At 39.4% G+C, this 144,179-nt stretch overlaps 2 protein-coding genes across 4 annotated transcripts; both read right to left on the bottom strand.

Moving 5' to 3' along the window:
- Positions 1-11,461: 11,461 nt before the first annotated feature.
- smpdl3a (sphingomyelin phosphodiesterase acid-like 3A) lies at positions 11,462-31,655 on the bottom strand. Of its 2 annotated transcripts, none has more exons than XM_012963075.3 (8): positions 31,564-31,655; positions 28,294-28,507; positions 27,443-27,587; positions 21,575-21,671; positions 19,640-19,818; positions 15,717-15,897; positions 13,247-13,371; positions 11,462-12,714 (listed from the first exon to the last, which is right to left on the bottom strand). In XM_012963075.3, the coding sequence occupies exons 2-8, from the start codon at positions 28,305-28,307 to the stop codon at positions 12,403-12,405; spliced, it is 1,053 nt and encodes a 350-aa protein (XP_012818529.1). In that variant the 5' UTR covers positions 28,308-28,507; positions 31,564-31,655; the 3' UTR covers positions 11,462-12,402. The 2 variants fall into 2 exon arrangements, with proteins under 2 accessions (XP_012818529.1, NP_001025618.2); NM_001030447.2 differs by lacking the exon at positions 31,564-31,655 and adding an exon at positions 31,021-31,162 and having other exon boundaries at positions 12,257-12,714.
- A 22,105-nt stretch (positions 31,656-53,760) lies between these two features.
- Positions 53,761-142,145, bottom strand: pkib (protein kinase (cAMP-dependent, catalytic) inhibitor beta). 2 transcript variants are annotated; one of them, XM_012963688.3, is made up of 3 exons: positions 141,872-142,145; positions 55,882-56,053; positions 53,761-54,849 (listed from the first exon to the last, which is right to left on the bottom strand). In XM_012963688.3, the coding sequence occupies exons 2-3, from the start codon at positions 56,036-56,038 to the stop codon at positions 54,782-54,784; spliced, it is 225 nt and encodes a 74-aa protein (XP_012819142.1). In that variant the 5' UTR covers positions 56,039-56,053; positions 141,872-142,145; the 3' UTR covers positions 53,761-54,781. The 2 variants fall into 2 exon arrangements, with proteins under 2 accessions (XP_012819142.1, XP_012819143.1); XM_012963689.3 differs by lacking the exon at positions 141,872-142,145 and adding an exon at positions 100,380-100,466.
- Positions 142,146-144,179: the final 2,034 nt, after the last annotated feature.

Below are 144,179 nucleotides of genomic sequence, written 5' to 3'. Positions count from 1 at the left end.
ATCCAATTGTTGTGCTGCTGGTACACAAAGAGCAGCTTTATTCCTCTAAGAGCGACTCCCATCTCAGTAAAACACACTCTTTCATAGGGATTTGTTGAGTTTTATCTATGTAACAAGACTTTAATGGGCTTTAAAAATATAATATTAGTGTTATTCGCTTATCTTTTTGGATAATCCTGCTATTTCTCAGCTATGTCCTAAAAATACTATTTATTTATCTAATTGCTAATTCTGCCATTAATCAACTATGTAGTATAAAGAGTATTTACCTAAATAATAAGAGTGACTGTAATAGGAGAGAGCTTAGAGATTACCTGCTTTAAAGAGACATCCATTTAAAAAGCAATCAATTCTCTGTTGAACTTTTAAGTAATTTCTCAACTATCACCAGCTTCAGTTTCCTTTATATAGATAATATCATCTCGCATCATACAATCACTGCTCTGATGCATTTGACAATGCAATTGGCATGGAGCTGTGTTTGCAGTCAATGGTGCCTTGACCACCCCCTCCATTCATTGAATAAGAAAATATATCTTGCAAACTGGGTGTTCCAATATTCTTGGATTTATTACAAATTTTTTTAAAAAAATGGTTACATTACAAACACGAAAATTGTGACGTGACACATTTTACTGCTTAGCAGGGGTTAAAAATTGGTCCTCATATATGCATTTAGCAAACATTTAGGGGTACATTAATGAAACTGCGAATTTTGTGTGGTTGAAGTCACGATTGGAAAAAATTTGGAGTAACCACGATAATTTCTGATGCGTGAAAATATCACAAAAATTATTTCTCGGTCGTACCAAAATATCCGAAAGTTACGAAATTTTCAAATCCGAACGATCGTAAATGGCGCAAAAACCTTTCTGACTTTGAAACTGGCCAAAAGATAGTCACAGTTTCATGAAAAAAATGTGTGGTTCATGACCCCCTAATGAACAATAAAAATTCTAGAGGATCCATATCTCTGCATACAATCTTTAAAATGAGCCACTAAAAGTACAACAATTTTTCTGGTATTGTGTATAGTACTTTCTAGGTACATTTGCTACTTCTGTTCAACAGAGTTGCCTTGAGAGAATTAAATATCCATTCCTAAGCTGACTCACGAGGGAACTTAGGAAAACTAAGCGCCACAAATGTTTTCCCTCTAGCAATTCACTTTATTGCCAGTGGGAAAGCATTTTGGGAAGATTTGTCACCTACAGTAGCCCAGATTTAACTGCAGGCAACAAATCACCCTGTGTGCCATAAGCACACCTTAAGGTATTTTACGCACAGGCTTTCAGTCTTGCATTCACTTGCAGTTGAGCGGTGAGTTCCACTGCAAGAGAATGCAGGAGTAAATGCAGCCCCTTTATTCATAAATTTTCAGTCCTTGCTTCTACTTACTCCAGCTCTTATACAGCATACAACTTCTTGCAACACCTGCTTTTTATTCCCTTTGCTCAGAACCTTTCAGTCTCCTACTACCATTTTCTAGTTCTGTTCTGAACACCCACTCTTTAACAAATAAATCAACAAATATGCATAAGGTGCAGGGAATGTGCAAAAAATTGGTTCAATGCACCAGTTTGCTCTTTAGACACGGTCTTTGGAGCAAAATTGCAGCTCTGCACTTTATTTCAGAAAGCAGAGACCTGTGGTTACCCCAAATGCAAAGCTGCTTGTGTTTGGCAGTGCTGTATATGTGAGGGGTGGATGTAGGGAGGCATAAAGACTTGACAGGCAGTAGGTTAGTCTCCTTGTGTGGTGTAAGAGCTCTAAATCTTTATTCTTCCTCGAATGTTCTCTCATTCTTGTTACAAAATTGTGGCTGGGGGCACTTTATAGCTTGTGGTTGATACTTCCATTTGTGTGCCAAATCCAGGTTCCTCTTGGGTCTTCATTCCTTTCTAGGTATCATCTAGAAATCGCAGCATCCTCCAGAATGGTGGCCCCCTGGCCAGTAGATACTTTCCCCTGCTGTTTTGCTGCTCCCTGATACACAAGCAAGGCTCTGGATAGCCTGGGGATATAACTGGAGGGCTGCCAGGAAGTAGTGGGCTTCTAGGAGAAGTAAGTCCCCACTGATCCAAAACATGCTTGACAGTGATTTGACAACACCACCATTTCTTAACAATAAATGGAGCAGAGCCACAATGTGTAATGTGGTATCACTCTCACCACCATCACCACACTGGGGGTTGTAGTAAACACTACTAATAAACAGGAGACACAGGGGGATTACTCACCAGGCAGCCCTAGACTATAGCCTAGGGGCCCAGTGTGGTCAGGGGCCTATTCTGCTTTTTAATTTTTTTTTGTATAGCCGCTGCTTTGCACCTATATCCATGTAGTGCAGGGAGAAGCGAAGCAGCAGTCCAAGCAAGGTAGTGGTATGTATGTTTGTGCACCCTGATGTTGCATTGTGTTTGGCGAACAAATATTTACTCAAACAATCAGTTCTCTTGTTTTATTGTCCTCTTTCTTTTCTGAGAATAAACTGATATGAGGAAAGTCATGGATTGAGCAGAAAATGCTCAATTTTATATAATGTTTCCACCAGGCATCAGCCAATGGTGGAAACAATTATATTACCTAGTCTTACATTTTTATTTGCAAAATGTATCCATGCGTTATACTTTAGTAACAATATGGTTACAGCAGATACAGAAAAGGCAGATGTGCTAAACCAGTTATTTTCTTCTGTGTATACAGTAGAGGAGCCAGAGTGCCAAGTCCCACCCAATAGCTGCACTGTTGCCTCAGTTCCAACTACACAGTGGTTGGCACAGGATATGGTGCTTAAAGTGTTACACAAGATAAATGTAATCAAGGCACCTGGGCCAGATGGAATATACCTCAGGTACTGAGGGAGCATATTTACAGTGGCCTTTGTTTTTTATATTCTCAGACTCGCTTTCATCGGGTATGGTACCTAGGGATTGGAAGAAGGCCAATGTCATTCCATGATAAAAAGGGAGTAAGACCTCAGGCTGGCAATTATAGGCCTGTAAAGGTTCCCATACACAAGCTGATTCTAGCTGCCGATATCGGTCCCTTAGACCGACTTGGCAGCTAATCGGCCCATGTATGGACACTACCGATGGGCCTGCCTCACCAACCAACCTCATAAAAAAATCCAATAAGCACATTGACAGATATACATGGTACAAAGAGATTGGTTTGGATTGTCCACCCAACATACACATATACCAAAAAGACCTGCAAATTATTGATGCACAGCCAGTCAGTGTTTTAGCTGGTTGCAATGTCAGCTCGCATCTAATCCACTTATGCCCAGCTGCCACCCCTCATTTATTTACACATGCCTTCTCCGCCCCACCTCTGACATTGATAGAGGTGGCAGGCAGAAGTCAACTTTGGGTCTATGAGGAATGATGGCTTATATGTTAGGTATGAGTTTGGAAACAGTCGGTTTGGGCTGCATGCAGGCCAGGACATCACTTATGCATATCTCTTGCTTGGTCCAACTGGATTTTTAGGCAGCAGGAAAGGACTTGTTTTCCTTCAGTTCAACACAGCTTTCTTTCTATTTGGTCTTGTAAGTGATTTGACTAGAATTCAATATTCGCTTTCACTTATTTGATAAAAAAAAGTGCTTCACAGTCAATACAACACTAAAGTTCAAGCAAATAATAGTTGCTTTTTAGCAAGATATACTGTTTAGAAATTTACTGTAAAACCACAAGCAGACATTCAGAAATGCTGGGGCTCCCATCTGAGGGATATGTGGAGATACAACCAACTGCACTATTTCATCCACTCCATTAAACAGAAACAATAGAATAGGCCATTTACTGATTGGGAGAAACTATTAGACAAAAATCTGTCGTTAGACAAGCCTCTCCCAAAATTATATAATTTATTGATTAATACTCTGCCACCTTCCCCTAAATCCTTTTACAAAGCATGGGAGAAAGAGCTAAATACAACTGTACCAGAAGCCCTATGGAGCAGAATATTCAACCTGGCACATAAAGCCTCCAGGGCATCTAGAACTAGGGAAGCTATCTATAAATTGCTTACAAGATGGCATTACACCCCAGCCAAACTACACAAAATGTACCCTAATAGCCCCAAGGTCTGCTGGAGATGCAATGCTACGGAGGGCTCCCACTTACATATTTGGCTCACATGCCCATCCTTACAACCCTTGTGGAGAGAGGTATTGCATACCATCAACTCAATCACTCATGTCAATTAAACTTGAAAATTACAAAATAAATAAAGAATTGAAAAAAAAAAGAAATGTATTATAATATGACACATGCACATGACAGACAAAAAAGCTTTAAAAGGGAGAGCACATTTCTTTTTTGTTGCATAACGATACAGTTATTCGTTAATATGTGATTGCTATTAAAAGCAGTATCTGTTTTTTCTTTTCTATTCTCATGCGCTTCTGGTCCTAAATATTGAAACAATGAAGCAGACAACAGTGGATTCATAGATCTGGTGGAAATCTGACTTCTGCTACATGTCTGGATAAAAGTGTTAAGTGTCGAGGTGGTAAGAAAAAATAATGCTTTTAAAGCATACAAGTTAGCTGGGACAGCAGAAACTCTCATCAGCTAAAAGGAAGCAAATAAAGCATGCAAAAAAGCTATCAGGCAAGCTAAAATTATTATTATTATTATTATTAACATGTATTTATAAAGCGCTAACATATTCCGCAGCGCTGTACAATAAGTGGGTTTTATACATTGGACATACAGAGTAACATATAAAGCAATCAATAACCAATACAAGAGGTGGAGAGAGCCCTGCCCAAAAGAGCTTACAATCTACAAGGAGAAAGCATTGAGACACAAGGTGTCGGAATGGGCATGGCGAGAGCTGTGAGAGGTGTGGCACAAGGTATTGCTAAACTAGATTAGGGTAAGCTTCTGTAAATAAATGCGTTTTTAGAGATCTCTTGAAGGCAGAGAGATTGGGAGAAAGGCTGATAAATTGTAGGAGCGAATTCCAGAGAAGGGGGGCAGCCCTTGCAAAGTCTTGAATGCGAGCGTGTGAGGAGGGAATGAGAGAGGAGTTGAGGAGCAGGTCAGTAGAGAACGTAACAAGCGGGTTGGATGGTACCTAGAGATGAGTTCAGAGATGTAGGGTGGGGCAGAGTTATGAACTGCTTTGAATGTGAGAGTTATTAGTTTAGTGAATTTTATCCTGGATGGTAGGGGAAGCCAGTGCAGGGATTGGCAGAGTGGCATGGCAGAGGAGGAGCGGTTGGAGAGGTGTATGAGCAGCAGTATTCATTATGGACTGGAGTGGGGACAGTCTTTGGAGGGGAAGGCCAATTAACAGGGAGTTACAGTAGTCCAGGCGAGATATTATAAGAGAGTGAATAAGAATTTTGGCAGCATCTTGGGTGATAAATGATCGTATTTTGGAAATATTTCTTAGGTGAAAGTGACATGATTTGGTAAGTGATTGGATATGAGGAGTGAAGGACAGGGCAGAATCAAGGATAACCCCAAGGCCTGGGAAGATGGGGTGATGGTAGAATTGTTAACCGTTATAGATATCTCGGGAACAACGTGGGCGTTGGATGGGGGAAAGAGAACCAATTCAGTCTTAGAGAGGTTTAATTTAAGGTAACGTTGGGACATCCAGGTGGAGATAGCAGACAGGCAGGAAGAGACGCGAGTTAGAAGCTCTGGGTTGAGATCAGGAGAGGAAAGATAGATCTAAGTATCGTCAGCATAGAGGTGGTACTGAAAGCCAAAAGAATTGATTAATTTGCCAAGTGAGGAGGTATAGAGAGAAAATAGTAAGGGGCCCAGGACAGAGCCTTGAGAAACCCTGACAGAAAGAGGCAGGGGAGAAGATGATTCCCCATTGTAAGAGACACTGAAGGATCGATCTGAGAGATAAGATAAAAACCAGGATAAGGCAGTGTCAGGAAGGCCAAGAGAGCGGAGAGTCTGGAGGAGAAGGCTTCAGATGGGGTTTTTTGCCTTCCTCTGAATCAACTAGTAGTTAGGCAGGTTATATATAGGCATTATGGTTGAACTTGATGGACGTATGTCTTTTTTCAACCCAACTTACTATGTTACTATGTAGAAGAGGGTGATCGACAGTGTCAAAAGCAGCAGAGAGATTGAGAAATATTAGTAGCGAGTAGTGTTTTTGGGCTTTAGCCGATAGGAGGTCATTTGTTAGTCGAGTTAGAGCAGTTTCAGTGCAGTGTTGTTGTCTAATACCAGGTTGTAGGGGATCCAGAGAGGAATAGCATCAGTCGGTTGTAGACTAGGCACTCAAGCAATTTGGAGATGAATGGGAGCAGAGAGATAGGTCGGAGGTTTGTAGGATTGGAGGGATCAAGGGAGGGTTTTTTCAGAATAGGGGTTACAATTGCATGTTTCAGTTGGGAGGGAAAGATTCCAGAAGATATCGAGAGATTAAATAGATGAGTTATGGCTTTGATAAGAAAGGGGTTGGCATTACGTAGAAGTTTGGTAAGAATGGGATCAAGCAGGCAGGTAGTAAGGTGAGAAAGGAAAGGAAGACAACAGTTTTGAGACTTCCTCTTCAGTCACTGGGGAGAAGGAGCCAAGAAGAGACTGGGTAGTATGTAGGGAGGGAGGTAAATGGGGATTAAGTTGTGCAATGTCACTTCGGATGTTGTCAGTTTTATTTTTAAAGTGTTCTGCAATAGCTTGAGCAGTGAATGAAGCACACAGAGGGGGCGGAGGAGGGGACAGCAGAGAGTTAAAGGTAGAGAAGAGTTGTGCAGGTTTTATAGAGAGGGAGTTGATGAGTGCAGTGAAGTAGGTTTGTTTAGCTTGGCAGAGGGTGGTATTATAGGAGAGCAGAGAAGATTTGTAGCTGCAGAAATCTGACTCGGACCTTGATTTGTGCCATCTGTTCTTGGAGGGATTTAGTATGAGCAGTGTGCCAGGGTTGGAGTGGTTTGGGCCTCAAGCGTTTTGTCTTGGCAGGAGCAAGCTCATTAAGGGCAGTGGCGAGTGTGTTGTAGTAGACAGAGGTAGTCTGATTAGGACAAGGACAGTTAGGATGTTAGAATGAAGAGAATCAAAGGAAGAAGAGAGGTCTGACGTGTTTAGGGATTGCAGGTCTCGCTATGTGCATGTTTGGGGGACTGCAGAGGATGTAGAGGGAGTTAGTGAGAGTTGAAATGTGAGCAGATTGTGATCAGGGAGGGGAAAGGGGAGTTAGTGAAGTTAGAGGTAGAACAACATTTTGTAAATATAAGATCCAGGGAGTTTCCATTGGAGTGAGAGGGGGAGTCAGAGCACAGAGATAACCCAAAGGAGGATGTTAATGAAAGGAGTTTAGAGACAGCAGGGGCATTAGGATTGTTAACAGGTATGTTAAAGTCACCTAGTACAATGGATGGGGAGTCAGAGGAAAGGAAGTAAGGAAGCCAGGCAGAAAAGTTGTCAAAGAATTGTGAGGTTGGTCCAGGAGGTCGGTATATGACCGCAATGCTAAGCGAAACGGGAGAAGAGCCTAATAGAGTGAACCTCAAATGAGGAAAATGAAAGAGAAGGAGGAGGTGGAAGGACTTTAAATGAATAGTGGGGGGAGAGAAGGAGTCCTACCCCACCCCTTGCCCTGTTTCCAGGTCTGAGAGTGTCAGTAAGGTGTAGCCCCCCAAAGGACAGAGCAGCAGGTGAGGCAATGTCAGTAGAGGAAAGCCAGGTCTCAGCTATTGCAAGTAAGTTAAGCGATTTAGCGATTAAAAGGTCATGGATGGAGGTGAGTTTGTTGCAGATGGAGCGGGAATTCCAGAGGGCACAGGAAATTTGAACAGAGGCTTTGGGTATAGGGGTAAGGGTTCTGTAATTTAAAGGGGTACAGGGTGGGTTTGTTGAACGTGTCCCTAACAGAACAGGGATGGGGTAAGGGCCAGGGTTGGGGGAAATGTCACCAGCAGCAAGTAACAGGAAGGAGAGGAATGCAAGGTGAGAGTGGGATTTGTATTTCTTGTTTTATGTGAGGAGAAAGAGTTAACTGGGGTTATGGAGCAAAGCACTTTAAAGACTTCATGTGCTGAGAGGAGAGGAGAGGAGAGGAGAGAGGCAGTGATTGTTAGACCTTTCTGCCTGGATGGAGGGTGTGGCTGGAAATGTTTTAAGAAACATGAAAGTGCAAAGAGGAGTAAGGCAGGATAAAGCATTTTGGGGTAGGAAATAACAAACTACCAGGAAAAAGCAAAGTTGTTTTCTTGCGATTCCACGTTGTTTAGCGTTGATTGGAGATAGTTCGGAGCCTTGTTCAACTGCCATTTTCCTTCTTCCTAGCACTTGTGAAATATTAGCACTTAGGAAATGGTAGCACCAGTGCCTGCCCCTGACACTAGTGCCATCCCCATGGCTGCATCTGAATTTATATGCAGCTGATTGGGGAAACCAAGAACCTGATTGACTAATTAATTAATTAAACAATCAATCAGGGATCAAAGTAAATAGGCTGTGCGGGGAGGGGGAGACTTTTACAAGCACCAGCACCAAGTTTTGGGGCTGTAAAAATATCTCTTGCTCACTGAGGAGTGGACACACATGTGAGTTTGACACAGCTATCACAAGTAATAAATCAAGGTAGGCCTAACAGAAAAAGTTATTGGCATAGCAGATACAACTGATAGATGAGAATTACCATTAATAAGGGGGCTGCAATATATTGGCTTATATAGCAGTATACAGCAGAGGGATAAACAGATGAGAATTACCATTAATAAGGAGATGGAAAGGGGTATTGCAGCTAGGAGTTAAAGGAATCCAATTTTTTTTTTTTTTTTTTTAAATATGTATTAAAAGGGGTATAGATTCACGGGAGGAGGGGGTTATTCTTCCCCTTTACAGAGCGCTGGTAAGGCCCCATCTAGAATATGCTGTTCAGTTTTGGTCTCCAGTGCTCAAACGGGACATGATTGAGTTAGAGAGGGTCCAGAGAAGGGCAACTAAGCTGGTAAAGGGTATGGAAAGTCTCAGTTATGAAGAAAGACTGGCCAAGTTGGGTCTGTTTACACTGGAGAAGAGACGCTTAAGAGGTGACATGATAACTATGTATAAATATATAAAGGGATCATATAATAACCTCTCTAATGTTTTATTTACCAGTAGGTCCTTCCAACGGACACGAGGGCACCCACTTCATTTAGAAGAAGGGAGGTTCCATTTAAATATTCGGAAAGGTTTTTTTACTGTGAGAGCTGTGAAGTTGTGGAATTCCCTCCCCGAATCAGTCGTGCTGGCTGATACATTATATAACTTTAAGAAGGGGCTGGATGGATTCTTAGCAAGTGAGGGAATACAGGGTTATGGGAGATAGCTCTTAGTACTAGTTGATCCAGGGACTGGTCCGATTGCCATCTTGGAGTCAGGAAGGAATTTTTTCCCCTCTGCGGCAAATTAGAGAGGCTTCAGATGGGTTTTTTTTGCCTTCCTCTGGATCAACTAGCAGTTAGGCAGGTTATATATAGGCATTATGGTTGAACTTGATGGACATATGTCTTTTTTCAACCCAACTTACTATGTTACTATGTTACTATGTAAATAGTAAAAAAATTAAGCAAGAAGGGGTGGGACCCTTATTATCACAGGGGGGTCAGTTGGTTGATGAGAACATGGAAAAGAAAGAAATTATGTTATTTTTCATCTGTCTACACAAGGCTTCCATTTCTAGTAATATAGCTACTGATGCATGGGTCACTCAGAAGGAAATTTTAAAAAAGACTTGAACATTTAAAGATAAACAAAGGTCTAGGACCGGACTGTATTCATTCCAGGGTATTAAACGAGTATAGCTTTGTGATTGCCAAACCTCTTCACTTAATTTTTCAGTATTCATTGCGGTCTGGCATGGTGCCGAGAGACTGGCGAATTGCTAATGTGGTTCTGTTATTCAAAAAGTGATCCCGTTCTTAGCTTGAAAACTATAGGCCTGTTAGTCTGACATCAGTGGTAGGAAAGCTTTTGGAAGGAGTAATAAGGGATAGAGTACTTGAATACATTGCAAATCACAATACTATAAGTTTGTGCCAGAGCCCTTTAGTGTAAAACAGATCTTGTGAGACTAATTAATTTGCCTTTTCATCTACTTAGACTTTGCTAAAGCGTTTGATACAGTACAGCAGAGAAAGTTAATGATAAAATTGAGAAATATTGGCCTAGAACATAATATTTGTACTTGGATAGAGAACTGGATAAAGGATAGAATACAAGTGGTGGTAAATTAGACCAGTGTTGTTAGTGGAGTACTGCAGGGGTCAGTCTTTGGTCCTTTGCTTTTTAACTTATTTATTAATGACTTGGAGGTGGGGAGAAGGATCTGGGGATTTTTGCAGATAACAAGTTGTCTAATTCCAAGCAGTGTCATTCCGTGGGTACTAAAGCAAAAAAGGGCATTAAAAAGGGCATTGACTCAAGGGATTAAAACATAATTTTGCCCCTTTATAGGACCCTGGTAAGGCCTCACCTTGAGTATGCAGTGCAGTTTTGGGCTCCAGTCCTTAAGAAGCATATTAATGAGCTGGAGAGAGTGCAGAGACGTGCAACTAAATTGGTAAAGGGGATGAAAAATTTTAACTTTGAGGTTAGACTGTCAAGGTTGGGGTTGTTTTCTCCAAAAAAAAGGCACTTGCGAGGGGACATTATTACTCTGTACAAGTATATTAGAGGAGATTATAGACAGATAGGGGATGTGAGGGCAGTGAGGTTGTGTGATGTTGTGATGGCAAATTCTGTTAATGCCTTTAAAAGAGAATTAAATACTAAAAATTAATATGGCTGGAAATGCCATATTTTATATACTGATTATTATTGCACCAGCCAAGTTTCGGCACCTCTATAGTTTCTTGGGGCATCACCATACTGTTGAAAGTGTCTGCAACGCTGACAACGCTGCAAAGCTGTTGACAAGCTAAGCTTAGGGGTCATTGCAAAACATCAAGCAGAAAATTTGGTTTGTTTGTCATACAAGCTGATGCTACAAGGCTGATTATTAATCCAAGCAACCAATCAGCAGGAAGCATTTACTGGTGATTATTTTAAAAATGTAAACATATTATTGGTTGCTATTGGTCACTGCTCCTGGGCAAACTTAGTTCAATATATACTAGTTTAGTGACCTTGTATACCATTGATCTTATAATAATGGATGTTGCTTTCCCTTTATTTTTTGTTTGTATGAACACAGGAGGGCCTAAAAAGAAAGATAAGTAATAAAAAGTAACAATAACACTTAAATTGTAGGATTATTAGGTTTTTGACTTCTGGGTAAATGACCCCCGCATTTAAGAGCTGGATAGAGGCAGAAAAAGAGCAAATAATTCAGAAACTATAAAAAATAAATACCAATTAAAAATTGGATAAGAATAGACCATAATAGACCTATAACCTTAATTTTAAGTAGCTGGATACAGCAGACACAGCAACTTTTGTTCATAATATCCATATATAAACATACACATTAACACAGCAAACCATTTGTGTGCAAATAATTATTTAATTGATAACAATTATTTTACACAAAGACCAGCTTTGCATGGGTTTTAATTCTGAAATATATTTGTATCTGTTGTGCACAGCCTGAGTTAAGGCAAATGTCAGATCAGGTGAATGGCATATATTTCCAGCAAGCTGAAAATCGCTGCTGAAAATACCACCATACTCCTCCTACCTGTGCCTGCACCCGAATGAATGGAATGCGCTCAAGTTCAGGCACATGTAGCAGATATCTGCATAAAAACGCAAGAGAATGCAAAGTCTAGTGTTTTTATGCGTATTTCGGCTTCATGTGCCTTAGCGTACTCCATTCATTCGGGTGCAGGCACAGGTAGGAGCTTATGTCGCATATTTTCGGCAAGCATTTTTCAGCTTTCTGAAAATATATGCCATACGCCTGGTGTGGCATCATCTAAGGCAAAATCTTAGGAAATAAATTATACTCAAAACATTGTAACAATACACATAGTATTAATCTGCATTTTCCCTATTCTTGTAATTAGGCCCAGCTTTGTGGAAAGGCCATAGAGATAGAGATAGATCTGGACCAAGAGCAGCAAGTTGTTAGTGGTGGCAAACTGCCCCACTTTTCATTTCATCTTTGACTACCTGCCTTTATCCAGCTGCAGCTCTGTATCTGCCAGGAAAAAACAATGTAAGGGCAATGTGACAATATGATATTGGTTGGCTGTGGAGCAGGGAAAAGGTAAGAAAGAGGCAGAGAGTATGCATCAAGGATAATCAGAAGATACTTTTCAGTTAATATTCTGTTCAAATTTTTTTTTTTTTTTTTTTTTGAACGGATGAGATTTCATTTGATTAAGAGGGTTTTGCTTTCAGGGGCAAAACTGAATACTTTATTTAATCATTGGTTTAGGGCAGACAGAAAAATCTTAAGATGCTTACAAGAGCAACATGTTGTCTATTTAAATTCCTTACTCCCAATGATGCATTTTGTATAGGATTCCTCATCTACATATTGAATGGCACATATTTGCTGTAACTTGCAGAGAGGATCACAGCCAACTCTTGAGTCAAAGCTCACCAAGTAATTTTTGTAATAGTATAGAAATTCAATGCTTTCTGGCTGCTGAAACCTTTTTACAAGGCCTTCCAAACTTTCTGGCTGCAGATCCTTTATTTGGTATGTTTTAGTCATAATATATTCCAGATTCCATGAAGACTCATTCTTTAAGTTTGCTTCAGTAAGGTTTAAGAAATAATGCCAGAGATCCTTAAAAAAAACAAAAACAAAAAAACAACACAGATTTATTTATGCATTATGCTTAGGTATTGCAGCAGTTTACTTCAGAGACTGTACAAATCTACAAGAGAACAAAGCACAAAACTGCATTTTTATTATAATATAATAAATATTATTTAGCATAGTGTACATTTTAATTTCTGCTACTGAACAAACTTTAAATTGTTATTTTACACCACCTCTAACCTAGCATAACGTGTACAAGTCAGTAAAAAAAGTTCAGCACAAAATTATGGTATAAAAGTATTGTAAAGATTAAAGAGAGTAGAGAGTAAAAAGCAGCTTTACTTAATGCCATTTATTTCCAAATATCTTTATTTTTTTGCAAGAAAATCATAACACAGTTTACACAGCAAGTATGCTGGATATCTCAGAGCGATGGCAACATTGTGCATTATGTTTCACTGATGCATATAATGTTATGTAGCAAGGAATGTATATTTCTGTTGGTACCTGCTTTTAAAATTCAGTTTTTACAAAATGTTAGTTAATAACTACTTACAAGTAAGTGGTAGTCAGTGGTATCATACTGATATAACCGAAATCCTGGATTATTGGAATCTGTCTCCAATGCAGACCTTATTGGTGTGACAGCTGGTGTAACAAACACAGAGCCAACTGGTTTTTCTATAAGGCAAGCAAAGAGAATAAATAATGTGCCATGTATGTAAATGACACGTTTCTAAACCCAGATTTGTACATACCCTGCTCTCATAGACACAGGCACAGTTTGCATGTAGGGGCATATTTAATAATTAATGTGGTTTCCATGATTGCAATTTTAAACAAAATGATAATATAGGGGCTTGTTGTTTTTTTTTCACAATCACATGAAAATTATTAAATCAACCCCATAGTAAAGGAATGTCTTGGAAAATGTCCACTGTAAAATCATCAGCACAGTGTTCAAACCCTAATAAATTCCCTTTAGTACAAGTATGTGACCAGTTATCCTGAATTTTGGCGACCTGGGTTTTCTTGGAAAGGGGTCTTTCTGTAATTTGGATCGCCACACCTTAAATCTACTAAAAATTTCAAACATTAAATAAACTCAAGAGAAATTATTGCCACAAATATGGAGTCATGTTTATTATGTGCCATGTATGTATTTTTTTAAGCTGTAATATTGGCAGCCATCTCAGTGCATTGTGCCTGATTCTGAGCTTTCAGAAGGAGCCAGTGCTACACAATAGAATTGCTTTCACATAAGCTATTGTTTCCAGTACTCTTTTAACTGGAGATGTCATGAGCCGGACATGGAGTTTTTACTAATAAAGCTGTTCTAAAATCTATTACTTTTAGCAAAACAGGTGTCAGGTAGCTACCTTGCTACCTTCCCATTGTTCTGCTGGGGGAAAGAAGGAAAGGAGGGGGGTTATAACTCAAACTTGCAGAGCAGCAGTAAAGTGTGACTGAAGTTTATCAAAGCACAAGTCACATAGCTGTGGCACCCTGGGAAATGAAGAGCATGGCTAATCCCATGTAAAAATTACATATAAAAAAAAAAATCTGTTTGTTCCAGCAGGATTCTGCTAAAGAAGCTCTATTAACTGATGCATTCTGAAATATTTTTTTCCCATTTACAGTCTCTATAAAACATACTGCATAAAACAGCCCATTTGTAAAACACTGCTTCATTTAAGTACACAATTTTTATAAAAATATACTTTTCTAAAGTGTGTGCTTTGGAATAATCCTAAAAAACTGCCAAGTACTAAGGGCCACCCCCTGGTATAATATGATTAATGGTGCACACAAAGAAACCAAGGGCACACATGCATGTTAGGTCACATCAGCAAATGATTGGACAGGGCTCTGTTTTTTACTTCCACACTTCTTTCTGTTACAGTTAAGGTGGCCATACACGAGCAGATCCGCTCACTTGGCGATGTCGCCAAGCGAGCGGATCTTCCCCCGATATCCCCACCTACGGGTGGGCGATATCGGGGAGCATTTAGGTAAAAAAAAAAATAATCCGATCGTTTGGCCCCAGGGATTATGTGGGCGGCAATGGGGCAGTCGGATCGGGGACCGCATCAACGAGCCGATGCAGTCCCCGATCCGACCGGATTTTCTAACCTGGCCGATCGAGATCTGGCCAATTTTAGGCCAGATATCGGTCGGCCAGGCCGCTCTGCTCTCCCCATACACGGGCCGATTAGCTGCCGAATCGGTCCAAGGGACCGAAATCGGCAGCTATAGTCGGCTTGTGTATGGGGACCTTTAGTGCCATAGATTCTTTTAACTCTCTATTATCAGGCGTTTTGAATATCCAGCCAGGTTGAATGCTAACTGCAGCTTGAAATAAAAGCAATTATATTGAGATAATGATATGTAGAACAACCAAATTAATCTAAAATGTGTCCTTGCAATGGGATCTTGATTAATTGACAATTTGACAGCTAAGTGATAAGTAAAGTCAGTAGAGTCAGTTTTGATAAATGTAAGGTTGTGGACTTGGTATATAAATATACAGGCTAGACAGGGAATGCTTGATAAAAAAGGACATAGAAGGGCTTGTAGATAGTAAACTAAACAGCAGGGGGCAGCAAGATATTGTCTTCAGTTATGTCAATATAATAATAGCTTGATAAATATGCAGTGTAGCAAAGTGTAGCATAGAATTAATTGTGGTAATGTGTTTTATATACAGCTAAATATGTATGTATATATATATATATATAAATATATATATATGACACAGGCAAGTCTCACTATTGTAACACTGCTTACCAAAAGGAAGACCACATATCAGTCTAGTGTGCGTAGGCCAAAAAATGTTAATGCTTTCAAAACACCTGGAAAGGATCTCCAATTACTTCTTGCTTGTGATTGTTAATAGAATCATAATCACATTGTCACAAAAGCAATATGATAGTATTTGTTCAGCATTTGTGCACATTACAGTATACTGTAGTATACAACCTGTAACTTATTTCAGTACACACATACTGAAAGAAAAGTAATTTTACCTTTTTCATCTAAAAGTACCATAATGCTGTCACGGTGAGTGTGCCCATAAAATTGTGCAGTTATCACATCACTGTAATTACGGAATATTTTGACCAGCCTTTCATTAAATGTTTCCCTCATAGCTGGGGTGAGTCTTGCAAAAGGTAGATATCCCACTGGAACATGTGCAATAATGTATACCTACAGGAGACAAGATGTAATATATATTGTCAAAAGTACATAATGTAGCTATCACTGTTTTTTAATTAATGAGGATCAGGGAAGGAATATATGAAGGTGTAATGGAACTATACCAATAAAATATTATTTTAAGTACTGGTGCTATGAACTGATTAGAAGAAAAAAATGGCAGTCTAGTAATTCAATTTAGGTATTAAACCCCCCTGTTAAAAAAATATATTGAGTGAATTCTCTAAAAATCTTTGAGATTGTACAGGTATGGAATCCATTATCTGTAAACCTATTATCCAGAGAGTTTTAAATTACAGGCCATCTCCCATAGACTGCATTATAAGCAAATAATTCTATTTTTTTTAATAATTTATTTTTTATCTGTAATAACAAAACAGTTCCCTGTACTAAATCTTAACTAAGATATCATTAATACGTATTGAAGGTAAAACAATCCTATTAAATTTGATTAATGTTTAAATTATTTTTAGTTGACTTAAGGTACAGAGATCCAAATTATGGAAATACCACTTATCTGGAAAACTCCATGTCCTGAGCATTGTGGATAACAGGTCTCCTACTTTTATTGGAATTTAAAAGTGTCAAAGAAAATAAGCTGCTGCTACAAAAAGAAAAAACAAAAACTATAAACATATATTAACATACTTACGAGTAAGGATAAAACAAAAAGTTGATGCCTGCATAACCAATACTGATACCAGCGTCAGCAATTGCACACAAAAAAAGTGAAACCAGTAATAAAAAAGGGATAAAAACAAAAAGCCCTTGACCTGCATTTCACATTAAGCTGATGTCCCACGGAGAGATTAGTCATCCGCGGTAGATCTCTGCTACCTCCTGCAGGCAACTTCAGAAAACTGAACTGATGCAAAGGCCTTTCCACTGACAGTTCTCTTTGTTGTCAGTGGAAAGGCATTTTGGACCACTTAGTTGCCCGTGGTGGCAGAGATCTATCACAAGCAACTAAATTGTTCTATGGGACATAAAATACATTACACTTTACTGTCACACCTTTTAAGAGCAAGACCCATTTTGGTTGTAACATGTCAGAATCTGATTGGTTGTCATTGTTAATGACAAACACAGATTGTTAGATCTCCTCTAAAAGGGAAACAGAGATATTGCGGGTACATTGGGAGACTGATGGAGTACAAATCCATCAATCAAATGGAATTATACCCCTATTTTGACATGGGTTCATTCAGTTGGGCTTCGTTCATTCAGTGCATAAACACTATCTGAACTTCCAGAAATAAATATAAATGGGAAGAATTTGTGCACCACCTACTATAGTAAGTAGAGGGACTTCAGGTCCCAGAATTCATCACTTTACAATAACACAAAGTGAGGGAGGGGCTTGCATTACATTCTTAGCATAAGGGATCTTGGGAAATAACTTGTGTAATGTAAGATGGAAGTTCAAACACTGTTTATATACTAAATAAATCAAACAAATAGGGAGGTATATTTCCTCTTTAAAGGACAACGAAAGGTTTATAAACATTCTGGCTGAAAAGAAATGCATTCTGTATAAACACCTGCTGTGCAGAGTGGATCCTGTGTCCCTTCTTTCTTTCAGATGTAAACGTACTGCCTGTACAATCCAAGTCACAGGGCTGGGTGACATAGTCAGAATCTCTCATTTTCCCACCCCGCTGCCGCTGACACAGGAGAGTCGCATTACAGTGTTATCACTGCTACTGCGCATGCTTTTAATTTGAATACCCCTTCCCTTCTCTTTGCAGGCGCTAATATCTTTATTTGCATGCGTGTCACCCTGATCCCAGTTAGCCCACCCCCCAGCCAATAGGAACCAAAGCATCTCATTGCTATGACAACGCTTGATTCCTTTACATTTACACAGAGCTGTGGGCACAAATGGCGCATGCCTACTAGCGAGCAGTAAGAGAACAGGAGAAGCAATACCTCTTTCAACATGGCGAAGCCAAAGGGCTAAACGAGCTGAAACTATGAAATTTGAATGACTACTTAGATCTTCTCTTTGGTGAGCCCTAACTATAGCGACCTACCTTTACTCAAAGAGAACTAATAGCATGTTAATTTTGACTTTCGTTTTCCTTTAAGAATCCTTTTGGTGCTTGCACCAGCACTACACTATCCCCAAAATTAATAGGGATCAGCCCACAAAATAATCAGGTAATTAGAAGCTATCTTTAATCTCATATCTTTAAGCTCACAATCTATTCAGTCAGTCTAATATAATCCATGATGCATATAATGCATAATAAATATGATTGCAAAATGCATTGGAAAGGGAATCTATATAATATTATGCATGGGATCAGAGAACCCTTTCATCTGTTTTTGCTGCCAGTGACATAATCCAGCCTGTTTGCAGACAGGAGAGCAATCTGGTTGGGAGGCCCAGTGCACCTCTAGGAAAGGAGGGGGACCTAGTGCCTTGCTTTGGAGCCAGAGGTTTTAAAGGATCCCTGCTGCAGTAGCTGGCCAGAGAGCCAGATCTGAAGAGCAGAGCGCAAAGTTGCTGCCTGGTAATCTGACTTCTGTGAAAGGGCTGCGACTTACTCTGCTTGGAAGAAACATTGTGTTTCAGCAATATAAAGAGAAAGTTTTTTATAGCCAAGGGAAGGTTAAATAGACCACATGGGGGACAGTGTTTGCATTGTAAAGTTAAATTTGAACTTCTAAATAAAGTTAATTGTTGTTTCTGCAACTGTGTGTGATTTATTGTCCTAGTTGAAGACCACTGAGGTGTACTCCTCAGTGCCCAATAGGTGAAAGCACTGCACTGTAAATCCCAGTTCCCCAGTATCTTTTATAGCAAAGAGGGTCAGACTACTGGATTCCAAACACAGAAACTGCACCAGTTCATGAATGTGATCCCAAAAGGGTTAAAACTATGACTAAACAATTAAAGCGTATCATTTAAAACATGGCAAATTCAATCAATGTTTTTTATTATTTTATTTGCACATCACACTTTATTTCCAATAAACTGAATTATTTTTTCTTCGAGGCAGATTTATCAAAGTGTGAAATTACAACTTTCTACAGAAAAACTCACCAACTTTCTATTCAAGCCAGGATTTGTGACGAGGCCACAAAGGTCCGGGACTAGGGTGGCATAAATGAATTAAACCCAATAGGATTCTTTTGCCTCCAATAAGGATTAAGTATATTTTAGTGTGGATCAAATACAAGGATCTGTTTTATTATTACAGAGAAAAAGGAGATCAGTTTTTAAAAATCTAAATTAATTGATTAAAATGAAGTCTATGGGAGATGGGCTTTGCGTAATACTGAACTTTGTGATAATGGATAACGGATCCCATACCTGTACCAAATACATAAGCTTGCATTCAAAATATTAAGCATCTTGTATGTTGCATATACAGGTATGGGACCTGTTGTCTTTCCATAGTTTGGAAAGACTACTAAAGAATCATTAAAATGTTAATTAAACCCAATAGGATCATTTTGCCTCCAATAAGGATTAATTATATCTTAGTTGGGACAAGTACAAGGTATTGTTTTATTATTACAGAGAAAATGGGAAATTTATTTAAGAATTAGAATTATTTGCTTGTAATGGAGTCTATGGGAGATGGTCTTTCCGTAATTTGGATCTTTCTGGATAATGGGTTTTCAGATAATGGATCCCATACCTCTATCTGTTCTTTGTCCAAAATAAAAATCTATCTTCTATAATGTACACATTGATAGTTATATATGAATATTTTGCACCTACCTTTTCATTGTTTTGGCGAGAGATTTTTAAAGTGTCTTCCAGCCATTCAAATTGGTTGGCTGGGTCTGTCATGTTCACTGTCACCTTGTTTGGAGTGTAATAAAGATTGGTATTTAAACTGATGATCCGTAAAGAGTGAGCAGATTTGTTTGATTTATAAATCTGGGAATAATAACCCCCTGTGAATTTAACAAAAAATGCTTTCAGAGACTTGAACTATGGAATAATGTACACCCTACTGTAAAATATAAGGATATTATAAGTCACTAGTGATGAGCGAATTTTTTCGGCAGGCATGGATTCGCAGAAAATTTCCACATTTTGCCATTGGTGAATTGTTTTGTGAAACTTCAGCCAAAATTTGGAGGCAAAAAATTGTTGCTTGTCTAAAAGAAGTTTGTTATTGCGTCAAAATAACCGCAGTTGCTTAAAAATGTTGATGTGATATTGATGTGACCATGCCAAGGTGGGCGTGGCTGTGTTAAAATGGGCGTGGTCACGTAAAAAAGTTGTGTGTGACACCCACGGTTCTCAAATTTTTTACTGTTTCAAAATTTTTTATGTATTTTCGCTCGATTTGCTCATCACTATAAGTCAGAAAGAAGTTCCATGACCAAATAAAGGCAAGCGACGAAGGCCAAGTGCTTTCATACAAGGTCATAGAACTCTTGGGACTTCTAATATTCTCTTCGTTTACAAGAGGGGTACTTTTTTTTTAAATAAATTTCAGGGAGTCCTGTGAGACAAATTACATCATTAAGCACCAATTATAACTACCGGTAATAAAATTTTACAGCTAATTTGTGGCTCTTGTTTATTATACTAATATCGAGAGACCCAATTTTAATAAAATAATATTTATCTTATACAATGGCGCTGTAATCAATAGTAAAATAAAACATCTTATGTAGTGCTTGAAGAAAGATTAATACATGCAAGAAAACATACTTGAATGAATACTATAGCCATTATGTTACAAAAGCACTATTAAAGATTGTTTTATAAAGACAGTGGGGGTAATTTAAAAATTTGTGCAGCAAAAAATGAACATATTTGCCCTTCCCCTGTTTACATTTATAAAGCATGACAAGAGTGGTGCAGTTAATGGGCAAACATAATTGTGAAATTTATATTTGCAGTGCAAATGTCCTTAAAGCTTTTTAATTATTTTAATTAAATTGCAAATATTTATGTGCACACTCTGCATCTGAGTTATGCCACAACTTTAGCGGTGGAAAAAATATTTGCTAAACTGATTTTGCAAATTGCAAATTTATATTCACAAAAAGAAAATCAGCACTATATCTGTGCATAATAAAAGCGAACAGAGGGCACGCTCATGCAAATCACAATCTCATTTGTGAATTTCTGTGCGCAATTCGCAAAAAAAGGAAAGACAGACACAGCAGTACAAAATTTTAACTTTTGGGAGAAAACATGCACAAACAACCGTTTGCAAAAAAAGTATGTGCTGCACAAACTTTATAAAAGACCCCCAGTGATTCCCATTCAACTTCACTTTTTTGTGCATGTTTCATTCATAAATAAGAGTTATTGCTCTAACATAATTTGCCAAAGGTAGGAAGAATATTTTTCTCAGATATTTACTGGTGAATAAAAGATCTTTAAATTTGTCCAAAAATACTCCAAACACAAAATTGTTGCTATAAGTATTCAGTTATGAAGCAATTGCCTCTTGCGGAATCTAGCACAGGTTGCAAGGTGCAGCACTTAATGCCTGCCATAGGCAGGAGGTAAGTAATGGGCCCCTTGCAGTCTTTGCTGCTCCCAAGATTGTATGCAATCTATGGGTTGCTAAATGGAGACAGTGTTATATTAATAGGGAAAGGGCAGGTATAATGGAAAAACTGCCATATGACATAAATAAAGTTGCACAGCAACTCTCATAAATCTCTGATGATGTGATTAACGTACCTTTACGGAAAGTGCTAAGTGCTTCTTCTGTTAACCACGGTTTCCAAAACTCTGCTACTGCTGTGTAAACCTCACTCTCCTTCACAGGAAGCTGATCCTATAAAATTGTGTTAGGTTATCAAGAGATCTTTCTATTTTACTACAGCATATGGTTATGCCATTTTAAATTCCATCAGTTATTATAAATGTGCTTTATTAACTTGTGTTAAATCAGGCAAGACTTTAAACATGAACATAAATTCAACGGACATACTAAAAAAGTTACAGGAAAAGCAACAAACTTTCACATTTTCTGAACATTTTTATGTGTAACATGCATTAGATTACCTTATCATTTACAGGCCCCAAAGTGAAAATAGAACAAATGCGAACATTTATGACTGACACTTGAGCTAATGCAAAATAAACTATGATAGTCTGTCTGTGTTTAATGTGCAAAAAAGCCCCTAAATGTAAAATGACCCAAGTAAACCAGGCCCAGTACACTCAAACTAACAAACTGCAAATCTAAACTGCATTTTAATATACCTGTGACTTGCTATAAATCCTGGGACCCCTGTTACAATAATCATATTTGGAAACTTTTTTAGCAGTGGGTGCAGAATGTGTTAATGGGGGATTAAAAAGAATTTCAGTTAATTAATTTAATGCTGATAAGACAAGTCAACCTACGTGCTGCAGTAGGTGGCATAACAAGTATGACACACATACAAGAAGCAACTTACTTGTCTCCACCCATATATTTTACTGTGTTTAAACTGGTTCTTCAACATAAAAAGTAAATGTTGTGAGTTCATTCTTCATCCTAATTGTCACATTTCAGTCTCTGATTAATATGTAATTATGTTTTGTTTAAACCGGTATGATAACTTTGTTTACTCTAATGGCAAACTTGTCACTAAGCACTATATAGTACTCACACATGGTCATAAGCATTGCAACTAAAAACAAAGATGCAGATGCAGATACAAGACATTGTTCCTGCAATATTTCCATCTAAAGAAAACATATTTTTATCATTCTAAAGTCAGATTTATTCTCCCTCATTTGACTTGTGCATCATACTGTACATAGTTGCCAACTATCCCTAATTTCCATGGCAGGTCCTTGCAAACATGTGTCCCTAATATGTTCTTGCTCAAATCAATTTTAAGTTCTGCTCCAAGACTTAAAGGTGATATAAACTAAAATATTCATTAATGCTCTCAGCAGTTTTCTAATTTAAGCGGTTACTGTAATATTAGCAGTTCACTACAGTTTAGAATGCTAATAAAAGGCTTTGGGGTTTAAAACCTGTCCTGATTTTTTCTTGAAAAACATATTATTAAAGGATACTCATGTTCTGCCCACAGAATGCATGCACCCATCTAAGCACAGTTTACTGAACATATATTTACACTTACAAATATTTGCAACTGCACCACCTTTTGCTAAATTTTAGCAGTCACAATGACACTGGAATTTTGAGTGAGAAAGAATTATGGGTAAAACATGGTGACTGGCTATATATTTTTTACACTACACTAGTTTTAGCATTTTAATGAACATTTGTTATCATTTAATATGTGATAGTACAAAACTACTAACATGGGATTTGACCAAGAGACTCTAGCATTTAAGTCACATCTAGCAACCCATAAAACCCAAGTTTTCCAATAAGTAAATAAGAATAGAGGATTTATTCTGGTTGTATTGACCTACCACATTAATTACATGCTGACCCATGCATATGGTCATGATTAATATACGCACAAGCACAGACTGAACACCAGCTGCTCTATGTACGACAGGTGCAAAACCAATCATTAGTGTCATGGTTCACCGTTTTATAGCTGTCTAGACTAATGAATTAGGATTATGCAATTGCACCCAGTCTGTGTAAAGCAGCTGTATACAGTGGTATTATTTGGGTGCTTCTAATTTAAAGAATGTCTAAAGGAAGTAACTATCTTCAACAACTGTAATTAAAGCAAAAGCAGTCAAGTCATGCAGGTCATGTTTGTATACACTTTTGCTACCACTCACTGTTGTACTTTAATGGGTGCTAAAGTGAGATCTGTTTCTTTTAAACTGATATTGGAAAATATACCTTGTCTATAAGTGGTATTCATTTTATTTGACTTTTCTATACAGTTTTAGCCATGGGTGATTCTGCACCCTTTGTGATGCCCCACTACCAGCATTGCTAGTGCAGAGAGTCCAATTGTGCTCTCCACACTAGAAAATTGATTTAAATACAGCTCTTAAAGTTACCAGGAGTGGATTTTTGGCACCCCTATTAACTTGTTGTGGGGCACTGCTGCCTGAGGCACCTTCGCTTCGCTAAAGTATTATCGCATGCATTAAGTTGTATATCGCGTGCGTTAATTAGCGTGCAGAAATAATACTAACGCATGATTCACAAACACTTAGATGCGCTAAATATCACATTATTCCATGCGAAAATTAACACCTACTTGGGGCAGGTGGTTATTATAGAAAAATACAGTTTATGAGCTTTTGGCAACACAATATGGACTTTGCAGTGTGATTTATTCAAGTATGTGTTGGCCCTAGAGTGATGCAGCCTCCAGTTTGCAGGGAAATGGTCATTTTAAAAAAAAAGTAGTTTTACGAACAAAATGCTGTGTATGGCTAATATGGCGTGCGCGCGAAAAGTAGCGCACGTGCGTTAATTAGCATATGCGACAAGTAGCGTGCTGCGTTAATTAGCGTGCGTTGCATCAAATACCGCACAACCGTCTTCGCGACTTAAATAACGCAAACGCATGTGATAAATAGCGCTCATTTTAACGCACTTTAGTGAATCAACCCTATAGTCACCAAATGCATTAATTTGAATGGGAGCACACATGCATATTGCTTCGACATGGAATTATGAAAATACATCTATAGACTTGAAGGACAATGACTCATATAGTATGTTGGTGGTGTTTCCACTGCCATGTTCTTCCTGCAGCCAACAATCTACATCATTTGCCACTGTGCTTTTCCACGAAATCTCACACATCTGTTTTTTCAGGTTAATTTCTAAAATATTGCCCATGCCAATATTTTTATGAGTTTGTAAAAACGAGAAGTCTGGTCGTGGCAAACAGCATTCAAAACAGAAAGACAGCAGTTGCTCTATTACACAGTATTATCCTGTTTCTCCTGAAAAATGTTACTGCTTGCTTAGATCTTTAAGACACAATTTTTTTTCACAAGTCATCTGTCAGATATAGAAATCATTTTTTATATGTGAGAAAATCTTGCTTTTTAAAGTCATAGCTTTTATGCATTTATTTACTAATCACAGATTAATGCTTGCTGCACTGGGATCAGGCAAAAATTCACCTTTCCCCTTTAAGTATTACCTTTTAACCTCCGCAATGTTTTCATTTATGATATCCTATGTGTTGTAGTTGCAGAAGATTAAGCAAATAGCTGAGAAGAGGGCTGGGAATGCAGTTTTCCTTTACTGCAGTAAACTAATTTATATTTTTTACCACTGGCTATGAAATCCCTCATCCCTTATTCTCAGAATAAGCATAATTATGTACCAATAATTGTCTTCAGCTGTATGTAGTAGGCCAAAGTATGGGGAAACAAATATTGCTCAAACTATAAGATGACATGATAAAAAACATGTTTTAAAGTTTCAGTATGTGGTGGGGAAATTCCTAAATTCCTGCCAGGGTTAGAGAGAGAATCTAGTGTTAAATTAAGACCAGGGAATAGAGAGCCTCAGACTAGAAGCTGCACAGCAGTTATAGAGATAACGAGTAAATAAGTGTAATGTGCAGGTTTTTCTGCACTTCAGAGGACTAGGGTATACTAATACTTGCAAATAATGTTGGTATTGGGCAGGTTTACACATAAGAAAATGTAGGGTTGCAGATAAAGAGGTTACACAGGCTTAATACTCCTCTGCTTGCTGCTTTTGAAGGAGAGAGAATGCCCAGAGCAACACCCATTTTTAAAATAATTGGTGTAGGGATGCTACAACCACATGGCAGTTTGGCCATTCTGCCTGCAGAATACACAAAAAAGGGGGGCTGTGGAGATCCATTGGACTTCCATTGTATCTGTATATTTTACTTGTATTGCTCCCACAACCCCTTTTTGTGTGTCCAGTTCTTCATAAAATAAATGTGTTTTATAGTTGGTCATTTAAGAGAGGCAAAATTACCTACTGTATTTACTATGTGTGAATATGCTGTATGGATATTGACATTGTTTCTAATTTATGTTTGTGTCCCTTCCTTGAATGTATACTTAGTGACCCATAATAATACCTGCTTAGCAGTAACTAAAAGGCATGGGGGAAGCCTGTATTCTCGTGCTGACTACAACTAGTTACCACATGACAATGAAGTAATTCACATTCAAAATTATGTAGTCACATTCAAAATTATGTAGTGGAGAATGGCATTATGAGCAGAAATCAGCATGGCTTTATGAAGGACAGGTCATGTCAGACCAATTTAATTGCTTTTTATGATGAGGTGAGTAAGAAGCTGGACAGTGGGGATGCAGTAGATATAATCTATTTGGATTTTGCCAAAGCATTTGATACCGTTCCCCACAAACGACTGCTTTCTAAGCTAAGGTCTATTGGTCTTAGTGAAGTCGTTTGCACATGGATAGAAAACTGGCTACAGGATCGGGTACAGAGGGTGGTTGTTAATGGTACATTCTCTACTTGGAATAAGGTCCTCAGTGGGGTCCCTCAGGGTTCTGTACTGGGTCCACTTTTGTTTAACTTGTTCATAAATGACTTAGGGGCGGGTATTATGAGTAATGTATCAGTGTTTGCAGATGACACAAAACTCTGCAGACCAGTCAATTCTATCCAGGATGTGACATCCCTGCAGCAGGATCTTGACCAACTGGCAATCTGTGGCAGATGAGATTTAATGTGGATAAATGTAAGGTCATGCACCTGGGATGTTAAAATATGCAAGCCCCGTATACCCTTAATGGGACTGCACTAGGCAAATCCATAATGGAGAAGGACCGTGGAGTCCTTGTAGATAATAAACTTGGCTGTAGCAAGCAATGCCAGGCAGCAGCTGCAAGGGCAAACAAGGTTTTGAGCTGTATTAAAAGGGGTATAGATTCACAGGAGGAGGGGGTTATTCTTCCCCTTTACAGAGCGCCGGTAAGGCCCCATCTAGAATATGCTGTTCAGTTTTGGTCTCCAGTGCTCAAACGGGACATTATTGAGTTAGAGAGGGTCCAGAGAAGGGCAACTAAGCTGGTAAAGGGTATGGAAAGTCTCAGTTATGAAGAAAGACTGGCCAAGTTGGGTCTGTTTACACTGGAGAAGAGGCGCTTAAGAGGTGACATGATAACTATGTATAAATATATAAAGGGATCATATAATAACCTCTCAAATGTTTTATTTACCAGTAGGTCCTTCCAACGGACACGAGGGCACCCACTCCGTTTAGAAGAAGGGAGGTTCCATTTAAACATTCGGAAAGGATTTTTTACAGTGAGAGCTGTGAAGTTGTGGAATTCCCTCCCCGAATCAGTCGTGCTGGCTGATACATTATATAGCTTTAAGAAGGGGCTGGATGGATTCTTAGCAAGTGAGGGAATACAGGGTTATGGGAGATAGCTCTTAGTACTAGTTGATCCAGGGACTGGTCCGATTGCCATCTTGGAGTCAGGAAGGAATTTTTTCCCCTCTGCGGCAAATTAGAGGCTTCAGATGGGGTTTTTTTTTTGCCTTCCTCTGGATCAACTAGTAGTTAGGCAGGTTATATATAGGCATTATGGTTGAACTTGATGGACGTATGTCTTTTTTCAACCCAACTTACTATGTTACTATGTTACTATGTAAGTCTAATCATAATGTAAAAAATTGCTTCAACAAAATACCTGGGGCCAGTAGTCATGGTTTCCAAGAGCAGGAAATACAAGAAGATCAGGTAAGAGGCTGCGAATGGTTGAAGTCATATTGCCAATCACATCTATCACAATTTTTGTGGAAAGTTCTTTCACTGGAATATGAGGTGGGCTGTCACTGGAAAATATACAAACATTACCATTCCTCATGAAAGAAATCAAACACAATATAATGTAAAATGCCATAGTTATTCAGTAGTCATTCATGTTTAGAAATATATCGATAAAACTCAAAAATGTTCCTTTCTGAAGCATAGACCAATCATTTGTGTAAGATATATTCATCTTGCTGGGTATATTGGAAACAGGTTTATAGGAGTCAGGTTTAAAATGCAGTCTTAGAGCACAAAGCACAAAAGTTGGGGGATTATTTACAAATCTAACTTCATCTATATACACTCATCTTTAGCAAGTTTTTCCATATACACACAACTAACTTATATCTAATAAATGCAACACTGATGTCATATCTGGTACTATGTGCACTGGTGTGCTATAAATTTGAGTAAGAAAAAAAAATGCCACATGTTGCACACTAAGCACCAATAAGGCTAGTTTGTGTCCACATCTGTAAATCAAGTGCTTGTTGTGGGACACACTTTTTGCTGCCATTCCCCATCCCTCTTGTTACATTGGAATTCTTAAAAAGAGCACTGCTAGCTTCTTGGGGCAATGGCACGCGGGGACATCATGGGGAGATTGCCACAAGTAAATTACATTACTGTCAGCAATACGGCTTTATTGCTTGAAAATACATGCTTTTGTATTTTTCTTTAACATTAGTATCTACAGTACAAAGTTGGTCTATGCTCTATAGGACTTACCCTGTCCATATCATGAAATCAACTTTTTGATGAGAGTCTTTTATGTACTGAATTGCAGATAAAATTAATTCATAAGGGGAGTCACACACAAAATCTCCAAATATTCCAGGATTTGAAGCTTTGGCACCCTTCGAAGATAAGCAAACTTTGGTACGGTCTTCAGTAATGTGATAAGAAAAGTCCAAATGTAAGTCAGAAATGTGCCAGAACTGCCCTGTATACAAATTATTTTAGAGAAAATGTTCATTAGTGCACATATTTTTTCTGCATTTTCCAAAGCAATGCACAGTGAAACAGAGCAAAGGCTCCTAAAGAAATTGCATTATGTTACCCTTTGTGGGGTACAGGCTGAAAAAAGACGGCAGTAATGTAGCTCTAATAGCCCCTTGTTTGGGTCTAAACACTAGGATTTCCAATTAAATCTACATATTTTATCTATCCACATACTTGAGGCCAACTGTGCAGTACAAACTTTTTCAACTTCTGCATTCATGTAATGAAAAGCCATGTGATTTTAAATGTACAGAAATATAGGTGGCAGGTATGAGGAAATATCTAACATTTTCCTCATTTCAATGTTACACTTTTAACATCCCCTGATGACCTTAAGCTATCAATCACTTGTTAAATTTAAGAACAGCATCAACAACTAGAGGGAACAAGGTTGCAAATTCCCAAACAATAGGCATGAGTTATTAAATTTTCTTTTGATAAGGCATAGAGGTACAATGACTTCCTAGGTACAATGTGCAAAGGCAGTGTTTGGGTGCAACACCCACAAGCATTGTGTTTTTACGTATAATTCCAGCATTACTGCAGCTACATGGGAAGTTGCATCTACTACAAATGCTTTGCAGAGTTTCATGAATTGTGCTCTATTGAGGCTGTTACCTTCAGAGTGGCTATGGCATCCCCTCCAGTGTCAATGTACACGTATGACATCAAACATGGAAATATAATTTAACGTGATAAGTTAGCAATGTCCATTGATACAACCCATTGAGGGTAATGCAGCAAATCAGTCTTTATATGATGTAATTTACAGTATATTAATGGATCTTGTGTAATAGATAGATGCAGTGGTTCTGGGTGCAGGCAAGGTAGAAGGCAGATGCCAGCGTAGGGGCTTATTCACAGCCTTTGTTTTCACACAGGCTAAGAATCACACTTTGCAATTTGTAGCCCGGGTTGTGTAGCAGCTACAAAATGCAAAACATACTCTGTCATAGACAATACATAAACAAAAAAACACACAAATCATGTAATTGCTCACAAATTCATAAAAAGACATCAGCACACTAATGGGGAATGTGAAATGACATTCTCCTGATAAATGTTCCAATGGCGGGGGCTAAATGCTGAACTCCGTTATGTGTGTGGTGTACTTTTGTAAGTGTGTGGGTTTTTTTTGTTTTTTTCTGTAACTTGGCATAAATAGATATATATGTATGTATATTTTTATTTATATATATATATATCTTTATAGTGCTACGTATGTATGCAGCACTGTACAGCAGAATAATAATTAAAAAAATCATAGAACAAAGAGGTCATTACAATAATAAATACAAAGTATAGTTAAAGTAAAGGGGTTGTTCACCTTTATATAAACTTTTAGTATGATGTAGAGAATGCTATTCTGAGACAATCTGCAATTGGTCTTAATTTTTTATGATTTGCAGATTTTGATTTTTTTATCTTTTTGTTCAGCAGCTCTGCAGTTTGGAATTATAGCAGCTATCTGGTTGCTAGGGTCCAATTTAACCTAGCAACCAGGCAGTGGTTTAAAAGAGAGACAGAAATATAAATAAGTGAGGGCCTAAATAGAAAGTTAATGAATAAAATGTAACAATAGCAATAGCTTGTAGCCTCACAAAGCAATAGTTTTTTGGCTTCTGGGATCAGTGACCCCTTTTTGAAAGCTGGAACGAGTCAGAAGTAGAATGCAGACAATTCCAAAACTATACAAAATAAAAAAATAAAAAGCAATTGAATAATAGCAAAGAATAGGCCATTAGGTCATACTAAAAGTTAACCTTAAGGTAAACCACCCCTTTAAAGATTAGGAGCTAAGTGTCAAAGAGACAAGAGGAAGGAGGTCCCTGCCCTGTAGAGCTTATATAAAAATGTCTCTAAAATGTCCTTACTGAAACATTATTCAAGTATAGGACTCGTTATCTGGAAACCCGTTATCCAGAAAGTTCCAAATTACAGAAAGGCTATCTCCCATAGACTCCATTTTAATCAAATTATTCGCTTTTTTTTTTTTTTTTTTTTTTTAAAGTATTTCCTTTTTCTCTGTATCCCAGCTAAGATATTATAATTAGTCCTTATTGCAGCCAAAACAATATTATTGGATTTAATAACTGTTTAAAATATTTTTTAGTAGACCCCTTATCCAGAAAATCCCAGGTCTCGAGCATTCTGGATAACAGGTCCCATACCTGTATTTTCCCTTTAACTTTGAGAACACTGTAAGCAAATTAAGCAAATTACAAATTTTAAGTGGCTTTAAAGTTAATGTTAGTTAACTTAATGTTAAGGATTAAAAGTTAATTGGCTTTACAATTAATGGTAATGTAATTGCATTTGAAAGGAGTAATTTTTTGTTTCTTTCATTATGCAAAAAAACAGTTCATGGATGGTAATACCATTTGGTTTAATGTTTTGCCATTACATTTTTAGGCTGTAAAGAGCACAGGCAGTTGGATCTCCCAGCCCCCCTACCTGCGGTTTCTTCCTGTGTGGGATTGCCTTCTGGACTCAGGGGCATGGCTGAAATAACCAGCGGAGTGACAAGAAGTAAGCAGGCACAAAGAACTCCCATGTTATTGCTGTGACTAGTAGTGTTCCAGTGACGGTTGTGTTGTGTCTCTGTCCTATAGCTCTGCTGTGCTTCTGACCCACTGAGAATACTTCCTTGTTTACACAAGTGACAGGCTCAGGAAATTCTCATGTTACACACTGAACCTTCATGACATACACAGCATGAGTCATGTAACATCTAGCATTAGCTCCTTTATGCTATGAGCACTTGAGACACTGCTTCTGCATATGCTTCTGGCTGTGCTGCTTTAGGGAACCCTAGCTAAACATTTTAGATTTATATTACAAAACATTAGTGAATCATTCTTTAAAAGAATAAGATGTTATAATGGCACACTATATATCAAGGTGTCTGTACAAATATATACTTGGATTGCAGCAAACATGCAGTACTACTACTACCTTTTATATGTTAAAAAAATACTTTAAAATGGGTGTTATTACCTAAAATGCATGAAAATCTTAGTGATATTTTTCTGGCATGTTAGGGAAAAGATTGCTTCACAGATGGGGATTATACCTCACAGGTCTGGGATATTTATACAACAGTGCCTGTTTCAGCTGTAACAAATTAGTATTAGTTCTATAGCAATTAGCTATCCAACTGAATCCACTATTTTGTGATTTGGCAGAATCCCAAATCCATTGTAAATGATTTGGGCATATGCAAATTAGACAATGAAAGCACACATGGTAGAAATTTCTGTGTTCATGTGAGGAAAAGTCCCAAAGTAAGTTTAAGTCTGCATTCTCTCGCATTTTTATGCGTATATCGGCTACATGTGTCTGCACCCAAGCGTATCTCATTCATTCGGTTCATTCGGGTGCAGGCACACAGGCCCGGATTTGTGGAGAGGCCACAAAGGCCCGGGCCTAGGGCGGCAGAATTTTAGGGGCGGCATGCCGCCCCGCCGCAAGAACATTTTTAAATTTTGCTCCCATACAGAGCAGTCGGGACCTCTCCCCACTGCTCCGTATGGTAGTTAAAAGGAGCGTTCGCGCATGCGCAATGGGGAGATGGGAGATGAGTTTTTCCGCTTGCCAAAAATATCCGCCCTACGCCTCGTGTGGCATTAGCCTAAGGATTCGGTTCACTCAAGCACTTGGATTTAGCTGAATCTAAATCCTGCTGAAATAGGCCATCCTAGCCAAATCCCAAACTGAATTCTGAATTTGGTGGATTCTTATTAGCAATGCATTATTTTAATATAATGTACATTTAGTTTTTTTTAGTTTTTTAAAACCAATATTTATACCAGTTCATGTTGTTATACTTTACAATACAATATTTGTTATATACATACAGTGGCTTGCAAAAGTATTCGGCCCCCTTGAACTTTTCCACATTTTGTCACATTACAGCCACAAACGTGAATCAATTTTATTGGAATTCCACGTGAAAGGCCAGTACAAAGTGGTGTACACGTGAGAAGTGGAACGAAAATCATACAGGATTCCAAACATTTTTTACAAATAAATAACTGCAAAGTGGGGTTTGCGTAATTATTCAGCCCCCTGAGTCAATACTTTGTAGAACCACCTTTTGCTGCAATTCCAGCTGCCAGTCTTTTAGGGTATGTCTCTACCAGCTTTGCACATTTAGAGACTGAAATCCTTGCCCATTCTTCTTTGCAAAACAGCTCCAGCTCAGTCAGATTAGATGGACAGCGTTTGTGAACAGCAGTTATCAGATCTTGCCACAGATTCTCGATTGGATTTAGATCTGGACTGTGACTGGGCCATTCTAACACATGGATATGTTTTGTTTTAAACCATTCCATTGTTGCCCTGGCTTTATGTTTAGGGTCGTTGTCCTGCTGGAAGGTGAACCTCCGCCCCAGTCTGAAGTCTTTTGCAGACTCCAAGAGGTTTTCTTCCAAGATTGCCCTGTATTTGGCTCCATCCATCTTCCCATCAACTCTGACCAGCTTCCCTGTCCCTGCTGAAGAGAAGCACCCCCAGAGCATGATGCTGCCACCACCATATTTGACAGTGGGGATTGGTGTGTTCAGAGTGATGTGCATAGCGTTTTGCATTTTGGCCAAAAAGTTCAATTTTGGTCTCATCTGACCAGAGCACCTTCTTCCACATGTTTGCTGTGCCCCCCACATGGCTTGTGGCAAACTGCAAATGGGACTTCTTATGGTTTTCTGTTAACAATGGCTTTCTTCTTGCCACTCTTCCATAAAGGCCAACTTTGTGCAGTGCACGACTAATAGTTGTCCTATGGACAGATTCCCCCACCTGAGCTGTAGATCTCTGCAGGTCGTCCAGAGTCACCATGGGCCTCTTGGCTGCATTTCTGATCAGCACTCTCCTTGTTCGGCCTGTGAGTTTAGGTGGATGGCCTTGTCTTGGTAGGTTTACAGTTGTGCCATACTCCTTCCATTTCTGAATGATTGCTTGAACAGTGCTCCGTGGGATGTTCAAGGCTTTGGAAATCTTTTTGTAGCCTAAGCCTGCTTTAAATTTCTCAATAACTTTATCCCTGACCTGTCTGGTGTGTTCTTTGGACTTCATGGTGTTGTTGCTCCCAATATTCTCTTAGACAACCTCTGAGGCCGTCACAGAGCAGCTGTATTTGTACTGACATTAGATTACACACAGGTGCACTCTATTTAGTCATTAGCACTCATCAGGCAATGTCTATGGGAAACTGACTGCACTCAGACCAAAGGGGGCTGAATAATTACGCACACCCCACTTTGCAGTTATTTATTTGTAAAAAATGTTTGGAATCATGAATGATTTTCGTTCCACTTCTCACATGTACACCACTTTGTATTGGTCTTTCACGTGGAATTCCAATAAAATTGATTCATGTTTGTGGCTGTAATGTGACAAAATGTGGAAAAGTTCAAGGGGGCCGAATACTTTTGCAAGCCACTGTATATATGTTATAAAAGGGAAAAAGTTTCCTACAGGCTTAGGCTAACGTCACACGGGCGAATTCTCGGCAAGCTGAAAAATGCTTGCCTCTGGTGGGCCCCTGGCATCTCAGTCCGACACTGAACGTCTTGCTTACTGTTGCACTTGGTCCTTTGTTAGTTTTGAGTATTGTTGCACTTTGTCTTTGTATCACTCCTGGGGCTGTTGTCTTATTTTAGTCTTGATCATTGTTGTACTTGGCCCTATACTCTTGGATACTAATGCACTTTTTCTTGTCCCCATCTTGGGCATCATTGCACTTGGTCTCAGTTTTGCACATTGTTGCACTTGACCATTAGTATTGGTTACTGTTACTCTTGATCTTACCTTGTTTCTTGCTTTATTACACTCAGTGACGCTTTTGCCTTGGCCTTGGCTTGGAGATGCCGATGGATGGATTCAGCACTGACAATTAAACAGAGGCTAAAACAGACTGAACAGAAGGGTTGGGCTTTTAAACTTGTAAATAAAAAGTATCTTTAACAAAGCAGAAACGAAGGCAGCACTGTTCAAACTAGAAATAATAATGTGATGACTGCGATGGACCCAATACCCATTCAATAAGTCAAGCCCCATAAAAGGTAACATCACATTTCAAATTAATTATTAATTAGTTTCCCTTCTTGAATTTGCAGTCTATTTTTTTTTAATTTACTTGCATCAATCTGATTGCGCTACAGAATAAGCAATCAGTATTTAATACTTGGACCCCTGGTGAGCGACTTAGTCTACTGTAATGGAGCAATTAATATTAAATTCCATCGTTCTGTGTAAACGAGCCCTGGACCATTAAGCAACACTTATATTGCATTGTTAGATTAACTGTTTGCTATTTTCTTTATAAAAATGGGAGCAGGGAGGGCAGGGTCGGACTGGGCCGCCGGGACACCGGGAAAAATCCCGGTGGGCCCTGCCCAGACCCGACCCTTGCCGGTGCTCCCCCTGCCGACTGTTCCTCCCCTAACACGTTAAATGTATGTGCGCTCAGGAAGAACGTTGGGTGGGGGCCCTTGCGGGGACTTTAGGGGACACCCGCAGGGCCCCTGGGGCGGGAGCCCCAGTGGGCCCTGAAACCCCCAGTCCGACCCTGCTTGTGCTTGCCATATTATCTGTGCGTGTTGGGTCCCTGTGCTTGCCATATCACCAAGGGGTGTGGGTGACATTATGTGGGAGTTATGTAATAAAATACACTAAGTTTGGCCATGAGCAGTAACCAATAGCAACCAATCAGCAGGTAGCATTTACTTACCGGTTGCTATGGGTTACTGCTCATGGCCAAAATTAGTGTCTTTTATTACATATAGGGGTTAGAATGCTGTTAGGAAATGTAAGACTCAAATGCAATGAGGGGCCTTGATGTGGCATATGAGCTTACATATTTTGGCCAAAGTGTGGCACTAACAACTAATTTTTTTTTTTTTAAATATTTTTAAAGACAAACTGAGTACTAGAAATATTTCTCTTTATATTTCTCTCTATAATATTTCTTTTTGTGTACAAATAATGGCTTTTTATCATTTCTAGCAGCTGGTCAACTCCAAAATATAGTTTGACCGAACCATGGCACAAGGGTGTTTCTAGCAGGTGGTCAACGCTACAGCGTTGGTTAGGCCAAGAGCTGGCAATTTCAAACTAATTTCAGAGAAAAATTGAAAAAAAAAATGACCATTCAATCTGCCCCATAGAACTGAGAAAAGCAAAAGGCATTTAGGGATCTGTCATGTAATCATCTGATGAAATAATAGTTGCTGTGTAGGAGCAGATTAACAAAAACTCCTACTGTGCACAGTTAGAATTAGTTCTTGCCTGGATTCTGATTAAAGACACTTCCCATGGCTCCATACACATCATTCACCTTACTGACTTGCAATATTCTTGTTACTCACAGCAGGGAATAGTTTTGTAATACTTTATCCCTTGTGTTTTGAACCATCGGCACAACACAAACTATAATTATTAAATTCTGGCAATGACCACAATTTTCCTTTAGTGCCATCTGTTGGACATAAACACCAATATTGAAAAGTAGTCATTTTATAAGCATTAGTAGAAGTAGATTCTGTTGTAATGAAATAATGGTCATACATTTTAAATTTAAAATTAGTTATAGTGACAGACTGTGTTAATGAATAGTTAGAATATGGCTAGAAATCTAGATAAATCTAATTAATACTATTTTTTTTGGTGAATGATTTTATAATGATTCATTTAAATAAAATATGACCTTCTTTATTTTGTTGTGACTTGACTTCCATTTCCACTTACAACATACAACTGTATCAGTAAATTGTATTGTTCTTACTACCCTGGCTGTAGCAGCCTGGAAAATCCTAATGGATGGATTTTGCTTGTCTAAGCAATTGTCCTGCTCTATCGTTGTCTTGCTCACCTAGGGAAAATAATCCACATCAGAACAGTACATATAGTGGATATTTAGCAAAATGTAATAATCAGGAAAAAAAAGTGCATAGTTGCAACTAAACCTGTTCATGACCACGCCTATTGCTCTCTTCTAAAGGAGAGACTCTGATCTGACTGTTAACACTACTAGACCCTAAAAGAGAGCCAAGGGACCAAAGAGTCAACCTTTGGGAAGAAAGTGCTGTCAAAGCAGAGCAAAAGGGAGCTAAGGCTCTAGGGCAGAGATCCTGAACCTTTTTTACGTGTGAGCCGCATACAGATGTAAAAAGTGTTGGTGAGCCACAAAAGCATGATTATGGATATATATTGTCATTGACTATTGCTCCAAACCAGAAATGGGCCTATGATTCTGTGCCAAGTGCATGAAACACGTACGTGTGAGGCTACAATGAGGTCTAATTGTCTATAATAAAGCTTCTTTGCTTTTATCTACTATAGCCTGCTCGTGGGATCTATGAGTGCATGGCCGTATGTACTGAAGTATATCTTCTCAAGCTGTAGGTCTGGGGCATGTGCACCCAGACCCCACATATATATTGGTGAGCTCTTCTACTTTATAACTGTGAACATACACCAAAAAACTCCCTTTTTCCCCCACCCCTGTTTTTGTTATGTAAAAATGGAAACCTACTTTGAGGCCACTGGGAGCAACATCATAGGGGGTGGTGAGTAACATTTTGCTCAAGAGCCACTGGTTTGGTTTACTGCTCTAAGGTAATGGGCCTTATTTTGTTTGGGTGAAGAAACCCATGCAGTCCCATAGGAGTGAGAATCCATCATCTGTTTAACCAGAGACTTTAAAGCAACAGTTCTTTCATAAGTACATTTTTTGTTTGACTTGAACTGCTGATAATAAAGTGCAGTGAGAAAAATGCTTTATATGTCTCACTTCTGCCTTCACTCTGCCACTATAAATAACCTAGGCAATTTATGGCAAAAAATCTTGTGTCTTAAAAGGTTGCCACCTTTTACTAAAGCAAATACTTAGTTATAGCAGGAAAAATAATTGGTACCCTCACATTTTTGTGCTAAAATTTAGCAACCCAATCAACACCATTATTCATGTATTCATAAGTTATATCTTCTGTGAGTACACAACATGGGAATTACTTTGACCAAACACACAAACAGTATTTGTCACTGAAGAAAGTTTGAGAATGTTTATTTACATTGCAAAGATGTGCCCCTAACATCATTATACTCCTAAGGCCTAACTGGTATCCCAGTACTTCCAAAAGTGTAGAACAGACCCACAGTGTCACCATAAGCCAGAATGCCAACTAGCCCATGATACATTTCCAAAATATGTTTATAGTATGTGACAGAGAAAATGCTTATCATTCATTCACTTTGGTGGGATACCTTTATTTTTTGCCTGTTTTTGCCAGTTTGTGGAACTGGACCACACTTGCAAAAAACACTTATCTGGTTAAAATCTATACAGGTAGCAAACCTAACTGTAGGACAGATAGGGCAACAATATTTGTGTTATATTCAATAACAAAACAGAACACTTATGTTGTTCACACCCCCTGCAGACTGATACAGTGCCTAGCAAAAGGGTGTGACTTCCTCTTTGGCTGCCTTTGCTTCTCAGTGGAAAGCACCACTGAGCCTGGGAGCATAACATAAGCCCCAGAAGTCATTTTACCCCAGAGTGACTCTATACACTTCTCTATGGAGAAGTCGGGGACAGGGCCCTGTGATCGAGGTTTTAGCAAGCACAGCAGATTTGTCATAGCACTTTCTAGGAAAGTGAAGTAGTCAGCACCTAGTAAGAAAGGGCAGTTTAATAGCCCCAACAAAGGAGAGTTTAGATCTGGGAGTATTTCTCCTATTCGGCAATGTTGCCACAGTGTAGGACCACGGAGTAGAGATAGAGACAAGCATAGAATACAACTCTGATCCCTACTCACCCGGAAGACTCGTATACTAGGGGTTATCAACCTGAAGGAGCAGATATCTACCCAGACTACCTCCACAGGGGTATTAAGCTGAAAGGTGTATTTACCCTGCCCAGACTCTACCAAGAGGTGGGATAAAACGGTGTACACCCTCTCTTCTTCCTCAGAGTCTATTATCAAGTAACATCTACCTCTGCTTGTGTGGGTATATGATAACCCTGCATTGCATTGTCTCTGACAATAAACTTGTTCATAGTTCAACAGCAAGAACCTTTCTGGCGTCCATATTTCCTGCACTTTCACTACACAGCTACAGTGAGTTGTAGTTTATCTACACCCTCTGCTCCGGTCAGGTCTCTTCCACCAAAGTGAAGGCCCATCCTAAGAAAGAGAGTCGCATGTAACACATGCTCTCATACAACTACTAGCCTGGTTTTAACCAATTCATAGCCAAACTATTGTTACATCAGTTATGTACCAGTTATGTACTAATAATGTTTTTCAGTCTTAATAATTTTCTGCATTATAAAATATATGTATTTATTGATGGTTTAGAAAGTGCTAAATTGCATAAAACAATGCTATGTACTTTGGAGATATCTGTGTTCCATTTGCTTTTTCTCCCCCATTTTACCAATGTTTCCTGTTCCCATTACTTTGCTATTTTTTTCAGCTAGCTGCCTTGGATTGACAGAATAGCCTAAGGGGGTTACACTTCTTTTTTCCCCATTTCCCCTTCCTCCTTTCCCTTACAAAGCTATATTGTTGTGAGCAAAAGTGTTTTGTAAGTCAATAGTGCTCCATAAGCAGAATCCTGTACTAAAATACATTTTTCAAAAGAGGAAATATACTTTTTTATGTTTATTGAAATTTCCTACTTTCCCAAGCATCCCCAGCCTTGTGACTTGAGCTGTGATAAGATTTTGCCTGTCTTTACTGCAGCACTGCAAGTAAACTGATGTCAGCCCCAAAACCTTCCCCCATACCAGCCGATAAATAAAACAATAAGCAGGTAACAAGATAACAGCTTTCACTGGCACCTCTGCTGACAGATTCAGCTGCCTGAACTGATAGAAGCTCCATGTTCTCACTGTCCCTGCTATGTTCAGGCTAATAGCACATATTTGTTGATAAAATGTCTTGCATTTTAGTGGAGCAATGTCTAAAAATCATATTCACTTTAAAAATAAGCAAACATGTCTGACATTTTGTACATGTAAGAAATTGCAGTCTCAATGGGTGACAAAAGTCCAGAAAATAATGTTCAAACAATTTAAAGCATGTCTTATTCTGCATTTCTGCACGATGACATGATTCAAATGGAACATTTAAAATGCCATGCAAATGTGTTTTCAGGTGTTTTGTCACCCGTGGATTGTACAAAGCAACATGTGTGATAACCATAATGGCTACAGCATATGGGCGGGAGGTTTACTGCCATTGCCAGTGACAAGCAGTGGTGAAATCACCCCTATCTACCTACCTGTCACAACTTTGGATAATATCAAATAAAAAGCACCATGGCTAATGCACATTGTGTGATTACAAGTGGAGGTCCACCTTTCTCTGCTACATATGCAACACTCAGGGTGCTTTTTATTTAATTTTATCAGGTGTGGTAACTGACATTTTAGCTGCCGCTGACCTCTGGTGGACTAAATGCTTGGTATGCCACAGCCATAATGGAAACTGCTTAAATGCACAAGAACAGTGCTAGTACAAGTGGTAATTAAAATGGTCTTGTGTGTAGTTTGGGAACGAAAACCATCTGCACTTGCTGTGACAGGCAGTTTCAATTTACATGAATAGGAAGCGGCATTGTTGGTCTTTAGTAATTCTCTGTCAGCAATAATATGCTGTTGAAAAACTGGCCCCTATGCCATTAGTTCCAGACTCTCTGAATCATATTATATAATAAAGGTCATATACTGTATATGAAAACTTAAAAATAATGACCAAGAACAATCTCTCACAAGGACTTGCATGATGCTTTGCTGGCTGTTTCTTAAGAACAGAATCATACATAATGAACTGAGATGGCTGATCACAAACCATTATTAACAAAAAAACAACTTTGTTTGAAAATAAAATTCAGAATTGTAGAATAAGTATTATGCAATGCACACAGTGTAATGAAAACAATACTAAAAAATTAATGACAGTATCACTTTATATAGAGATCCTATCCTTCCTGACCCACTCTTGCTCCAGCCTTCATAATGTGTACCTCTGCTTATGGCTGGTCTAGCATACGCTAAAGAGATCAGGAAGAAGAGGAATTTCATCCTGGTGGGCACCAGCTAATGAAGGTTTCCTTAAACAAAGGTCCTGGACTGGATGGTATTCTTTTAGAGTACAAGTTTATCTCTGTGATTGCCAAACCTCTTTCCTTTTTATTTAGGATACCTTGGGGTTTAGCATGGCGTTGAGCGATTGGCAAATTGTTAATGCCGTGCCACTATAAAAAAAGGGATCCCATTCCCTTTAGGTTTGTTAATTTGACTTCAGGAAAGTTTTTGATGTAGAAAAGCTTTTGCAAGGAGTAAAAAGGCATACAATACTTTAATACATTGAAAATCACAATACTATAAGCTTATGCCAGCATGATTTTATGAGTAATAGATCTTGCCAGACTAATGTAATTGCCTTCTATGAGGAGGTGAGCAGGAGCCTAGACTCTGAGAAGGCAGTGGACTCAGGGGCGCTTCTGCCATGAGGCGAGTTGAGAAACTCGCCTCAGGCGGCAGAAGCGCCCCAGTTACAAGGGGCGGCAAAAAGCCGCTCCTGGTAATTTTAAGAGCCGAATTTCCGTTTTTTAAACCGGAAATTCGTCTCTTCTAGTGCAGAGAGCGCAATTGCGCTCTCTGCACTAGCGATAAGACCGCCCCTGCGCTGGAGAGGTAAGCGCTGGGGAGTGGGGGGGGGGCGGCATCCAGGAGCCGCCTCAGGCTACTTAGATTTTGCTAAAGCTTTTGATAAAGTACAGTGCAAAAGGTTACTGGTTAAATTAAGGAATTTTGGCCTGGAACATAATATTTGTACAAGAATACTGAACTGGATAAATGATAGATCACAAAGAGTGGTGGTATTGGAAGTACTGTCTTTATCAGTGTCGGACGGGGATGCCAGGGGCCCACCAGAAAACCTTACACCACGAGCCCACTCTCCAAACTATTTTTCATCCACTTCTTACCCAGTCTCTATATTTTCCAAAAATTTTTATCTTTACATACTATAATCTGTTCTTCTATATATTTAGTGGCTTTGTTCCCATAGAAAAATAAGTAATAACCATAAATTAGGCCAAATGGCTAGAAGCAGGAGGGTCCACTGACACCTGGGCCCACCGGGAATTTTCCTGGTATCCTTGTGGGCCAGTCCGACATTGGTCTTTATCTTTGCTAATGATACTAATTTTGTGCAAAACTGTAAGCTCCATGCAGGATGTTGCCAGTTTACAGAATGAGTTGACTAAATTGAAAAAATTGGGCAGTATAAGTATGATTATGGGTAAATGAGGTTCAAGTACAAGTTTAAGCACTTTGGTAGAAATAACATAAATGTGAGTTATACACTAAATGGTAGTGTGTTGGGGGAATCCTTAATTTAAAATGATCTGGGGGTGTCATTTAATGGCTACTAAAGCAAATAAAGTACAGTCTTGCATAAAATGGCATTAATTTGAAAGATAGAAACATACTTTAGCTTTTTATAGGTCTCTGCTTAGCCCTCACCTTGAGTATGCAGTGCAGTTTTTGGCTTCAGTCATTAAGGGCTTTCAGGTGAAGCAGTGTAGATAGTTCTTCACAGTGAGGGCAATGAGAGTGTGGAATGCCCTGCTGGGTTGTAATGGCAGATTCTATTAATGCCTTTAAGAGGGGCTTGGAAGATTTTTTGAACAAGCATTATATCCAAGGCTATTTGTAAAATTGGAAAACTGGGCAGCAAAATGGAAAATGAGGTTCAATGTTGAGTTAAGCACTTAAATAGTAATAGTATAAACTTGAGTTATACACTAAATTAGGGATTCTCAAACTATGGGCCACTGGCCGGATCCAGCCCCCCAAGGTAATTTATCTTGCCCTGCAGGGGAGCAGGGAGCCGGAGGATGCAGTGAGGAGCAGGGAGACATAGGGCGCAGCAGGAAGCGGGGGAGCAGGGAGCTGGATGACGCAGTAGGGAGTGGGCCGCAGTTTGAGGACACGTGGTGGGGGGGCGTAGTTTGAGGACTACAGTCCAGCCCCCCAACATTCTGAGGGACCATGAACTGGACCCATGTTTAAAAAGTTTGAGGACCCCTGAACTAAATGATAGTGTGTCGGGGGTATCCTTACGTGAAAAGGATCTGGGGATTTTTGTAGATAACAAGTTGTCTAATTCCAGGCAGTGTCATTCTGTGGCTACTAAAGCAAATAAAGTGCTGTCTTGTATAAAAAAGGACATTGACTCAAGGCATGAAAACATAATTTTGCCCCTTTATAGGTCCCTGGTAAGGCCTCACCTTGAGTATGCAGTGCAGTTTTGGGCTCCACTCCTTAAAAAGGATATTAATGAGCTGGAGGAAGTGCAACTAAACTGGTAAAGGGGATAGAAGATTTAAGATATGAGGTTAGACTTTCAAGGTTGGGGTTGTTCTCTGCGGAAAAAAGGCGCCTGCGAGGGGACATGATTACTCTGTACAAGTACATTAGAGGGGATTATAGGCAGATAGATAGAGAATGTGCTTTTTTCCTATAAAGGCCAAAAGGCCACCCCTTTAGATAAGAGGAACGAATTTTCATTTGAAGCAGCGTGTTTTTTTACGGTGAGGGCAGTGAGGTTGTGGAATGCCCTTTCTAGTGATTTTTTGATGGCAGATTCTGTTAATGCCTTTAAGAGGGGCCTGGATGATTTCTTGAACAAGCATAGTAGCCAAGGCTATTGTGGTACTACAATCTACAATTAGTATTGATGTTGGTATATATGGTTTATGTATGTGAGTGTATAAATAGTTGGTATAGGTTTGTGTGTGCTGGGTTTACTTGGAAGGTTTGAACTTGAACTTGGCTCTGGTCTTTTTTCAACCCTATGTAACTATGTGAGTGTATAGATTGGCTTGTTTAAGTATGAATATATATGTGCACAGGGGTTCCCTTGAATGGGTTGAACTTTATAGACTTTGGTCTTTTTCCAACCAAACATAACTATGTTTCAAAGTATTCAAAAATGTATTTCTGTCATGACTTAAGAGCCAATGTTTTTAAAAAGCAGATGGTGTCAGAAACATCTGCATATTGCAGTTTACACTGACTTTTAACTGCTGCCACCATAGCTATATTGTAGTTAAATAAAGGTTGAAAAAAGTAATATCAAACAAGCTTGACAATAATACTATATTGCCTGCAACTGTATGCCAGTGTCTTGCTGTAAAATTGGCTCATTTATCAACACTGGGAAAATTTGCACCTGTGCAGTAACCCATGGGAACCAATTACATTTTTGCTTTCAATGTTCTACTTGCAGCTGGCAGAAAAAAACTGATCTCTGATTGGTTGCTATATGTCCAAGTGCAAATTAGTTCTCTGTCTGTAAATTATGCCTTTGTCTTCATTAGCCTACAGCGCTGATAGTGTCAGTCTTTTATTACATGCCAGCACACTATATTGATATTAACATGATGTCAGCAGTTGTTATGTCTGTTTCTATTTGTGGCTCTGCCTAGATACTACCTTCTTTTTCACCAAAATGTCTGTATTATTGTGCAGTAGTACTGATTGTGCAGCCTTGTTTTAAGAGTCTGGCACAATGAAACCTACATGATGCCATTGCCTTATTAATTCATCAAAAAAATGTTGCCCCTGCTTGCTTTCAGAAACCTTTCTTAGGCGCTACAGATAATGTATATAGGTTGTTATAGGTGTTTGGCACCAATGCAAATAGGCACACTAAGGACTAGTTTATCTAAAATAGTACTTATCAATAATTTACGAATGTATTATTATTATTAAATGTACTTATGGAATAATACCAGTAATCAGTTATTTAGACATTCTATGAATTATTCTAAATTAATTTACATTCATAAATGTAGGTATACAAGTACATTCTTTTAAAAACGAATCTCTCCCACTATACAATTTCTGGGGGGTTTTCACATAACTCCATTCTCTGGGTGGGGCCAGAATTGGCAAAACTTTTGCTGTTATTTTGTGACAATTCTGAAGATAGTCTTTTGGAAAAAATACTTTTTTTTTTTACTGCACAATTTTTTTGTGCCCATTGGAGTCATTTTTTATTTCAGAAAAACTGGCAAAAATTTTGTTCATCACTAAGAAAAAGTATATAAATGTGTGCCTGAAAATCCACAATGACAGAAGTGCTTGCAGTAAATTAGCATTTTCTGTGCAAATTATTATCACTGTTTTAAGCACTTTAGTAAATGGATGCCAATGTCTTTTAAACAGTTCAGTAAACAGTTAATGCCATATCCAACTTTTCTTTCAGTTGGAGCATGTCTTTATGTAATGCTTATTTTGCATAAATGTACCTTGGTAAAATATATATTATAAAAAAAAAGGGCCATGATGCCTTGGATCATACAGCATGTCCAGTGTTAGAGATGGCCACTATAGTTCTTATAAAGGTCAATGTATGCCAGAATTCATTTCTTTCTCTGTGACTGTGTAGATGCAATAATTTCTAACATTTCTAACAGATGGTGAGCTATGAATCTGCTGTGAAATTTTGACTTATTACAGTTTGCTATTAGACATAAGAGATGAAGCTGGGCTGTATCTGGTAGACATGCTGCATAGCTCATGTCTCAGTACTCAGTGCAGATAAAGGCTTCATTGATTTATATGTAACTAAACAAACCACTGATCAAACATGCCATGTGTTTTCAGGATGTAATACGTTTTAAAGAAATCCATACCTAGCTGAATTTAAATAACATTATATTATGAAATACAGTTACTTAAATTTAAAGTAGTAAAGTTGTGCATATCTTCTATATGCTAGCACAGCTATTATATATTGTATGCAATGAGCCTTTATATACAAATCTATCCCAAAAAAAAACCTTAGTTAAAAAAAACACCTTTTTATTAATAAGTATTACATTTTACACAAAATTTTACATTAACACATATAGAACAACTCCCTAGACCCCATTGTATGGTGTTGGCCCCTGAAAAGACTGATTTGGCCCTGTATGAGAGTAGTCAAATTGGGCCCACATCCAATCATTCAGCAACCTTGAAAAAGGAGAAAGTCCAGCTTTATGTCAGTGGACAATCTCTTATATTAAACATTGAGCAGTTTTTTGTGTTTTTTTTGGGCCCTGGAAAACCAAGATTTTCTAGACTTGTGTACTATTGTGCACTATTAAGGCTGTGCCACCAGAGGGAGTAGCATCCCATGCAATCTCTCAGTGTTACTGTTTACATTGTAGAAATATTTAGGGGTATTTGATAGACGTAAGCTGCACTAATGCTACTGACTGGGTTTCAATTTTTTCTTAGGTAATTATATCAACATTAAATTGTAACATGCATGGTGCATTTAATTCTAAAGGAGACAAAGAAAGAATTAAATACTCTACGCAGCTCTGTCCAACTTCTGTGGTACCAAAGGCCGAAATTTTTCTGGGGTCTACATGGTGGAGGGCCGATAATGGAAGCCAGATTTGACCACTGCATATTTGTATATCTTAAGGTCCCCATACACGGGCCGACTATAGCTGCCGATATCGGTCCCTTGGATCGATTCGGCAGCTAATCGGCCCGTTTATGGGCAGAACAGAGCTGCCTGGCCGACCGATATCTGGCCTGAAATTGGCCAGATCTCGATCAGCCAGGTTAGAAAATCCGGTCGGATCAGGGACCGCATTGGCTCGTTGATGCAGTCCCCAAACCGACTGCCCCATAAGCTCAAATGTAATCCGATCGTTTGGCCCCAGGGCCAAATGATCGGATTCTTTTTTTTTTAAGTCCCTTGCTACCCGATATCGCCCACCTGTAGGTGGGGATTATCGGGTGAAGATCCGCTCGCTTGGCGACATGTCGCCAAGCGAGCGGATCTTATAGTGTATGGGCACCTTTATGATGGGGAAAATGCCATGCTCAGTACCCTTATCCAAGATATCTCTTAAATGTATCCAAACTGTTGTTCAACAGCTGTTGGTAAATGCTGCAGTTTTATGGTTGAAGAGATGCAGACTGATGATCCATAAAAGATTATGCTATAAAAGACTGAAGCAGAGAAAATACATTTTTAACATCTTGTTGTTTCTCCACTGGGTTTGGAAACATTTCTCTACAATACCAGATGCATGACCCCCCAGTATAATCCTTCCTGTTACAGTGAGGGTTTCTGTTTCTGATTGCACTATAATTCATCTTTTCTTATAACACAATACAGGCAAATCCCTGCCATGCAGCCACAGTTAGGTCATTTCAGAAAAGAAAACCTAATTTCCTCTTACTATGTTATAACCCCCCCCCCCCCCCCCCAGAATATTTAGTTTCATATTTACTATTACCTCAGGCTCATACTGTAAGCACCCACATTGTTCACCTGTTCACACCTCAAACAAACTGTAGGAGCAGTTCCAGCATTGTGTCACTGTATGTACTGCCTGCCCTACACAGACAGCATTGGGCAGGCAGAGTATGACAAACAGGCAGATTATGGCACACACAGGCAGCATAGGGCAGGCAGAGTATGGCACACACAGCCAGCACAGGGCAGGCAGAGTATGGCAGGCAGAGTATGACTCACACAGGGAGCATAGGACAGGCAGATTATGGCACACACAGGCAGCATAGGGCAGGCAGAGTATGGCACACACATTGAGTTTACAGTCTGAGCCTGAGGTGAACAATGCAGGGACTAAAAGGTGTGAACAGTACAGGGATTACATGTTTAAACAATACAGGGGATTACAGCCTGAGTCTGATGTGTGAACAATGCAGGGGACCAGTTAATCTCAGTACTGATACCATTTAAAGTTTACACAAAGGTAAGCAGTCACAGCAGCCAAACAGGTGGGGGCCACACGGGGGGGGGGGCTGTGGGCCGGATGCAGCCCACGGGTCACCAGTTGGACGGCTCTGCAGATTTATTGTAGGTGTGTATGTAAAGTGTTACTTGTTCACGTATCGTTGTACAGTTGAACAATACATTAAAAGAATGAACAGAGATCAATAAAGTAATAAATTGTAACTGCATGAGCTATGTATCAACTATGTAAATTCGGCGTGTTATATCCTTAATTGGCTGAGGAAAAATGACACAACACAGCAATGCCATTACTTTGCCTGCTGTGCAAGACACAGGCAGCCTGGACTGTAAGTTTAGGAATCTGAGAAAAAATATTAGGATTGCTGTTAAGCTTAATGACCCTTACACATTGTGTGTTAAAAATACAGATTTGAGCATAAATGGACCATTTTATTCTGCCTTGTTATACTCATAACTATTCAGATTTGCATTTAAGTACACCTGCACTTTATTTTTCAAACTCAATATGCTGCATTTTTATGCATATAATAGGGAAATTCTCTTGAGTTAAAAGGAGCAGAAACATGCAATATATACTGTATGTGTCTACAATTCAAGTCTTCATTTCAATAGCTGCACATTCAATCGCTAATTTGTAAAGGCCCTAAATATTTGAAAAATGACACTTCGTTGGTGCTAAATGCAGGAATTTAAAACCAAATTGTACATTTACAAAAGTCTTGATAACCTGAGGTGATCAGGCACAGTGGCCATATTTTGGAATTGTATAGAATACATATATAATACTGTGCTTCTACTGTAATACAACAGCACCGTTTTGGTTATCTATGTATTTTCAGTATCTCAAAAAATTCCCTGAGATATGTGCCTCTTTGACCAGAACAGGACTGAGGGAAATTGTTTCCTCAAAAGGCAGGAAATATTCAAAATACGCACATATTGAAAAAACATTTCATTAGTTTGTAATTTTAATTTAAAATGTAATTCTAAAGACATATGCCATTCATACTTAATTCAGATTAAACTATCATTAATACAATTATGTGTGTGTGAGTGTTATTTTATGAAAGCTTCACCTACATAGCCAGAATCTAGGTGGGTGCAGGTGAAATTTGCAATTGCATTTAAAATTTTCTGTGTCCAGTTGGGAACATTTCAAGTACAGGTATGGGATCTGTTATTTAGAGACCTGTTATCCAGAAAGCTCTGAATTACAGGAAGTCCATCTCTCATAGACTCAAGTTTAATCAAATAATTCACATATTTAAAAACAATCCTCTTTTTCTTTGTAATAGTAAAACAGTACCTTGTACTTTATCACAACCAAGATATATTTAATGCTTAATGGTGGCAAAACAACCCTATTGGGTTTAATTAATGTTTTACACGTAGGACACTTGGGGCTCATTCATTAGAGCGTGATGACCACGATTAGAAAAAATTCATATTTTTTAGTTTAGAATTTTTCGTACTGTTATTCGCTCGTTATTCCACTAAAAAGTTGTACTTTCGCAACGACTACAAAACTTTCTTTCTTATTCAAGCTTTGGTATCGTGACTATCTTTTGGCCAGGTTGGACCTGCAGAGTGCCATTGTGTCCTATGGAAGGCTTCGAAAATCATGCATTGAAATTTCAAGGTCAGAAAGGTTTTTGTGCCATTTACGATTGTTCGGATCCGAAAATTTCGTAACTTTTGGATCACAACCACGATATTTTCGTACGACATGAATTTTTGCCCAATTTACGCACATCAGAAGTTATCGTGGCTAATACAAATTTTTGCCAATCCTACTTATACCAATCCACAATTTGTACTTTAATTAATAGGCCCCTTTGGGTATGGAGATCCAAATTATAGAAAGATCCCTTATACCTAAAAGCACAGGTCCCAAATATTCTGGATTACATGCCTCATAAATGTACTTTTAATGAAAGGGATTTTTTATACAAACCAATTGCAGCCAAGCACAACTTCAGTGCAGTAAGTAAAAGGCTCCCCTTACATGTGCTAAATCTAGGATTCACTTGCAGGCTATGGATTAGCAGTAAACTTAATAATTTTCATATGTCATATACAGTGGTGTGAAAAACTATTTGCCCCCTTCCTGATTTCTTATTCTTTTGCATGTTTGTCACACAAAATGTTTCTGATCATCAAACACATTTAACTATTAGTCAAAGATAACACAAGTAAACACAAAATGCAGTTTTTAAATGAGGGTTTTTATTATTTAGGGAGAAAAAAAATCCAAACCTACATGGCCCTGTGTGAAAAAGTAATTGCCCCCTGAACATAATAACTGGTTGGGCCACCCTTAGCAGCAATAACTGCAATCAAGCGTTTGCGATAACTTGCAACGAGTCTTTTACAGCGCTCTGGAGGAATTTTGGCCCACTCATCTTTGCAGAATTGTTGTAATTCGGCTTTATTTGAGGATTTTCTAGCATGAACCGTCTTTTTAAGGTCATGCCACAACATCTCAATAGGATTCAGGTCAGGACTTTGACTAGGCCACTCCAAAGTCTTCATTTTGTTTTTCTTCAGCCATTCAGAAGTGGATTTGCTGGTGTGTTTTGGGTCATTGTCCTGCTGCAGCACCCAAGATCACTTTAGCTTGAGTTGACGAACAGATGGCCGGACATTCTCCTTCAGGATTTTTTGGTAGACAGTAGAATTCATGGTTCCATCTATCACAGCAAGCCTTCCAGGTCCTGAAGCAGCAAAACAACCCCAGACCATCACACTACCACCACCATATTTTACTGTTGGTATGATGTTCTTTTTCTGAAATGCTGTGTTACTTTTACGCCAGATGTAACGGGACACGCACCTTCCAAAAAGTTCAACTTTTGTCTCGTCGGTCCACCAGGTATTTTCTCAAAAGTCTTGGCAATCATTGAGATGTTTTTTAGCAAAATTGAGACGAGCCATAATGTTCTTTTTGCTTAAAAGTGGTTTGTGCCTTGGAAATCTGCCATGCAGGCCGTTTTTGCCCAGTCTCTTTCTTATGGTGGAGTCGTGAACACTGACCTTAATTGAGGCAAGTGAGGCCTGCAGGTCTTTTGTGGCCTCTCGGATGAGTTGTCTCTGCGCTCTTGGGGTAATTTTGGTCGGCCGGCCACTCCTGGGAAGGTTCACCACTGTTCCATGTTTTTGCCATTTGTGGATAATGGCTCTCACTGTGGTTCGCTGGAGTCCCAAAGCTTTAGAAATGGCTTTATAACCTTTACCAGACTGATAGATCTCAATTACTTTTGTTCTCATTTGTTCCTGAATTTCTTTGGATCTTGGCATGATGTCCTAGATTTTGATGTGCTTTTGGTCTACTTCTCTGTGTCAGATAGCTCCTATTTAAGTGATTTCTTGATTGAAACAGGTGTGGCAGTAATCAGGCCTGGGGGTGACTACAGAAATTGATATTGAAATCGAAAATTGAAATTGATAAACCACAGTTAAGTTATTTTTTAACAAGGGGGGCAATCACTTTTTCACACAGGGCCATGTAGATTTGGAGTTTTTTTTCTCCCTTAATAACATAAACCTTCATTTAAAAACTGCATTTTGTGTTCAATTATGTTATCTTTGACTAATAGTTAACGGTTTTTGATGATCAGAAACATTTTGTGTGACAAACATGCAAAAGAATAAGAAATCAGGAAGGGGGCAAATAGTTTTTCACACCACTGTATAGTAGCTTTGTTTCTGTATTTTTTCTGTATGCATGTATAACTCTATATGATATAATTTAAACATTTTTTGCTAAAAATCCACAGCTTGAATTGAGACAGAAACATCATGTTTAATCAATCTATTAGGGTGTGTGTAGGGGGAGTAAAAAAAGCCAACACAGCTCCCATTTCACCTACAGTAATTATTGTGCCTAGCTTCCAGCTGACACAAGGGGTCCTCTGGGAGATTAAAAAAAAAAAAAGTTAAAAAACAAAATGAAGAGACATGGATCTGGCTAGACAGCTCACATAAAAGGACAGGAATTGTGATATAAGAGGGGAATAACTGATTTAAATGCTTTTTTACATATTTTTGTACATCTGCACTTATTTATATATTTAGAGAAATATATACTCAGAGCATGGTTGGAAATCTCACATAGGATAGAGTCAGCCAGGATTCTGTTGTTGTCCTAGCTATCAGTATGTATATGCTGTTTATTTTGCAGCATGCATACTACAATTGTGATATATGACTTTGATATGTGATTTGTATTACATAATCTTTAATACAATCGCCCTATTAAAGCATTACACATAAAAATATATAAATAAGCAATATCATGGCATGATGGAGAGTTTGCTATTCTTGCCACTTCTCACATCCCCAATTAAGTGGAGAAATGCAGCATTCTGGGTGAAAAACATGGCAAATTGCATTCACAATTTTGCAAACTGTCCTTTTGATCATAAATGACCCTTATTATATTTTACCCTGCTATATTATAGGAAAAGAGCTTTTTTGTATTATTAGCATTGTCAAAATCAGGACACCAAAAGCCCCAAACTTTTGTATCTTTTGGAGGTAGGGGCCTGTGCTTTTGACTCACCAATACTAAGGGGCTAATTTACTAATCCACGAATCCGAATGAGAAAAATTCGGATTGGAAAACGAACATTTTGCGACTTTTTCGTATTTTTTGCGATTTTTACGTCGCCGTTACAACTTTTCCGTAAATTGTCGTGACTTTTTCGTAACCGTTGCGACTTGCGCGAATTGTCGCGACTTTTTCATAGCCATTACAAATTTCATGAATTGTCGCGACTTTTTCATTGCCATTATGACTTTCGTGAATTGTCGCGACTTTTTCATAGCCATTACGACTTTCGCGAATTGTCTCAACTTTTGTATTGAGAGCTCGAAAAAGTCGCGACAATTCGCGAAAAAGTCGCAAAGTACCGATCATTACGAAAAAAACCCATTCGGACGCTTTTTGGGCGTTCGTGGATTAGTAAATGTGCCCCTAAGAGTTATTAAAATATTAAAAGTGTATGTACATTTTTTCCATATGAAAATAGCCAGAGAAAACCACAAGGATATATTTCCTGTGCTCCATAGTAATAGATTCAAGGCATATTCAGCTTATTAACATAAAGATATATGGTCATTTTGTTCACTTCTAGACAGATACATGTGGAACAACTTGCCCAGAAATGTGCATGAATATTCAGAAGTCCTTCAAACAAGATTATGATTGATCATATGGTTCATTTTTGTTATTGCATACTGTGAATCAGGATGAGTCTAAATTAGCATGTGTGAATCTGTATGCAAGAAAATTATTCCGCGTGTATATAGATTTAATGAGTTGCATTGGAAAAGTCTTTTGAAAATTGGCACATCAAACAAGTCTGACCTCATTGCCCCATTATGAGTCTAAACTTCACTGTGTTTACCTTACATATTACAGGGAACCTAAACATATGCTATGTTCACATTTCAGACTTAATATTATTCAAAATAAAATCATGTAAGGTGCAGTCCTATTTTTTATCTATCTGTACAATATCCACATGCATGGTTTATGAATTATCTCTGACCAGATAAGCAATTACCTCTGACCAGAAGTATTACAACCATTGATACTCACATGTGGTCAATAATAAAAACAATATTTATAGGCAGTATGCACTAGTGATGAGCAGCTTGACCCATGGGACCCCTGGGTTTACCCTTAGGTCAGATGGTTAGGGTTGAAATTTGGCCGACCCTGGTGTGTTCGGGTTGGGTGTGGGTCAAGCTGGGGAAATACACTCTTTCTCTGTTTCAGAAGGTTCCCTGTCTTTAAATCTATGGTGTATGCAGAAGAAGTGTCCACAGCAGAAAGACCCACGTACTGGTGGGGTGTGGGTCCTACAACGGTAACATTTTACAGGTTAGGGTCAGATGCAGGATAAGATTTTGCAGGTTAGAGTCTGGTGAAGGTTTTTTTCTGGCCCTCACATCACTACTATACACTATATGGAGTGATGCTATGCTCCAGTGTTTCAAGTATATTTATATGGATTCTAAACCTTAACAGCATGGAAAAACTGATATCTTATTCTAGAATCTTTCTAGGCCACAATTTACTTATGCACCTGTTTATCCATATTATGCAGGTATTTAAATTCAGTTAAGTAATACCGTATGGTCATGTGTTTCACACATGTAGAGCCACTAAAAAGACTGTTTCTTCCAACTGTGTTATAAATTCTTCTTCACCTTGCTTATAAATCAATTCATTTTTTATACCTGTAAGCCAGGGCTGTAATGTTATATCCCCCCTAAAAACAGAGCACATGTACAACAGTGCTGCATTGCAATAGTGCTGAATTTTGCATCAAGGTGCACACATTTAAGTAAATGACCCCTAATGAGTATACAAATGATATAGACAAGTCACCATATCATTTTTTATTTTTCATATCAAACGATTCAGTACACAAACATTGCTACATTGGCTGACATAGTGACACATAAATGCGGTGATCATCTTGTAGATGTTGGCTGCGTCCCAATTAAATGTAGCTCATACAGGCTCTGTTTTCTTTCTTTTTTTTGTAGGCTGTCACACTGGAAAATTAAGACATTAAGGCACTGAAGAACTTGGTTCCCTTTACATATTTTCCCCTTCGGAGACAAACAATAACTCTTAGGAGTAATATCAGAAGGTGACCCAATTCCTGCAGTGATTTCTAGCACTATAGCAACTGGAAATCCTTGCTAGACTGCAGACAAGACAACATACTTCTAGCACGGATAAACGCACTTCTCCATCACTTGCTAAAGTACAACTGCAGTAGCCTAATGCAGCCCCTGGGTACTATAAGCTGTGCTACCTTTAGGCCAAGGATATACAAAATGTAGCCCAAAAATTATGTTGAAGAACTATAAATCCCAGGATCCCAAAGGCTGAGTGGTGGTACTGGATCAATAATATCTGTAGGGCCACAAGTTTAACATCCCTGATCCTGACATCATCTGACCTCTCACTATCAGAAAAGTCTGAGGGGGGTTGTAATGCAGCAAAAACTGGAGAGACACAGCAGGTTCCCTATCAGTGAGCATTGTAACAAAATGTAGTAGCTAGTCAGTGCTTCTAAACAACCACCTCATTTTGGTAAAGCAATAAACTTGTATATGTTATATCCATCTTTTTCATGTTTATGATTATAACAGAACCAGTACTATAAAATAGAGCTTACTTAACATTCTTTGTCATTGAGTTGCTCCTTATCTTGTGTAATTTTACCCTACCTCAAGCTAGAGTAGAAAATGGATTTTGGTCCCAACCTTACTAATTGTGTTGCATAGTCCATACACAGCACTGCAGTTATAATCCAGTCTCATAGTATCTGGAAGCATCTTCATGCTCCAAACCTCAATGTGTGTATTTTTCCTGCTTAAAACTTTCAGGTCTCCTCAGATTTTTCTTGGTTCTCTGGTGGTGCCTCTGCTGAAGCTTCTTCTCCACCTCCATCTAGGGTAGGAAAAAACTGCATAAGACCAAGGGCCAAGGGGGTGTTAGCACACTGGTTTAGCTTGCATTCATAAACCCATTAGTTTAGGGGCATAAAGACTGACTGCCTACATGGGTGTGTGATGGTTGTCCTTTGGTCACTGTTAAGGTGGCCATACACACACCGATATTATCGTACGAAACCTCGTTTCGTACGATAATCGGTGCGTGTATGGCATGTCGGCGAGTCGACCGATATCGCAGGAAGCTGCCGATATCGGACGACTCGCCGATCGGACAAGTTTGAAAATTTTGATCGGGCGCCATAGAAGGCGCCTGACCAAAATTCTCCCTTCAGAGCTGAATCGGCAGAAGGAGGTAGAAATCCTATTGTTTCTACCTCCTTACCTGCCGATTCAGCCCTGAATGGTGTGTGGCGGATCTTACGATGTTTCGTGCGACCGATGGTCGTACGAAACATCGTCAGATCGCCACGTGTATGGCCACCTTTAGTGTCTGCTTAATATGTTATTAAGTACTGATTGGGCCTTAGAGTGATAAGGGTATGTGATCAAATTGCTAGTTTTTATTCTACCAGATCAACCAGACTTGAGTGTTTGCAGGGCAAACATTCTACTTGTTAGGTGACCAGGCCAAACAAGTACATCTAACTATGTAAGGCTTCTGAAGGGACAAGAATACTAGAAGCTCAGTGGAGCAGGCTTTAAAAATGCACTATACATGGTGCTACATAAAAAACCCCTTTTTCTTCGTTTATAGATGACAATTGGCAAAAAATAACCCATAACTGACCATGACAATCTGCTGCTTTTGTGTAATGTTTGTGTTTTTTGTTTTGTTTTTTTATGAGACCAAGACCAAGTTTATGTAAAGGTTGAAAGGAAAATTCAATATAAAATCACTGCCATCAGCCTTTTCTGCTGTTTAACTGTAAACTCTACAGTTGTATGTTTTTAGGGGGTGGTGTGCAAGGCCTTTTCTTTCCATGCAATATATTGCATTTGCATTTTTATTAAAGTAAATGCTTGGTACCTTCAGATAAAGAGAGCTCTGCTAATTTCTTTGGGAGGTCCGAGGTCTCTCCTCCAGCTGGGGAACCCAATATATCCGGTAAGGCATTTCGGCGACCAGCTCTTCCTGATGCTGCAAAATCTGTTACCCCAGATTCCACATCAGTCATTTCTGGCATCTGTCTTCATAGCATCTGTAGGTGGGCAAATATAAAGTACATGTTATCATTTTTATCTGTATCCTTTATGTGTATTCTGGGATTTTATTAAGAATGTTGGGTATAAATGCTTTTTAAATTGGTTACTCTGATTCTAGGTATGAGTCCAGATATTCAGCTTGGACTAATGTCCAGGTTAAATTGTCAGCTCTTTTGATTATTTTGTTTGATGATTTTCTTCTGCAGAAGTTTACAGGGATTTCAGGTCTCAGGCAATATTTCTTAGTACTGCATCTAACAAAAAATAGGTCAAAATGTACAGAATGAAGCTAAATTGAAAACCAGTCAAAAATTTAATTATGTTTGGTATTACTGATTATATTAAGGGAATTAAGAGAAACTGTTGTGTGTGTGTTTGTGTATGTTTTACAAGGAAATAGGTTAAAGAGGAAAACAGAATAGATATATGGAGAGACCAGAAGGCAATGAGGGAGAATCAAAGTGCAGAAGGGAAGCTGAGAGCAAAGGAGAGAGCATGAAGTGTAGAGAAATTTAAGAATATAAAGGAAGTAGGAATAAGAGTAGACAGTATAATAAAAGTGGCAGTAGAAGTTAAGAGCAGAAGGTGAATGAACAGGAAAAACAAGAGAAAAGTATGTCATATTGCATATTGGCACTGGGTACATAAGGGAAGAGCAAGGAATGGAGATTTGCAAAACATTTGTCAAAAATTGTTATGGGGGGCTGATTTGGTAATTGCAATTAATTATTATGTAGCAATATATAAATATATATGTTACTTACATATATGGGTTCATGTTTACATATTATTAATATTTCAGTATGCATATCTTGTTCAGATGTCTTTTTTCTACTGATGATATTTGATTTTATAATATAGGCACTTAAAGTTTTAATTTTTTTGTCATGGTTTTCTTTATGGTAACTGTGCTTCTGATGATGCTGCATTAGGCCACAAAGCACATTAAGCAGATTATTTAGTAAAATAGTAACATAGTAACATATGGATAGCAGAAATCTCATGGAATTCCTATATTTAAAAAGGGAATACGGTCTCAGTCTGGCAATTACAGGCCAGTAAGTTTGACATCAGTGATGGGCAAGCACGGCTTTAGGAAGGGCAGGTCATGTTAGACAAATCTGAATGCTTTTTATGATGAGGTTAGTAAGAAGCTGGACAGTGGGGTTGCAGTAGATGTGATCTATTTGGATTTTGCCAAAGCATTTGACACTATGCCCCACATGACTGATTTCTGAGAGATACTGAGTAGAAATAATCTGCTTAATGCGCTTTATGGCCTACTGCAGCATGATCAGAAGCTTGAATGAGCTTGATTGGGTTGGATCAGGGGCATGGCCATGCATCCACAGATCAGATAAGGTTTTTTATATACTGGGCCTGTTTTCTCAGGTAGTGAGAGAAATTCATGCCTGATAAGGAAGGCTAAGGTTTAATCTGTCATATGAATACTGTAGTGTTGCTGCCTCATCACTTCTATACCAGACACATTTAAAATCCTCATGGTTACCTAATAAGCAGTTCTCCATGCATTTCTGCTTTTTAATTAACCATTAACATTTGCTTAAAGATGTCTAACTGTAGAGACTAAGCCCATGCAAACAAAAAAAATTGCAGAATTATTTTCCTGCATTTCATATTCCACAGTACTACATAATAAATATTAAAACACAGGAGACGGGATTTTAATGCAGACTTTCTAGAAAGCCTAATTGTTATACTTAAAGGGGTTGTTCAGCTTCAAATCTTATTAAACACCAAACAATGCTCTCAGCATGTCAGAAAATCCATTTACCATAAAAAAGTAAAAAGGCCACTGTAAAAGATACTTTTTATATCTGTTAAATCAGTCGCTCATCTGCCTCTCTGATCAGGAGTGGCCTATTTTGAACCTGACACACTGAGAACTTCCTATATACTTACATCATAAAACCCAGGCTTTGCCCTTACCTTTTTCTATTGGACCATTTCATTGGCTGCTTGTGTACCTAACCAGTTGCACAAATTGAAAGGTCATTGGCTAATTTCTTCCTTGCAAAGACATTGTTAAAGAGAATTAGCATATCACATATCTAACATACTGTTAAGCTGGCCATACACGTGGCGATCTGACGATGTTTCGTGCGACCAACATAGATATATGTTAGATTTGCTGCACTCTGTCACAGGCACAAGAAGCAGTGTTGGACTGACAGGAGACACAGTCAATAGGAGTTAAGTCTGCTGCCAGTACTATGTGTGACATCATATAAGGAAATAAAAAAGCAACTGTAGTATTTATAGTCACTTATAACAACTCCCCGTCCCCCTCCCCAGCACAGGGTCTGTGCAGAAGTGAAGGATCAGCAGAGGGATGATCCTATGGTTGCCACCTTTGCCGGCTTTCTTAGCCAATTGACGATCAATGTTACTGAGTCCTGCCCAGAATTCCTAATCTGGTCAGCCCTTCCTAAAACCGGGCTGTCCAGGTAGGTGGCAACCCTAGATGATCCTGAGGTGAATATCTCTTCAGCTGCACGTTTTTTTTGTTAACTATGTATATGGCAAAGATTGTTCTATTTTTGTGAACTGTTAGATTTGTGAATGTTGTACAAAGGTGAACAAACCATTTAAAGAACTGTGTGTAAAAAATAGATTTTTAATAACCATCCAATTTTCAATGAATAAAGAATAATTTCTTAGTGAATCTCAAAACTATAGCTATTTAATAGAGGATAACACTGTTTAAAATGCTCAAAATATTCTCATTTTATGACTGAAAAAGCCAATGTATGTTAATCTCAGAGAAAGATATGAAGAGAAGTGGAAGGGTGAATGGGAAGGATAAAATGAACTAGATGCACTTGTCTAAATCTATCAGCCCAAGAGTCATCTACGTTATGCATTCTATGACTCCTTCTGTAACCTTGAGAGCTGCTCAGCTTTCGCTCATAAGAAAATTATTTTTGTCCTGGTTCCCTAATGCATTATTCAATAATATTCAGTTCTTTATTTTTATTTATAATTTATGTGTTATAATTTACATTTTTCAATCACCTAATCAGATCTCATTGTCTCATCACCCAGTTTAGATACTGTAGTGCTTATACTTGATTGCCACTGAATTGTTCCTCTAGCAGTTTAGCTTCTAGAAAAGCATATAGAGAGGGTGGCATTTTTTATTCTTCTTTTGGGGTTTTTTATTTATGCACTAAAGAATAGAAGTCATTAATCTTGTTTTCAGTTGAGGGGTACCTGGACCATATTTTGGACATCAAAGATGGCCTCGAGCCAAAAAAATCAGAAACCTGATGTACTATCAGGGAGAAAGGTTTATTAACACGAAGGGGCAGATTTATGAAGCTTGAGCCTTCGGCCAAAAAGCCTGTTCAGGGAAAACTTGCAGAAATTGCAAAGCTAGACCCTATTGTGCTTGTGTATAGCCACAGACCACTAAATCTAGATTTCTGCTAATTTTCTAAATACTGACTCATATTTCATGTAGATATTTAAATCACAACATTGTAATCCTTGTGTGTGTTATTTAAACCAAATAAAATAAATCTGCAATATAAAATTATTAAAAATGTCTACCATTTTTAAATTAGAAGCCTTCATATTTTGCATCTTATCCTTACATTAGGTCTGATGTGGAAAAAAAGCAGGGGACTGTTCTGCACCGGACTTGAAAAAACCAAAAGCAGGGACTGTCCTATCAGATTAAAAAAAAACACAAGACTTTGTTTACTGGAGCCTCACTAGTGAAACATGAGCAGAAAATGAATCACGCCCACAGAGCTCCAGTTAGCTGTGCTTTAATCCTGATTTAACTGCTTTTTTTAGAACAACATCTCTAATAGTGCTTTCCCATCTTAGAGCTATATATAAAATCAGTTAAGATTTTGGCTGATTTTAACATTATTATTTCAAAATACATTTGCAGTCACACAAGTTTGGTGCAGTTAGGTGCAGGGAAAATCCCATTCATTGAAAATGATGGGAAAAAATGCTGCAGTGTGTGTAAACAAACATGACATCACACTACCATTTAGTATATAACTTGTGTTTGTATTATTTTTACCAAAGTGCATAACTTTACACTTGTCAACACTGAACCTCATTTTCCATTTTGCTGCCCAGTTCTCCAATTTTGTCAAATCGTTCTACAATGTTTTAAAGAGATTCCATTTTCCTTCTGTGTTGAACCCCACGAAAAGCCTTTCCCAGTTGATACATTGCAAAGGTGCCCTTATACTGGTAAAATTTAGTGTTTTGGTTACTCCCTTATAGAGCTGTCTCTGTAATATTATCTCAAAGGAGAAAGGAGACTATGTTATGATCACTGGTTCCCAAATGCTCACCCAGCATATTTACAAACCTACTAGCTTTTTCTGACTTGGCCACCCCATTACTCAAGTCAATGTCTGGATAATTAAAGTCCCCCATAATAACAACTTGACCCAGTTGTGAAGCCTCTTCCATTTGCAATAGTAGCTGGGCCTCATCCTTCTCACTTATACAAGGTGGTTTATATCATTTAGCCCTGCTGAAATCTCTACCCAAAGGGATTCCACATTGTCACTAGCACTAGGTAGACAGCAAACTGTTCGGTTGTAGCGATCCGGATGACAGATTATCAGCCCCATATAGAACTGCCAAATCAGAGTTCACTCTCCTATCTTCTTCACACAATCTGGCATATCTGCAGGGATGCACAAACCCCTGAGCAGCCTCAATTTTCCTTTTGCCCACATAAGACTTCTCATTGTCACCCACAGCTTACTACCTCATCAACCTTCCATCATCTCCTCCCCCCAAACTATCTGACCCTGCTAGCTCCTGCTTAGTGAGCAAGAGACTCCTCTCAAGACTGTCTTGACCACATATGACAAGTTTAATAATCAAAGTTATAACACTTCAAGCTCCCTCCATAGTTAAAACACTAAGCAACGCCTCTATATATTACAAACTGAGAACATAAACTATTTTTAGCCAAATAATCACTGATATCTTGAAATAGCAAAACAGGGGAGCACTCACCAGATGGGTTGAACTGCAACTAGGTGCTCCGTGCTGCAACGTCTCAGACAACGCCCCCGATCCAGGCAGAACTGGATAAATTGTAGACAGAGCACAGGAACATCCTTCCATAAAATATCACTTTTATTCAAAAATTAAAACCATCACGGAGTTAGGCACCCACAGCTTTACGCATTTCATGGCTTCTCGCCACTTCACCAGAAGCTAAACAATAGACATATTGGGAACTGTATGGAGCCTATCCCTTTATCAGATGATCAAGATTCGAATGGATTCGATCAAGCTGAAGTAAATGTTATTAATCTATCATCGCATACTTTGACTTCGGATGAATTGAGCTTGCTTACCCGGGGGCTAAATTACATACCTGATGCACATTGTGATCCTTTTACAACCATTCTAGACCTTAATAGGTTTGTCCGTCTGATAACTTTACATAGACATTACTCAGAGAGACACATAGAAGGTACATGGTATTTGGATTTGGATCACATGTGTTTGATTTTCGTGATGAATGTACATTACAGGTTTACAGGATCTACAAGAGGAGGGTTCAAATGTGGACCCAGGTAATATTTCGGTAGTCCATTCTGGTCTTAAAGGACCTGCCACACTGGTTGTCCAGAGGTTAATAGTAAGGCTGCAGTATCCCCTTAATCACTTAGATTGCCTTCTCCTCCTGTAACCCACTCGCCCACTCAGGAATTTGCTTTGGCTGTTGGCTTGTGGGCATGCTCAGTTGTTCTAAACTCAGATTACTAAACACTCCCCACAGTCTAGCAGCCAGTGAAGAGATGGCATTGCTGGTTCCCATAGAAACTCTAGATGTCTGCTTCAGTTTTTTTCTCCTGAGCTCAGCTTTACCATTACAGTGCTCAAACAGAGCAGAACTTTATCAGAGACAGTTGTACCTGTGTGAGCCTGTATTCTTGATGAAATGTATGCTGAATAAGGGTCTGTGTGTGTGTGTATGCTGTTAGCAGATTTAAATGTAACTGATTATGTATCAGAGGGAAAATGGCCACCGGGTGAAAGCTGCTATTTGCTTTAGGAAACTGTGATGGTGCTGGCAAACGGAGGGGATATATGCAGTACAAATAATGCTATTTGGGTGGGGGAGGGACTTGCCCAACTGATATACATTGTAGGCAAATGTAGGCTTTACATGTCCTTTAAGAAAAAATCTTATTATTATCCTATTCAATCTAGAAGTCATTATATTAATATGTTCCAAAAATTGGTCCAACGGGGTATTGCTACTTTAGCCAATAGGTGGAGCCAAGAATCAAGGAAATTTGTATATAACAATTTGACGGTTGGGGAATGTCATGCCCTTAAGTCCCTGAGTAAAAATAAGGATGTGTTTATTAAGGCTGTGGATAAGGGGGGGCTCAGTGGTAGTGCTAGATGCGAGTACATATGAGAAGGAGATAATGCGACAATTGCTAGATACAGACGCTTATACTCCCCTATCAGAAGATCCCACAAAGGTTTTTCAGAGACAATTGGGTGATCTCCTGTTGGAGGGCTATGCAATGGGTATTTTAGATAAAAAGGAATATGAATATCTATATTGTACTCATCCGATTATTCCCATTTTCCAAATCCTTCCAAAAGTCCACAAGTCATTGGATGATGTTAAAGGCCGCCCGATAGTAGATGGAATTGGGGGCTTGAATGAGGGCCTTTCACGTTATGTGGATAGACTATTAATACCTTTAGTTCTGCAACTACCAACTTTTTTGCAGGACACAACGATGTGTGTTAATAAGTTAGCAGACTTGGAATGGAAGCCCACATATAGGTGGTTCACGATGGACGTTACTGCCGTATATTCATCTATAGACCATGGGGTGGGTTTACAGTCCATACAGTATTGGTTGGATCGAGGTGACCATTTTTCTATTAGTCAGATTGAATTCATTATGTAGTCCATTATGTTTCTGTTATATACAAATTATTTTCTTTTTGATGGTCACTTCTATCTCCAAAGACGTGGAGCCGTGATGGGTGCTTCCTTCGCTCCCACCTACGCCAACCTTTTTATGGGTTGGTGGGAGAGACTCCACGTCCGCTTTTATCGCTATATTGAAGATTATATTGGAGTTTGGGATGGTGATGAACCATCCTTACAGTCTTTTGTAAATTATTGCAATGAAGCGGTGGAGGGTATTAAATTTACCTATGAGACAGATAAGGTGAGGATCCCATTCCTGGATGTAGTTTTTAGTGTAAATAACAACATGATACAGACGGATCTTTTTTGTAAGCCAATCATGCGTAACACTCCTACATGCTGATAGTGGGCATCCTGTTACGTGTTTGAGGGGTATCCCAGTGGGACAATTTTTGCGTCTTAGACGTATATGCTCATCCTGGGATGCGTTTCAAAACCAATATGCAATTGTGGGACAGATTTACACAACAAAACTATTATACTCAAACTATTAAAAGGGCATATGATAGAGCCGTGGCCACTAGTAGATCTGATCTGTTGAATCAGAAACCTAAGGCTGATGCCACATGTGGCGTTTTTACGCTGCGTTTTTTCTCAGCCTAAAAACGCCGCACAAGCCACACAGCCCGACTATGGCGTTTTTCAGCCTAGTACTGGTGACGTAGCAAATCCCGTTTCCATGGTGCTAATAGTGCGAAATAGTAAAAAACACTGCGTATTTCAGCTAGGTCTGGCATCTGCCTTTGTGTATACATAGGAATAGCTTGCTTTGCAAATACTGGCGTATTTCAGCCAACGCTTGAAAAATCTGTGCTAAAGCGTTTTCTAGCGTATTTCTGCATTGTGTGGTTTGCTTCAAGTCTTTTCAAGTTATTTCTATGGATGATGATATCACGCATTTTTCAGCCGCTGAGAGAATTAGAAAATACGCAGCGTAAAAATGCCACGTGTGGCATCACCCTAAGGATTCAGGGTGCGAACAGGGAATAAAATCTAGACCCAGGTTCTGCACAACATACAGGAGAGGAGTGTTCGATATACAGAGGAGTATTCGGAAGCACTGGGGAGTGCTATTACAAGATCCTGTTTTGGGTAGTACCCTTGATAAAAATCCCCAATTTGTTTTCAGGAGAGAAAGGAACATAGCCTTCTGGGTTTCTAGGAGTCTGTATTCCTCTGGTATTAATGAACAAGGATCGACATGGCTGCAATATAAGGGCACTTTCAGATGTGGTAAAAACAGGTGTAAGGCCTGCAATGTGATTAAGGTGTCAGATAATTTTACCTGTACTTACACAGGTCACAGTTTTAACATTCCTCAATATTTTAATTGCCAATCTAAGGGTATAGTTTACCTGGCAACTTGTGAATGCGGAGCCCAGTATGTGGGTAAGACCATTCGGAGAGCAGGAACTAGGTTCCTTGAACACTTGGCAGCAATAGATAGGAAGGATTTGAAATCTACTGTTGCCAAACATGTCGTTGAAAAGCATGCGGCAGAGGGACGGTGATGTTTCAGGTCATTGATAAACCAAAGTGGAATATAAGGAGGGGTGATCTGGACACTAAATTGTTACAGGGAGAGGTATATAGGATATATCATTTGAAGTCTGTGGAACAGTATGGTGGTTTAACCTTTTTAGTGCCATAGGACGTAGATTCTACGTCCTAGGTACCAAGGGACCAAAGTGCCATAGAACGTAGAATCTACGTCCTACAGCACTAATGGGTTTACAAGCGCTGCGCTCGCTTTTAAAGCAGCGCAGCGCTTGTAAAGCCTGCACAACCCCCTAGGCAACGAGCAAGAGAGGACATACTCACCGATCCGGGTCCCCCAGCGCCGCCGATCCGGGTCCTCAGCCAATGACAGCAGTGGACACGCATTGATGACGTGTCCACTGCTGTCCCTTTAATTGTCGCCGCCCCCGCCGTCGCCTCTTCACTCTGCTGCCACGTGAGACTGCTGGAGCCCCCCTGCTGCCTTCCTGCTGCCTTCCTGCCAGATTGGTCGCCCTGATCGCCTGCCTGCATTGTGTAAGCTGAACTACAACTCTCTAACCACTGTTTATTTTGCTTATTTCTATCTCAACTGTCTAAAATTTTTTTTTTTTTTTTTTTTCCATTTCTTCTTCTATCTTTGTCATTATTACACTTTTACACACATACACACTTATTTACAACTTTCCCAAGCACACACAGACACTTACACACACACTTACACTTTTTTTTTTTTTTTTCTTTCTTTCTTTTCTTTTCTTTCTTTCTTTGCTTTCTCTGGCAGTCTTTTTTTTTTACTAAAACTTTATTTCTGATCTTGCTCTATAATTATCTGATTTATTTGGTTGCATTTTAGTGTTTTTTTTGCATTTTAATAATTGATTTCTGTTTTTGAATTATTCTATTGCACTGTAACTTTTGTATTGCTATTGGGTGCTGAATTTGCAGTGACATTGGTGGATCCAGGGCTCTGACCACCGATTTCATTGCAATAATTGTTCTTCTGTTGGTTTTTATTTGAATTTACTGATTTTATGGTGTTTTATCTTTGCATTGTTCTTTATTGTGTATTTAGTGCCCCAAAAAGGTTGCTTTTGCAGTGACATTGGTGGATCCAGGGCTCTGACCACCGATTTCATTGCAATTATTGTTCTTTGATTGCTTTTAGTGGTTTTATTCCATTTTAACTTCATTTGATTTCAGTTGTTCTAGAAAGGTCCAGAGGTGCTAAGATTGTTCTGGTAGTTTCTATTGCCAAGGGTTAGGCTGATGCCACACATGGCGTAGGGCTGATTTTTTCAGCAAGTGGAAAAACGCTTGCCGAAAATTCAGCCCTACGCCTGCTACTTGTGCCTGCACCCGAATGAATGGAATACGCTCGGGTGCAGGCACATGTAGCCGATATACGCATGAAAACGCGAGACTTTGCATTCTCACGCGTTTTCATGCGTATATCGGCTACATGTGCCTGCACCCGAGCGTATTCCATTCATTCGGGTGCAGGCAAAAAAAAAAGGGGTGCATAGAGTGCAGCCCCAATATTATGCATTTTCAGGTTTGGCGGCCATGTACTTATGTGCACCCATACATATGGGGTATCGTTTTATTCAGGGGAACTTGCAGATTTATGGTTAGTAAGTTTTTGGTAGTTGCCATGGAGATTTTGGGGAGAAATCTAGGTTTGTATCTGGTTTTTCCTTGATTTCTGACCAAAGCGTGACTTCTGCAAGGGACTGCGGCCACAATTTTCCATGTAGAAAGAGAAGAGTGGTGTCTTTGAATAGCTGAAGCTGTGCACTTTTCATAAATATATAGTTTGCGGGGGTTATTTCACAGGTAGGGGGGTGTTTAGACTAAATAACTGCAGGTAGAGCACATAGAGCACAGACCCCCCTTATGCATTGCCCCTGTTTGGGGGCATTTGGTGGCCACGTTTTTATGTGCACCCATACATATGGGGTATCGTTTTATTCAGGGGAACTTGCAAATTGAGGTTTAGTAAGTTTTTGGTAGTTGCCATGGAGATTTTGGGGAGAAATCTAGGTTTGTATCTGGTTTTTCCTTGATTTCTGACCAAAATCTAGGTTTGTATCTGGTTTTTCCTTGATTTCTGACCAAAGCGCTGACTTCTGCAAGGGACAGCGGCAACAATTTTCCATGTAGAAAGAGAAGAGTGGTGTCTCTGAATAGCTGAAGGTGTGCACTTTTCGTAAATATATAGATTGTGGGGGTTATTTCACAGGTAGGGGGGGTTAACACTGAAAAACTGCAGGTAGTGCACATAGAGCGCAGCCCCCAAAATTTCAACTGAAATTGCCCTTATGCATTGCCCCAGTTTTGGGGCATTTGGTGGCCACGTCTTTATGTGCACCCATACATATGGGGTATCGTTTTATTCAGGGGAACTTGCAAATTGAGGTTTAGTAAGTTTTTGGTAGTTGCCATGGAGATTTTGGGGAGAAATCTAGGTTTTTTATCTGGTTTTTCCTTGATTTCTGACCAATGCGCTGACTTCTGCAAGGGACTGCGGCCACAATTTTCCATGTAGAAAGAGAAGAGTGGTGTCTCTGAATAGCTGAAGGTGTGCACTTTTCGTAAATATATAGATTGTGGGGGTTATTTCACAGGTAGGGGTGGTTAACACTGAAAAACTGCAGGTAGAGCAAAGCCCCCCCTTATGCATTGCCCCTGTTTGGGGGCATTTGGTGGCCACGTCTTTATGTGCACCCATACATATGGGGTATCGTTTTATTCAGGGGAACTTGCAAATTGAGGTTTAGTAAGTTTTTGGTAGTTGCCATGGAGATTTTGGGGAGAAATCTAGGTTTTTTTATCTGGTTTTTCCTTGATTTCTGACCAAAATCTAGGTTTGTATCTGGTTTTTCCTTGATTTCTGACCAAAGCGCTGACTTCTGCAAGGGACTGCGGCCACAATTTTCCATGTAGAAAGAGAAGAGTGGTGTCTCTGAATAGCTGAAGGTGTGCACTTTTTGGAAATATATAGTTTGCGGGGGTTATTTCATAGGTATGGGGGTGTTTAGACTAAATAACTGCAGGTAGAGCAAAGCCCCCCGTTATGCATTGCCCCTGTTAGGGGGCATTTGGTGGCCACGTCTTTATGTGCAACCATACATATGGGGTATCGTTTTATTCAGGGGAACTTGCAAATTGAGGTTTAGTAAGTTTTTGGTAGTTGCCATGGAGATTTTGGGGAGAAATCTAGGTTTTTTATCTGGTTTTTCCTTGATTTCTGACCAAAATCTAGGTTTGTATCTGGTTTTTCCTTGATTTCTGACCAAAGCGCTGACTTCTGCAAGGGACAGCGGCAACAATTTTCCATGTAGAAAGAGAAGAGTGGTGTCTCTGAATAGCTGAAGGTGTGCACTTTTCGTAAATATATAGATTGTGGGGGTTATTTCACAGGTAGGGGGGGTTAACACTGAAAAACTGCAGGTAGTGCACATAGAGCGCAGCCCCCAAAATTTCAACTGAAATTGCCCTTATGCATTGCCCCAGTTTTGGGGCATTTGGTGGCCACGTCTTTATGTGCACCCATACATATGGGGTATCGTTTTATTCAGGGGAACTTGCAAATTGAGGTTTAGTAAGTTTTTGGTAGTTGCCATGGAGATTTTGGGGAGAAATCTAGGTTTGTATCTGGTTTTTCCTTGATTTCTGACCAATGCGCTGACTTCTGCAAGGGACTGCGGCCACAATTTTCCATGTAGAAAGAGAAGAGTGGTGTCTCTGAATAGCTGAAGGTGTGCACTTTTCGTAAATATATAGATTGTGGGGGTTATTTCACAGGTAGGGGTGGTTAACACTGAAAAACTGCAGGTAGAGCAAAGCCCCCCCTTATGCATTGCCCCTGTTTGGGGGCATTTGGTGGCCACGTCTTTATGTGCACCCATACATATGGGGTATCGTTTTATTCAGGGGAACTTGCAAATTGAGGTTTAGTAAGTTTTTGGTAGTTGCCATGGAGATTTTGGGGAGAAATCTAGGTTTTTTTATCTGGTTTTTCCTTGATTTCTGACCAAAATCTAGGTTTGTATCTGGTTTTTCCTTGATTTCTGACCAAAGCGCTGACTTCTGCAAGGGACTGCGGCCACAATTTTCCATGTAGAAAGAGAAGAGTGGTGTCTCTGAATAGCTGAAGGTGTGCACTTTTTGGAAATATATAGTTTGCGGGGGTTATTTCATAGGTATGGGGGTGTTTAGACTAAATAACTGCAGGTAGAGCAAAGCCCCCCGTTATGCATTGCCCCTGTTAGGGGGCATTTGGTGGCCACGTCTTTATGTGCAACCATACATATGGGGTATCGTTTTATTCAGGGGAACTTGCAAATTGAGGTTTAGTAAGTTTTTGGTAGTTGCCATGGAGATTTTGGGGAGAAATCTAGGTTTTTTATCTGGTTTTTCCTTGATTTCTGACCAAAATCTAGGTTTGTATCTGGTTTTTCCTTGATTTCTGACCAAAGCACTGACTTCTGCAAGGGACTGCGGCCACAATTTTCCATGTAGAAAGAGAAGAGTGGTGTCTCTGAATAGCTGAAGGTGTGCACTTTTCGTAAATATATAGATTGTGGGGGTTATTTCACAGGTAGGGGGGGTTAACACTGAAAAACTGCAGGTAGTGCACATAGAGCGCAGCCCCCAAAATTTCAACTGAAATTGCCCTTATGCATTGCCCCTGTTTTGGGGCATTTGGTGGCCACGTCTTTATGTGCACCCATACATATGGGGTATCGTTTTATTCAGGGGAACTTGCAGATTAATGGTTAGTAAGTTTTTGGTAGTTGCCATGGAGATTTTGGGGAGAAATCTAGGTTTGTATCTGGTTTTTCCTTGATTTCTGACCAAAGCGCTGACTTCTGCAAGGGACTGTGGCCACAATTTTCCATGTAGAAAGAGAAGAGTGGTGTCTCTGAATAGCTGAAGGTGTGCACTTTTCATAAATATATAGTTTGCGGGGGTTATTTCACAGGTATGGGGGTGTTTAGACTAAATAACTGCAGGTAGAGCACATAGAGCACAGCCCCCCCCTTATGCATTGCCCCTGTTTGGGGGCATTTGGTGGACACGTCTTTATGTGCACCCATACATATGGGGTATCGTTTTATTCAGGGGAACTTGCAAATTGAGGTTTAGTAAGTTTTTGGTAGTTGCCATGGAGATTTTGGGGAGAAATCTAGGTTTTTTATCTGGTTTTTCCTTGATTTCTGACCAAAATCTAGGTTTGTATCTGGTTTTTCCTTAATTTCTGACCAAAGCACTGACTTCTGCAAGGGACTGCGGCCACAATTTTCCATGTAGAAAGAGAAGAGTGGTGTCTCTGAATAGCTGAAGTTGTCTTTTTTTAATCAATATACAGTTTATATGGTTTTTTTCACAGGTAAGGGGAAAATTTGTCTGAAAAGCTTTGAGATGTGCACATAAATTGCAGCCCCATTATTATGCATTGCCCCTGTTTTGGGGCATTTGGTGGCCACGTCTTTATGTGTACCCATACATATGGGGTATCGTTTTATTCAGGGGAACTTGCAGATTGATGTTTAGTAAGTTTTTGGTAGTTGCCATGGAGATTTTGGGGAGAAATCTAGGTTTGTATCTGGTTTTTCCTTGATTTCTGACCGATGCGCTTACTTCTGCAAGGGACTGCGGCCACAATTTTCCATGTAGAAAGAGGAGAGTGGTGTCTCTGAATAGCTGAAGGTGTGCACTTTTTGGAAATATATAGTTTGCGGGGGTTATTTTACAGGTAGGGGGGGTTAACACTGAAAAACTGCAGGAAGTGCACATAGAGCGCAGCCCCCAAAATTTCAACTGAAATTGCCCTTATGCATTGCCCCTGTTTTGGGGCATTTGGTGGCCACGTCTTTATGTGTACCCATACATATGGGGTATCGTTTTATTCAGGGGAACTTGCAGATTGATGTTTAGTAAGTTTTTGGTAGTTGCCATGGAGATTTTGGGGAGAAATCTAGGTTTGTGTCTGTTTTTTCCTTGATTTCTGACCAATGCGCTGACTTCTGCAAGGGACTGCGGCCACAATTTTCCATGTAGAAAGAGGAGAGTGGTGTCTCTGAATAGCTGAAGGTGTGCACTTTTCAGAAATATATAGTTTGTGGGGGTTATTTTACAGGTAGGGGGGGTTAACACTGAAAAACTGCAGGAAGTGCACATAGAGCGCAGCCCCCAAAATTTCAACTGAAATTGCCCTTATGCATTGCCCCTGTTTTGGGGCATTTGGTGGCCACCTCTTTATGTGTACCCATACATATGGGGTATCGTTTTATTCAGGGGAACTTGCAGATTGATGTTTAGTAAGTTTTTGGTAGTTGCCATGGAGATTTTGGGGAGAAATCTAGGTTTGTATCTGGTTTTTCCTTGATTTCTGACCGATGCGCTTACTTCTGCAAGGGACTGCGGCCACAATTTTCCATGTAGAAAGAGGAGAGTGGTGTCTCTGAATAGCTGAAGGTGTGCACTTTTTGGAAATATATAGTTTGCGGGGGTTATTTTACAGGTAGGGGGGGTTAACACTGAAAAACTGCAGGAAGTGCACATAGAGCGCAGCCCCCAAAATTTCAACTGAAATTGCCCTTATGCATTGCCCCTGTTTTGGGGCATTTGGTGGCCACGTCTTTATGTGTACCCATACATATGGGGTATCGTTTTATTCAGGGGAACTTGCAGATTGATGTTTAGTAAGTTTTTGGTAGTTGCCATGGAGATTTTGGGGAGAAATCTAGGTTTGTGTCTGTTTTTTCCTTGATTTCTGACCAATGCGCTGACTTCTGCAAGGGACTGCGGCCACAATTTTCCATGTAGAAAGAGGAGAGTGGTGTCTCTGAATAGCTGAAGGTGTGCACTTTTCAGAAATATATAGTTTGTGGGGGTTATTTTACAGGTAGGGGGGGTTAACACTGAAAAACTGCAGGAAGTGCACATAGAGCGCAGCCCCCAAAATTTCAACTGAAATTGCCCTTATGCATTGCCCCTGTTTTGGGGCATTTGGTGGCCACCTCTTTATGTGTACCCATACATATGGGGTATCGTTTTATTCAGGGGAACTTGCAGATTGATGTTTAGTAAGTTTTTGGTAGTTGCCATGGAGATTTTGGGGAGAAATCTAGGTTTGTATCTGGTTTTTCCTTGATTTCTGACCAATGCGCTGACTTCTGCAAGGGACTGCGGCCACAATTTTCCATGTAGAAAGAGGAGAGTGGTGTCTCTGAATAGCTGAAGGTGTACACTTTTCAGAAATATATAGTTTGTGGGGGTTATTTTACAGGTAGGGGGGGTTAACACTGAAAAACTGCAGGAAGTGCACATAGAGCGCAGCCCCCAAAATTTCAACTGAAATTGCCCTTATGCATTGCCCCTGTTTTGGGGCATTTGGTGGCCACGTCTTTATGTGTACCCATACATATGGGGTATTGTTTTATTCAGGGGAACTTGCAGATTGATGTTTAGTAAGTTTTTGGTAGTTGCCATGGAGATTTTGGGGAGAAATCTAGGTTTGTGTCTGTTTTTTCCTTGATTTCTGACCAATGCGCTGACTTCTGCAAGGGACTGCGGCCACAATTTTCCATGTAGAAAGAGGAGAGTGGTGTCTCTGAATAGCTGAAGGTGTGCACTTTTCAGAAATATATAGTTTGTGGGGGTTATTTTACAGGTAGGGGGGGTTAACACTGAAAAACTGCAGGAAGTGCACATAGAGCGCAGCCCCCAAAATTTCAACTGAAATTGCCCTTATGCATTGCCCCTGTTTTGGGGCATTTGGTGGCCACGTCTTTATGTGTACCCATACATATGGGGTATCGTTTTATTCAGGGGAACTTGCAGATTGATGTTTAGTAAGTTTTTGGTAGTTGCCATGGAGATTTTGGGGAGAAATCTAGGTTTGTGTCTGTTTTTTCCTTGATTTCTGACCAATGCGCTGACTTCTGCAAGGGACTGCGGCCACAATTTTCCATGTAGAAAGAGGAGAGTGGTGTCTCTGAATAGCTGAAGGTGTGCACTTTTCAGAAATATATAGTTTGTGGGGGTTATTTTACAGGTAGGGGGGGTTAACACTGAAAAACTGCAGGAAGTGCACATAGAGCGCAGCCCCCAAAATTTCAACTGAAATTGCCCTTATGCATTGCCCCTGTTTTGGGGCATTTGGTGGCCACCTCTTTATGTGTACCCATACATATGGGGTATCGTTTTATTCAGGGGAACTTGCAGATTGATGTTTAGTAAGTTTTTGGTAGTTGCCATGGAGATTTTGGGGAGAAATCTAGGTTTTTTATCAGTTTTTTCCTCGATTTCTGACCAAAGCGCTGACTTCTGCAAGGGACTGCGGCCACAATTTTCTATGTAGAAAGAGAAGAGTGGTGTCTCTGAATAGCTGAAGGTGTGCACTTTTCAGAAATATATAGTTTGTGGGGGTTATTTCACAAGTAGGGGGGGTTAACACTGAAAAACTGCAGGTAGTGCACAAAGAGCACAGCACCCACATTTTTAGCTGTAATTGCCCTTGTGCATTGCCCCTGCTTTGGAGTGTTTGGTGCCCATGTCTTTATGTGCACCCATACATATGGGGCATCATTTTATTCAGTAGAAATTTGTCTTTCAAATTTGCCTTTGTTAGAAAATTTTTATGAGATTTTTTTTTTGTCAAATCCACATTTGATCATGCGTCCAAGTTTACGTTTTAGAAAAAAAAAAAAATGTCAAAAAAACTTCCAAATTTCACAATGCACTGACAAAAGGTATTTGGCTTTTGAGTGAAAACTACATTGCACCTAGAAACCTGAAGGTCTGTAGTTTCTAAAGATACCAAACATGAGGGGATATTTTAGGTTTACATATAAGTTATGCTGCATCAACTGTTACAAGCGCTTTTCCGCTTTGTTCTGGTGTGATATTGTACAAAGTATTTCTTTCGTTTGGGGGTTACTTCTGGACAGGAACTGTGGGGTACCACCACATATTTGGTATCGTTGGACTTGGGAGTATCAGGGCTTTTACAAACAACAAAAAAAAGTGTGTAAAATTAACTTTTCTATGGAAAAAAAACTCAAAATATACAGAAATTTTTCATAATTTTATTTTTTTTTTACATAATTCACCCAAAATACACATCATATCTCCAGAAAAGTTATAAAATTTGGTATGTATGTCGAAGCCCAATTAGTGACGAAAAAAACGATATATAATTTCCCTAGTTTCATGGAGGTTTTCCTACCAAAAAACATTGTTAAAGCGAATGAGTACAAAATGCTTAAAAAACGTCTGGCACTGGGGGGAACCGAAATGACGAATTCGGCTGGCACTTAAAGGGTTAAATAGGGAATGGGAGATTTCATGCTTTTGTTAAAGGGAGCAGGACGTGTAATGACTGATATAAATTAAATTTGCAGTGTGGGCCATGGTAAAATAAAATTGAATAAAATATATTGGAATATACTTACATAAAATATACTATAATGATAACATCATAAGAGAGCTAATGGCCTGTAATAAATACATTAAATGTATGCAACTGATAGTGTACCTCAACAAAATATTTCTGACCAAAACTAAATAATGGGAATAGACATTGTTCTGTATGGTTTATTGTGACAGGTACCACCGGTTTAGCTTCATGTTTGAGATTGTTTTGCAATTATTTAGATGGTGTAATATATGAACACATGTGTAATGTATAAATGGAGTCTAATGTATAAATCATATTATATGGAGATTAATACTGAGTTTGGGCTTCTTGAGATAATGGATGTACATTGAATAATATTTTTTTTTTGTATTGTTTTTAAAGGGATCAATTGGGGTTTATATAGGGTTAACTTACATAGAGGGTTTGGGCTGGGGGTGTGTATTTAAATGCAATTGTGTCATGACACCTGTGTAGCTTGTGATGAAGTGGCGAGAAGCCATGAAACGCGCAAAGCTGTGGGTGCCTAACTCAGTGATGGTTTTAATCGTTGAATAAAAGTGATATTTTATGGAAGGATGTTCCTGTGCTACGTCTACAATTTATCTAAATCACTGATATCTTGCTGTGCAATTGTTCAATGTTAAAAAGCAGTTACATATTAATCAACAAAAAATGTACAGGGAAGAGTGCCAAATGCTTGAAAACCTGTCCCAAGAGATTAAGTACAGGTTGGAAGCTATGTACTTAGTAAACATGGAAGAACAAAATACAGCTATATTTTTATATGTGATGCACAATAGTTAATAAGTGAACTTACTGAATCGTAAATGCACTACTGCCCTCCTCTGTAGGCTTCCTTCAGACCGATAAACATAAACCATCTATGAGGCAAAGTGTTTGTCGATGATCATGTCAGTTACTGAGTTACTGACAGCTCGCTTACAACTTAACCCTTTGAGTTACCATGCACCATAAAACCTATTTCACCTGCATACAAATGACCATAGTTTAGAAGCCATAGATTTTTAAAAATTCAAATAAACTAATTTCCACTAATGTCTGACATTTACTGAAAACTACACCAGTCACACCAAAACTTTTACTTAACTACTTTTTCAAATCCTCTTTCTTTCTTGTTTCACATCAGTGTGCATTCTGCCCGGACACACTGACATCACTTTGGCACCAAATTCAAACATTAATAGCACGTTTTTGCTTGTTTTCATTGCCCAATCTGGCTCTGAGTATCCATATCTTAGCTAAGCCTTGTTCCACTGGTTTTTGACTCTTTGCCTACCTACCCTTGACCCTTTGCCTGACTCTGATATTGCCTCTGCCTGAACCCTTTTGTACCACGTTTCTGTATCAACCTTGGAAGTGTATAGAATCCCTGCCTTCCCTGCAGCAGAAAGCCCGGGGCCCCAAAAGGTGTCAGTGAAAACTGGGGTAGCCAGGGCTTTTTTATTTTACATAAGAGGGCCAACATGGAGGCCTATCAGGCTGCTGCGGGTTCTCTGGAAAGTGTACTAGAAGCACTCCTTAAGAGACTCGAGCTGCAGTAGACTCAGCAAGCCAATCTGTCCCAGATTCTTCAGCTGTTTTCCTCTCGCCTGAATACGCTTCAATGCACTTATTCTGGTGCTGCTCCATTGCCTCCTCTCCCACTCCGGTTATTCCTGCTGTTGTGGCACAGTCTTCAGAACAAAAAATTCCTACACCTATACATTATGTAGATGGTCCTGGGGTATGTCAGGGATTCCTGAACCGGTGCTTATTCCACACCAGTTATTAAACTTTCAGTAAACCCCCAAAGTGACAGTGTTACTACAGCATAATTCTTCCATCAAAGCTGGATCTTGATCATTGGGACATTTCCAGAATGAAATCAACTGAATTTATCTGGAGCTGAAACAACTCTCAACACAATATCACAAGCCCTTGATGAATGCGTTTTCAGATACAAAACCAATTAAGAAGATCTGAAAAATGTTCTAAATAGGAAAAGGATTTTTTTTGTGTTTTAAATACACAGACAGTAAACATCAGGGTAATGCGCAAATAATAAAATACATACAGTATACACATAACAGTACTGAAGAAGCAATTTGGAAGAAAAAATAATTTAACATATAGACAGCAAATAATCCTAACACTAAATCATTTTCAAGTTATATCAAGCGATTACTGTGTTTGTGGATTACTGACTTTCCAGGTAACAGTTTTACTGAGGTCTAATCCCTAGGAAGGATGTGACTACACACCAATACCTGTGTATATAATTTGCAAGAATGTAATTAACATATTTCTTACATGTTATGTTCTGTGAACTCATAATCCTTCCTGAACCTGTTGGACAATCTAGAAACAATTAAAGTGGTGTTGATATTGTCAGTTTCAGCATCATGTTTAAAAACATGGTTCTTGTTTTTAACAAGAAAATCCCAATGTTTGCACATCCCCCAGCTATCCTAATTAGTACCTTGCATTGGAATCACGCTAGAAAGAGGGGCAGTGCGAGGATTTGAAAGCCTGGTTATTATGATGACATTATGACAAAATAGTGACCACTTAAAAACACATTTTTTTTAATAAATGTCTTTGTACGGCCAATTAGTCTCTTGAATTTAGAGGTGAGAATGTAATCAATTTTTATCAAATTTGCTAGAAGCTAGAGTTGCTTGATGTATACAAAATGCTGTGCAAATGATAGAGAATGATTATAAACATGACTGGTGAGTGGATGACTTCTCTCTCATATTAGAGACCCTAACAATGCACATCCATGGCCCAGTGGAGTCCTTGTTTAACAGTTTTTTCAATCTACCCAAAATATATCTGTCTTTACTCCGAAAACAATCACAAAGAACATCTTAGTTGGTCCATAAACACACCTAAAAGCAAGTGATTTTCTCAAGAGTTACCAAGTTGCAGCCAATGTTTACCTGAGTATGGGCACCTTTATTGTACAGTCTACAAGACTTTACAACAAGGCCAAAGGTCTAGACAGGCAGTGGATATTAAGTTACAGTAAAACAGGTATAATGCTAATGCTTAGAGTGCAGTACCGTGGATGTCACACAAAACATTCCATTGGAAGACCACGCAGATATAGGCAATAGCTTAGTAATGATCAGTTTAACCAGAGAAAGTGACTTCAAACAATCAAACCTTATACTAATCTAATTAAAAGAGAAGGAAAGGTAAAGACTTAGTAAGGTGAGTGCTCAGTAACCTAGTAACATAGTAAGTTGGGTTGAAAAAAGACATAACCATAATGCCTATATATAACCTGCCTAACTACTAGTTGATCCAGAGGAAGGCAAAAAACTCCATCTGAAGCCTCTCTAATTTGCCGCAGAGAGTAAAAATTTCCTTCCTGACTCCAAGATGGCAATTGGACCCGTCCCTGGATCAACTTGTACTAAGAGCTATCCCCCATACCCCTGTATTCCCTCACTTGCTAAGAATCCATCCAGCCCCTTCTTAAAGTTATATAATGTATCAGCCAGCACAACTAATTCGGGGAGGGAATTCCACAACTTCACAGCTCTCACAGTAAAAAATCCTTTCCGAATATTTAAACGAAACCTCCCTTCTTCTAAACGGAGTGGGTGCCCATGTCCATTGGAAGGACCTACTGGTAAATAAAACATTAGAAAGGTTATTATATGATCCCCTTATATATTTATACATAGTTATCATGTCACCTCTTAAGCGCCTCTTCTCCAGTGTAAACAGACCCAACTTGGCCAGTCTTTCTTCATAACTGAGACTTTCCATACCCTTTACCAACTTAGTTGCCCTTCTCTGGACCCTCTCTAACTCAATCATGTCCCGTTTGAGCACTGGAGACCAGAACTGGACAGCATATTCTAGATGGGGCCTTACCAGCGCTCTGTAAAGGGGAAGAATAGCCCCCTCCTCCCGTGAATCTATACCCCTTTTAATACAGCTCAAAACCTTGTTAGCCCTTGCAGCTGCTGCCTGGCATTGCTTGCTGCAGCCAAGTTAAAAAGTAAAAAGAAACACCAAATTTTTTTCTACTCTGTATACATGATATTCAGACTTCCTTCTCTCAGAAAAATCCTTCAGGGCACAGCACGAGTCTGCTAAGTTTGCATCTCTTTCCCCCTCCCTTCTGCCCTGTCCCCCTTCCCTCTCTGCTGTAATCTAAGCTGAGAGCTGTTGCCTGCCTGCAGCCTGCTGCCTGGAAGTGAGCAGGCTGCTAAAATGGCTGATGCTACCTTAAACAAACAGATGGAGCTTCAAGAGTTGTTTACTCAGATATGGTAAAGCTTTCTGCAGAATACATATAGTGTTCCAGCTTGCACTATTGTGACTAATCTATTATGAATAAAATGCTTCTCCTTTTTAAGGCAGCACTCCAAGTCCACCAATAAATGTAAAGATTACTAAAGTATTCCAAATATAAAACTCAACTTCTACAACTCAGTTAGAAAATGCCTTCAGTTCTTCATATCAGTTAATTGTAAGATTACATTTCTTGTTCTATGTCCCAAGCTAATTTATAATTGCATAACATAAAACAGTATTTACATTTTTTCTACTCACTATATTTTAGCAACTGCTTAACCCTTTGACATGCAACAAAGCAACACTGATTTTTTAATACAGCCAGTAAATTATGCTGTGAGATTTTATATAATGTCTGAATATAATACATGTAAATTTAAATTTTATATATCAATAGATGATATTGTTTTGATAATGCATAATTTTAAATCTTTGGCATGCTATGTTTGTTCTCCACTAAATCTTCACTGAATCCATTCCACAGAATCAGAAATAGACCCCCCCACCTTCAATTTTTACTTCCAATATAGCACACCTTTGCTATTAAACCTGTCAATTAGGATTTGGTCCAGACAACTATCTAACCTGGACATGATACTCGGAAAAAGTGCTCTTGAGAACCAGCAAATGAGTACACATACTGGAGCTACTGCAAAAATGGCATGCTAAAAAAAAATGGCAAGTCTACTCTAAGGGCCCTGACAGACAAGGAAATTAGTATTCTGGTATTTTAGTCAGACATTTCTTTTGGCGGCCTCATATAGTCAAGGATTGTATTGCTTATGTATGTTCCTGTGAAAGTTGTGCAACATCTAAGACTCCTCAATCCAAGCGACTTGAACTATTATGTCCTCTCCCTTCTCCTAAAAGACCTTGGAGCTCTATTTCTATGGATTTCATCAAGGAACTTGCCTTCTGATTAACACAATACTTGTAGTGGTGGATAGACTTGCTAAAATGGCTCATTTTATTCCTCTTTCCTGGTTACACTCTGCTTCAGTTGCTGCTGATATGTTAATAAAACTGTCAGGCTACACAGTTTGCCTGAAGAAATAATTTCTGACTGAGGAACACAATTCACTTTGGTCACTTAGGTTTTGGTCTTAAAATCTGTAAATCTCTTGGCATCTCTTTGGCTAAATCATCAGCTTACCATCTTCAAACCAATAGTCAGACTGAAAACAAAACAAACTTTAGAACAATACAGTATATACTAACTTTTTCCTCTTATTTGCAAGGTAATTGAGCTTCATTATTTTCACTTGCTAAATCCTCTTACAACAATTCCATTCAATCTACAACTGCTCAATCACCATTGTTCTATAATTCCAAGTTTGCGAGTTCCTGTCTGAACTTTGCCTGATTTAGCCTGAATTTGCCTGTTTGGGGGTTGACACTCTCCAGTGTTCCTTTCCTACTTCCAGCTCCATTTATTTCTCAAAGCTGTGGTGTCATGGTGTATTCATCAGGCAATTCTTGCATTTGAGTTCCACCCTCCTGGTAATTCTTTTCAAATGTAGGCTGGTTTATTATGATTTCAGCAGCATGCTCAGTGGAAACAAAGTGAAAAATATAGAAATGAGTTCTTTAACCAGGAATAGATTACATTTTCCACAAGCTTTTTTTTTCTTCCATTAATGTTTTTTTTTTTTTTTTTTTAAATAAAAAGCTTGTCACCTAGATTTTTTTTATCTTGAATATGCACACTTGCAAAAAAAAATAAAAAGTTGTCCTCCACTGCCCTCTAATGCCTAAAGTGCTTTTGAAGTGGTTCTAACTACCTGACTATTGCCACAGAAAGCTGAAGTCCTGCATGTCTGTGCTACTAAACCACGTGTCAGGCAAATATAGGCTAAAATAATAGTGTGTGGCATCGCCCTTTGGCATACAAAGAATGCAGAGTACTATATATATAGAAAATATTTGCAAGTATTTATACACATATACAAATATATGGATGTTGTTGAAAAGCCTTACACTAACTATGGTATGCTTGGTTTTATATTGTTTGCAAGATATCAGCCTTTGGCTAAATATGCAATGCTTTTGATTTTTCTTTTAAATAAAGAGAATGAAATTTCAGTCTTACACAGACAATAAAGTTTCATAGGTGAGGCTTAAATTACAAAAAACTTAACAAATGGGTCAAGATGCAATGTGCAAATGGGTGCAGTGTACCCTGTTTCTTGCACCCAGTACCTTGCCTCACATTTTGCAGGAAGCACTAACAGTTGTACCTATCTATGTGAAACACTGTTTGCATTTAGCAGCACTGCATACAGAAGGAGTATGAGCTGGGGGCAAGCTCCTAGCTTGTGTGTCAGTTAGAATGCATAAACTGGCAAGAGATGGGTAATGCAAGCTGGCAATTGTACTTGCATGTTATGTGCTCTGCACCATGTATGTGCTGTGCTCTGTATCTTACACCTGGTTTTTAATTTGGTGCAAAGGGCTGAGCGCAGCCTGCAACACATAATGTTATAGGCTAAAGTTTCAAAGTTTGCACCCTTTAGCCCTCCAGCATTTGTGTCTTTACCAAATCAGCCCTAAGGGTGAGGGCACAATAGGCATAAAATGCCCTTCTCTCCACCTGCATTTTGTAGGCAGGCAGAGAGAAGTGGATCTGCTCCTACATGTTCCTGTGTGTAGCTGCACTAACAGGCACAGCATTGGCCTGAGTGCAGCTTCACAGATAGAGATAGGCCCAAAAAACACAAAACCATGCACTTTGAGGCCTATCTCCAGTTCATGTTGCTGCAATCGCCGATGCTGATCACTGTTAGCATGCCTCCCAACTGTCCCGATTTTCATGGGACAGTCCTTCTTTAAACAGCTCAGCCGGCAGTCCCAGATTCTTACTGGAAATTTCCTCATTTCCCTTTGATCTCCTGCACTGAACACTAAAAAAGATACAAACTTAATCGAAAAGTAGCTTTTGGCAGAGAGCCCAGAAATCTCAACAAGCTTTTTTTGCTTTTTAACTTTTGTCTCATCCAGAGGCAGGCTCTCCAATTTGTCTCACAAGGAGAAGAATAAAATCTTCCTGACTCCAATTATTTAAACCTGAACAATATTGTACTAACAAGAGAATTTTATTTAAGTCGCAATGGGAAAAATATGCACAATTAAACAATTCTAGTAATTCATATCTGGAGCTTTTTATAGTCTTTGTTGATCTAATTAACCATTGACACTGCTTTTACAACACAGATTTTGTATAGGTATTGCATGGGATATATACACAGAAAAGCAAAATGTATTTTTCCTTTATTTTTGGGTTCAAAAAGAAAATTGTCTTATTGACATAATTTTCAAGTCTGTATTGGTTACATAATTGTAAATCTATTTACCAAGCAATACAAACAATTTCACAAACTTGAAACAAATTGTGGCCACAGGAATTTACAACCTGCAGTTTGTATTTGGCCCTGTATCTGAGTTTCTATACTGTTCTCTTTTTTCCTTGCAGGTTTGAGAAATAAATCAATGAGAATAATTCTACACAAGGGAAATTCATAGTTTTTGATTAGTCATTTCCCTTACTGAGTAGCCCTCGACTAAACAGGAAACACCCTGAATTTATTGTCTCATTTATGTGAAAATATTTCTCACAGTCCTAAACTTTCAGTCCCACAGTGACCTGAAGGGACATTATTCTGCAAACAATAGTTGTGACTCAATTTCATTGTTTCACAGCAGGGGAGTGTTCCGAAGGCCGGGCATCACAAACTGAGCCAGAAGCGTCTCTGCAGATAGTAAGGGATACATATACTTGAATTGTTCAGAAGCTTTTTAAATAATTTGCTCAAACCACATAAGACATGAGTATCACCCTTTTCTGAGAACCCAGGTAATGGGACAAATCTGACATATCCAGTCTGTAAAGTAGGGCCTGTGTTTGAGGCCAGTGGGATTTCACCAAAATTTTTTTTAGATCTTAATCAGCATCTGCTGATGGCCGACGGGGTCACCTTGGAGGTTGTGGATCCCCTGGGGCGGCAGCCCCAGTGGGCCCTGCACCCCCCAGTCCAAACCTTGATAAATGCTGATTGCACCCGTTTATGAACAATTAACCCTGCCCTTTCACATTGTAAATGACACCTATTCTCTTTGGACCTTGCTGTATAGGCATGTGTAACAATAGCTTTTAAATATTTAACTCATAATAATATGCCTGTCCACAGGATTGACATTGATATTGTTCACATACAAAAAAACACTTGTTACATTTTTTGGGCAGTGTGATAAAGCAAATCAAATATACCAGAAAGCCTTTCGTTTGTAGTTTGTTAATTTAAAACAAAACATTTTCTTATCTCTTTATAGCATGCCTTTCTAAAACCTGTTTCATACAGGTGGCTACTTTGTGGTGTTGTATGAACTGTATGTTTATGCTTTTAGTCTTAATTGGTTTCCTTCCTTCTTCTATCCCTTATCTGATTCTGCCATCTCTGGTACAGACCTTTTATTGTCAGGTTGGCAGATAACCTTAGACATAGAATACGAAAGACAGAAGCCTTGATCTGCTTATAAAAAAGCTAAATTTGCCCAATTGTAAATTGTGTCATTATTGACTCCATTATACTACACATTAATAATAACTACCTCTAGATTGGCACCAATAACTGATAGCAACAAATTAGAACCTTAACTTTCATGTAGTAGTATTCTAATTAAAACTAATTGCTGGCTGATTGCTGTGGGTAACTGCACTGTTGCATTTACCACCTATGTTAAGCAGCCCCCTAGATGCTGTGATTGTTGCCATTATCTTTTTGTATATAGTGCCAACATATTTTACTGCACTTAATAAAGATTATGCATTATTCATATCGGTTTCTGTCCCAGTGGGGCTAACAATCTAAGGTATCTATCACACCCACACATAGTACAGTCAATTTTGTTAGGACCCAGTTAAAGGAGAAGGAAAGGCAAAAACTGTATCAGCTTTATCAGAAAGGTCTATGTAAATACAGCCATAAGCACTTACAGTAATGCTGCACTGAGTCCTCTATCAAAAGAAACACAGAATTTCTTGTCTCTTTTTGTAAACACGATGTTCCAGTGTCTGACTTCCTCTCCCGGAAACATCCTTAATTCCCCTGGCCAGAGTCTGCACAGTTCTCTCCTTTCTCCCCTCTTCTGCTCCCCCTCCCACTAGAATGCTAACAACTCCCTCCCCCCTCCCAAAGGGATGTGTGATCTGAGCTATAGGCTGGACTGCAGGAAGGAAGCTACTATCTTAACCAAACGGAGAAAGCTTCTAAGCTGTCTACTCAGGTATAGTAATGGTTCCTGCAGAATAAATATATTGTTGTAGGTGGCACTAATGTGGCAAATCTATTGGCAGTAAAATGCCAAAATGACTTTCTTTCTCCTTTAAGGCGATTGTGAAGTTTCTGTGACTGAAAGGACAGGATGGAGAGAGCAAAGAGTGACAGGACAGGACAGGACGGAGCGGGCGAAGACTGACAGGACCGAACAGAGCAGACGAAGACTGACAGGACAGGATGGGACAAACCAGGCAAAGACTGACAGGACAGATAAGACGAAAACAGGCAGGAACAAGAGCAGAAACAAGATAAGAAATATGCAGCAACAGAGGTGAAACTAAAACAGGACAAGGCAACAACTGGGCAAGAGTGCAAAGAAAAGGAGCCAGATCAGAGAACAAGAGCTAGGGGTAAGCCACAGTGCTAAATGTAAGGCCAATCTCAGGCACCAGGTGAGAGACTCCACCTAACCAATAAGACTGCTGTGGTGATGTAGTGATGTAACAAAGCCCAGTATATGCACAGGAGAATAAATGTTGGGAGAGCGGCCAACAATCAAGAGGTCCAGGAATCGAACCTCAGCAGAGCCTTACAGCAACTCTGTGTTTTTGGAGTGTGAAGAACCTGGATGAAACCATGCATGAAAAGAGCATAAAAACTTTACTCAGAAGCTCTTTATTGATTCTTCTTACTTATTCTATTCTCTTGCAACAATCATCTGTAGAACCTGCCAGTTACTAAAAGCAAACACATTGATGAATTAAATACAATTAAATACTTTTTATTTATATAATAATTCCCTTTTAGAAGCGTGCAGCATTGTTTTTTTAACAACAGTGTGACCTTTAATACTACAATATGTTTGCACAGAAAATATATAGTGCCTTAACAGAAGTGTCACATTTTGCACTTGAAAATGCTTAATGCATGAGTTCTGAGCACTTATATATAACCTTGCTTAACAACACAACTGTTTTCCTTGGAAATGTTTCAGCTCGCAAATGGAAACATGGATTTGAAGAGGTGGTAGCTATAAATACAGCAAGGAGAAGGGGGGTGTAACATGAACAATGAAAGAAATTGGAGGGGGTTAATAAAATGGCTAGAACATAGGAGAGAGGTAGTTTAGAAATCCTTCTCTGTTTCCTTCTCCTGTCTAATCGAACAAGGGAGCAGACAGGACAACTAAAGGCTCCTGAATTAAATAGATTTCAATCTCATTTTTGTATCAGAGATATATGAAAAGAGCATTGCAGTGAGGAGTAAAATAAATCCCAAATTAAAATAAGTAAAACATGAAACAAGGAGAGGCTTTAAACACAGGTAGTTATTCTTGCCTTTCCTTCCCCTTTAAGATATTGGGCCTACCCCAGGGAGGCCCTGATGACTTAGTATGGGACGACATGATTACTGATTGGGGCCCTGCTTATAGCCCCCACGTTTCTTAATTTATTTTCCAATTGGTAGGTGGGTGGTAGTTTGTAGAATAGCTTAATTAAACTTTATTATGTAGTCATTAAAAGCATTCTAGCTTAAGACCAGAACTCTGTGGAGTCTTGCTGTGCTGGTTTTATCAGCTGCTTTGCATTTGTTGTGTGTAGAAATTCTGTCTCTTTAAAATCTGAATTCAATTGATAATATTTTTTTTGTTGATTTGTTGACCTTTGTAGTATATGTGACCAGCTCATAAAAATATAAATGGGTACAGGTGCATCTGTAACTGCTGAATTATCAGAATGTGCTGTCCTTCCTTCCTTTGTGCCGTTGACCTCAAGCACCTTAATAGCAGCCAATTCTATTTTTAGCCTCAGCTTCTTGATTATATTACAATATAAAGCTCACATGTCTGACAACTAATCTGGGTCTTAAAGCAGCGATATCTCTGAAACCCTAAGTAACATTCTGAATTAAACTACTATTTTAAAGTGTTGATGCTTTTTTTAAAATTCCTGGTACAGTATGTGATGCTGAAGATCCGAAATTTGTTTTAGTATGGCATAGTTTCATTGGTAATGGGGAATTCAGGCTGCTGCCCATATTTTCCTATGGAAATGTGCAGAAACCTGAGTTTCTAAGCGCTTGTCAGTATTTCATGCCATGAAATTCACAGTATCACAGTCATCTCCAGAATATCTGTTTTGGGTATAGCATATCAGAAATTTAAAAAGTAAAAAGAAAACCAAACTGCACAGCTGCTCTATAAATCCAAACACACTTAGGCTCATTTACTGGACAGATCTGCAAACTTGTAGCATTCTATAGCCACCAATGTCTTCCATATTCTACCTCCTGTAGCTGACTGCTGACTGACTACCATGGGGCACATTTTCCCAGTGTTACTTAAAGAGTCACAACAATACTCATACCGTATATTCAGATTCAGAAAGAAACTGTTTACAAAAACAATGGAAAAAACATTAATAACACACAGGGTTCTGAAGCATTAATTTTTTTTTAATTTGCAGGCAGTCTACAAGTCACTTCTGTTTATATTTGCAAAACATAGCTTTTAAGAAATCCTTCAACCACCATGCCAGAGTTTTATCATTTAAACTCCTGGAAATTTTTCCTGGAAATACTTTGTGTGCTTGCTTGCATCCTTGTTAGATACTGTTAAGGGTGAGCTTACCAAAACGTCTAAGCAGCATACTAAACTAGAAAGGGAAGTTTGAGAACAAACTTCATGTTGGGTTGGAAAACGTGAAGTCACTGAATGAAATTTTTGTTGGAGGGGGGGGGGTTGGACCATACCATTTTGTTAGAGGGTGGGTTGGACCGTACCACTTTAGGGGGACGGGGGGGGTGATAATGATACAGTCTCATAACCCCCGTTAACTAAAGATCGGACCGTACCATTCACTTTACTTTCCCCTCCAGGTGAAATATGATTGGCTGTTGGTGGCTCTGCTCACTTTTCAAAAATAAAACTGCAGTACCCTATTGACCAACTGTGCAAAGTTTGGGGACCCTGGTGTTAATACTGTGAGAATGGCAGCAGGATGAATTTCCCAACTGAAAGTGAATAGGTAAAATCTGATTGGCTGTTGGTGGCTACACCCATTTTTTTTCTAACCTCGAACCGCAGTTACCTGGTGCCTAACTCTGCAGTAAGTTTGGGGAGCTTATATAGGTAAATAGGTAAAATCTGATTGGCTGTTCACAGCTCCACCCAATTTTGGGCATCCAACATCATATTTTCATTCAAGCTGACCCCATGACTATGTGATTCAAGTTTGGTGAGTGAAGCCTCAAAGCTGTAAGAATGGCAGCATAAAAGTTAAGGGGTGAAATTTGATTGGCTGTTGTTGGCCCCTCCCACTTTGGGGTCATCCAACAAATGATGCTGTTTCATTCGGGGTGACCCCATTATTATGTTATTCAAGTTTGGGGGATGTAGCTTCAAAGCTGTAAGTGTGGCAGGAGTTTAATACTCTTCCCGGTCAAAGTCAATGGAACAATTGGGGTGTTCGGAGCGGCGCCACAAAAAGACGGGGGGTGGGATTGCTTAGAAAAGCACAAGCAACCTGCTCCGCTATAAATCGAAGAAGTTTGGGTGTTGTACCCCTAAAACTGTAGGAGGAGTAGCATTTAGAAAATGGGGGGCTCTAAGAAGAAGAAGAAGAAAAAGCAGAAGAATAAGCTGAAGTCGAAGAACAGTATGTTGGGTTTCTTGAAAGCCCCTGTAACTAAAGATCGGATGTACCATTTTGTTGGAAGGGGGGTTGGACCATACCATTTTGTTGGAGGGGGGGGTCAGACCGTACCATTTTGTTGGAGGGAGGGGGTCGGGCCGTACCATTTTGTTGGGGGGGGGGTCGGTCCGTACCATTTTGTTGGAGGGGGGGTCGGACCGTGCCATGTTGTCGGAGGGGGGGTCGGACCGTACCATTTTGACGGAGGGGGGGTCGGACCGTGCCATGTTGTCGGAGGGGGGGTCGGATCGTACCATTTTGTTGGGGGGGGGGGTTGGCCCGTACCATTTTGTTGGAGGGGGGGTCGGGCCATACCATTTTATTGGAGAGGGGTGTCGGACTGTACCATTTTGTCGGAGGGGGGGTCGGATCGTACAATTTTGTTGGAGGGGGGGCGGATCGTACCATTTTGTTGGAGGGGGGGTCGGACCATACCATTTTATTGGAGGGGTGTCGGACCGTACCATTTTTTTGAGGCGGGGGTCGGACCTTACCATTTTTTGGAGGGTCGGACCATACCATTTTTTGGAGGGGGGGTGGACCATACAATTTTGTTTGAGGGTGGGTTGGACCGTACCACTTTAAGGGGGACGGGGGGTGATAAGTGGTGGCTCTGCCCACTTTTCAAAACTAAAACTGCAGTCCCCTATTGACCAACTGTGCAAAGTTTGGGGACCCAGATGTTATTACTGTGAGAATGGCACCAAGATAAATTTCTGCCAAGTCAATAGGTAAAATCTGATTGGCTGTTCACAGCTCCGCCCACTTTTGGGCATCCAACAGTCATCATATTTTCATTCAAGCTGACCCCATGACTATGTGATTCAAGTTTGGTGAGTGAAGCCTCAAAGCTGTATGATTGGCAGCAGTTTCAATTTCCCCATAAAAGTCAAGGTGTGAAATTTGATTGGCTGTTGTTGGCCCCTCTCACTTTGGGGTCATTCAACAAATGTCGCTGTTTCATTCAGGGTGACCCCATTATTATGTTATTCAAGTTTGGGGGATGTAGCTTCAAAACTGTAATTGTGGCAGCAGTTTAAAACATTTTGTTGGAGGGGGGGGGGTGGACCGTACCATTTTGTTGGAGGGGGGGGGTCGGACAATACCATTTTGTTGGAGGGGGGGTTGGACCGTACCACTTCATTGGGGGGGTTAGGCCCTACCATTTTGTTGGAGGGGGGGTTTGGACCATACCTGCTCCGCTATAGGGAAGAAGTATGGAGAGTTTGGGTGTTGTATCCCTAAAACTGTAGGAGGAGTAGCAGCAGCATTTAGAAAGCCCCTGTAACTAAAGATCGGATGTACCATTTTGGCGGATGGGGGGTATGGACCGTACCATTTTATTGGATGGGGGGGTTGGACCATACCATTTTATTGGAAAGGGGGGTTGGACCGTACCATTTTATTGGAGGGGGGGTCGGGCCATACCATTTTGTCTGAGGGGGGGTCGGATCGTACCATTTTGTTTGGGGGGGTCAGACCATACCATTTTGTTGGAGAGACGGTTGGACCATACAATTTTGTTGGAAGGGGGGTTGGGCCGTACAATTTTGTTGGAGGGGGGTTTAGGCCATACAATTTTGTTGGAGGGGGGGTTGGACCATGCCACTTAGTTGGGTGGGTTAGGCCATACAATTTTGTTGGAGGGGGCAGTTGAACCATACCATTTTGTTGGAGGGGGGGTCGGACTGCACCATTTTTTTGGAGGTGGGGTCGGGCCGTACCATTTTATTGGAGAGGGGTGTCGGACCATACCATTTTTTGAGGCGGAGATTTGACCTTACAATATTTTGGAGGGGGGCAGACCATACCATTTTGTCGGAGGGTGGGTTCAGACTGTACCATTTTGTTAGAGGGGGGTTGGACCATACAATTTTGTTTGAGGGTGGGTTGGACCGTACCACTTTAAGGGAGACAGAGGGTGATTATGATACAGTCTCATGACCCCCTGCAACTAAAGATTGGACCGTATCATTCACTTTACTTTCCCCTCCAGACTCACCCTGGCATCTGCTCTGCCCACTCTTTAAAACTAAAACTGCAGTCCCCTATTGACCAACTGTGCAAAGTTTGGGGACCCTGATGTTATTACTGTGAGAATGGCAGCAGGTTGAATTTCTGCCAAGTCAATAGGTAAAATCTGATCGGCTGTTCACAGCTCCACCCACTTTTGGGCATCCAACAATCATCATATTTTCATTCAAGCTGACCCATGACTGTGTGATTCAAGTTTGGTGAGTGAAGCCTCAAAGCTGTAAGATTGGCAGCAGTTTCAATTTCCCCGTAAATGTCAAGGGGTGAAATTTTATTGGCTGTTGTTGGCCCCTCCTGCTTTGGGGTCATTCAACAAATGTCGCTGTTTATGACCCCATTATCATGTTATTCAAGTTTGGGGGATGTAGCTTCAAAGCTGTAAGAGCGGCAGCAGTTTAAAACTCTTCCCTGTCAAAGTCAATGGAACAATTGGGGTGTTTGGAGCGGCGCCACAAAGAGACGGGGGGGCGGGATCACTTAGAAAAGCACAAGCAATCTGCTCCGCTATAAGGCAAAGAAGTGTGGAGAGTTTGGGTGTTGTACCCCTAAAACTAAAGGAGGAGTAGCGTTTAGAAAATGGGGGGCGCTAAGAATAATAAGAAGTGGAAGAAGAAGAAGAAAAAGTCGAAGAACAGTATGTTGGGTTTTTCAACCCAACATAATCATAAAGCTCATTTATAACTGCAGTTGCACAAAAATGGATGTAAGGTCCTTGCATTTACTAAGGTTGAGCTGGTGCCAAGCACACTCTATTAATGTTATATATATATACCTGTTAGTAGGGATGTAGCGAACCTAAAAAAAAAAGTTCCTTACGCCAAAAAGCGCAAATATTCGCGAACTTTGCGAACCCCATAGACTTCAATGGGAAGGCGAACTTTAAAACCTAGAAAAGCCATTTCTGGCCAGAAAACTGATTTTAAATTTGTTTAAAGGGTGCCACGACCTGGACAGGGGCATGCAGGATCAAGGGGATCAAGGGCAAAAATTTCTCTAAAAAATACTTTGTTGAAAAAGTGTTGCGTAAAAACGGGCAGACCTAGCGGAAATACGCGGCGTTTTTTGCTATTTCGCACTATTGGCACCATGGAAACGGGATTTGCTTACACCAGTACTAGGCTGAAAAACGCCACGTGTGGTTGTGCGGCGTTTTTTAGGCTGAGAAAAAACGCAGCGAACCCAAATTGCGAACATACGTGGAAAGTTCGCGAACTTGCGCGTTCGCGAACACCCGATGTTCGCGCAAATTAGTTCGCCGGCGAACAGTTCGCTACAACTCTACCTGTTAGTAAATAAGGTATTATGCATTATCTATTTTATCTATTTATATTTTAGTCAGATTAACTACACTCTTGCAAGGTTAGGCTTCACATCAGTCTGGATCTTATAAGTGCCATTCCTTGTCATGGCACGCTACATGGAGACCACAATGCTTCTAGACCTCCAGTTATATGTATGCCCTGGTAAGCTTTTATCTATATTTGTAATAGCAATCCTTCTGCCATTTATTTCCTCTGCTCTTTCAAATAACTATATACTCAGGCTACATCATTGTTTTAAAATGCAATTTATATTAAGTCTAGATATTACACATGCTGTGTAAGGTGTGAAGCAGATTGTCGCTTGGGTACTTTAATCTAAATACTTTTACCACCATAGCCCCCCAGAGGGTTGGGTAATCATCTTATTCTGTTTACTATATTCCTTCCTGAATCCCTCAAAGGGCAAAGTGTTAAGTCAGGTAGGAGGAAAGTACACAGAAAACAAGACATTAGTAATCTATATATAGGGTTGCCATCTTGCCGGTAAAAGGGATGCTTGATCCCAATGTTATTAACAGGCATGAAATATAAATAAGACAGGGTTTTTTTCATATAAGCAGCACCACTATCTTTATATCTGCCTTGGAGTTCAATTTTCATTATTCTTATTTATAAGAAACAAGTCAGTCAAGTATAGAACTCCTCAGTTGCCCCCTTCTGCCTTGCTGTCTGTTTAAAAATCAGTCAATAGTACGCAACTCAGTAGACATATTTTCAATACAACCCCAATTAACTGCACTTCGAGAATTTCAAGGTGTTCTCATATTTCACTGAGCTCACCACTGTGGCTAGTAGAGGTTCTGTTAACTGTTGACCGAAGTGATCAAAATACCCCATGTATCAGTGTGTTCAACATTAACCTGATACAAAATATTGAAGCAGAATTTCACATCACAGTTACACTCAGTGCCAAATGTTTTTATAACACTTTGTGCTCTCTCATTTTAGGAGCATTTACTGTTTTGCTCTTTACACCCCTCCCAAAAAATAGCTATTTTTCATGATATAGGGATTTATACCAGAAAAATATTTTATTTTATGGACAGAAATTTAGCTGATTCAGAAAGCCTCATGTCTCATAAACATGCCAGTATCAAATATGTATAGTTTTATAGAGATTTCTATAGACTTCTATAGATCAAAGCAGTAAAGTACCCAATTTTCAAGGCACTACAGCAGAGTATCCTGAAACATTACGTTTACCCCAAGAAGCCATATATTTTTTTTGGTACACATTCTGCAGAATCCAAAGAGGGTAACCATGTCTTTCTACTCCAAAGTAATAAACATTTTCTGAACTTAGCAGTTTCTATAAAAATGTATGTATATTCTAAAAAACATCTCAAAGGTTCCACTTTCAAGCTTCTTATTTCCCACATATCATTAGGTACCAAGAAAAAATATCCTAAATATGAAATCCAATGTTCCACTGAACAGTTGTGCATTGTGCAAAGGATTACCAAAGTATCTGCCATTTATAAACCTTAAAAGCAAGTTTGTGCATGCAAATTGCCCCAGAGATCATTCAGCTACTGAAAATTCAACACAGTTACAGCATTTTTTGTGGAGTAGAAACACAAAAAACTATTGGCATCCCCCCCCCCGCACCAAACAAAACATACTAAATATGAAATCTAAGGGTCCACTGAACAGTTTGATGCCCATTATCCATAGGATCACAAATGTATCTGGCATTTTGAGACCCAAAAATGAATTTAGTGCAAAGTATGCCAAGGCACCAAACACCAAAGTTAAGCTACATGTTGCGATTTTTATGTAATTTCTGAAAAATCGAAGCTTGCATTTTACTCCATTCTATACCCCACATTTTGTAACGTACCAACAGAAAACACTCTAAATATGAACACCACAGGTCTACTGAACAGTTTGATGCCCGTTATGCATAGATTTACCAAACTACGTGGGGTACAGAGGCACCCAACTGAAAATAGCACATGTGAATTTTCACGTTGGACATCCTGCCTGCTGTAATATAAGCACCCAGTATGTGTATTATGTGCCATAAGACCAACTAACAGCATGGAAACCCTAGCAAACCATATATTTTCCAAAACTACACATTCTGATGAAACAAAAATGGGTAAATACATCTTTTAACTTCAACCTACCAAACTATATAGCTATGCTAATCGTAACTGTTTTTATAAAATTTCTTAAAATCTTCTCCTGTGCCCTACAGGAGGAATGTACATTAGAGAAACAGGGCAAAACTGCGCACAAGGATGAACCATCACAGATATAAGATCAATACCAAAGCGTGTGATACACCAGTGGGACAACACTTCTGCAATCAGGACCACAGGCTTCAGGACATGAAGGTGTTAATTCTAAAAGGGAACTTTGGATCTGAAGGAGAAAGGAAGATCTATGAATTCAAATGTATGGAGTTATTTAACACATTAAGACAGGGCCTTAATTTGGGGTCAGGTTTCATGTCACACTATCTGATCTGACAGGTTTCATGTCACACTATCTGATCTGACTGAATCCAGACCCCTGGACTATTTACAACCCACCCTAATAAACCTTAATTACTTTCACTATCTTCACAAGTTATCTCTATATATCTGTAACTTCCTAATTTATTGCTTGTAAACACTTCTCTCTGATCTATCAGTATAAATGTTGTGCCATTTCAGTTCTCATTTGTATTTTGCCTGATGAAGGGGCCTTAGAGCTCCGAAAGCTTGCGATGTATTTTTATTGTTAGCCAATATAGGTATCATTTCTACAATACTCTTGTATTTGTGTTTTGTTGTTTTTGTATTATTATATTTAAAATCTTCACAAAGCTTGCTTTTTACCCCTTTATATACCACACAATTTGCAATGTATCAACATAAAAAATTTAACATCAGGGATCTACTGACCAGTTTGATAACCAATATGCATAAATATACTAAACTATGTGGTGTACAGAGACACCAAAATGTAAATAGTGCATATGAATTTTCACATCTGACACTCTGGCTATTTCACCTGGTTCTACCTTGCGAATTGATGGCGATAGATCTGCAAAGTGATTGTATCAGTGATATAATATCCTGCATCAAATCGCATGCATTTTTTCATGTGGTAATTTTTGTAAGTTGTAAATCTAAAACATATTTGACTTCAAAACATTTTTTACCATCTGTATTGTTAATTAACAGTGCATTTCACACATGCTGAGTGCCATCCTCCCACTAAGATTTTTTTTTCTCAATGTTTAAATGATTATAAGTAAATAATATTATCTTATGTTAATTGTTTGTGGTCCATTAAGTCATTAACATATCTATGCTGTTTGTCCAAGTATTAATGCACACATAAACTTAAACCCCTAAGTTGCAATTTAACAAGTCCAGTTGCTTTAAATTTATTTATACTAGATACTTATTAATGTTGTTGAACTGTAACAATAATATTTTTTTTGCATCTGACTTTGTTCTTACTGCAGCTAGCAAGAGATAAAGGGGCAGATTCATACAAATTTGAATCCCGAAATCCGTAAAATTCGGATTAGATACGATAATTTCTGATGATCAAAAGTCACAACATTTTTGTATCCAAACGATCGTAAACGGCAGGAAAATCTTTCTGACTTTGATTCTTCTGTGCATGTTTTTTGAAGCCTCCCATAGGACTCAATGGTATGATTTTGTCACACAAATTGTTGCGTAAATCGACGCAAAGTATGAAAAAGTTGCAAGAAATACGCACAGTACGAAAACGTAGAAAAAATACAAATTTTTTGTATTTGGAAACAATCATACTTTGATAAATGTGCCCCTAAGTCTTCTTTTTGTTCTATGGACATTAAGAAAAATAATTGGCCACTTTCACCTAGTTCAGCGACATAATCAATAAATGCACACATCTGTCCTGTATATAGGCTAGATAATTTTCTCTGAAAGGTAGTGGTGCTAGAGATAATTCGCCAGGAAAAATACACGCTAGTTGCAAATCTCTGGCAAAAAATCAAGCAGAAGTAAAGATGCAATAAAATGGCTAAAAATACACAAATCACCAAAAATATAATATGAGCACCAAAATAATATACAAAAGGTACTGCGCAGTGCAGTTAGCGAATTCGCTATCCAGCAAAATGCGTGTTGTGTGAGCCCCCAAAAATGTAGCTGTGTGAGTGTGTGTATTAGTGTAATAGGTGTGTGACACTAACCTGGGGTTGGTAGGCAGGCAGGCAGGCAGATTATCCTGGAGGGGCTGGAAATGCAGGAACCAGAGGAGCCTCTTCTTCTTCAGATTCGGTGAGTGCGTGAGGCTGGAGGGGAGATAGAAGAGCAGGAAACAGGAGGCATGTAGTATCCTTTGGGGGCCATGGGCGATCGCACCCCAGGGGCTACTCCTTCCCAGCTTCTGCTCGTTGCCTAGGGGCTGGGGAATAAGTGGGGAGCGAAGGAGAGGCTTTATAAGCCACTCCTGTGCTCCCAAATCAGAAAGTGCAGCAGAACGTAGAATCTACACTTAGTTCCCAACTGTCCTGATTTTCACGGGACAGTCCCATTTTCAAGTCCTCATATTCCTTTGCACTGAACACTAAAAAGATACAAATTTTCTGCCTTATGCCTCGTCTGCCATCAGCCTTAAAGGACAAGGAAAGTCAAAATCTATGAAGCACACTATTAAATAGTACTACTATTGCTGTGTAAAAACGCTATAATTCTGGCTTGCCTAATGAAAGATTAACAGAGATACACCTGCTACATTCTACATACTTGTCTCAGTGAACAGCGCCGCCATTTTGTCAGCACCCCTCCCCTCCACTCTTGTGAGACTGACAGCATTTTACACTTTTTACACCATTGAAAGTAAACAGGTGAAATGTGGTTGGCTGTTCGTGTCTCCACCCACTTGTTCTAACCCTGAATACGTAGTCAGTCAGTGACTGGCTGTGCAAAGTTTGGGAACCCTTACATAAATAGTGTAAGAAATTAAGAATTTTAAATGTAAACCAAAAAAAAAATCAATAGGTGAAGCCTGTTTGGCTGTTGGTGGCTCCACCCAATTTTAAAACCTAAAAATGCAGTCCCCTAGTGACCCTGGTGTTAATACTGTGAGAATGGCAGCAGGATGAATTTCCCCATTCAAAATCAATAGTTAAAATCTGATTGGCTGTTACATAGTTACATAGGGTTGAAAAAAGACCAGTGTCCATCAAGTTCAACCCATCCAAGTAAACCCAGCACACCCAACCCACACCTACCAATCTATACACTCACATACATAAACTATATATACAACCACTAGTACTAACTGTAGATATTAGTATCACAATAGCCTTGGATATTCTGATTGATCAAGAACTCATCCAGGCCCCTCTTAAAGGCATTAACAGAATCTGCCATTACCACATCAATAGGAAGGGCATTCCATAACCTCACTGCCCTCACCGTGAAAAACCACCTACGCTGCTTCAAATGGAAGCTCCTTTCCTCTAATCTAAAGGGGTGACCTCTGGTGCTGTTGGTGGCTCCACCCAATTTTTCTAACTCTGAACCGCAGTTACCTGGTGACTAGCTCTGCAAAGTTTGGGAACCTTAGTATTAATATTTAAAGAATGGCAGCAGTTTACATTTAAACTTATGGGGTCTATAGGTGAATTCTGATTGGCTGTTGTTGGCCCCACCTAGATCTAAACTTGGAACATAGTCACCCAGTTACAAACTGTGCAACGTTTGGGGACGCTGACATTTAACATGTGAGAGTAGTTAAAATTTCCCCACTGAAAACAATAAAATAAATGTGATTGGCTTTTGGCGGCCCACCCACTTCTTTTTCCAGCCTTGAGTACGTAGTCACGCAGTGACTGACTGTGAAAAGTTTTGGAACCCTGGCATCAAACCAATAAAATTAAATACTTGAAATCTGATTGGCTGTTGGTGGCTCCACCCACTTTTTCCAAACTAAAACTGCAGTCCCCTATTGACCAACTGTGAAAAGTTTGGGGACCCTGGTGTTAGTACTGTGAAAATGGCAGCAGGTTGAATTTCCCCATTGAAAGTCAATAGCTAAAATCTGATTGGCTGTTATTGGCTCTGCCCACTTTCTAACCTTGAACTGCAGTTACCTGGTGCCTAACCCTGCAAAGTTTGGGAACCCTGGTGTTATTACTGTGAGAATGGCAGCAGGTTGCATTTCCAAGTCAATGGTAAAATCTGATTGGCTGTTCACAGCTCCACCCACTTTTGGGCATCCAACAATCATCATATTTTCATTCAGGCTGACTATGACTATGTAGTTCAAGTTTGGGGAGTGTAGCCTTAAAGCTGTAAGATTGGTAGCAGATTCAATTTCTCCATTAAAGTCAATTGGTGAAATTTGATTGGCTGTTGTTGGCCCCTCCCACTCTAGGTCATCCAACAAGTAGTGGTGTTTTATTCAGGGTGACCCCATGATTATGTTATTCAAGTTTGGGGGGGTGTAAACTCAAAGGTGTAAGATCAGTTAGAAAAGCACAAGCAACCTGCTCCGATATATGGCGAAGAAGTGTGGAGAGTTTGGGTGTTGTACCCCTAAAACTGTAGTAGAGATAGCGTTTAAAAAAAATGAAGGGCGCTAAAAATAGGAAGAAGAAGAAGAAAAAGCGGAAGAATAAGCCAAAGTCCAAGAACAGTATGCTGGGTTTTTCAACCCAACATAATAACATAATGTAGCAATATTGGCCAATAATTCAAACTTTTTTTCCAGAAATAAAGGCAAACTCCCCTGAACAGCCATTACTATAAATTCAAAACATGGTTGCAATATTATTTTTATTTTCCATAGAGAAATGTGAGATAGGTTCAAGCACACATAGGCATAGATGCCCAGTGTGACCACTGTGTCTAAATCTGAAATTAATTTATTGGTACATGGCTGGTCTTTTCAGCTAATTAAGCTAAACATTTGTCTTGGCCAGAAGTCTGTTAGCCTTTCTTTTGATAGTATATACTACACACAGCCAGGTGTCAGACTCTGCTGCTGTTTTAATTGCATGGCGCATGACACAATTGTAATGGGATAAATAATGCTGTATTTGGCCTTGACATTAGGATCACAAAAACGCAATTAACTGTAATTATTTCTTTTTACAGCATTTTAGCCAAAATTAATGTTTTAAAATGAGGACATGTGCCGAGAGAACATTATCTAAAGATATCACCATAGCTTGTTCTTTCAATAAAGTTGGAAAGAAAAAAATGATCCACATATGATCCACACATATGATCCACACACTGTTTAGCGTTTGTCCTCCTTAAATAATGGCAAATTTGGCAACTAAAATGAAGTGCATCACTGTTTCTAAGTACATTTTTTTGGGGCAAAAAGCTGATTTCCTGACTAAATTTGTATCTCTGGAGAAGAACAGTTAAACCAAACACTGATTTTCAAAGGGCACCTATCACCCTTATATTGTTTCCCCCACCAGAGGTGCTTGGGGGAAACAATAGTTTTTTTTTTTTAAAAACTCACCCTGCCAACGCTGGACTACCCACACCGGGAGGGAGCTCTCAGTGCGGGTGGCCATGTTGGTTGGCACGCATGCGTATAATAAGCATCCGCTTATTATGCGCATGCGTGCCAACCAACATGGCCACCCGCACCGGGAGCTCCCCTCTTGCTTAATATGCACATGCGTCTGATGTAGGGGAGGTGGATGTAAATCACCCTACGTCACACACATGCGCATAATGAGCGGTATGCGCATAATGAGCGGTATGCGCATAATGAGCGGTATGCGCATGATGGTGTCCCAACATGGCTGCCCGCACCAAAGGCTCCCTTCCGGTGTGGGTAGCCCAGAGCTGGCAGGGTAATTATTATTGTTTCCTCTATCTGGAGTGCACGCTCTATTAGCCCGTACGTCTCAAGGGGGAAACAATATAGGGGTGATAGGTGCCCTTTAAACATAAAAATCAACAATTCTTTCTCCAGCAGCAGCTACATTCATTTCCATATTCCTTAAGAATGCACAAATGCTCTAATAAAAGTGATCCCCAACCAAGTTTCAAGTTTTATACAAATAACAATGAAGCATCATTAGTGTAATGAAATTCTTTTGGCCCGTGTTCCCCCCAACTTTACATAGACAAAAAAACAAAATACAAATATTAAATATAATAAAAGTGCAATAACCAGTGGCTTGTGAGCAACACATTGCTCACCAACCCCTTGGATGTTGCTCTCAGTGCCCCCAAACCTGGTAGTTATTTTTGAATTCCTGACTTGGTGGCAAGTTTTGGTTGAATACAAACGATTTACTACCAAATAAAGCCTCCTGTAAGCTGATGTGTGTATAGAGGCTACATAATAGCCAATATTAACCCTTATTTGGCACATCTATGAACTTTTATGATGCTCGTGTTGTGTTAAAGGGGACCTGTCACTCTACAAAATAATTCAAAATCCTTTTCTATCATGTTAGTTGAATAAAATAAACTTTATTTACACTATATACATTATTTAATTTTTTTCCCCTTCAGTCCTGGAATTTACAATCACAGCCAGCAGGCCTGTGCCATTTTGTGTACAATGTTATTAAGGCAAAGTTTTTTATCACCCCAAAATCTTATACATTTGCTATCTAGGTGATATAAAGGAAGAGCTGAATGGAAAGTTAAAGGAATAGTAATTAAAAATCTGAGCTGTCAGTCATATATTGCCTGCCCCGCCTCTATGCCACAGGCATGTTTGATTTTTAAAGGACTTTTATTATACAGCTTTTTATGTGTGGGTGACAGGTCCCCTTTAAGTCTTTTTACATTTGACTGTGGCTAACGCGTAATATGTGTGTATGTTTGTGGGAAAAATGGTATCAGTATTGAGATTAACTGGCCCCTTGCATGGTTCACACCTCAGATTCAGGCTATGAGCATTTCCAATTATTTCTATTTGGTGTGATTACATTATTATTAACTTTGCAAAACAGGAAACCATAATTGTCCATCCTGGTTTAACTAGTGGGCTGTACTATTTCCTTAGCTATCGACAGACTGAGATCTGGACATCCACACGTGAAGCCAATGGATCTCACCAACTGGATTGTGTGCTGGGCATTTTTCTGAGATATCATTATTATGTTGTCAGCTACATCACCAGTACACAATTTAATGCAGCACATGGATTTCTATTTTCAAGCTATGTAAAATCATGAATATTTGTAAATCTAAAATAAATGTTTTATATAAATACAGTATATATATATAGATAGATACACATACAAATTAAAATTATTTACATGTTATTTTATCCCTCAGACTTTGCAATTATATAACAAACTCCACAGAAGCAATATAATCTGCATTGTGACTTGTGTAGGTCATGGACTGAACTGACACCCACGTTCTCAGATTTTCAGCAGCGCAGCTTCTCTGCCTGCTTCAGTATATGTGTTATTTACCCTGAAAATAACTAGAGTAAATATTGTACATTGTTTTCAGAGAGGGCACCAGCTTAATATAAAAAACTGATGACAGGTCAGGAGATTTTCTTTTCTTGGTTTTACCTGTGATGTACAGTGTTTGCACTTTGTATGTCTATTTAGAACAAATCCTGTATAAATGCCTTTGAGCATGCAAGCTGAGAAGCTCAGTGTCAAAAAAACATAATATTAGCTACTGAGTGAGAAAATTAACTCTAGAGGGATTTATTAGTATTTTGTTTAGCTGCAAAATGGTAGAACTCACTTAACTCGCTTAATATTCCTCCTATTACAATGGAGACTCTAAGCTAGAGCAGATGAAATTACAGATAAGGAAATACTATAGCATTTGAACTGTACCTGGCCAGCAGGATGGATTAATTACACAGCTTTTGTCTCTTTGGATTTATACTTCAAGTGATGGATTAGCACAGTGCTGCCTTATCGCTATGACAACTATGTTAAGATGAGGAAGTTCTCTGTCATGCCTTTCAAAGTCCAGTATCTAGTTAGAAATATTACTACAAATAAGTCACTTATAAGGGCACTTATAGTGATGCTTTGCCAAGAGCTTGAGATTAACTGAACACAGTTTCATGATGCCAACAAATATATAAAAACACACTGGGCTGATAAGGTACAGTGGCATAATATAAAAAGTTTTGCATGACTACATTGACTAGAATGTACATTAAAACTCTGCATCAACATGAAACTCTGCTGTACCCTATATAACTGCAACCCATTTTCGGCTGTAATACAGGCAAGTTCAGCTAGCGATAGGTTAGAGCAGTGCTCCCCAACCAGTGGCTCGTGAGCAACATGTTGCTCACCAACCTCTTGGATATTGCTCCCAGTGGATTAAAATGAGGTGCTTATTTTTCTGAGCTTAGTGTCACGTTTGGTTGTATAAAAACCAAGGGGCATATTTATTATGCTGTATAAAAAACGGCGAGAAAATTCGCCAAACATCGCCAGGCTTCGCCGTGTAAAAACGGTGTAAAACCGGTGTAAAACCGGCGTAAAATTGGCGTAATTTTTTATGAGTTTTTTCTTCCACCAGAACTTATGGAAAATAGCGGCGTAATATCCGGCGTTCAGACGCCGATCTTTTCCATTTATTTTACACAGCTTTTTACTCCGTTTTTTTGGCGAATTAGTTTTACACCGCATAATAAATACGCCCCCAAGTGTATTGCCAAACAGAGCCTTCTATGGCTGCCAGTCCACATACGGGCTACCCAATAGCAAATAACTTCACGTATTTGCCATCCCATCAACTCTTTTTACATTTAAATGTGTCTCACGGGTAAAAAAGGTTGGGGATCTAAGGGAGAATGGGGTACATTGGACTCTCTTTCAAAGGATGGGCTTTCGCTATGGGGAAGGATTATTATAAAGGGTGTTGTTCATCAGTCAGTACTGTGGTCCCTTCACTGTAAAGAAGAATACCCAGCTATTTCTCCTGGTTGGAGTCAGAAAGCTGCTCTTTCTAACTAAAGCTGACTTTCCTAGAAAGTGCTATAACAAAATATATCCTGCATTTACTAATCCTTATTTACGGTGTCCCTACTCCCCAACTTCACTAGCCATAAATGGCTTCTCTAGGGTAGATGAGGCTTTACTGGGGCCTTGTTGATCGCAGGCTCAGTGGAACATCAACCTTGTTCAACAGATGCAGGCCAAAGAGAAAGTTCCCACCTCCTGCTAGACATTATATGACTGTGCAAGGGAGTGGTTTACCTATGAGCCAATAATGCAGGCCATGTTTACATCAAAATAGATACATGGGCTTCCATCCAGTAACAGTGAAACAAGGAGGTGTAGGGTTTAAAGCTATAGGGATTCTTAACCCTATAGATTCCTACATAACCTTGGAACTTAGCTACTAGGTATGCTGTGTCTTTTTAAAATACTTCATTTCATTTTATCGGCAATTGTCTAAAAATTTTATTCTTTTAACACTTTTTTTGAGTTATTGATCCAGTAAAAATAAACATGCAAAAACTGGGTACAGGTGAGCCCCGAAAAGGCAGATGAGACACAAATGCTGCAGCTTATGGGTCAGCTATGTGCCACTGGCACATACATTAGATAATTCAAATACAGGGTTGAATGCTTTATTAGCAAGGGAGGAAATACAGGGTTACTGAAATTATTGAACAAGGAAAGGCTTAATCACTCGGGGACGGGATGCTTCAATAATAACCTCAGACCCCTGGCCAGTGCTCCTTTGTGCTGAAAACAACAGCAGTTTAGGGTACTGTGCTGCCCCAGCAGTTAATACTGTATATTATGTTTTAAAGTTAATGGTTTATACGTATTTTCATTGTTACGCTGCCACCTAGTGACCAAGGTCGCATTACAACTTGTTTACTTCTAAGCCTGTATACCCTCCAATCCCCTTCCTTATGTGTGACGTCAGTTCCTCCCATCATGCCATTCATGTTCCTGCCTTGTATGTGAGAGGAGCTACTCCAGGGGTTGGGAAAGCAATATTTCTTTTGACCTCCAGCATTTGTCCATCCACCCCCAACGTTTGTTAACCCACAACAAATAAACAACCTTTTGTGCATTCCAAGTGTCTGGTGAGTTCTGCTATCTGGCAAAGATTGCCCACGGTGACTGTGCCCAGCTCCATACAGGCCCAGGGAGAGGGGTCTCAGGGGAAACTCAGCCATTATCACAGCAATTGGAGTCAGAATAGGTACTATTGTAGGGAGTGCCTCAGTCTTGCTTCCAGTCTCTGTAATCCATGCCACCAGCCTGGACATATGCAGCAAAACTAAATAAGGATATATAAACGAAAGTCATGGTTTCTGCTCTATTGGGCATGTGCACAATCCAGAGGGGGACTGAGGATCACAAAAACCAAAAGAAGGCAGTGCATTTCATACACTAGTACTCTATGCCAGTGCATTTTTTACAGTGAAGAGGCTAGGGTCTGAGATTAGACAAACAGTGAGGGGTGCAAAACAATATGGCAAGCTCTAGTGATTAAGGGTGAAGACAGACGGTGCTACTAGTAGCAGCTACTTGTTGTGGCTACAAAACCGGACAATGCTGATCACTTATTGATAATTGTCTCCACATGTGTTTTAGCAGTAGCTTTTAGTAGTCGTGACAAGTAACTGCTACTAAGTAGCTCCGTATGTCTTTATTTTAGGGCTCTGGCACACGGGGGAGATTAGTCGCCTGCGATAAAACTCCCTGTTCGCGGGCGACTAATCTCCCCGAGTTGCCTACCCCTGCCATCCCACCGGCGAACATGTAAGTCGCCGGCGGGATGGCAGACGCGGCGGGGCGATTTGCGCGAAATCGCGCCGCCGCATCTGTCATCCCGCCGGCGACTTACATGTTCGCCGGTGGGATGGCAGGGGTAGGCAACTCGGGGAGATTAGTCGCCCGCGAACAGGGAGTTAATCGCGGGCGACTAATCTCCCCCGTGTGCCAGAGCCCTTAAGCCTTTCCATTATCTAAACTCCGTTTAGATAATGGGTTAACATTAAAGTTACAGTCCAGTATAGTGTGGGGGAGGGTGAGCTTAGTGTATGGCCACGCTATTTACAGTATTTTTATTGGTTGTTAAGTAGGGTCAGGTGGTAGCAACGGGAAAAGCCCGGGAAAAGAAGGGGTATAAAAAGAGAATTCCTGTGGGATACCTGTCATTCGGCGTAGGACAGCCTTGTGAAGAGCTGGAGAGGTATCCTGGCCCAAGCGACGATGGAGAGCGGCAAGCTGCTAGAGATCATTCGCTGGATCCAGACTGAAGCCGGCGCCAAGGATATCCAGTCCCTGCGGTCCCAGTGTCAGCAGCAGCGGCAGCGTCAGCAGAGAGATCTTCAAGCCTGCCGTCAGAAGAAGCGACTTACCCCCCCGCTCGATGATGTCATCAAGCAGGAGCAGCGCGACCGGAGCTAGCAGAGGGAAGCCTGCGCGTCGGGTTGCCATGGCAACGCGTCGCTCGGCAGCGCAGCCTTGGAAGACTGCAAGGAGGAAGCCGCTGAATCTGGCGTCTGCAAAGAAAGTGCTGCCGGATTCGGAGAAGGCTGCAGGAATCTGGCCATCTATGTCCCCCCCTGTGCATGGGACCCCATCAGCTGCTGCTGCTGCAAGTAGCACTATGGGGATCCAGGCTTTGAGCTCCGCCCCCTACCACAGCTTCCACCAGCAGAACAGGCACCATCAGGTCTGTAGCTGCCCCCATGCCTGCACCCACTACCACCTCTACTGGGAGGCAGGCTCCTGCACCACCTCACCCACAGATGAATCTGCCTGAGAAGGGTCAGCCACAGCCTGCTGGACCAGGATCACAGCCCAAGCAGATCAGAGTTATAGGTAATTATGATAATTCTGATATTGTTAATGCATTATTAAATGTTATTTCCTCTGGCGCAGCGTCAAAGCAATTAGGCGCAGGGGTTTCTAAATATGCTTTAAGGGACTCTATTTTATGTGATTCTACCCCTTTAGGCTTACATCTCTCCCAGGCTGTTAAGGACAAGATTGTTAGGGGTGAGTATATTGATTTGCTTTCTTTGCTGCCATTTTTGGCCAAGGCAGAAAAGAAAGCAGATAGTGAAGTTGATAGGAGGAGGCCTGTAGTTAGGACTTTTTCCAATTGGCTGCAGGCTTTTTGCATCTATTCCAATATTTTAAGTAGTAATCAGCCCCAGTTAGGCCCAGGATTATTCAAGAATATTGAAATTATTTTGGAAGCTTATAAGGCTTACAGGAGCCAAGGCGCTTGTGAAATACAATACTTGCTGGGCCTTTTGTCGTTGGCAAGCCAACTGTCGGTTTAAGCATGAATGTGCACATTGTGGGGGTGGGCATCCTGCTTTTCGTTGTGTCAGGCCAAGCTAAATCATCCCCCAAGGACCTCAGTAATAAATCAGATAACACCGGTGAGGTTAGCCGTAATGCTTCCCTACCTAAGAATGTACCCAAAGCGGCAGATGGCAGTTTTATTAGAGAAGGGATTTGAGTTTGGTTTTTGGATCCCTTCGGTTGATCTGTTGGGGGTTCTCCCTTTTCCGGATAATTTGAAATCTATTAGGGTTAACCCACAGTTGGTTGCGGAAAAAATCCAAAAGGAAGTTGCTTTGGGTAGGGTAGTTCACTGAACCCCCCTTTTCAGATTTCAGGGTGTCACCTTTGGGATTGGTTTCGAAAAAGGAAGTTGGATCCTTTAGGTTAACTCATCATTTGTCTTTCCGATCGGGAGGTTCAGTCAATGACGGCATTGGCCGTGAGCTGTCTACAGTTACCTATGCATCATTTGACAGCGCCATTGCTATTGTTCAACCCTGTGGTCAGGGAGCTTTAATGGCCAAGAGCGATATTGAGGCTGCCTTCAGGCTATTGCCCATTCATCCTTAATGTTATAAATTGTTGGGGTTTCATTTTAATGGCCTTTTTTATTTTGACCACTGTCTCCCGATGGGATGTTCGCTTTCTTGCTTTTACTTTGAAGCATTTGCTAAATTTTTACAATGGGCTGTGGAATTTGATACGGGTTGCACTTCAATGGTGCATTATTTAGATGATTTTTTGTTTGTTGGCCCAGCTAATTCCGATTGTTGTCATTTACTTTTGTACAATTTTATTTGGATGATGCGTAAATTCGGTGTTCCCTTGTCTGCTAATAAAACTGTCAGTCCAACGACAGTGTTACAGTTTCTTGGAATAGAAATTGATTCTGTGCGTAGAGAGTTTAGGTTGCCAGCTGATAAGCTTAGTAAATTGAGAAGCTTGATTTCAACAACTATTGTGGCAAAAAAGGTGAAACTGAAACATGTGCAATCTCTTATTGGTCATCTTAATTTCACTACCAGGGTCATTCCAATTGGTAGAGTTATCATGAGGCGTTTGGTTTCTATCATTGCTGGTGTTTCTAACCCTCGCTGGCACATAAGGGTGCCAGTTGAGTTTAAAAATTATTTAAGGATATGGGACCAATTTCTTTTAGATTTTAATGGTCGTACCTACTGGCAAGGTGATTTTCGGGATAGCACAGCGCTGCAATTGTATACAGATGCAGCAGCCTCTGCTGGTTTTGGTGCAGTTTTGAATAATCAGTGGTGTGTGGATGGTTGGCCCGCTAGTTGGGTTGAGCAAGGTCTTACAAAAAACTTAGTTCTTCTAGAGTTTTTTCCATTACTGGTTATCTTTGAGATTTGGGGTGAACAATTAGCCAATCAAAGAATATTGTGGAATTGTGATAATTTGGGAGTGGTCAGGGTCATTAATAACCTTTACTCTGACTCTCCTCCAGTTTTGCGCTTACTGAGGCAAGTTGTTTTTAGAGCTCTAAAGTGGAACATATGGGTTAAAGTCTCAGTTTCAGTTTCACAGGATTTGGGAACTGAACAGCAACCTGAACCGTCAGGGGACTGCCTGTACTGGTTATTTATGGGACCTAGTGCTGCCAAAGTTCAGCAATGGTTGAACTAATTACTCTTTTGATACTAAGTCGGTTAGTCGCTGCATTGCCACAAGTATGTTATTCAGTATATGAGCAAGTTCTTTTTAGGGCAGTGTTTGTTTTCATCTTTTTTGCAGCACTGAGAGTCAGCAAGGTTGTTTCTAGCAGCAAAAAGGTGTCAGGTGGTCTTTATTTAGATGATGTTAAGGTTGTTCAGAAAAAATTGGGCTCTTGATTAGAAAGTCAAAAACCGACCAGTCAGGTAAAGGCACGATTATTTGGTTAGGTAAGAGCAAGGTGGATATTATATGCCCATTACAAGCTTTCGAAGCCTTTTTAGCAGTTAGGTCATCTAGTCAAGGTCCATTTTTTATCCATGCTGATAACACTTATCTTACCAAGTATCAGTTTGCCAAAGTCTTTCATGATTGCATTAGTTTTATAGGTTTATCTCCTGCTGAGTTTTGTCTCAGATTTAGCGATGTTTCTATTCAGAAGCTGGGTAGGTGGACTTCTAAGTGTTTTCAGCATTATGTCAGACCAGCATTAGTTGATCTATAATTTTCTATTCTTTTTCAGTCTCCACCACTCATTTGGTTGATCGGTCATTCTTTTGTTCACTGGGCGAATAACAGAGCACAGTCTCGTAACTACTTCGTTAATTTGGGTTTGAATAATGTTAAAATCATTTGGATGGTGTGACACTCAAACCTACAGGGGGATCTGGTTCAGTGTCCTATGGCCACTTCCCATAGTCTTTTAGGGTAAACATAGCAGTCATAGAGGTTGCTCTCTTACAGGCAAGTGCCAACAGTTTATTTTGTTACAAAACTTCAGTAACAAACACAAAATAAGAAACAAGAAAATAAACCCTTGCACCAGGGCGCTGGCTAAACACAGTTGGCAGCCTAACTACAGTTGGGTGGCTTTTCCAACTCCAACTTACCAAAAGAAAACAAAATCAGAAATCATCAGTACCTTTCCCATGCAGTGCAGCTCCTGCTACCTGTGTAGTGGGGAAGAAACTCCCCCTCCACACACTGGAGTCTTTTTAAAAGGCTCTCAGCTGCAGCAATCACCTTGCTGCTAAAGTCTGTATTAAAGGGCTGGGATTGTGATGAATTATTCCATGTTCCAGGGTACCAACTATGCAAAACCCTGGTAGAAACATATCGTCCATCTACAACTAACCCAGCCATTTTATTACACAGGGTATTCAGGGTTTGAAGTGGGTTGATTTGGTTCCTATAACTTTACAGATGAAAGCTAGGTGGGGTTTCCCAGCAGTTATTGTTATCCACTTGGGCGGTAACGACATAGGTAAGTGCCAAACTATTGACCTAATAAGGGTTATGAGAAGGGATTTAGCACAAATTCATTTTATGTTTCCTCATACTGTCTTAGTTTGGTCTGAGATTATACCAAGATTGCTATGGTTGCAGGATACCTACAGCCACTTGAAAAGTGCAGAAGAAAGGTAAATTTTGCCTTGGCAAAGTTTGCGAAGACACTTCATTTTTTATTATAAGGTGCTGTCTACGCTTCCCATGGAACCTGTGGGCTATAAGCCGGCAGGGTCATGGGAAAGTGACAGACAACAGTGGGTTAACATTAAAGTTACAGTACAGTCTGAGATTATGACTCTGAGATTATACCAAGATTGCTATGGTCTGAGATTATACCAAGATTGCTATGGTTGCAGGATACCTACAGCCACTTGAAAAGTGCAGAAGAAAGGTAAATTTTGCCTTGGCAAAGTTTGCGAAGACACTTCATTTTTTGGTTTATAGGCACCAAGAGTTGGAGAATGGTGGGGAAGGCCTGTATGCAGAGGACAGGATACATTTGTCTGAAATTGGTTTGGACATATTTAACATGGGTATTCAGGATGCACTTGAAAAGTCATTGTTTTTGTGGAGTAGGGCCAAGGCCAATGTAATGGTTTAATTGGCCTTGACGTGGAGGGAATTTTGCATGTTTACAAGGCGGCCTGCTGTGTTTATTGGTTATCAGGGGTTGGCTGTTTCAATGGATGGTTTAATACAGTGACAATTGAATAGTTATATTCATTGTTGTTATACATTTAAATCAATAAAGCTGCTGCGGCCTTTTATCCCCACCATATAAGTTTGTGTGGTCTCCATTTAATTGTGTGGTCTCCATTTATTGTTTATTATAAGGTGCTGTCTACGCTTCCCAATGTTTTTCCACCGACAAATTCCCCTGAGAATACAGTGACAGGGAGTCTGTGATTTATTTGTGGCATTTAAATTGAGACTGACATTGGAAGATCATTCTAATTGATGCAATGCAGACATACAAACCAGTTGCAGAGGTTAAAATATTGATGGCTGATTTCAGTGGTTTACTGATACGTCTACTCTAAAGATTCTTTTTATTTTATTTTATTTTTTTTTTTACTTTGGCTGGGCCATGCCCTGTTACACCCCAGCTATACCCACAGATCATACTTCCTATTACTGAAGCTAATACAGGTAAATTTTTAGTACTTTTCAATGGTAGGGTTTAAACTTATTTAAGTTTAGTTTTTTTGGTTCTCTTCCCTCCCACCGAAAAGATTTCAGTTGAATTTTCAATTGAGTGGTACAGTTTATAGGTCACATTAAAGGTGGAAAAAGTTCTGAAATGATTTATCTTTGTCTCATTTTTGTACCATTTTACCAGGGGTGTGTAGACTTTTTATAGCCACTGTACATGGACCAGCCCTTTTATCAAAATTGACTGTAAGTGAAAATAACTTATTAGGCTCTGGCAACCTGAGGCATACATCTTGTTAGTGTAATGATTCTGATCATGGCAAACCAAGCCAGCCATTATGACCATTTTTTTTTAATTACTCTGATGTCACCAATGATCTTCTGAAATGTTTCTTTAAATGGAAAGAAAATAAATCTCTACAGCTCTGGGAAAAGAGTGTGACAATGCACAAGAGGTGAAGGAAGCAAACAATATAGCACAGTTCGGCTCTCAGTTTAGAGGTTGCTTATATTTGCTGACTGTTTTGGACAAACTGACATGATTTGAGTGATTCCCTACTTGTATAAACTATATAAGAACTGGTGTTTATATAATCACTGGCATCTTTATATACACACGCTTATAGAAATAATGTTAAAGATGGATTAACAGATGCTGGCACATCTATCTATCTATTTATGTATATATCTGTCTGTTAAATGTCTGTCTATCCCCTCATCCATGACCAAACCAAAATGAAATCAGTACTTTCCATTTTTCCAGCTGTCTCACAGAATAAGGTTGTAGTTACAGAAAGATATGTTATATCGATATCACAGAAATCTTCTGCTTTTGACTCAGTGTGAAGCAGATTAGAAAGTAAAATGCTAAATTGATAAATGGGAGACCAATATATATAAGGACTAAAAGGAGTAGGTTTAATGATTGAACAAATGCTTAAGAAAACCTAATGAGATAGCTATACTCGTGGGATACCCGTCTGAGAGATATCTGTGATAACCGTGGGCAACAAACCTTTAAAAAACACCTTAGCATTGAGGGAACATCAGAGCATCAGAGGGAACCGCTGGCAGTAAAACATAAAAAATATGTAACCACTGGAAAATGCAGGATAAGACATTTTCTGGTGGTTTCTAGTGGAGATACAAATGTTTTGGGCCAGTAATTTACACTGACAGCAGTGCTAGGTTATTTTCAGGAGATCTGCTGCCCTGGGTGGTGCAGATTTCTCATGGGAGACTAATACATAAAATTTTAGGAAGTGTTATTAAATGGGACACAGTATGCAAATGTCATTTTTTCTGACGTTTTGCCTGTGCCATGTGCAAGTTTAGGGAGACAGCAGGAGCTTAGGGAGCTAAATGTGTGGCTAAAGTCTTGGTGTAGGAAGGAAGGGTTTGGGTTCCTAGAGCACTGGGCTGACTTTTCTTTGGGGTACAATCTATATAGCCGTGACAGATTGCACCTCAATGGAAGGGGGTCCGCTGTGCTAGGGGAGAGAATGGCTAAGAGGCTGGAGGAGTTTTTAAACTAGGCAAGGGGGGGAGACAGAGTTTTATGGGAAAGCTAGTGTAGATGGGATTGTGGCATTAGTAAGGGGTCATCATACCCCCCAACTGTCCCGCTTTCTGCGGGACAGTCCCAGTTTTTATAGTGCAGCCCTCTGTCCCGGATAGTTCAACGAATGTCCAGCATTTCCATAATAGATTACAGGAATGTGGAACATTCATTGAACTATCCAGCACAACGGGATGCACTATCTGGAGCTGGGCGCTCCGGCTTTTTCTGCTTCTTATGCCACTCCTTGCGCGGTGGAGACAGGCCCTTTTATAAGCTTGCGCCCCGTGCGTATGTGTGACGTCAATACGCACGGGGGCAACCTTATAAAAGGGCCTGTCGCCGCCGCGCAAGGAGCGGCATAAAGAGCAGAGCAGCAGAAGAAGCCAGAGCTCCTATGGGGGCTACTCTGTATGGGGGCACTGTTTATGGGGGGTACTGTCTATGGAGGCATTGTGCATGGAGGTACTGTCTATGGGGGCATTGTGCATGGGGGTACTTTCCATGGGGGCACAGTGTATGGGGGCTACTGTCTATAGGGTCAATTGGGGGCACTGTGTATGGGGGGTACTGTCTATGGGGGCACTTTCTATGGGGAGTACTGTCTTTGGGGCACTTTCTATGGGGGCACTGTGTATGGGGGGTACTGTCTATGGGGGCACTGTGTATGGGGGGTACTGTCTATGTGGGGTACTGTCTATTGGGCCATTGGGGGCACTGTGTATGGGGGTACTATGTATGGGGGGGCTAAACTGGTACATAGTTATAACTCACTATAGCTATAGCTATAACTTCCTTAGGTAGTACAGTATGAGGGTATAGCATATTTGCGTCTGATCCCGCCATTTTAACTATATAAAAGAAGTATTTTATTTTAATGGGGTGTGGTGATTGGGGCGTGGCCACAAAAGTGGGCATGGTGAAAATTGCAGAGTTGCGCGCGCCAAAACTTTTTGTCCATCTTTTCATTTTTCAAATGTTAGGAGGTATGGGTCATGGGGGAGGAGTGAGGGCAGCATACAGTTTACAAGCTAAGGAGCTTCCACTGTTGGAAAGAAAACAGCCTAATATTAACATTAGATCTAACTCACAAAAAGTTAATGATAAAATTGAGGAATATTGGACTAAAACATAATAGGGTTTATTCATTAAAAAAAAAAAAATTAAGTCGCATATCGCATGCGTTAATTTTCGCGCAACCGCGTGCGTTAATTTTAACGCATTCATTAATTAGCACGCTGAAAAGAATACTAATGCATGATTCACAAACACTTAGACGCGCTAAATATCGCATTAGGCTATGCGAAAATTAACACCTACTTGAGGCAGGCAATAATTATAGAAAAGTACAGTTAATGAGCTTTTGGCAATAAAATATGGACTTAGCAGTGTTATTTATTCAAGTATGTGTTGCCCCTAGAGTGACGCAGCCTCCAGTTTGCAGGGAAATGGTCATTTTTAATGCAGTAATTTTACGAAAGTATTGGCATGTATGGCTAACATGGCGTGCATTTATTTGCACGACTATTTATTTGCGGCTACAAGTGATGAAATGTTTCACCAGGCATGGATTCGCGGCGAATTTTTGGTTGGGCGGCGAATTTTTCCGCGGCAAATTTTTTCATGCGTTTCGCAAAACAATCCGCCAATGGCAAAACACATGAAAAAATTTGCAGCGGAAAAATTTGTCGCACATCCAAAAATTTTGGCAGGCATCAAAAAATAATAGTCGCGGGCAACAATTTTTTTGGCCGCACGACATTTTTGCCGTTTTGCAACTTTTTCGCTAAAGATAAACGGAACAGATTTGCTCATCACTAGTGGCTACTATTTATAAGCAGCTACTAATTATACAATTATATGCGGCGACTATTTATTTGCGGAGACTATACACGGGCATTGATTAGCGCATGTGCCGTCAAATACCGAACGAAAATAGTCTTCGCGAGTTAAATAACGCATGCAATAGCGCGCGTAAATTAGCACATGTGTGCTTATAGTGAATCGTGCTCTAAGTCTCGAAAATTTAGACGATACAATTTTTAACGCACGCTATAAATAGCGCACGTTTTAACGCACTTTAGTGAATCAGCCCTAATATTTGTAATTGGACAAAAAACTGTCTGAAGGATAGATTACAAAGAGTGGTGGTAAATGGAACATTTTCTAATTGGGCCAGTGTTGTTAGTGGAGCACTGCAGGGGTCAGTCCTTGGTTCTTCGCTTTTTAACTTGTTTATTAATGACCTGGAGGTGGGCATAGAGAGTACTGTTTCTATTTTTGCTGACGATACTAAATTGTGCAAAACTATAAGTTCCATGCAGGAAGCTGCCACTTTGCAGAGCGGTTAGACAAATTTGGAAAACTGGGCAGAAAAATGGAAAATGAGGTTCAGTGTTGACAACTGCAAAGTTATATACTTTGGTAGAAATAATATAAACACTAGTTATACACTAAATGGTAGTGTGTTGGGGATATCCTTACTTGAAAAGGATCTGGGGATTTTTGTAGATAACCAGTTGTCTAATTCCAGGCAGTGTCATGCTGTTGCTACTAAAGCAAATAAAGTGCTGTCTTGTATAAAAAAGAGCATTGACTCAAGGGATGAAAACATAATTTTGCCTCTTTATAGGTCTCTGGTGAAGCTTCACCTTGAGTATGCAGTGCAGTTCAGGGCTCCAGTCCTTAAGAACTATGCAACTAAACTGGTAAAGGGGAATGGAAGATTTAAACTATGAGGTTAGACTGTAAAGGTTGGGGTTGTTTTCTCTGCAAAAAAGGTGCTTGCAAGGGGACATGATTACTGTGTATAAGTACTTAGAGAGGATTATATACAGATAAGAGATGTTCTTTTTTCCCATAAAAATGCGTACCACAGGTTACCCCTTTAGACTAGAGGAACAGAACTTTTATTTGAAGCAGTGTAGGTGGTTTTTAGTGATAAGGGCAGTGAGGTTGTGGAATGCTCTTCCTAGTGATGTTGTGTTGGCAGATTCTGTTAATGCCTTTAAGAGGGGCCTGGATGAGTTCTTAAACAAGCATAGTATCCAAGGCTATTGAGATACTAAAATCTACAGTTAGTATTGATGTTGGTATATATGGTATGTATCTAAGACCTGGATGCACCTGCAGTAACCCTTAGCAAACAATCATTGAAAAGCGTTTTTCATGCACCAGCAGATAAATTAATGAAAGCAAAAATTTGAGGTTAAATTTTGCCCAGTGTTGCCAAATGAGCCTCATTCAATCTTCTTTTTGAAAAAAATACTAATAATCTTTAAGACTCTTTCCCATGAGAACTGTAAGAATGTAAGATGTATAAATCAAATATGTTTGACAAAAGTAATCACAACATTTTCTGCTGTATGAAACAACTCCTGTCAAATAAAATCATGATCTGTCTTTTGCAAGAATCTGATTTACGGTTCATAACTTGTGAAATTCCAGACACAAGACAATGTATTTGATGTTTAAAGAGTTGTATTTTGTCCAGTTCTAATAAAGATGTATTTATCATACTGCTATATCAAATGTTATATGAAAATAAAAATGTGAAGACAGGCTTACAAAACACTGCTTTAATATGTCATGTAAAGTCATATGAAGTTAACTATTAATATATTCTAATGTGAATATTGACACAGCAAAGATTTAATATATTGATAATTATTATAAAACCACTTTGTTCAAGTACATTATCTAGAGAGAAAAATACTAGATAAGACTGCAAACATGCTGTGCTTTATAATTTATCCTTGTTAGAGTTGTTCACCTATTCTGATATCAGAATTCCTGTGGAACAGTGACTTGGACAGTTAATTTATGGGATTGGCATTGGCACACACCATTCATTGTAATGTAATTATCACTGAGACATGTTTTACTGTCAAAATTATCAGGGCCAGACTGGTCTTAAAATAAATCAATACTTATACTAACAGATAATGTACATCATGAAGTGGCTTACTGTATATACTCGAGTATAAGCCTAGTTTTTCAGCACCCAAAATGTGCTGAAAAAGTCACCTTCGGCTTATACTTGAGTCGGGTGCCATGGGTCCCTCCAGACTAGCACCCTTTGTGTGCAAATTAGGCCACCCACAACCAGACCCTCCAGTGCCCTGGCCCGCTCCCAAATTCATCTTCATCTACCATCCTCACCTGTCCCATTCTGCACTAGACATTGCACTTTATATTCTATATATAGTCTTGAAGGATTTTAACTCTTTGTGTTTTAGCTTGGTTGCTGATTGAGCTAAGGGGGTAGTACAGGTATGGGATCCCTTATCCATTAACCCGATATTCAGAAAGCTCCAAATTACGGAAAGTCTGTCTCCCATAGATCCCATTTTAATCAAACAAATTAGATTTTGAAAATTGATTTCATATTTCTCTGTAAAAATAAAACTGTGTTTTGTATTTGATCCCAATTTAGATATAATTAATCCTTACCAGATGTAAAATATTCCTATTGGGTTTAATTAATGTTTTATTGATTTCTTAGTAGACTTAAGGTATGAAGACCCCAATTAAGGAAAGATCCCTTATCCGGAATACCCTTGGTCCCAAGCATTCTGGATAACAGGTCCTATACCTGTACTCTTAAGATATCATTGTTGATACCATATTGTTTTTGTTGACCTTCTTCTCCACTTACAGAGCTAGTTTATGGTTTTTCTTTGAAATAAATATTGATAAATATATACCTTACTGATGCCTCATTTAATGTACTTTTATTGGTATTTATTTTGATTATTGAAACTTAGCAGTAGCTGCTGCATTTCCCACCCTAGGCTTATACTCGAGTGAATACATTTTTCCAGTTTTCTTAGGTAAAAACTTACTTCATGCTCCACCCCTATTGCTATCTGAGCACTTCTCTCTCCATATGAAGACCTCAAAATGATGCCTACTGGGTATGCCCACTGCCTCTGCTCCAATTAAAATTAATCAGGCATACGCAGTAGGCACCTCTTTAAATCGGGATGCAGAGAAAAAGGTATGTTACTCTGGGGGCTGTATAGGTTTACTTATTCTTAAGACTGTATGCTTTTATACAGATCACGAAACACAGAAGTGAGTTCTGAAATACTTGTGTTAGGGTGACTAAATCACTTGAAAATTCAGGGTCACACCTTGAAAATGTAACTAGTAGGGCTGAACTCATTGCAATTCAATTTAAATGCAACCAGTGCTGCCCTGCAACATGTATTTATTAGATAGGTCCCTGAAGTGATCAAGTGATCAAGTCACCTTAATTCATGTTTATACAGGTTTATTTGTTTTAATACACACGTTTCATTGAGTTATGTTTAGAAATTACATCACTAAGCACTAATTAGAACTGATTACATCACTAAGTTTATGAGAAAATTATCAACAGGATATACCTGACTCTTTTGTATTATACACTCACCTAAAGGATTATTAGGAACACCATACTAATACCCTTCTCTGACCTCTAGCATCAACAAGGCATTTTCGCCTACAGGACTGCCGCATACTGAGTAACATATGCAGTAACTGAGCAGATTGTGAAATACTCAGACCGGCCCGTCTGGCACCAACAACCATGCCACGCTCAAAATTGCTTAAATCACCTTTCTTTCCCATTCTGACATTCAGTTTGGAGTTCAGGAGATTGTCTTGACCAGGGCCACACCCCTAAATGCATTGAAGCAACTGCCATGTGATTGGTTGATTAGATACTTGCATTAATAAGAAATTGAACAGGTGTTCCTAATAAACCTTTAGGTGAGTGTATATCATACATAGTTCTTTCATATTTTTTACATTGAGCCAACATTTTGATGTATCACATACTCGCTCACTAATGTAACAGGAAGAAGTGTGAGAGTAAAACCTTCCCATAGATCTTCAAGGAATTTTCAGGTGACAGACTACAAGATGAGTCTTTTCCCATCAAACTAAAAGTAAACCATTACCTTGTGTATAAACAATACACCACATGTTCTCAAACTATTTATGCAAGCCTCACATAGTCCTCATAGTCACCCATGTCACATCACCAAACGTATATCATGATCACAGGAGTCACAGTGTAAACACAGAGGAGATTGCTGCATGTGGTCACCATGTAAACCCTAACTTTTCCTACCATGTACTGTATATATATCATGCATATATCCCCACATGCCATCACAAGTGAATTTAAATCTAATACTAATTTCATGGCTTACATTTTCTTAATTCATAAACACACAGCCAGGTTTATGTGTGCACAAAAAGTAAGGTGACCCCTTAAAACCATATATTTTTGTAATATACACATTCAGACAAATCTAAAATGGTTAAATATATTTTTCTACCCCAAACTACTACGTAAAAAAGCTTTTCTAAAGCTTTGCGGTTTTGATGCCCAATATGCATAGATATACCAAAGTATGTGGTATGTACGTAAGGATTTTTCTCACCTGCCAAATCAGTTTCTGCAAAAAGAGCCTCCTGACTTTGTATTACGTGTAATAAGACCCACTAACTGCACAGAGACCCCCCCCAAAAAAACAAGTTTTTTTGGAAAGTACACATTCAGACAAATCCAAACTAGGTAAATACTTCTTTATGTGATATGCACAGGCTCAAATATTGCATATGAATATTCTCAGATGCCATCTTAGCTTCTGCAAACAAGACCCCCTGATTGCGTATTATGGGGCCGATTCATTAAAGGTTGTTAACGCTTATCACATACTTTTTTGCATTAAGAAGCATTCGATAAATAAGTACCAATTCATCAAAGTAATTTCACATGCGTAAAAAAAACGCATTATCTCAAAGCTTTATTTTTATTGCACTGAGGTCACATAGAAATAATACTAATGCATGATTCACAAACACATATAAAGCGTTAAATGCGCAAAATATCCTGTTAATCTGTGTGAAAATTAACACCTACTTGGGGTAGGCGGTACTTAAAGAACATTGCAGTTCATGAGCTTTTGGCAACACAACATGGAGTTTGCAGTTGTATTTTTTCAAGTATGTGATGGCCCTAGAGTGATGCATCCTCCAGTTTTCAGGGAAATGGTAATGTATAGAAAGGTAGTTTTCAGAAACTAATGGTTATGTGCGTAATATTGTGTGCTAATATCGAGTGCTGCGTATTATATTGCACGCTGCGTAATATATCACTGGAAAATCGGTCATCGCCAGATCGCTTCTTAATTATGACAAGTGTCCTTTTAGTGAATCGATTGTTAACTCTAAAAAAATAAGAAGTGATAATATTTTTAACGCATGCTATAAATAGCACTCGGCCCCTATGTGTCATTAAGACCCCCTAACTGTACAAAGACCACCAGAAAACCATATATTTTTGGAAAGTATACATTCTGATGAATTCAGAATAGGTAAAGACATCTTTTTACACCAAACGCCAAAGTTTTCCTAAACTTCTGATGGCATTTCTTAAAATCGCCTAAAAATTTTCAGCTGTTTGTTGAAACATTTATTAAATATGTGCAAAACTATGTCTGTGTAACAATTTGACATTTTTTAAGCAGATTTCTAAAATTTAAATTTTGCATAGGTATGTTAGTAATACACTCTGATTATCAAAAGAGCAGGGCAACCCCTCTTTCCTGCCAAAGCTGCCTTTCTACTGTCCTGTTAACTTTCGTGCTAAGGGTAGCAGCTACTCTTTCTCAAGTTTTCAGCTGATTATAACTTTTCTGTCTTACATGAATCTATACTACAAAGGAAGTTAAAAAAACATGCACAATTATCCATGACTATATCAGGAGACTTTCTAGCTTTGCTTGCTGTAAGGCAGGGGCTGTCCAACTGGCGGCACGCGTGCCCCCTCTGTGTAACCCCCCCCCCACCTGTCTGGCTGCTGTGACTGCTTACCTTTGTGTAAGCTTTAAATGGTATCAGTACTGAGATTAACTGGCCCCCTGCATTGCTCACACCTCAGATTCAGGCTGTAATCCCCCTGTATTGTTTAAATATGTAATCCACTGTGTTGTTCACACCTTTTAATGCCTTCATTGTTTTCCCCCTGCATTGTTCACACCTCAGGCTCAGGCTGTAATCACCAACATTGTTCACCTGTTCACACCTCAGACCCTCAGATTCCCTCTGACACATCCAGCATTGTGTCTCTGTATGCTGCCTGTGTGTGCCATAGGGCAGGCATAGTGTGGCACACATAGGCAGGGGAGGGCAGGAATAGTATGGCACACATAGGCAGGGGAGGGCAGGCATAGTATGGTACACATAGGCAGGGGAGGGCAGGAATAGACACATCCAGCATTGTGTCTCTGTATGCTGCCTGTGTGTGCCATAGGGCAGGCATAGTGTGGCACACATAGGCAGGGGAGGGCAGGAATAGTATGGCACACATAGGCAGGGGAGGGCAGGCATAGTATGGTACACATAGGCAGGGGAGGGCAGGAATAGAATGGCACACATAGGCAGGGGAGGGCAGGCATAGTATGGCACACATAGACAGGGGAGGGCAGGAATAGTATGGCACACATAGGCAGGGGAGGGCAGGAATAGTATGGCACACATAGGCAGGGGAGGGCAGGCATAGTATGGTACACAGAGGGCAGGAATAGTATAGCACACATAGGCAGGGGAGGGCAGGAATAGTATGGCACACATAGGCAGGGGAGGGCAGGAATAGTATGGCAAACATAGGCAGTGGAGGGCAAGCATAGTATGGCACACATAGGCAGGGGAGGGCAAGCATAGTATAGCACACATAGGCAGGGGAGGGCAAGCATAGTATAGCACACATAAGCAGGGGAGGGCAAGCATAGTATAGCACACATAGGCAGGGGAGGGCAGGCAGGGTAGGGCAAGCAGTACTCTGCCTGCTCTATGCCTTCCCTATGCTGCCTGTGTGTGCCATACTCTGCCTTACCTATGCTGCCCGTATGTGCCATACTCTGCCTTTTCGTATGTTGCCTGTGTGTGCCATACTCTGCCTTTCCTATGCTGCCTGTGTGTGCCATACTCTGCCTGCCCTATGCTGGCCGTGTGTGCCATACTCTGCCTTTTCTTATGTTGCCTGTGTGTGCCTTACTATCCCTGCCCTATGCTGCCTGTGGGAGGTGAACCTGGCAGGGGTTTGTTCTGGGAGTTTGTTAGCATTTGGAAATAGTCATTATATGGTCCCTAAGGTGTGTAATTATATGCTGGTGGTTGCTGTGCTATCCACAGAAGAGGAGGAGGCATATGGATTTAAGGGTATGTCTTAATATGAAAATCCAAAAAAGACATCAAGCACTCCGGACCAGCAAGTCTGCTAAAATGCTATCTTTATTTCTTCATGTTAAAAACAAAGTGCCTGACACGTTTCGTGCGTTAAAGCACTTATCATGAAGAAATAAAGATAGCATTTTAGCAGACTTGCTGGTCTTTTTTGGATTTTGGTGATATTTCCCTACAGCTGCAGGTTCGGGGCCTTGAGCACCCGGGCCACCACTGGACGCCGGTGAGCATTTTGGCTTCTCTAAATTAAAGCTTTATGAATGATTGAGCTTTGAACTCTTAACGACGGGCTCGGGGTTTTGGACACCCGGGCCAATCCTTACCATTTGGTATTTATTTTGTTTATACACTTTAATATAAACTAATAAGTTTATTTCACTTTATTTCGTTAGTTCATTAGCTGCAGATTTAATTTTTTTCACTTTATGTATCTATTTATTTAATTCTATTCGTTTTGGCTATGTCTTAATATGACATAATATAATTCTTTCACATATGAATGAAGGGTGATATCCCTTCAGTGAACACCAACCATTGGGTTTTTGCTGTGTTGCCACTATTAATGTGGGGATGGTCTTAAAAGCTCTTGTGATAACATGGGTGTAGTTTGAAATGGGTGCAGTTTAAAAAAGGGGAGTGGTCAAAACTGGCTTCCATTATCGGCCCTCCACCATGTAGGCCAGAAAAATTCCGTCCCTCGGTACCACAGAAGTTGGACAGCACTGCTGTAAGATACTGAAAATAATACACTTTTGTGTGTGGCAATGAGACTATGTGAAAGACCAACTGATGTGATGTGACTATTCATTAACTTCTAGGCTAGAGAAATTAAAACTGTGGTGAATCATAACCAAACTTATTTTTTTCTGTACCACTAGCAATATCTAATATCTATGCCAAGCTCAAAAAACACTTCAAATACTTATCGCACTTTCTGAGAAAGAGAGTTGCAAAACTAGAAGTTATTAAGCTGCACTGTAAAATATTGTAAGGGACTTTACCTTGGATGTCGCAGCAGTGGTTTATGGTGCTTCTCCTATGGAAGAAATATACCACCTGTGCCATCAGCCTAAAGCAGCACATTTTAGCTTTTTGATTTGCTTATTTTGTTCGTTTGTTTAATTTTTTATGTAGCTATACATTTTAGAACTAAAATTAGGATTAGCTCCAATTTTTAAATTTGGCTCCCAGCTGAGAAGTTTTTATGGTTTTGTCTTTTTAATATTATTAATGCATGAACATATGAGTTGCGTTCATTTATGTATTAAGGGAAAGTAACTGTTATTGACTACCATGCTATGTATAAAATTGCTCATGGACCTGCTACTTTTATTTTTCTTTCTCCCTTTTATTATTCATTATCTATATCAAGGTGCAAAATGACCTTTTGGGACAACATTTAGATAATCATTGCCAAGCTTAAATCTCTAGGGCGTATTTACTAAATTGTAGCTACGTTATGTACAAAAAATGATCATCATTATGTCAAATTTGCATGTGCCATTTTTAAGACCTAATTTATTAATACAGGACCTAAATTTTTCTGAGTAGGTGTGTCATTTATGCTATAAGCATGTGATTTAACTGTTGGAAGTAGGGGCGCTTATAGATTATAACTATAAGGCTTATAACATGTCATACTTGACATAAACAGTGAAAAGATACTTTGCTGTATATTAGCATTAGCACACTGCAAACACCATTCCATGTGTATAACAACTCTGCAAATGTAAATTTAGTTCACATAATGAAATTTGGCATGGTTGGTCAAATCTTCACCCAATACATTTTGGCCTTTTCAGTAAAACATGTTTAATAAAGCAGTAAAATAAATGCAAACTATTTTCTAGATTAAACATTATTAAAGGAGAAAATATATTCGAGTCTCTTAGTGATGAGTGAAAATTTTCCCCAGGTTTTGCTGCGAAAAAATGCCCCTAGACTCCAATGTCTTAAAAAAAATTGTTCAGTAGCTGCAAAAAAACGCCCATTGACTTCAATGCAGTTGGCGAATTTTAGAGGCAAAGCGAAACAAGACAGATTTGCTCAACTCTACCTATCTTTTGTAGATCTAATTGAGGTTGGCTTGCAAACTAACAACAGGGTTATTTGCTGGGAGCTCATCACACATTCTATAAGTTGCTGTATTTATTCTAGCAGTGAATGGGGATGCCCAGATAACAGGACTGAGAGTACAGTAACCTAGGAAGCATTGTGTAGCTTTCTTGCATTCAGGAGAGTTATTATATCATAACACCTATTAAAATGTGTTCTCAGTAGGAGAAAACAATGAAAAATGTATATTTATTACCGATGGCATAAGCTAAAAGCACATTTGTTTTTGTTAAAAAAAAATCCTTGCTGGTCTATTGTGACTATTGTGATATACAGCAATCATTCTTTATTTAAAATTAAAGACGCACACATATGGGGGCAGATCTTTTTAAAATGTGAGATTAGAAATGCACCCACTTTTTTATAAGCGTATTTATCAAATCATGAACTCTAACTTTTACCCATTGATAAATATGCTTCTAGAAAAATTTCCATAGGAATGAATAGAAAGTGGTTGAGTTTTTCTATGGTGATAAATATGCCCCTTTTGCGTAAAAAATTGTGAATTCGAATTAGGGGTTGCAAAAGTTGAATATTCAATATTTATAAAGAGCAAATAATTTGAAAAACTTGAATGTACAACTTTGGCCTATAAAAGCTTGCATAGCCAGCACAAAACAGCATGGCACTCGTCGGACTCCAGGACAGCGGATAAAAATTCAAAAAAGCTTCATTAAGGATAAAAACCTTACATTTTTCGTGTGACTGCACACGTATTCATAGGTACTCATAGGTATTCATGATGTACCTATGAATACGTGTGCAGTCACACGAAACATGTTAGGTTTTTATCCTATTTTGAGAATTTGTGGACCCATGAAAATTGTTAGCAGATTACGAATTCAGTGCTTTCAAGTTTATTTTTAACTGTTTTATGCGATTGAGTTTTTAGATTTAAATTTCTAATAAATAAATATATTCAAGTTTGGTAATATTTTGAGTTTATTTGAATGAAAAAAAAATCTTAAATTCACAAATTCTAATTTTGATAAATAAGCTTCTTTCTCTACAATACTCAAGAGCTGAGTTATCAATTATGAAATTTTCGTTTCCAATCCGTTTTTTTCCCATTCGGGATTCGGATTCGAGGATTAGTAAATGTGCCCCATTGTGACAGCTCAGTAAAAAATATCAGAGCTTGATAAATCTGCCCCTAGCTTTAATGACTTATTACTAAATAGGTCAAATCGGTTGAGTCTTTTACTATTCAGAACATTTGCTTTAGAAGATGATTAAAGAAAACAGAGCCAACTGCATTACAGCAAAGAGAGCAGTTAAAATAATTATACTTTGCAAATCAACATAATTAACTGACAGGCAATTGATTTTTAAGCTTGGTTATTTATAACCTTGCATTTCTATCTGTCCATAATTTTACAAACCAAATGTTAGATTACTATATTCATACAATTTTTTAAAGCTTTCATATTGCATAATATTTGGAGCATTTGACTAGCTACTTATAGAGCAATAATGTCAACCAGCTCTTTTATTTTAAACCAAATGGACATGTATATGATCCATGTGGAGCCCTAAACAATGATTATTATTTCTCATTATTATTATTATGAGATAGTATTCATAAAGCGCCAACATATTCTGCAGCGCTGTAAAACAGAAAAGTCTATACATCAAACATACAAATTTCATACAAAAAATGATCAATACAAGGTGTAAAGAAGGCCTTTTTCAACAAAGCTCACAATTATTTTAAAATTTTATTCACCAGTGTTTGTTTGCTACTGGTTTAAAAATGAAGCATAAGCAAGTCAAATTGACAGCAAATCTGTATGGGTGAGTGAAAGGTGGATTAAGAGAGTGGACAAGATGATGGGCAAAAGAAAATTACCGTATATACTCGAGTATAAGCCGAGTTTTTCAGCACCAAAAATGTGCTGAAAAACTCAACCTCGGCTTATACTCGAGTCGATATATGCTACACTGCGCTGACAGTCGTTGCGCATGCCCCCACCCCGTGCGTGTCCACGGCCACGTCCGTAAATGTGCGTGTGCGCACGTTCGCTCGCGCGTTCGCATGCAGGTTTAGCAATAATCTGCTTGCTGGCTGCAGTTTCAAAGCGCAGGGGCTTGGTAAGAAGGACAGGACGCCTCACAGTTAGTGATAAGCAAATTTTTCGCCTAGCAATGCATTCGAAAGTTGTGCAAAATTTTGCCATGAAAATTCATGGATGCATCAAAAAAGGCTGCAGTCTTGTCAAAAAAAGGTGCTGTTGCGTCAAAAAAACACACACGTCAAAAAAAGGAGCAGTCACTTCAAAAAAGTCATATGTGCCACAAAAGATGAGCGGCACCCGCATTTCGCACATTTTTTCATAGTTTTGCAAATTTTTACATGGTTTTGCAAATTTTTCAGCAAAGTGGGAAAGATTTGCTCATCATTACGCACAGTTTTTGTCTGCTGACAGTTTTATCTATGCAGTCATTCCTCTGCAAATAAAGTAATGATCATTCTCCTCTTTAGTCTCACATAATTGCTGCTGCTAAACCAAACCACCTAGCTTACCACTCATCATTTGCTGCTCCCGACATTATATCACTAGGGACATATTTCCTTCTGAAATGAATTATCTCTATCCAGATACATTCACTACCTTCACCAATGTAGCCCTACCTGTGTCTTAATACCCCTTTGCAAATTAATCTCACCAGTTTAATCTATCTCTCATAAATAACTTTCTAGTTTTGGTTGGAAACTTTTTGTAATGTCCCTGAAGTTTCACATTAGGATCTCTTATTTTACCTTTGTAAAATTTACATTAGCTAACACTTCTCTGCAACAGAATTATGTTCATGTTGTTACTGTGAAATGATTATCCATATATTATGCTTAGACTTGAACGATATTCATATATATATATATATATATATATATACAGGAACTCGAACAGATAGGCCGCTCCACACAGGACTTAAGCACATTAAAAAGATTTATTAACAAATTATAACAAAAGACTGACGTTTCAGCTGGTATCCCAGCCTTTCTCAAAGTTACAAAACTGATAGTGAAACAGACCTAAATACAACAAGTGGCGGGAAAACAAAAATCATGATGTAAATGTGACGTGTCAACTGCCAAACAAGTGTAATTCAAAACGTCAAAGATACACAGAAAAGGAGAAAATATATAAAAAAATTCCAAATAATAATATTGTAACTAAGTATGCTCCACAGAGTATGCATCAACAATATATTTGTATGCATTAAACAAAATAAATCATCCTGCTAAAGTCCTTATGCAGTGATGTGTGTGTGAATGCGTAAATAGTATATGGGCTAGAACAGCGACCATACCTTAATTCAACGTTCTAGTACAAATAGTGTAACCAGAAGTACAAAAATATACTCAAAAAATGTAACACAAAGGCCCGTGTCTTTGTGATCAGGGTGGAGATCGCTGTTAAAATAGATTAGTGTAGCAGCGATCGCTCCAGTGGGGAAACGTTAGAGCGGTATATTGTTAGAAAAAGCCACTCACTATATCACTAGGGATTACAGGGTTGCTATGCACATTTGTATATAGTAACCTAAGGCCTGTGGATCGCGATAGCACAATATGAACAACAATTAATCACGGTTAAATACACAAGAATGACATTAAGGTAAGTGTGAACAGAGAATAGACTAAGGGGCTGATTTACTAATCCACGAATCCGAGTCCGAATGAGAAAAATTCGGATTGAAAAACAAACATTTTGCGACTTTTTTGTATTTTTTGCGATTTTTTTCGTCGCCGTTACGACTTTTCCGTAAATTGTCGCGACTTTTTCGTAACCGTTACGACTTGCGCTAATTGTCGCGACTTTTTCATTGCCATTACGACTTTCGCGAATTGTCGCAACTTTCGTATTGAGAGCTCGAAAAAGTCGCGACAATTTGCGAAAAGGTCGCAAAGTACTGAGCATTACGAAAACAACGCATTCGGATGCTTTTCGGATGTTCGTGGATTAGTAAATGTGCCCTAAAAGTAAATGTATATATATATATGTAGGCCCCAAAAACTGGAGAAATGTAGGGTAAAACTGGACAGTAATGGCAATGTTTGAGTAAGGACAGCCCATTTAATTGCTTGATACATAAAGGTAAAGGTTTAGCAGTGTTTCAAGCTCTATTTTCAGCACTGAAACACAAACAGAAGGGTAATAACCACAGAAAATCATCCAGATATAGATCCAGCATAGACTGTATTGCTGTATTGGATAAATCAACTATTTGATAATGTTCAGATTTTTTTTAAATAATTACATTTCCATTCACTGCACACATACAGTAGGGGGCATGCTCCTTAGCACTTACTGTCCCATTAACAAAAGTTTTAAAATAGTTGTGTTCACCAAACTGAGGTATACAGAGGTGACAAATACAAACTGAAAATTCAAGGCCAGTCTATTTCAATGACAAATCACTTTGTTAAAATAACAAAGTAAAAAAAAAACATATAAGAGAAACATTATTCAACTAATGGTGCCTCCCTATTCTTAATGGGTAAAACTGAGCTTCAACCTGTCACCTTTTTTTTTTATAATCTGGATAATAGTATGGTGGGAGACGGAATAATTGACCAGGGAGAGGAGAAGACAATAAATGTTTGATGAGGGAAGAAAAAGCAGGTGTGACCTGTTGATGTGCAAGGGGATAATTAAAGTTTTATTTTGGTTATTTAATACATATCTATATATACGTCAGTTTCATTGAATTATATCCAGCGGGACTAGGTAGCTGGGCATTCCATAAATTTCTTTAATTTTATTGCAGGTTGAGGAGACTTCCAATATAAAGGTATCAGCATCTAAAAAATGTTGCAATCTGCCACATTTATCTTACACAGGTTTTTACATACAATTGCGTATCACCCAAAATATGAACACCAGAGGTCTGCTGAATAGTTTGATGCTAAATATGCAATGTCAATTTTCTTACCTGCCAACAGAACAGAGACTGCGTATTATGTGTTTTAAGAGCCCCTAACTATACAGGGTCCCACAGAAAACCATCTTTTTTGGAAAGTACTAATTCTGACAAACACCTTTCTACACCAAAAAGCTTTCAAAAAGTTAGCATGTTTCTATGAGTTTTCTGAAAATTGCTTTAAACTGTTGCAATTTGCTGCATTTATCTCACAGAATTTCTTACATACAGGGACACATCACTCTTAATATGAACACCAGAGGTCCACTAAACAGTTTGATGCCCAATATGCATAGATTTACCAAATTAAAGGGTATGTACAGATTCCAAATGAAAAATAGTGTATTAGAGTATTTTGTGTTGTAAGTATACAGACACCCAGAGGAAACCATAATTTTTTGAAAAGTACATATTCTGTCAAAACCAACATGGTAAAAAACATCTTTCTCCATCAAATTACTAAACATCAAAGCTTTCCAAAACCACCTAAAAACTTAATTTGCCACATTTATCATACATTTTTACATACAATGGGAAATCACCCAAAATATGAAAAATTTGACGCCCAGTATGCATAGATTTACCAAAGTATAAGGTCTGTACGGACTCCAAATAAAAAATTGTGCATACAAATTTTCTTTCCTGCCAACTCAGTTTCTGCAGACAGAACCTCTGCTTGCGTATTACGTGTCTTAATACTGCACCCCCCAGTCTAAGGTAGTGTGCCAAGAAAGGGTTACAATAGTTAAGACACAGAAGATTACATTGTAAATTTGAGTCCTTTACCTTCCGCAATTCCTAGCTATTTCTGTAAAACAGTTTCTAGAAACGTTAAACACTGGGTATTTATCTTATCAGAAAGAAGACAATAGGGAAAAATTAAATGGTGTTATAGAAAAAAATAAAATGTGTTAAAATGGATTTCCTCCAGTAGTAGACTAGTAAGTACCAGGAATAAGTTGTGCCGTGTGTGGTACAAAAAAGCAGCAATTATAAACTATATATTCTGCTTTTGCTAACTTAGCAGTTAATTTATTGTAGTCTAAGCAACCTTGTTTCCTTATTGTTAATCCATTCTTCTTATGTCTAAACTGCTTAATGCATCATGTTGGTATGGACCTCAGTGCAGCAACTCTCCATTTAACACTGGTTAAAGTAAAAATGTATGGTGGTAACCCCTACTAAATATTTAATACTTCCATTAGGGCTAATTTATCACTGCAGTCGCTCTGGGATAACACAAAATGGATGCAAGTTATTAAATGTATTTAAACCATACATTAAGGTACTTGTGCCTAAACATGCTATAGCACTTGTACATATTTGCACCAAGTTTCATTGTGTCTGCTCAGTCCTGTCTTTGATGAATCATGCGCAAGTGGGGTACCCTGATGCTATAGACACCTAAGTAATTCCAGGGTTCCCACTGTTGGTGCAAAAAACATGCATGTAAAGACTTTCACACAGATCTCATTGCATGAACAGCACTTTGCACACTTCACTTGTGTTTGTTAGAAAACGTGTTCTCGTGCTCTACATACTTGTGTAAATTATGCAGTTGACTGTTTTCGAAAATGTATTACTTAAAAAACACAGGGTCAAGGAATATTTCGTACATAATACCTTAATGCACCTTGTGAATTACATGTAAGAGCTTCTAAAATGCTTCCACCAAAGTGCCATTTTCAGTCACATACTGGGTGCAAAAGGAAAGCGACAAAGCATATTGTCTGCAAAAAACCATGGGTTCTATGCCTATTTTCAGTTTTAAAAGGTTTTTGCAAGCTTTTAACAAAATAATAATTCAGTTATTTTTAAGTCCTTTGTTTTAATAGGGCAATAATCCTTGACTTAACTATTGAAGCATAATTAATATTTGCATTCCAAAAGGTCAGCTGTCAGACAGTGATGATAAATTATTAGGTGCCTTGATTTAGGCTATTAGTCTATTTTCTTTCATTTTATTGTGGATTAAAAAATAAAAAAGAATCATCCTAAAACATAAAAATGGTGTTACAAAATGGTAATTATTTGAGGGGGTGGGTGTTCCTTGGATAGGAACTTATTGTAAATTAGATTTTGTGTAGAAATATGTGTCTTTAATAGTTAGCTATTGCTAAGTATCATTAAAGGACAATGAAAGGTTAATATAAATTAAAAGTAAGTCTAAAGGCATTCTTTTTAAGTACTTACTGCATATCTAAATTCCCAGATCCCTACTTGCTTCTCTGAGATATGGTGCTGGCAGCCTATAGCAGTGTGAAGACTACAGTGACATCACTAAAATCTCTCTGTCCTTCCTGTAGGCTGCCAGCGGCAGCCTTCCTATTCTCTGAGCATGTGTGTAACTTGATCCTGTCTGCTGTTCTGAGCTACACATGCCCACCAGCCAATCAGAAGTGGATCTGGCAGAGGGGAGGGGGGGAGGGAATGAAACACATGTGCAGTATGAAACAAGGAGGGAAAGGAAGGGAGAATACCTTTTTAGAGATGGCTGCCTGTTCTAGAAAATGTGAAGTAAGTGTGACTGAGTAAATATTTGATTAGGTGAGCCAAAAGTGTGGAGTTTTTACTAAACAATAGGAGGACTATTGGGCAGAATGCTTTTTAAATTTTGACTTGCATTCTCCTTTAAGTTCACTCTGATGCAAATCATCAGGTATTTTTTTTAATTTAATAGAATATAATATTAACTCAATATTTTAACTGTATTGCTCCTGCGAACTAAACTTGTTTTAACTGTTTCATCTGGCCTTGAACTGTCCATGCTACCAAGGCCATTTTTCTGTACAGGCATCCATGTCACAAGCCTGGGGCACAAGCTTATAGGGAGGCTGATGGTTAGTGCTATGCACCAATAGACCTAAAAGTTGCAGTTGCTGGTTTTCTCTTAAGAGAAGTGTCTACATTACCTTCCTTTTATTTTCTTTGTTGATAATTAATTCAGGTAGGGCACACAGGTGGCCTACAAAGAATAGTTGTAAAACAATAATATTTAACCCTTTCGCCACTGGGCACCTTTGAACTTGCCGCATGTGGCAAGACAACATGAGGAGCTACACAGATCAAAAGGGAAACCAGAAATGTGGAATCTAAGGTGCTAGCAGTCTATAGCAGACAACTGGTTTACAGTTTACAATTTAACTGCTGTACAGTATGTTAAATTCTGGGAGGTCCACCACAGTGGTATAGATTAAGTAAGCTTTTTTTATGACAGAAAGCAAATGGGTGTCTTATGGTATTCATTTCTTTAAAATTTGTTTAGTTAGTTGAGAAGCTTGACTGTAAATATAAACGATTTTCTGAAATTTTGTAATCAAATAATAACAGTAATTTACGAACTAAGCTAAAGAGTTAGATACATTCTTTGCACTTAACGTAAATATTTGATTTTCTAGCCTTTCAAACAAACATCTTTTACTCTCTTGTGTAATGCTGTTATAGCAACAGAGCTTGCATAGACTCTCTGGAACTGCATCAGTCATCGCTAGGCCTTTTGTAATCCGAGGAAATGTAGTCAACATCTAGCGTTTAAAATCAAGGTCATTACATACATTAAGCTGTAAGTCATGTGTGAAGTGTGACATATATTAAATTAAAGGCATAGTGTGATCAACATATAAATAATTTATTAGTGGCTGAAACAATATATAAAGATAAAAGCCCAAATGCATTTCCAAAGCTCCCAAAATGGCCCCCTACAGATGGCATAAAAGTGGTTCTGCAAAAGCTCTGTAAATAATTGTCTAGAATGGCCAGGCAGCTGTTGTCTGAAAGCATTTGCAGAAAAACGTTTAGTCATGTGTTGTAAGGAGCACCGGGAGACCGGCGCGCATTCCTACCTTCAAGCGCGCCGGTCCCCGGGCTCCTCTGGTACAGCGCGCTCCTGCGCGCACCTCTCTGCGGCGCGTCCCGACGCGCAATGGCAAAGGGCGCGCGCGCGCATGCGCAGTAGCTTTAGGTCCTCCCGGCGCTGCGCGATGACGTCAGTGGACGCGCTGACGTCACCTTGGCGCCAAATTCAAACTTAAAAAGCGGTTCCTTGCTTGTTTTCATTGCCCAAGCTGGTCCTGATTTTCTGGTGCCTTGCTAAGCTATATTATATCTGATTCTCTGGTTTTTGACTCCCTGCCTGACTTTTGACTACGATCCTTGCTGCCTGCCACTGACCCTTGCCTGACCACGACTCCGATTTCAGCTTTACCCTTGGTACCGCGTTGAATAACCTTGGCCGTAAGTAGGATCCCTGCCTCTCCCGCCGCAGAAAGTCCGGGGCCCCAAAAGGGCGTCGGTGAACACTGGGGTCGGTCGGGCTCTCCTGCTTATCTAAGGGGTTATTCCGGGCAGTTACCGGGCTCCTAAGCATACAGACTGTAACATGTGTCTTACCATAGTGTGAAAATTAGGGCAGTTTGGGAGAAAAAGTATGTACAGGTATAGGATCTGTTATCTGGAAACCTGTTATCCAGAAAATTCTGAATTACGGGAAGGCCATCTCCCATAGATTCCATTATAAGCAAATAATTCTAATTTCTAAAAATGATTTCCTCTTTCTCTGTAATAATAAAACATTACCTTGTCCTTGATCCCAACTAAGATATAATTAATCCTTATTGGAAGCAAAAACAAACACTAAGGTATGGAGATCCAAATTACGGAAAGATCCTTTATCCAGAAAACCCCAGGTCCCGAGCATTCTGGATAATGGGTCCCATACGTGTACTTGAAAAAAGGTATATTTTTGGGGCTTGCAAAGGGTGTAGTAATTGCAGTGCTCAAGTCTCTCCTTGTCTGTTGTTCTGCTTCTTCGAAAATAAAACATCTGTCCTCTCATGGCTGACTTTTAAATGCAGATTATAAGCAAAACAACATTTTTAAAAAGTTCACGTAAGTACACCATAAAAATCATTCCCTTAAAAAAATGTGCAGGTTAGTAGTGCAGCACTATGACACTTTGTTAAGGGCCTTATCAAGGGTGTAACTAATTATCTGTATACTTGCATATATAAACTGCATAATCTGTTAATCTACTAAATTGTTCTAACTCCATCCAAAACTGTTTCTGCCCAGCATTATTAGTGTGAAAATACTATGAAATTGGTGCTCTGCTCCACACCTTTGTTGGTTTTACCTTCTCAGTGCGTGGATACTGTACCTATGCATACCTATGAGGTGAGTTTCTCAATTTGCCTCATGGCAACAGAACCCCTGACAGTATCTGTGAGATTCTGCCAATACAGTGTCAGTTTATTTGCCCCCTTGTGCTCTATGACAATCACCTGAAAGTGTAAAAATGTAATGAACTTTCAGGTGATTGTTTGAGGGCACTTTTAAACATTTTTACCCATATGCAAAAAATATGACACTGTGCTAATTTGCATGGCTACCAAATCATGATCAGCTCGTCAAGAAGTCATTTGTAATAATACCTGCTTGCCTAACAGAGGTAATGACAAGGAATCAACAAGCAGTAAAACAATAGGCTAAAGCTAATGTGACACAAAGCCTAAAAACGCTTGCCGAGAATACGCGCCATACACTTAAAACTCCGCCACCTGTGCCTGCACCCGAATGAATTGAATACACTCGGGTGCAGGCACATGTAGCCGATATCCCCATAAAAATTAGAGACTTTGCATTTTATCGTGTTTATATGCACCCGAGCGTATTCAACTCATTCGGGTGCAGGCACAGGTAGGGGGAGTTTTAAGCGCATGGCGCATATTCTTGGCAAGCGTTTTTCGGCTTGCCAAAAATATGTGCCATATCCTTTGTGTGGCATTAGCCTAAAGTCACACAAGTGGCAGATTTTAGCCAGGAGGATTACCTAGGGATCTAATTATCTGCCTCACAAACAGTTTTCCTATTTACACTGTAAAGTTTAAGAAATTTTAAAATATATATATATTATATACATTTGTCATAATTACAACAATAGGCAAAAACTACAATCAGTACATGTTCTATGTATTAAACCTGTTAAACAAGGAGATTTACTGTTTCTTTAAATCGTCTTTGCAACTAAACTGTAAACTCCAAGCCTTGGTTTACATAAGCACCTGCTCCAACAGCATTAATGCAAACTAAGTTCATGCACATATGTTGTAAAAATATTTAAACTTATTTATAATAGCTTCTTGGAAAGCCAAAACATTTAAACACAAAATTACATCAAAGGATCTTATTTCTAGGTTTTCAACTTTTAGTTATTCTCAAAGAAAATTATATATGAAATTTCCAAGGAGATAAAAAGGAGACGACTGAAAAACACATATGGTTTTAAAGGTAAAACATCATATGCACATTGCATGTAAATTAGGGTGAGACTACTGAAAACTAACATTCATATTTAACTAACATTAAAAAATTTGTTAACAGAAAAAAACCCAAAAAAACACACCTACGGGGAAGACACACGGAGCAACTAGTAGCAGCTACTTGTGATTACAGAAATGGACAATGCTGATCATTTACTGATAATTGTCTCTACATGTGTTTTAGCAGAGGCAATTCTCGGCATTGTCTACGGCAGGGTATTTTCTGGCGTTTAGTAGCCGTGACTAAGTAGCTCAGTGTATCTTCACCCTAAAAGCTGTGAAGGTCATGTAGACGTAAATGATATCTGTCCTAGGAAAACTGTACCAATCTTTATTTAATATGTTGTTTTAGAGCTTTTACATTTGTAAGTGCACTCAAATTCTTATAAAAACAAAAAAATTTAGATTCTCTTGTTCTTTTGATTTCAGGTCTGCATTGTCATAAGATTTTGCTTTTATGTTTGTATTTTTTAATAACTGACTAGGCATTTGTGATTTTAGTGGAAATTAGTTTTTTTGTGGTTTCAAAAAACTAAAACTAATATCAGAATGTTTATAAATGGGCCTCTCTATATGGCACACACTGCCGTCCTACTGCACAATGAAATGGTTAGCAAGGTTTGTCATTGAGACTGCATTATGTAAACTGGTGATGAGCTTCTTATGTCTTCAGGTTTAGTGGAGATTAACGTATAGCACAAGCTGTATTTTTAGATCTTATTTTCTATAAATCCATTCCTGCTTGAGAGGTCAGCAATTAGTTGTTGACTTGTAAAAGGAGTCAAGACACTCAAAGAAAATAACTAAATGTAAATATAAGAGCTCATTTATTAAAGGGGACAACATGCAAAGTGCAAACACCAGCAATAAAGCCCTATGTTTTTTAACCTTTTTTGTGCCACTGCGGAGCAAATCTTTGCACCTCCAGTATGAAAGAGATTGGCCCACCATGTAAGAGGCAGTTACTGTGCATCCACCAGCACACCCCTTACTTGTGCATCATTCATGAAGGAATGGAGCAGCTGTTCGTGTTGGTGCATAGCACATCAGCCAGACAGTAACTATGTGACTATGCTACCAAGTTCTCATAAACCCTGTGCTCTGGAGCCTTGCCCTAGATATGGGACGTGACAACAAAGGCTCAGTTGGGCCCAGGTGCAGTGAACATTTTGCACTAAGCAAGGTATAGTTAGTGTTCTAAAACATTCGTACAGAAAAATGGGTAGGACATAAATGGGTATGCAATGACACATAGACGAATGGAGGACAGATTATGGAGTGGAACAGGGGGAAAAAGTTACATTTGGGGCAGATCAGGGGCTTATCTTAAGTGTTTTACAATGTAACCATCTCACTTTTAAACTTGGTGATTTGTATAGAACTTGTATAGAACCTTTTAAAGTGGACCTGTCACCCTAAGGAATAATTACAAATTGTTTTCTATTGTGTTTGTCAAGCAAAATAAATAAATTCAATTACACTATATACATTTTTTTTAAACTTATTTCCTTCAGCACTGGAATTCACCATTGCAGAAAACAGGCAGGCTCCATTTTGTGGACACTGTTATTAAGGTAAGCTGTGCATCCTGCCAAAATCTTGTTTCTGTGCCAGTATGGGGGGACCTGATACCCATATCCATGCACTGGTTACAAAATTAGATGGTGAGGAGGGAGGGGGAATGTGAGAAGCGCAGTGACATCTAAGAAGTTCTGAGCTGAAAGTGAAAGTAACTGTCTGCCCCACCCCTATGCCTAAGGGCTCTGGCACACGGGGGAGATTAGTCGCCCGCGACAAAACTCCCTGTTCGCGGGCTACTAATCTCCCCGAGTTGCCATGACCCGCCATCCCGCCGGCAAACATGTAAGTCGCCGGCGGGATGGCACACGCGGCGGGGCGATTTCAGGAAATCGCCAAAAAAGACTCGCGAGTCTTAGGGAAATACTGCACAGTGCAGTGCCAGCTGGAGGTCCTTGGCTGAATGTGGCCTTTAAATAGATTCCTAGTTAAAGCCCTAATGCCAGCTAACTCAGAATCTGTGGCAGTGTTTGAAATCTGAGATATACAAGCCCCATCTAACTAACCTAAACAACCTGAAGCAATTCTGCCTGGAAGACTGGGACAAAATTACTCTCGAAAAGTGTACTGATTCGAATTTACCCCAACTAAGTACCTTAAAAAATGCTCTACAGATATAGTATAGGGAATCAATGCTCACTTAAACCGCACATTGCAATTTTAGCAATTTGTATTTTTTTTTTAAATTTCCCTTTAACCCAACCCACTACCTAGAAACTTCAACCAGGCTTAACTTATCTGGGCTGGTGGCAGTACACTGCCCCCAGCACAGTGTGACCTACAAACCTGGTTCTCTCTCGTTAGCACTTTCAAGTGTCAGGTTGTGTAAGTAACGCTTGACTGGTGGTTGCTTTAGGGAGATATTTAAAAAAATATACATTCTGTGTTCCTCCCTTATTAGTGATACTAATAAGCTATTTTATATATTGATTTGAATGGAACCTGCAAAGGTAAAGTATACATTACTGACAATCTATAACTTTCATGCCAGCTAGATTGCTTCTACCTTGTTGGCAAGGGAAAGACTTAAACATCCATCTCAGAGAAATATCTTGCTTGTATAATAAACCATTTTGAGACTAGTGGTGTGATTGTATTCAATGAACACTTCTGATGTTTGAGATGTATTTTTAGGCTGTGGCTTTTATGGAACAAATAGTACTCCAGGCTGTTAGCAGAGGTACTTTCACACTAACATTATTGCAAGTGACAGATCTCCTGAAATGCAACATTGTGCTTCCTTTACCATTTACTTATGGAAAAGAAATCTTCTTTCATGCCTGTTGCTTGCAACATAAACCAAAAAGAACAAAATCTGCTATCAGTAAAACTGAACCCCACATAAGCAATAAGAGATGTATATTATTCAAAGGCCTCAACAAACACTGCACGTGCCATTTTATTAAAGGGCAAGTAACACCAAAATGTTAAAATGCATGAATAATGACACTTCTTCAGCATTCAGATATGTGTGTTTAAAACACCTTTATGTTGATGACATACATTTTTTAGGTTGAATTCATAAATATTTGATCTATAAGTCTCTGCAAGTCATTTAAAGGCAAATGAAGAGAATGGTTTTTGTATATGACAGATCATAAGAGGGGTTCATGACCCCTGGGGTGCAAGTGCAAGAGCACTATGGAGTGCAAGAGCAGGGGTGCTGTTGCTCTGCTAGTGTAAAAAGCACAATTGCACTTTCTGCACTAGCGATGCAACCCCTCGCACCCCCTCCAACCAAGGAAAAATAAGCGTGGGGGGACAAGGGGGACGGCACTGCAGGATTCTCCGGGCGAGAATTGCTCCTGCACAAGAGCACTTGTGCCCCCCTTCATGTTGCGCTGCACACGTTGCACCTGTTGGAAAATCCACTGCTGAGGTGCAGCTAGCTCTGTCACTGCAATGGCAAACAAGGTACAGGAAGGTGGGAATGGGGATGCCTATGTGCCTCCCCAACCTGCCCTTCACTATTACAGCACTGACTAACACAATATGTATCTGTATTAGTGAAGAGAGTCACAGGTCACTGCGCTCCGAAACAAAGCACAGAAGCAAACAAAGGGCCAATTGCAAGTGCCTTTAATGAAAGTGGTTTTAGATTCAACTGTCTGTGGGGAAAATGCAAGGACTGCAACTGCACTTGCAGAGGTAAATGGGTCCTCTTGATTTAAGCCATAGTTCACTTGGGCTTCTCACTAATTCATTAACAGTTTAAGAAACACTGCTGTAAACTCAGAACAGCTACTATTTTGAAATTCAACTTTTGAAAAATTATTATTAAATCCAAACTGGCTTAGGAAAAGGGGGGGCCAAAGCAAAATGTGATAGTATGTTTTTTTAATGTTTTATGTTCTTAATAACTCATTCTGTTGGCCATGTCACCCATAAGCAGAACAAAGTGCAAAAAGCTGATTATGTACACAGTTCCAGCAGATTCAGCAGCACCCATATCTTGCACAAAAGGCAAGAGTGCCAGGGGACACAAGGCAGACTTGTACTTTACATCTGTAGAAGGCTTAAAGTAAAGTAAGATACCACACAGTACTTAACAACAAGCCTAGTAGTGTAGAAAACACTGCAAAATGTTTCCTAAATTGCTTTAATGTAAATAAGCGCATTAGATTTATTACCCCACCCCTTTTTTGTATATCTACAACTTTCCCTCAAACATGCATTGCTTTGTTCTGTTCTACATACTCTGCAATTTGTATGTACTTCTTATATGCCTTTCCTTCCACCTTGTCTCTCCAGCTTCCTTTCTTGAAGGGCATATAAAGCCTACATTTACCTACAATGTATATCAGTTGGGCACGTCTCCCACACCCAAATGGCATCATTTGTACTGCATATATCCCCTCTGTTTGCCAGCACCATCACATTTTCCTAAAGCAAATAGCAGCTTTCACCCGGTGGCCATTTTTCCAATGATACATAATCAGATTTCACATTTAAATCAGCAAACAGCATACACACACACACAGACCCTAATGTAGCATACATTTCATCAAGAATACAGGCTCACACAGACAGAACTGTCTTTGATAAAAGTTCTGCTTTGAGCTGAGCTCAGGAGAGTAGGTTAGGAGAAAAAAACTGAAGCAGACAGCTGGAGCTAAGTTTCTATGGGAACCAGCAATGACATCTCTTCACTGGCTGCTAGACTGGAGGGTGTATTTAGTAATCTGAGCTTAGAACAACTGAGCATGCCCACAAGCCAGAAGTCAAAGCAAATAGCAAATTCCTGAGGGAGGGGGCCGAGTGGGTTTCACAAGGAGAGGGAAATCTAAAGCTGGCCATACACGCACCGATAATATCATACAAAACCTTGTTTCGTGTATGGCAATCGGCGAGGCGACCAATATCGCAGGAGGCTGCTGATATCGGTTGATTCGCCGATCAGGCAGGTTAGAAGATTTTGATCGAGCGCCATTGAAGGGCTGTTCAGGGCTGAATCGGCAGAAGGAGGTAGAAATCCTATTGATTCTACCTCCATATCTGACTAATCAGAACTGAATGTCGGTGGAGGGTTGGAAAGATCTTTCATAGGTCGCACGAAAGATCGAAAATTGCCACGTGTGTGGCCACCTTAAGCAATTAAGGAGATGGTGCAGCCTTACTATTAACCTCTGGACAACCAGCACGGCAGGTACTGAAATATTTCAAAGTTCACTGATTAAATTTTTGTGTGTGGGGTTAACATGTCCTTTAGGGCTCTGGCACACGCGGAGATTAGTCGCCTGCGACAAATCTCCCTGTTCGTGGGCGACTAATCTCCCCGAAATGCCATCCCACCGGCGAAAATGTAAATTGCTGGTGGGATGGCATACACGGCGGCGCAATTTCAGTGAATTTACATTTTTGCCGGTGGGATGGCATTTCGGGGAGATTAGTCGCCCGCGAACAGGGAGTTTTGTCGCAGGCAACTAATCTCCCTGTGTGCCAGAGCCCTTAAGGTGACCAGACAAGGGCAGATTTAAGCTACGGATTTGGTCCCTTCGGGCTTCAGACAAAGTCACCAGTTTATCTGCCCATGTATGCAGCCCTCTGATGGGCCTACCTGACAGATATATTGATCAGGATGACTTAAAAACCTTATTGGGGCAAAACCACATCACCTCACTGATGGCAACCTTGCAACCAAGCAGATCTTTCAATGTGTGGCCATCTGTGGCAGAAGGAAGCACCACATACTTATATATTCCTTGCTATACATTTGTATCCTAGCAGAAACCTTGCAGCAGGATCTTGACTAACTGGCAATCTGGGCGGCTAAGTGGCAGATGAGATTTAATATGGATAAATGTAAGGTCATGCACCTGGGATGTAAAAATATTCAAGCCACTTATACCCTTAATGGGACTGCACTAGGCAAATCCATAATGGAGAAGGACCTTGGAGTCCTTGTAGATAATAAACTTGGCTGTAGCAAGCAATGCCAGGCAGCAGCTGCAAGGGTTAACAAGGTTTTGAGCTGTATTAAAAGGGGTATAGATTCACGGATGAGGGGGTTATTCTTCCCCTTTACAGATCGCTGGTAAGGCCCCATCTAGAATATGCTGTTCAGTTTTGGTCTCCAGTGCTCAAACGGGACATGATTGAGTTAGAGAGGGTCCAGAGAAGGGCAACTAAGCTGGTAAAGGGTATGGAAAGTCTCAGTTATGAAGAAAGACTGGCCAAGTTGGGTCTGTTTACACTGGAGAAGAGGCACTTAAGAGGTGACATGATAACTATGTATAAATATATAAGGGGATCATATAATAACCTTTCTAATGTTTTATTTACCAGTAGGTCCTTCCAACGGACACGAGGGCACCCACTCCGTTTAGAAGAAGGGAGGTTCCATTTAAATATTCGGAAAGGATTTTTTACTGTGAGAGCTGTGAAGTTGTGGAATTCCCTCCCCGAATCAGTTGTGCTGGCTAATACATTATATAGCTTTAAGAAGGATGGATTCTTAGCAAGTGAGGGAATATGGGAATACGGGGTTATGGGAGATAGCTCTTAGTACAAGTTGCCCCAGGGACTGGTCCGATTGCCATCTTGGAGTCAGGAAGGAATTTTTTCCCCTCTGCGGCAAATTAGAGAGGCTTCAGATGGGGTTTTTTGCCTTCCTCTGGATCAACTAGTAGTTAGGCAGGTTATATACTGTATAGGCATTATGGTTGAACGTGATGGACGTATGTCTTTTTTTCAACCCAACTTACTATGTTACTAGGTAAATGTTTATTAGTAAAACATTAACAAAACAAATAATATTGATACTAATGTTTAATGTTTTTTTTTATAATTTAACATATGCATTAACCATTTCAAAGGACATAGGGTCTGTAATTCTTTGAAGCCTTTAAAATGTAGGACTATAATTTACAGGAGACTCTGTTTAATAATAATAATCTAAATCTTTCTCTAATTGCTGCACAGCTAATTTTCTGCATCAGAAAAAGTGTGGTTGTGCATGAAGGTTCATAATCAGATCCTTCATCATCTTTTGAACTCCCATTGGTCTTATTTTCCAATTCCCTTAGGCCACTTCCGAGAGGGTTACACATTATAGACAGCAAATGGAATTACAGCTAACAACCCTACACAACAGTCCTTTTTTGATATTGTATTTGTTTAAAGCCGTGCTATCTATGCAAAGATCTAAATGTAAGGCAGGGCAAAAGAGCTTAAATTACTTTTATTAAAATCACACTTCATCACACTTATCACCCCTATATTGTTTCCCCCACCAGAGGTGCAGTCTAACAGAGCCCGCACTCCAGATAGGGGAAACAATATATATATATATATATATATATATATATGTTAAAGTGAAAAAGTGCAATCCCATTTCTTGCAATCGAACCACATAATATCCCTCTATGTGATATTAAGAGCTTCAACCATAAGCATTTCAGACTATGATTCTATCCTTATTTCCACTTTAATCACACGTAGATCCTAGATGTGAGAGAGTTTCACTTTAAATAACCTGTGAGCTTGCAGACCACTTTGTTGTACAGTAAGAGAACATGACTTTGTTGCCTGTTGCTGAGCCATGTGCTAATACCATTCAACCAGTATGTGTACAGATTGTGTACAGATTGTGTCATTCTCTGAAACTGCCAGAGCCCTATCCCATATTATTTATATAAACAAACACCATTATCAGTTGCAAAGCATGATGGAAATTTCAAGGGAGCAACAATCAGATGACTCATTAAACTGATGTAACCGACATTAGTCTTCTTAATATCTGCACAAACCCCAGTGAGTTTATTAGCATCAAATGTTCCATCCAGGTACATCACATCTGGGAGATACAGAAGCATTACATTTGAATTAGTAGCTTGAGGGGACTGCCTTCAAAAATATGACAAGGTCTGTATAAATAATATGAAGCACAGCCATAAAACCTGTGTTAAAGCAGAGTAATTTATCATTGGAAGATGTCATTTCCATTTTACAGAGCCCTTTTACATCTGTTCTATACCTGTATGTCACTGGATACTACAAAAACTACACATGAGATACAATCTGCTAATCTTTTCATAAGAGTAACACAGATTCCATTTTGCATTTATTATAGTTAATAAATCCCATCATTTTTAATATACTAAACCCAGCAACAGGTCTGCCAGGAAATGAATGAAACAGGTGAACAGCTTTGGTGTTTTCCAAGCTGTACAGCATAGAAGCAAATCATTCTCATACTCAGATACTTAATGACAACGAGTATATATATTTTCTACCAAAAGATTAATAATCTCATTACCTTGGGGATCAAATTGAGTTTCAAAACAAGCATCGGTGTGCGCAAAGAGATGAAATGAGCAATCTGAACAAAGAACAACCGTGCGCTCCATGGATTGCTGGAGTGCAGAAGGGAAAACAGCGCAAAGGCATCATGCCATGCATTCCATTTCCCCACACATCCATTCTCCTACAGCCAAGCCCGTGTCACTCTGGGTACATGAACCCTAATGCCCTGCGGCTGATGACAGCAGAAAAAGGAGCAGCCGCAATCTTGCTCCCTTTTCCATTTATTTTCCATCTGTTGCCACATAATTCCTCCAATAGGATCGTAAGAAAATCAGCTCTCCCATTCAGCTTATGTTCCGACACATCATTCCACAGCTATTACTGTATTCCCTCACACGCTGCCCTATTTGGTTGCTGCCCCATTTGGTTACTGCCCGAGTGCCACTTACCAAAGAGATGATCAATAAAAGCCGCTCTCTGACCTCTTCACGTAGAGTCAAGCAGCACAAGGCTCAGCATTTATAATCCAGAGCCCCTGTACTTTGCTGGGGAGTCCATGTTGGCGGCTGCGAGGATTCAGGCAGAAGGTACGCAAGGGAGATGACTGACCCAACAACAGCAGCACTCTCCCCTGTCTCCTGAGATCCCCGCACAGCTGCTCTCCACAGCCCTTCAGCACATGCACCTTTACTTTCAGCCAACTGCCTTTATTATGTGACTTGAATCCACTCATTCCCCTCCCCTGTACAAATTGTGCGGCGCACTGCCTCCATGTGGGCGTTGGAAGTACTCACATATACACATCAGGTTATCCCGAACGTTTGCGGCAGGTCTGGTGGAGTCAGCTGCTACAGGGTATCATATGACTGAAACGATTTCTGCTTCCTTTTTAGCTCTTTTAAAGAAATTGTACCTGCAAATATCATTAAGTAAAATCAAACGGCAGTGAAAATAAAATATGCAGAGCTTTGGTAACAAACATGGGTTATTGTACGATGAAGCTGTAAGGCAACACCCAGGACTAAATATCTGGTCATACAAATGAAAATATTCCAGTTACTTTTTTCTAAAGTAGATGAAGTCCCATGCAACTTTTGCTTTCCATAAAGTAGAAATGGTATTTTAGCAGGACAATTTATTATGGGCACTCATTTATCCTCTTGCTTGAAGTTCCCTTGACACCATTTGTTAGGAATTCCTAAGAGGAAAGGGTTATAAATACTCTCCCCATCAAGCTATAACCACCCACAGTGTATATTCCAAATTGCTGTACATTGTATGCACACTATTTAAAATAAAATCCACAACTACAAATTTGCATTCCAGCTGCAAATGAAAACATGCTCATATAATCTCAAAAGGAAAACAATTATAAATACATTGGTATATATTGGAAAGCACAGCCAAAATAATTCATTTTTAATTTATCTTTAGAGAGCAAAAATCTAATTACTAAATCGGAGGTGACAGCACAGAAGCCAACAGATCATCATTAAATATCAACTTGTGATAGCGGAAGTTTTTTATCTATTTTTTACTGTTGATGTCAGATACACTAAACATGAAGACATATATTTATGCTGTCAGTAACTATAATACTGTTCATAAAGACTATAGGGGTCATGATTGTGCATAACTATAAGTATCATGATTGTGCAAAACTATAAGTTCCATGTAGGATACTGCCACTTTTGCAGAGCGATTTGACTAAATTGGAGAACTGGACAGCTAAATGGAAAATGAGGTTTAATGTTAAAGTGCAAAGTTATGCACTTTGGCAGAAATAATATAAACACTAGATGGTAGTGTGTTGGGGGTATGTTTAATTGAGAAGGATGTGGGCATTAATGCAAAGTTATCAAATTCCAGGTCCAAGTGTCATTACGTGGCTATTTAAGTAAATAAAGTGCTGTCTGACATAATAAGGGCACTAACTCAAGGGATGAAAACATAATTTTGCCTCTTTATATTCTTTGGTAAGGCCTCACCTTGAGTAAGCAGTGCAGTTTTAGGCTCCACTCATTAAGGGTAAAGACACAATGAGCTACTAGTAGCAACTACTTGTCATGGCTACAGAAATAGACATTGCTGATCATTTACTGATAACTGTCTCTATGTGTGTCTTACCAGATGCAATTCTTATTATTGTATATGGCAGGGTATGTTCTGGTGTTCAGTAGCTGCAAAAAGTAGCTGCTACTAAGTAGCTCTGTGTGTCTTCACCCTACAAAGAATACCTACTATTATACGTATTCTCCCAAACGTACAATTCAGCATGCGTTCTTTAGGGCAATGGTTTTCAAATGTTTTCAGTTCAAGGCCTACTTGAAGGTACAGCCTTTGGCCAGGGCTCCCTAGACGGCACAGCCTTTAGTTGGGGACGTCCCTAGCTCAAGAAATGACTACAAGATATAGGAACATTTTAGTGTGTCATTTAGTCATCATTTCAAAAATATCCAAAATAGCAAATACATATTCACCCCAAATCTAGCCCATACATGTTTTTGTACTATTTATTGTACACGTATGCTAGACGGACAGTCCAAACCATTATCTATAGATATTGCTTGATTTATCAGGCAGGTAACAATTTAATGCACTATGTCAGCCAGTTCTGGTGCACTGGTAGAGGAGGAAATGAATGGGAGCCACAACTACTCTTTACTACCTGCTGTTTTGAAATATTAAAATAATAAAAAGGTGTACATACCACCATGGGGAAGGTACAACAAACCAACAGACCAAATGTTATAAATA

The sequence above is a fragment of the Xenopus tropicalis genome, chromosome 5 (assembly GCF_000004195.4).
Source record: "Xenopus tropicalis strain Nigerian chromosome 5, UCB_Xtro_10.0, whole genome shotgun sequence".
NCBI classification, from domain to species: Eukaryota; Metazoa; Chordata; class Amphibia; order Anura; family Pipidae; genus Xenopus; species Xenopus tropicalis.
This window is presented reverse-complemented; position numbering and strand designations above follow the sequence as displayed.

Coding starts and splice junctions, on each gene's coding strand:
- smpdl3a (NM_001030447.2), bottom strand. CDS start 31,120: ATGGGAGTTCTTTGTGCCTGCTTACTTCTTGTCACTCCGCTGGTTATT. Junction 27,588..28,293: donor GATTTCATGATATGGACAGG/GTAAGTCCTATA, acceptor TATATTTTCCAG/TGACAGCCCACCTCATATTC. Junction 12,715..13,246: donor CCACTGACTACCACTTACTT/GTAAGTAGTTAT, acceptor GTTTTTTTTAAG/GATCTCTGGCATTATTTCTT.
- pkib (XM_012963688.3), bottom strand. CDS start 56,038: ATGCCAGAAATGACTGATGTGGAATCTGGGGTAACAGATTTTGCAGCA. Junction 54,850..55,881: donor AGAGCTCTCTTTATCTGAAG/GTACCAAGCATT, acceptor TTCCTACCCTAG/ATGGAGGTGGAGAAGAAGCT.